The sequence below is a fragment of the Centroberyx gerrardi genome, chromosome 15, assembly GCF_048128805.1.
Source record: "Centroberyx gerrardi isolate f3 chromosome 15, fCenGer3.hap1.cur.20231027, whole genome shotgun sequence".
Taxonomy (NCBI): Eukaryota; Metazoa; Chordata; class Actinopteri; order Beryciformes; family Berycidae; genus Centroberyx; species Centroberyx gerrardi.
Genome location: NC_136011.1, coordinates 17,315,720 through 17,426,306, shown reverse-complemented (window position 1 = coordinate 17,426,306; position 110,587 = coordinate 17,315,720). Strand labels below are relative to the sequence as shown.

General features: G+C 42.0%; 2 protein-coding genes across 4 annotated transcripts in view; both read left to right on the top strand.

Annotated features, from left to right (window-relative positions):
• LOC139929197 (phosphatidylcholine:ceramide cholinephosphotransferase 1-like) overlaps nucleotides 1-17,394 on the top strand; it is a 23,183-nt gene extending 5,789 nt beyond the window's left edge. For 2 of the 3 annotated variants that reach the window (XM_071922019.2, XM_071922020.2), the window contains exons 2-6: nucleotides 7,662-8,564; nucleotides 8,708-8,825; nucleotides 10,075-10,228; nucleotides 13,240-13,406; nucleotides 14,538-17,394. In XM_071922019.2, coding sequence (XP_071778120.1) covers nucleotides 7,951-8,564; nucleotides 8,708-8,825; nucleotides 10,075-10,228; nucleotides 13,240-13,406; nucleotides 14,538-14,714 — 1,230 coding nt within the window. In that variant the 5' untranslated portion in view covers nucleotides 7,662-7,950 and the 3' untranslated portion in view covers nucleotides 14,715-17,394. Of the gene's footprint in view, nucleotides 1-3,223; nucleotides 3,305-7,661; nucleotides 8,565-8,707; nucleotides 8,826-10,074; nucleotides 10,229-13,239; nucleotides 13,407-14,537 lie in introns of those variants that run through there. The other variant, XM_071922022.2, reaches the window with a different exon arrangement.
• Nucleotides 17,395-36,527: 19,133 nt separating this feature from the next.
• LOC139929221 (cGMP-dependent protein kinase 1) lies at nucleotides 36,528-110,281 on the top strand. The gene is made up of 18 exons (XM_071922059.2): nucleotides 36,528-37,029; nucleotides 42,975-43,141; nucleotides 61,202-61,315; nucleotides 80,570-80,675; nucleotides 83,730-83,793; nucleotides 88,467-88,544; nucleotides 90,323-90,417; nucleotides 97,846-97,911; nucleotides 99,805-99,879; nucleotides 104,155-104,251; nucleotides 104,371-104,510; nucleotides 105,298-105,387; nucleotides 105,545-105,686; nucleotides 106,153-106,316; nucleotides 106,759-106,881; nucleotides 106,976-107,038; nucleotides 107,327-107,393; nucleotides 107,531-110,281. The coding sequence occupies exons 1-18, from the start codon at nucleotides 36,725-36,727 to the stop codon at nucleotides 107,627-107,629; spliced, it is 2,055 nt and encodes a 684-aa protein (XP_071778160.1). The 5' UTR covers nucleotides 36,528-36,724; the 3' UTR covers nucleotides 107,630-110,281.
• Nucleotides 110,282-110,587: the final 306 nt, after the last annotated feature.

Genomic DNA, 110,587 nt, shown 5'->3' with positions numbered 1-110,587 from the left:
TGGTAATGCATTGGGGAAACATTTGAAACATTTCTGCTTCCGAACATTAACAGAGAGGAATATATTGGTTGCTGATTTTACATTGTTTTTTTTTTGTTTTTTTTGTCATAACCTAATCACATCCCTGTGTCTCAGCCAAACGTGTAGATATGGCCTCTAATGTATGCTATGCAGCTACAATGGAAACCTGGTATTAAAGCTTAAATTTGAAGCAATAGAAAAAAATGCCCTGTAGTCCTAATGTCTAAGGAGAGATTTAAATAAAACCTTCACACACCAGTAGGCTAGTACATCAGTAGGGACATTGTTCCTGGGTTCAGCAACTTCTGTCTTAGATAAAGCTAATACCTAGGTGAAACAAGTGCTTTTTTAATTTTTTTTTACACATTTTCTTTGCCAAAGGGATGGTTTCAAGAGTTATTATATTTCTAGTCCCCGATAGTACTAGCATTAATATCTGATAGACTGATACTGACAATTTTCAGAGTATAATAAGGTTTTCCTCCAGCAATGTTGGACTGTCAACACTGGGTGAACTTTCAGCTCTTGCATTTATTTTCAATTCCTTTGGTCCTCTTGTCAAAACACAAGGAATTCAATCCACAAAATGCTGCACATTCCAAGCATTTTATTCATCTCCCCTGTGTCCGCTGAAGCCAAGCATCTTTGAATCGTTTATCCTTCCCAAATAGTTTGAACAAAGACGGCCTGTCTAATGCTGGTTGCTGAACGTCTTAGAAGTTGGCGGTATTTGGCTTGTGCAAGCGGACTGTGCAGTGTGAATGATGTGGGACTGCAGGGCGGTTTTGTAGATCATTGTCTTGATGGCAGCACCAACTCTCTAGCTTGGACCGTATCTTAACTTGCTGCTTCAGTCACAGTATTGATGCCTTGGATGCCTTCTGCTTTCCAACATATAGCGTTGGTAGTCAAGCTATCTGCTATATTTTCAACATACAGCGTTGAAAATATAGCCAAACCAGTGAACAACATCTTACCAGTATTTAAGTATTTGTGATCAATTTGTCTATTCATTTTATGTTCACATATTATTAGAGCTACTACCAGTAGAATTTGAAACTTGTTGACTTTGGCGACCCCTTGAGTCCCCCCCCCCCCGATCGGGTTCAGCCTCCGAAATTTGTTGCTCATGGGGTTTGGCTTGGGTTTGGACAGAAATGATCAATCAATTGTGTGTCCGCTTGATTTAAAATGATATACAATCAATTCGGGTTTGAAATTTTAGGATTTTAGGTTCCATTCAAGCTCGACTGCAGAGAGAAGACATATACAGAAGAGGTGACGTGAAACTGTCATAATCCAAACTGAATAATGGAACTGGAATAAACAGGCAAGTTATTTTTTCCATGTTCATCGGGAACCAAATTCAGTAATGCATTTATTTACTGTAATACCGGTGAAACAGAAACATGTAGTCCAACATAAAAATTATGTTGTAAACAAGAATTTGTTCTTAATTCAAGGTAGGTTAGGTAAACAGAAATATTGTAAGCATTGGCAAAGTTTGCAGCTAAGAAATAAAATGACAGTCGATGACAAAACTGATTTTAGCACACATTTATTGCTGTTTAAGTCCTTAGAGGATACTATGAATGCTTATGTAAACTAGCCATGAACTAGGTTACCTTTTGCTGTCGCTTTCCCTGGAACTTCAGCCGATTCTCTGCCGATTCTGTGTTGCTCTAGTTTGATCCTCCACTCAGAAAAAGATGCGCTTTTTTCAGCTGAACAGCGAAGCAGCACGGTGTTCAGGCACTTTGATTCCGCGCCCATAATGGATGCGTGGATTTTCACCACCAAGGACGGTGCACAGCCTCGGTTATGCGTGGAATAGAAGTGGCTGTATGGAAAACCAAATGGTCCATAATCCGTCTAAACACTCCACTTGTGCAATTGACTTTTCATTTGATTGTGAAATCTCAAAGGTGCAGCGGTAAAAATCTTTGAATGTAGCAGAAACACTGAGAATGATATTGAGGTCAATTCTACACGCAGTGGCTTTAAATGGTATCTTTATTCGTCACTGACACATGGTTTCTCAGAAATGGCAGGATGAACCATAACACCACATTTCAGGAAGTTTGGCTTGGGGCTGATTATAGTAGCCACTGTGTGTGTTAACTCATTCTAACTGTAGCATGGTACTGCTACTGTACTCCACAGCGATACACTATTAATGTTTAACCCTATTATCTCCAGCTGACACCAGGCAGGACCAGTTTGGTAAATATTTGCCTTGCATTGTCAGCCGTTGTAAGCCAGGTGTAAAGTGATACCGGTGAGAGCGTGTTGTACATCCTTTGTCAATTCGTCTGAAATGATAAAGTTCAGTAAAGGGAGACGTCTGTTTCAAAAGCTATGTACAAGGAAAAGGACAACACCCTCAGGACGTAGGGGAGAAGGGCAAACAAAGGATGCCTTGAATAGTTTTTGAGGGGGGGATTTTATTTTTGTTTGGTTTTTATGTCACTGACATTGTTTGCTGGTTATAAAATGTCGGTTGTAATGTGGAATCCATTTTTTTGATATGAAGAGAGCATATTGTTTAAATGTATTACAAGTATCCAGGTGAAATGTAATGAGCTATCAAAAAGTGAAACCATGTAGGCCTACATGATTGGTCTGTTACCCCATATTGCATGGTAGCAAGTGCTTCTCATTTCTTCATTGTGTAGGCTTCTGGTGCTGGGTGTTCCTGGGCATGATGTAGTGTAGTCCAGGTGATATGTTAAGACTGTTGGCAGAAAAGAAGCCAGCTGAAATCTGCCTCCGGTGAGCCTATGTGTGTGTCCTGTGTGTTGAGCCTCCATCTATCTGTACTCCCATCTCAGAACTGTTTACATAGCTTTACTTCTGCCGTGACCTTGCCTATTGGACAAAGGGCCATTCTTTAAACCAGGGGATTTCAATGCTCTTAACTGTGTTTACTTTTGCAAGGTCGAGAACGGCAAAACAAAAAAAAAAATGAAAGAAAAAGAAAAATGAAATGCACGTCAGAGTATTTTGATCTAGAAGACAGGAAACACAAATGTGCAGATGTTGAGATCTAGTGGGGGAGAGCAGAATTGGAATTGGTGCTGGCTCGAAGTGGGCAGGGTTAACTCCAGAGACCCGATGACAGAGGGTGGCAGGGAGGAGAAAAGAAGGAAGAGGTGGGAACTGAAAGAGAAGGTGGCGACAGGTTAGAGGAACGTGTTCAGAACTGTTTTCCTCCCCACTGAGTCACATGTTTTAGAGCAGGTGAAAGGTGAAGAAGGAATGAAGGAACGCGCAACGGTGAGGGGTAAGTTCAAAGGTGCCCTTAATTATTAAGCTTAATGTCCGACCAGTCATTTTGAAACCTTAGTCTAACGTGTTTCTGCAGAACTAACTGTAGAGCTTTTGTTTTATCGTCTCCCAAGAGTAAAATAGGGCTTCCATTCAATTCACACTGGTCAGTGATATTTCTAGCTGTGTCTATATGCCACTGTTGGTAGAGGCAGAGCAAGTTTAGTTTGGAACTTGGGTCTGCGTCCTCAGTGGGAGTTCACACACCCAATCTGAATTGGCTCTCCTCATCTTGGAAAGGCACGCTTAGCCATTGTGAATGAGTCATTTGGTTCCATTCTTGGCTGCTAGAGTGCTGGGCAGGCTGGGACTGTGCTAAGCTGGGCTTCGGACGGTGTACTGTGTTTATGTTTGTGTCGGCGTGACATATTGCCCCAGGGTGGGATCTCTTTCTGGTGATGTCAGATGGGCTGCCTTGTGCTAAGCCAAATCCCTTCTCTCACCAGACTTCGCTACCATCGCTGCTGTCCCACCAAACTTTGGAGAGTCAGAAAGGAAAGAATTACACACAAGAAGGAAGTGCAGAACTGGGGTAACTGCCATTTGACTGATTCACTGACTGTGATTCATTTCCATGTCTGTTTTTTTTTTTTTTTAGATCTGTGTCACGTTTTCCAGATACCACATCTAACTTGTGAACCGCTTTATTTGATTTATTTTATTGTGTGGACTGGAGAGGGACATGAAAATAGGAGAGAAGGGGGGATGTTCTGCAACAAATGCCTGGTTTGAACACATGATGTCTCAAGAACATTGAATCTGAGCACTGCTGCACCAAGACGCCTCTGGAGTTCTGTTTCTTTTTGGTAGTGATGTTTCTGTCATTGATTTCTATCTGTTGCATCCAGGGCAGGCTGTTGCACTGATAGGTGTGTGTTACCAATAGTTAGAGGGATTATCCACTTTAAAACACATAAACAATGATTATAACAAACTCTATTTATATACCACTTATCTAAAAGCAGAGTTGACAAAGTTATAAAAAGGCATGAAAACAGGGACTAGTAAAATATGTAAAAATGAGGAAAAAATGGGAAATGCATTCAAAAGAAATGTGAATATATAATTAACATTAATTAAAAACATAACATAAAAGCCTAGATATAGACCTTTTTTATGTTCTTGGATAGTCAGGTGATAGTTGTATGAAGATGAACAAGTCTCCCAAGGTAAAAAAAAAATGAGAGATGCTCCCCAATGGAAAGTGGCATTATGGACAGTGACAGCACCTAGGGTGAAATTTTAATTTACTTATTTAATTGTGGCATCTCCAGAAATTGTCTCTTCATGACATTGTAGATTAGAGCCATCATCTTTCCAAAATCATACAAATTTTTCCTATTTTTTCTAATTGGATGCTCCCTAAACCATTAGCCTACAGTTTCTATTCTGTTTTCTATCAAATAGCATGAGCTGTAGTGGTTTTTTTCTGATATTTAACAGTTGAGTTTCCTCATTTTTATTGCTCTCGGGACAATTTGTTGCCTGATTTCCTTACATAAGTGTAGACTCTGTATTGGCCTATGAGCAGCGTAAGGTTCAAAGTTAAGTTGGATAAGGCTACTTGACACTCTACAAAGCATCAGACCACAACCCTATTTATGTACACCTCTTTGTGTGTTTCTCTAGGTGTGTGTGTGTGCCTCCTATCTTGTTTTGGTGAGCTAAACAGAAATCACATCCCTTAACACATTAAATATATGCAGCTAAATGAAAGTCAGCCCAGTAACTGGGAACTGGTATACATTGAGTAAACATGTGACAATAGACCCCTCTGCTCAGTAAACTCACAGCTCACAACTGAAAACACCCTCGTCGTGTTGCAATAGTTGTACACATGACCCTGGCCTGACAGTTTGACAGATGTGCAGTTCCTATGGGTGCTGTGTTGCCACGTTTCTATAGGGGAAATGGGGAAATGAAAAGGCGATGCAGGGCAAAATCTTTTGTTGAGGGAGGAACTCTAACATTTTCTGTGATTTTCTTTTATCTTTATCTTGTATAAAACTTACAAGATCATAAGGCTGCTTCATGTCTAGACTTCCCTCTTTGTTTCTGTAGTTCTTTGCCCCTGAGCAGTATTGCGCACAGGCCTTGCTTAATCTGATTTCCGTGCGCTTTGCATGAGGTGGCAACATTTAACCAAAACGTGCTACTTAGTCAACTAGGGGGGATTAACCTTAGCATGAACAAAGATTTGTGTGGGTGAAATATGTACGCTGCGTGCAGATAGGCCAACCGCATGTTATTAGTGAGGTTTTTGTGTTCGTGGAGGTTTAAGTTGAGGCAAACTAAAAGTCATTTACTGTTGCATCTGTACTCCAAAGAGTAACTGTAGTTTTCTCTGGGCCTTCGTCATATTGGGATCCCTGGTGGCTCACCTGGGTAAATAAAGGTTAGGCTAAATAAAGGATTGGTTTCTTTTTCCCCTTGCCCCTTGCCTGAGTTGAGTTGTGTGGGGTTATTTCTACACTGGGTACCCTGTAAGCTGATTCACAGAGCAAAGGTCCTTAGCACACAGCTGACTCAGTGACAGCTAATCTCTGATCTGTCTCAATTGTACACTGTTAACAGATGAACGTCAGTGCTCTCTGTCTCTTTTCTTTCTCTTTATCTCTACTAAATAGTGCTTTCCTTGGCACTCTTCACACGATGTAGAAGTATGCAGCTGGGGGCCTCACGTAGCAAAGCTGTTGCAATAAGGTCTCTTGCTGTGCTCTTTGTATGCAATCCATATGTTTATTTTTTCACCCGCTCTTTAGTGTTTGTATCTAACATTAGAATCACGGGGTTATTGGGTCAAATTGTTCTTTTAGACCTCAGCAGGAATACATCCGATGCCAGGTGTTTTCAGAGCGTTGGATGGCCCTGCTTAAAGCCCATTAGCTTGGCCTTGTTCTGCTGGCCTAGATGAACAGGGCTCTGATCTGAGCTGAGGTGGGATGAGGTAGTGATGTGGGGTTTGTTGCCCTGCCAACCAGCCAGCCAGCCAGCCAGTGTGTTTAGCTGCTGCTGGCCTGAGCTGAGCTGTGCTGGCTGGGCAAGGCCAGGCTGCTGGCTGATTGCCCTCTTGACAGGGGTGGGGCTGTGCAGTGCTCGGCACTGACCTTCAGGCTGATTTATGAGTTCCTCCTCGCACTCTCTTTCCCTCCCATTGTCCCTCTTTCCTCCTATCCACTCGTATCCAGGAGATCAGTGCTTGGCCTCCAGCTGAACCTAGCACTCCCCCGAACGCTAGCAGAGCCACCATGTGTCCATCCCTGACAGCGTACTCTGTAAACAAACCCAGGATATGTAGCAGATGTGGGTGATTTCATCTCCCTGTTAACGCTAAACTGAAAACTGGAGTGCACGCTATCCAAGTAAAAACCAGACTTAACAACAAAGTGGGAGTGATGAAATTACTAGGCTAATATGTGTCCGCTTGATTTAAAATGATATACAGATTTGGAGGAGCACGGTTCATACATTTTCTTTTCTGTTTGTCTTGAGTGATGAATTGGTGTAGTAACCTGATTACATGGTCAATTATTATTTGAGGAGTCACTTGGCAGTCAACTCCATCAAACTGTAGAAATTAAGATTTATCTCTATGTTTGGCCCTGCCTGTTGTGCTTACCAAAATGAATGATTAATCACTCTGCCTAACTGTGCATGTTGTTTTCTTCTCCCATCCATCACTTTGCCTTGCCATCAGTTCACCTTGGATGTGTTTACAGACTATGTTGTGATTAATAGTGGTTTTGAACTAGTGCCCCATTTGGGTGTCTAGTTCAAAACCACAGCAGATAGTACTCCAGCCTGTTGACAGTAGAAGATGTAAAGTGGCGCCTTTTTGGAGGGGAGGGGGGCACTTGATTCTGTGGTTTGATATAAAACCTCACATTCCACCAAAGGTTTGTCTTTGGGTCTGTGTATAAAAGAGCTAATCCACACAGGATGTTACTACTGATCTCTGAAAGGTTTCCCTGCAGCGAGGATCAAAGAGGGGAAACCTGCTGGTCGATTTAGTGCTCATATTGTTGCTGTTATTGTTGTAAAAGCTTTTGAATGGTGTGAATAATTCATGCAATGTTTCATGTCTGCGAAATGGAGCTTAAGTGGGTTCAATGGTGATTTTCAGCAGTTTAGATACAGCCGAGCAACCTGTGGCTGGTGCTGTTCTATTATTCAGTCAGAGAATAGGCTACACATTCTGGCCTCCAGTTCTGGGCAGGCATCCGGTCTAGGACTACACCCAGTACAGTTGTGGAAGTGAAAATGTAGTCATCATCGCATTTGGAATCACAACATTTTTGTTTCCTCTTTAACAGGAGTGAGGTGTACAGGGAAGCCAATGTGGTGAAGGAGGCCAAAGGAGGCTGTTGCAGTTCATTTCTAGCTACCTGCCCTAACCGAGACCCTGTTGCCTGTCGCTTTGTCACCCCATCACTCCAAGAGGAGACTGGGGTCCCTCTGGGCGCCCCCATTCAATGCTCCAGAAACACCATGTGCCATACCTGGAGAGGACTCACCACTGCCCCATAGACAGCCAAGCCCCCAGTGCACCTTCCCCTCTTGTCCGAGGACACCCCTAACCTTCCACATTCCCCACTGGCCAAGATGAAAAAGGTGGGGGCGTGGTCAGCAGAGGACGTCTCTCATTGGTTGAGCGAAGAGGGGATGCAGGAGTACGGCGATGCCCTCCGACAAATGGACGGCGCAGCCCTGCTCCGGCTCACCGAGGCGGACTTCCAGACGCCGCCCCTCTCGCGGGTCTCGTCTGACGGCGGGCAGCAGCTGCTGGAGCGGCTCGAGACGCTGCGGATAGAGACCCACATAGAGGCTCACAAAAACGGTCACGCCAACGGGCATGCTGGCGGGCTGCCCAACGGGACTATCAAGCCCCAGAGGAACGGGTCCTTGGGGATGAACAACTTCCGGAAGGACATGGTTCACATCCCCATCCCTACGCTGGAGACTGTGCGCTCGCCATTCCCTGCTGAGTGGGGGAAGACGGGCGTAGCGTTCCTCTACGCGGTGGTGTGCTTTGTCACCACCACCGTCGTCATTTCGGTGGTCCACGAGAGAGTACCGACCAAGGAGCACACCCCACCGCTGCCTGATAAGTTCTTTGACCTGTTCGACAGGGTAGAGTGGGCCTTCTCCATCTGTGAGATAAACGGCATGCTTCTGGTCGGGCTCTGGATCATACAGTGGACTCTACTCAAATACAGGTACAGTTAACCTCTTGTGGTTTAGTGTGGTTTGCTTAACCAAAGTTTTTTTGTTTGACTTACAACCTGAATTACAACCTGTGGAATCACCCTGAATAAAAAGTCATGTAACTCATTTTCCTTTTTTATATTTTTCTTTCTAGGTCAATTATAGGCAGGCGGTTCTTCTTCATCGTGGGCACACTCTACCTGTACCGGTGTGTTACAATGTACATCACCACTCTGCCCGTTCCTGGGATGCACTTCAAATGCTCACCAAAGGTATAATGGACATACTTATTTCTCTCAGCATTATAAGATGGTTGGGCATGAAAGATCCCTGCGTGCTCTTCACTGACCATTGATCATAAGATAAGATTTGTGTGTGTCCATTTTTTTGTATGTGTGAGTGAGGCTTAGAGTGGTTGAGAGAGTTGCTAAGCGAGTTTGTAAGCCTATTGTTGTACTAGAGCTACGCTGCTCCTATGCAACCCTTCTGTCAGTAAGCAGAATTTAAATTTTCACATCCCTTTTGGTTAAACAGGGCTAATCTATGAAAGTATTATTTGTAGGAAAACACCTGAGAAGTTGAAATTTACATTCATACAAAATATTCACACACCTGTGTCCTAAATTTGTATTCACAGAAAAGATTTACAAATATGCAAGTCAGTATTTGAATGAATGGAATAGAAGTTGCAAACGTATACGCATATACGCAACGCATATATTCAAGAGTTATTCCTGTATTTCTCTATTCTTCTACCTTACGGCCCACCATAGTGTATGTTGGTGGAAGAAGTTTAGATCACCAGAACTTGCTTTAAACAGCTCTCACCCCCCCACCCACCCCAGCTCTCACCCCCCCACCCACCCCAGCTCTCACCCACCCCAGCTCTCACCCACCCCAGCTCTCACCCACCCCAGCTCTCACCCACCCCAGCTCTCGCCCACCCCAGCTCTCACCTTAAAGTGTGTTGCAGCCACAGGTCTGCAAATAACTTTTGCAACAAGTGACCCGTCGGCAAAGGTGGGAGCTAGCAGGGTCACCATTTGGGCTGCAAACTGTATATTTAGAGGTTGCAAGAGCAGATTTGAGAAGTTGTTATCATGGAGTTGTACTTGTACTCAAAGTATATTCAAGAAAAAAAAAATTATCCTGCTGTAATCTCTCTCTCTCTTTCCTCCTCCATCCTGTTTGATATCATTGTGTGCCAACTGCCAAGAGAAAGTATACACACCATGCCAGATCTCTCCCTTTGTTGTGTGTGTTTGTTTTGTTTGGTTGAGTCACACTTACTTTGCATGATGCACCTGATGGCACAAAAAAACTGTCCTTGCGGTTGCATGTTTAACAGTCCTTTTGTGCTTGATTGAATAGCCTACCTTTATACTGTACATGCTACATTTGTTTGTTTTGTAGCTCCAGGTCGTTAAATCACCAAACTATTTCTCTAATCTTATCAGGAATTATGTTTTTATTAATAATGTAAACAGGGTGTAGGCTAATTTATGGCTATGTTTCTTGCAGCTCCTTGGGAACTGGGAAGCACAGATGAGGAGGATAATGAAGATGATTGCTGGTGGGGGCCTATCCATCACAGGCTCTCACACCATGTGTGGAGATTATCTGTACAGTGGCCATACCGTCATGCTAACACTAACTTATCTCTTCATCAAGGAGTGTAAGTTCCACTGTATCTCTACCATTCCATTGTTCATCTCTCGTCATCACTTGCATGATGTTGTACAAATTCTGATTGCATTAAGATGTATGCAGAAGTTTTACACTCATATTCTACATAAAAAGCTCATTTGACTGTTCCAAAGAATAGATTAATATTACCAAAACATAGGATGTCATGTAATCATCCCTTGTGCCATAATCCAGGGCAAGCTTCCATACAGAAGACCAATTCAGATGTAAAAAGAATCATATACTAAACCACAAATGGTGACCGTAGAGGACATCGGCCTATGCCATCATAAACCTTCTAGACTATCAGAGCGGCAGCACCATTCACTAACCACCTAATCTAAATGTTACAGGGTTGAGTGTGTGAGTGCAGGCATGTCATTGAGTTTAGCAAGTGGGCACCTCCCATCACAGATTTTTTGTTTCTCTCAACATCAAACATGGCTATAGTTACCTGCGCTACCTTTTACCTATGCTTTGGCTTAGCCCTAGTTCCCAACATTATCCAATAAGTTATAAACTCCCTATTGGTCTCAACATTAGGCTAATTGGACTGACTCTTGTTTCTTGTAGCAGCCCACTCAGAAGTTCAAAAACTGAACTATACCACAATCATAGGTTAAAGGGGCAGCTGACCCGTCTGGCTTGAAACGGCCCTCTAAGCAGTTCAAATTGTATTGACACAGTAAGCTTAGTTATGCAAGATAATTAAAGCTCAAAACGGTGTACGACTACCTGCTTCGGCTACCATAGCTATACTGTACCATCATATGATATTTAACTCCTTCCTCTTTTATTTAAAGATTCTGTTCATTGTTTTTTCAGTCCCAATTGTGTAACAAGAACAATCGATTTAGAAAACATTTTACAAATACATGCAGATGGGTGACAAAGAGAGAAAGGGGGGGTGGGGTGGAGGGGTATAAAGTAGCTTTATAGTGTCGATAGTGAAAGTACATTGATGCGATATTCAAGAAAGAAAAACAAAATTATGGCAGATTTAATATTGTAAGTTATATGTTGAGTGGTGGTTGAAAGATTAGGTTTATGCTCCATGGTTACTCTGACAAACATCCGTTCTTGGACCACAGTAAGACTAAGTTTCCTTAGTTTAAGGTGCTGCATCACATCTCTTAACCATAGAGTTTGAGTTGGGGTCTGTGGGTTCTTCCAATTTAGTAGAATTTGTCTGCAATTAAGGTTAGAAATATTGTAACCTGACTGTGTATCTAGTAGGGGTGGCCACTTGGACAAATACAGCGGGGATCTGCGATGGACTAAATCAATCATTTCTTGACAATTTTTGTTTGGTCGATTTGAAATAACGCTCGTCTTTGGTAATTCAGAATGTAGCCTAGTAGCGCTTTATAGTTAATGCTGGCCACCCACCCACTGACTGTGATTTCAGGGAGATGGTAGCACATCAAAGGCTGCACTTAATCTAAAAAAAATCTGAATCTAATTTAGTTTGCCTTCATACCCCACAACTCCCCTTAGCCACATTTCTCCTCTCTACACTTTCCCAATTTATCCACTGACCCTGCTTTGCCTGAGAGCCAGCCTTGGCACGCCTTGCCACTTCCTCTTGCCGATGCATTTGCTCCACAATCATCTTTCTTTTACCCGATGCACTTGCTCTATGAAGGTTGCTCTACTTTATATTCTGATATTTTTGAAAATTTGTCAACAGTGGTAGTTTTTTGGATTCCTTAAAAGCAACAATGTATCATCGGCAGAAAGAGTTGGTGTTTGTCTTTACCTCCCACCACTTGAATTTCTGTTTTTTCTCTCACTTTTACTGCGAAAGGTTCTCGCATGATCAAAAACAATATAGGGGACAAAGCAAGGTGATCAACTGTTTGCAATAGGGCTCCTACAACTAACTGATAACTTGTTTTTGTGCTCATTATGCCCTAGTAGTATTGTTAATTTGTTTGTTGAAAGTCTAATATGGCTTCTGTATTTTGTTGAGTAGGCTTTAATGAGCTTAATGGAGTCAGCAGAGCAAGAAAACTATACTGCAGCATGGACATTATGCTGTGGTCCTATTTTGGTTCACGTTTACATCACCTCCCCTATCCATTTTGATTCTTTAAGTGGCAGAAAGGGATATTCAATACAGCAGATGTTTGATTTCATATTTCATCTGATGGGCTGACACACTACAAGATTTTTCAGATTCAGTCAAAAAGATGGAGCATAAGCCATCTGTATCTTACTGATAGTGTTGTGTAGCCTGTCTCTTCTTTTGCACCACTTCTCTTGTGAACTTTTGATCCTTATCAGGAATTGTAGAGAAAATGTTGCACAGTTCGCTAACACTTTGAACACTTATTATCATGTTGGCTTTGGTCAGTGAAGAAATTATCCTCTCCCTTACATAACCACAATTTTTCTGTGTGGTTCTCAGAGTGCATTTCCTCTTCTGTCTTTTCTTTGCTTTGCACACTGACTTGGCCACTAAGCACGTGGATCCAAAGGTCTGGAGTTGAACTGCTTGCTCAAGCTGTAGAGATTAATACATTTCTCCTGTGCATTTTGTGTAAACAGTGCTTTCTTCTGCTACATCACATGATGTTGTTGCAGTGCTACTCCATTAGGTTTGTGGCCAAAAGCCTGATTGATATAGCAGTGACATCTAGTGGTGAAGGGGGGGAATGGCTTTTATGAACAGTAAAGTGTAAGTGTTGCAGTTGGTTTTTGACAATCTTTGTCAGACCACGGTGCCTGCATCTGAACTTTTGAGGCCCACATAATTCCCACCAATTATGATGAATAACCAGTCCAGTGAGTGCAGCCTGATAACAGAATAGAAAGCACAATTGATTTTCTGTGAAAGGAATGACATTACCTCCTGACCATTTTAAGTAATTTACTCAAAACAGTGTTTAGTCAATAAAGAATAATGTTGGGCAACTCCTTCTCCAGGATTGATTCAGTTAGGTTTGATCGGTCCTTTTTGGTATGTTAACCCTGCTAGGTTTTTGTGTTCAATGGCAGATTCACCTAAGCGGTTCTGGTGGTACCACTGGTTCTGCTGGACGCTGAGTGCTGTGGGGATTTTCTGCATCCTTCTGGCCCATGACCACTACACTGTGGATGTGGTGGTGGCATACTTTATCACTACACGCCTCTTCTGGTGGTACCACACTCTGGCCAACCAGCAGGTGAGTGCAGCACATTTCACAAGTTGTTTGTGTTCCTACAGTGGATTTTAGGAAAGTAGTTGGGCCCAAGGGTGTGCTCTATTCCAATCACTTTGCCTCCCATCAATCCTCATGCTCTTTACTTTAATAGTCTGATTGGTTGTAATCAACAATCTGGAACCCAGAATTTGTACTTAGTGCAGTACAGTTATAGCTACAGAGAGGCTAAGTGGGGAAAAAAAACATGCCCCTGCTCATAGAGACCCAGCAATATAATGCCATATATATTGTTTTTTCGATTGTTCATCCACTTTTTTTTTTCTTGTTAGCGTAACTGAAGTGTCGAGACAAGCATTCATAGCTGGCTGTCCGCACTGATTAAAAACGGCAAAATATAAAGAATTAGTCACAATTCTAACAATGCTACCTTTCTTTCTTAGCAATCTGAAATGATAAATTCTTCATGTTATATGTTCGTTATCCAATAAATCAGTAGTTTTTTTTCCAGACACACTAGCAAATAAAAATATCATATATTTGGTGAACGTATGTTAGTGTGGTACAAGATTGTACATTTGGCACTGAAAGAGCTAACTTATTTCTGCTTTTGTTAGTTTTATATAATGATCATCTATATTTCAGTGTATCCCATGTGAGTCACGTATCCTTGTCTGGTGAAGAAGTACAAACTGGTTGTACCCAGTCTGATAACCAAACTGTTGGGAAAAACGTGACTTTGTGGCTATTTCTCAAGGCTGACTTGTTTGTTTCACTGTACATAAGCTTTATACTAACCATATTCTCCAGAGAACTACCTGCACTACTGTGCTGTGTACTTTTCTTCATGCTGCATGAATAAACCTTTATAGACGTAAGAACAAAGTTTGTCATAACTCAAAGAACCTAGGAAGATAAGCAATAATCTTCCACAGTTTCTAGCTGGAGTTAAAAGAATGAGGATCCATGTGAAGGAGTGTGATTTCGGAATAGAAAGCACAACTGACATTAGCCCCTGAATATTTAATATACAATAGATTAATATTCACTCAAAACAATATTTAGTGATAAAGTAAATCACAAGCGTTCGGACCAGATTGCCCTGGATATCCAGTGACCGAGCTTACAGTACTTGTGTTTATTGTTTTGTTTTAGTCGCTGAAAGAGACATCGCAGAGCAACCCCTTCTCCCGGGTCTGGTGGTACCGACTGTTCCAGTACTTTGAGGAGAATGTCAACGGAATAGTCCCTCGGAACTATCAGCTGCCGTTGTCATGGAGAGTATCGCTGTGGAACCGCGGTGTAAAGTACAGCAGACTGGACACCCAGTGACTCTGGTCATGAAAAAGGAGGCAAGGGCTGTGTGGCGAGAAAGAGACTTCCCAAAGTGCTGTTTTTATCCATGGAAGATGGCACTGTTAAATGTAGCGATGTCCTTTCACCTCTAGTACTCAGACACGTCCCTGTCCAAATGGCTAGCACTGTGACCCACCTCGTAACTTGTTCTTTTTTAAAATAATTTCTTTTCTCTCACGTCCTCTCTCTCTCTCTTCTGGTAATTTTTTCTGGTAATTTTTTTGTGAACACAAAGCACTAATTTATTTTTGTTTTGTTTTTTCCTCCCCTTCCCTGGGCCACATTGCAATTTCTGCTTTGTAGCAGATCTAGAAAGCATTTCAACAGAACATTTCAAAACTTATATTTGGTTTGATGGCCATGAGGACTTGGAAATACTTTTTTTTTTTTTTGGCGCAAAAACTGATACAGTTAAATGTCTTGTCATGTTCTTACAAGATTTATTTAGTGCAAATAATGTCAATCAAATGTTTATTTGATAACCAAAATGCCATAAGCAACTTCTTTTTTTTCCTTTTTATAGCAAATTACTTTTTGTAAACTATCCTTGCTAAAATGAGTCAAAGGTGCAAAAAATAATTTTCTAAGTATTTCAACAACTTTATTTTTCAAAAACAAATGATGTCCAACAGAAGATTTTTAGATTTTTACCTTTTTCAAGATGGATTAACTGAGAGCAAAAGAATCTAATGTGGTAAAGCATTATTCCAGTGCCTTCCTTAGCTTGATTGTATAACAGTTCAAGTATGTGTCTTGTGTCCCTCGGCCGTGCGTGTGGGTCTGTCCACGCGGCGGCATGAGGAGGTACCTAATGATAGTTAACAGTCTCGTTCTCATGAATGTAAGAATAATTATGCCAGCCTTACCAGAAGATTGGTCTTCCCAAAATTAAGCGCAATGAGTGAAATGTCCCATTTATTTATTGATGTTTTATGATGTCAGTTTGTGCTTAGCTGGTCAATGCTGTTCTAATGGAAAGAAATTGACTGTTAATTTTATTTCTTTTTATTTATGTCCTTATCATTTCTTGTTTACCTGCCAGTCTTGACCTTGCCACCATCATGTTCCAAGCTTGTCTCTGCTGCTCTCTGATGCTCAATGACTGATGGACACCACCACATCTGCTGGTTTCCTTTTCACCGTGACATTATCTGTTAAATATCACTTTCTGGAAATTGGATCCGAAGTGTTTCTGGGGTGTGGAGTGGGTCTGAAAATGGTAAACATGCTCTGGACCTGGACTTGACTTGTACAACACTGCTGCAACTCTTGCTCAAGAGATAATGAGCCACTCTCTTGTTCCCCACATTGAGTCCCACTTCAAAATTACTGGCCAGGTAGCTAAGAGAGCAGTGTGGTGATGAATCCAGCTTGACAGAACGTTTTCAGAGTTATCCTCTTGTTACTATGTCTTGTGTTTGTAACCTCTTGGTGATTGGGCAGAGAGGAAAATGTCGAATGTCAACCGTGTTGAGCTTGGGAATGTCAAAGAAAACAGAAGCTTCAGGCAAAGTTTCTGAGCATGTCTGTAATGGGTACGTGTGTGCTAGTTACGGTTGTATTTGTTGTGTACTGAATTACCCTCTTACCTTTTTATAGTTTGAAGACGGTGTGTATGTTCTACATTGCCTCATAAGTGCAATGCCAAAAAATATCCCAGCTACTTTCTCATAGTAGTAAATATCCTAGATGGAGCTGGTGTGGGGAGAACAAGCTGAAGCATGATGCACAGGACTGGTGAGATACTTGGCCAAATGTATGCAAACAGAGGATAACAAATTGATTTCCATGAATGTGAAAATGCGTCCTTTTTTAATGGTCCTAAGCATATTTTGCATGTTGAGCTTTTGTTTTTGCTTTAATTTGTTTTACTATGACTGAATTGTAAAAAAGAAAAAAAGAGTATTACCCCAACTCATCTGTCGAGAAAGACTGAACTCGTCGTTACGTAGCTCTCTCTGATGTGGAAATTCAATTTCAAATGGTGTACCAAACTTCTTAAAGCTAGTATACTGTCGTCCTGTACCAAGTAGCAACAGAGTTCACTTCAAAAGCTGTCAGTTGATCATAGTTGTCACAAAGAAAAACTGCACTAAAACATTATAATGATGTGAATTCCAAATTGATAATGATGTGAATAATTCTGTAAATGTTGTGAAAGGGGCAGTTAGAAAATAACCTATATTTCAATGTGAGATTTTGCAACTAATACCTTGTTATGCCACCAACAGTCTTAATATATAAGAGCCAGTTAAGAAATATCCCCCCCTTCCTGTAGCATTGTCAAAACATTTCCTTCTTATAGACAGCAGTATACTCTGGAATGTCTGAACTATTTCTTAAATCTTGTCTTATGAGCACAGCAGGTTCCTCACATCAGGCCATATTTTGATTTGAGATATGTTGAACTTTCGGTGCAAATTGGGGCACTCTAAACATCTTTTGACGAGGGCCTTGATGGGGAGTTTGTCTCCTAGTTGGCCTGTAGTTGCCAATCAGGCTGGAAATATTTTTTTTTCTTCCACGTAATGAAAGTTTGTTATCCTGTATGTTTCTCTGTCAATCGGTGATCCAGTTTGTCTCTTTTTCTGTGTATACCAGATGTTTGTAAGCTATGATAAATATGACGGAGGATTCTACCTGGGAGGCTTTTGAATAAAAGATTTTACTATTAAGTATTTTATTTACTGATGTTCTTTTATTTAGTATTTTATCACCATATCTTTTTTTCTAGTGGATTACATTGTCATCATGTCAGTTCATCCTGCCCAGTGCCGAAGATGACGTCATGGCAGCCTCACTAACAACCAGCAGATGGACACGTTGAGTTGCATTAAGAGCTGGATGAGACTAGCAGAGTGAAGGGCGGTCTCTCGTTCCAAAGTGTGTGTGTGTGTGTGTTTCCAGTATGCATTTGTGCACGTCACCTGAATACATCATACATGGCGTGGTTACTTCCTTCCATTAACTTTGTCCTCTCTGGGACTCTTACTAACTTACTAACAAACATGACTCACTCGTCATTCAGACAGTGTTCCTGTACCCTCTCATATTATCCACCCAGTTGTTTTTATTCAGCCAGTTTCATCTGAACTGGTCTGAAGAATGGGTGAGCATGGGGTTTTGGAATACACACTACCTCACATGGCACATGAGCCTGTTATGGTCTTACAAGTGTAAGCATAGAGGATCTCAGATTTTTTATTTTTACAGTTTATACAGAATGTACCATCTATGTCGTAAATGTAATGTTGGTGTTACGTACCTTGATGTTTTATGCCAAGAGTCATGCTGCAAAACCATTATGGCTAATGAGCTTTCCTAGTACTAGCGCTCATCTAGCTACTCTAACACTTCATAATAACAGCCTCAAAAACACATACGTTATAGTACTAACTTATATGACAGCCATCCCCCCCCCCCCAATTTTTACAGTAGCCACCTCAGAATAACCTCTGACATATAGAATTTAAGTTCAAGTTCAATACTTTATTGCCATCTAAACTTTGCTTTGGCAAGCTCATTTAAAACAGACAGAGAGGGACAAGAATGGTTAAAAATGAACCACAAGATGTAAAACACTAAAATAAACACTTAAAGAATTAGTTCCATGATAAAGTAAGCCTCTGACTCTTGACTGCTTTATTTTGAAGGAATGATATTTTCATTGTGTTATTATAAATCCTAAGTAAACAGGTGCACAGAAAATTACCCATTGCAGATTGTCAGATGACTATGATCCATGACTTCAGCTGTTAATAAATTGTAGATGATAAGGGGTTTGAGTAACATCTGCTGCACTTTTAATTGCCTGCTAAAAGAGCGGGAGGACCTCATAATTCCTCGGATGAAAAGAGGTATATATTTATCTCAAGAGCTGGCTCCTCAGCTCACTCAAGTATTCACTGGCACCCTGGAGAGATTGTGCCGGCCAGCCAAGCCCAACTCCCACACATTACTACTGTACACAGTCAAATGAGGGAGAGGGAGGAGTGAGACTGTGCCCAAAACATCCTCCAGTTTCCCAGCTTCAGCTGACTTCATTAAATAGGCCAGTGGATGCTCTCTAGGAGCTCTCAAGATAGTTTATGTCTAAATGTAGCTGAAAATACAGTAAAGCTACGCAGGTGTGTTTGTGTTCAGTCTATATTGTAGTCAGGAAAATGTTTGTGTTATCATTGTCCCCTTGCAACAGATGCAATTAATTTTAGAGTTTTGGAGTGTGTCTTGCATCCGAGTTTGAGTCTTACGCATTTCATAGGGATATTTAGTATTCTACTACCAGTGTTAGCATAGTGTTAGTAATATAAATTATTCCACTACGTGAACAGTGTGGTAGCAGTGAAAATGCATCCTTTGCTCTGGCATTGTCTGCATTGCAGCCTGGACCAACCTGTCTTCCAATCTGGCCACTCAGTCCGCTCTGCTGTCCATCAATCATTACTCTAAAGAAGTAAACATGTATTTTCTATGTGAGTGTGCCACGGTATGCAAATGTATACTGGCTATTCTCACAATTACATGTCTGTGCCACAACACACCATTTTGCCCTATCCAAAGTAAACCAATACATTGTAGCTAAATGAAGATAATAAATTATTTCCCCTGCCTCAAGGCTACGCAGCCAAAGGAAACAATATTCTGATGTCTGAGTTCACAAGCAAATTCTATTCTGAGCAGCGGTGCGGTCTTTAGCTGTAATACCATACTTAGTCTGTGAAGACCAGGTTCTTGGAGTGCAAATGGAGTTTTGTCTATTAATGGATGGCTTGGAAAGTGGGTGGTATGAGAAAGAAGGGCTTGAGCAGTAAAACTGCCAGGGGGTATACAATGCTGATCGTCTGGACTTTTGTCCTCACTCCTCCATTTGCTTAAACTAGTGATAGATAGATAGATAGATAGATAATTGTGTGAGGAAACCAGTTTGAACAAGAATTCCTCCACCACACATCTCTCTCTCTCTTTTCAATCATTGCTCTGTTGTTCTCTGAGTGTTTACGTTGCATGTGAATAAAAATGCACTACCTCCACTAATCAATATCTATTTTTGATAGCTGTTGTTGCTTGCCCAAGTCAGAATATTATGCTGCTGCTGAATATACACAGTGCTGTTTTGGTCTAATTTGCTGCGAGCACGGATTTGAAGTAGCAAGCACTCAACAGGAAAAATTGCAAAAGGCTAAAAAAGGGGCATCCCAGACGTCAAGATGTGTTATATTCCTTTTAACGCTGGCTAGTTTGGAGACGCTGTGAGGTCAGGAGAGATAATACACGGTGCGGTTTTGAGGCCTCTTACAGCAAACATTTTCATTTTGAATTTCCTCTCAGCTGAGACTAGATAGTATCACACTGGGCCCAGCGAGGATGTGGATAGTGATGATGAAGATGGTGACGGTGGTGATGATGATGATAGCATTTTCATCATGCAAACCATTATCAGTGTTGGTGAGATGTAATGTCCTGCCTGTCCGGGACCAGCATGTCAGGAGGCCATGAAATGACCAGGGGTTAAAAAGCCAACCATGACAACGACCCCCCTCCCCCCCAACTAACCAACCATGACAACGCCCCCCCCTCCCCCCCAACTAACCACTATAGTTTATCCTCGGTTCAAGGCTCGCTCATCTCGCCACGCTCTGTCAGCTGGACCAGCACTCCCTGCTCAATGCACACTAACAGCCTCCGAACACACTTGAAATAACACCGCAGTTCCAGTCCATCTAGCACTGGAGAGCAGGCTCAGTAACTGGCTGTCCTAACAGCCAATATGACAAAGTGGTGATTTTCAGTAGCGGAGGTCACCCCCGGGGCATGTCACACTCTCAGACGGTCCGAAGTAGGAAACCGTGTTAGACTCCACACTACATTGGTAAGATTACAGCTTCAAGAGTGAATCAATACTAGATCACACAGGGCAGAAAATTGCTGCTGCACTGCTCTCTTTGGGTTGAAACTTTGAAGCATGTTGCACTTCTGGCCGCACCCCCAATCAGTGTTGTCAAAGCAATTGTTTTGCCTTTGACAGCTGATACAAAATATCTGCTTTGACATCACTGATTTGGTGTGGCCAGAAGTGCAACATGCTTCAAAGTTTCAACTAATAGAGAGCAATGCAGCAACAGTTTTCTGCCCTATGTGATTTAAACCTGCAATAAGCGATATCAGACCTTATAACCAATCCTGAAACTAATGTGTGCTATGTGGACATTTCATTGAGACATAAACTTGTTAAACTAGTAAACTTGCTACCTACCTGTTCACTTGTCATTGTGGGACATGTAACCTTTAGCAGGAGAGGGTTCTGGCGACACTTATCAACAGGTACTTTTAGCTTAGCTATTAGCATTTATCCTTCCATTTGTGCTTTGTAGGCCTCTGTAGTGCAGTGGCTTTGCTGTGTGTTATTTACAAATGTGTTGCAGTTTCTGTCACCCTCTAGTGGTCAGGAAAATCACTTATTGCAGCTTTAAGAGGTACGGAACCCGGGAGTCGCCATTGGGAGACAAAAAAAGTGTGCACGATTTACTGTAACGTGCGCACGTTTTAGTCCATTCGTGTGCACGATTTACTGTAACGTGCGCACGTTTTAGTTAAATCGTGCGCACAAGATACAATTCGTTCCCTCGATTTCGTTAAACTGTGTATTTCAGGAAAAAAATTCAACTTAAAAGGTACCTTTTAGGTATTGCAGATATGCCTAGTAAGGATTTGGTATGTTAATATCCATTGTCTGTTTACACTGAATAGGCATATCCCCCAAATATTGCAACATATTTAGCCACTTAACCTTCAGGCCAGGTAAACACTATTAGGTGGCTGCAACACACCCAGGACAGCGCCGCATTTAAACATAATCACCAATACGTGCACTGACTCTTTATAAGCTTGTGAAGAGCGCATGCATTGTATATCGAGAGCACGATATCACTATTTCGAGGGCATGTTTTGGCAATTTGTGTGCACGTAAAGAGGGAATCGAGGGAACGAATTGTATCTCGTGCACACGAATAAACCAAAACGAGGGCTCATTTTAACCAGATCGAGGGAACGAATTGTATCTTGTGTGCATGAAAAAAGAAAACGAGAGCTCGAATTGCATATCGTGCGCACGTTACAGTAAATCGTGGCCACGACATCAATTATTTTTCTCCCGATGGCCACTCCCAGGCTCCGTATAAGAGTGTTGGAAAGTTGGGATATTATAGGCCTTTACTTGGTACACCCTCTCTTATCTTTCAAGTCTTGGCTAGAATTCCTGGGCGAGCTGGGATTGTCTGTGAGAATGACATAATGTGTGATGTAACATGTCAAAAAGTCATCTCACACCAACCGAGGGAACACTCTCACGATGCATGGAAACAGTTCCTGAGCCATCTGTCGATAGTCCTCATCGCCAGCCACTGGCACATGCAGCGGACAGAACGAACACATCCTCCGTAATCTTTCTACCCTACCTGGAAGGCTGACTTCAATGCATCATCCTTAAAAAGTCACTTTGATCTCTGGCTTTTGAAGAGTTTATTTTTAGTGAGGGGGGTTGGAAATAGGCCGTATTGCCGACACTTTAGGATGAGCAGATGGCAGACTGACGCCTGTCAGATCCTGTTTGTCAGAGTGTCATTTAGATAATGACCCCACCACTGTTCTGCTCACACTGTAGATAACAGCGGTTCTATGTGATTGTATTGATCGCAGCAATATGGATTTTGTGAATTCTCCTTTTTCAGTGGCTAGAATAATATTTCTGCACCTTACCTTAATGTAAAGCATATATCAGACAGTTAAAAGAATATTTATACATTCTTCTTCTCTTTTTGAGGACACGTCAATCTTCAGCAGTGCATATGTACAGAGCCAGAATCCAGACCTAAACAGGATCTAAAAGGCCCATCAGCAAGGAACCAATCAGTAGGGAATGATTTTGAAATACTGTAGCCCACTGCACTGTGGCAACTGAAAATGGGTCTCTCTCTTTCCCTCTCTCTTTTCCCCTCTCTCTCTCCCTCTCTTCCTTTGATGGTTCTCAGTGGGTTAGTGGAAAGCATTGAGGATGGTCTCTTAGCAATCACTGTAATCTGAACCTTCAAATCAAGGCCTCTGCCTATGCTATGTATGGATCATTTCATCAAATACCAAAAGCCTTAAAAAGGCACAGAGCTGTTTGATCCAAAATGACATTGTGACTTTTTCACTTTTGGTTGGCATTTAACAACTATGAGATGAACAAAGCCTTGGTCAGCATATGTGAAAACGGTGAAATGTCAGCGAGAAACACAGACTCTACAAAGCAATGACTAATGGCTTATGTAATACTGTATGTGACTGTCATGCTGTTACCAGGGACAAAGTAATGACCATATTTGACAAGCCGGGCAGCAGGGTAGCACGGTGAGTAGAGAGACTGTCCTTCAACTGAAAGGCCAGGGTTCAAGTCCCTGTGACAGCAAGCATCCGCCCTGATTAAAGTGTCTTTGGGCAAGACGCTGGATCCCTAAACCAGCTGCAGGGGCTGCTGTTCTGCCACTCTGGCCTCCCTGTGGAGAAAGGGGGGAGGGGGAGAGCAAGCGAGAAGACAGTATCACAACAAAAAAGGCCATGAGCAAACAGATCACGACCTGGCTAATTAGTTCTACCCATCAAACGATATTCAAGACCACTTATTTTGTTATTTTGGATGTTTCAGCCTTCATCTTTTTAATCTCTGATATGAAAATCAAAGGAGACACCGAGGTCTATATTCTTCAAAGCTGGTGTTCTGTAGCCGCTCAACTTGAGGCTTTTACTATCTGTAGCAGAGCCTGTGAAACCAAGTTCAGTCACTCTTCCATCTTTGCCGTTGTTAAAGCTGATTTATATACCCCCCACCCACTCCTGCAAAGTCCACTATGTTACATGATGGTGCTTTTCATCCGTGGGAACATTACCTTTCGCTTAGCTATAAATGTAATGAAAAGCCTGGATCAAGAACAAATACTTTTGACATAGCCATAGCCTTATGAGGCAATGCTGGTAGAAATTACTCTCAAGAACTGATCTTCTGTGTTTTTGTCAATGCTGCTTGCTTTCCCATTGAATCAACACTGGATGGTGACTGGCTTCAGTGATGTTGTGCTGTGATCTGTGAGCATGTATGAGGTCAAAGGGGCTGCCATTATGGAGAAGTGCATGGCTGATTGGCTACAGTACATGAAGATGAAGAGCGATCATGCTTGGACCATGAAGAGTATTTCCCGGCAGCAGTGCTTGACTTTGATTTGCAGGCAACCAGATTTCCCAATGTGGTCCTTGAGGCTGAATCATCAACCAGTGAAATGCTCCGTACTGGCTACCAAGCTTGACCAGATTTTCACTGCATTTGCAAAGTCACAAGGGCTTCTTGACAAAATTCAGCGTGAGTGTAGGCTATTATGTAATATATAGACATGGATTCACCCAAGCATCCCTAAAGAATGTCTCTCTCACACACTCTCTCTCTGTTTCTCTTAATATCATTGTATCTCTCGCACTCACACTCTTCCGTGATATCTGTGGAAGAGATGGCCACTCAGCTAGTGCATATTACATTAGTGAGCAGTTGTCTCTGGAGGCCTGTCCAGTTATTCTGGGTGAGCTCCTCTGGCGCCATGTGATGTCGATTGGAAATGAAGAGGGCAGCGCTGGCTCCTAGGCAACTGCAACGCAGCGCAAATCAGCGACAATGCGAGGGGAGCCGCAGATAACCATGATGCCTATCTCTCCTCATATCTATCAATCTTCTGTTTGTTATGCAAACACGGAAATTAAATTTGCACGTAATCAACAGTGAGGAAGCTACTTCTTGGTAAAGGAGGGTTTCTTGAATCAGACATCAAAGCAGATCGGTGCATTTAAGCTGCATTCAGCTGAAAAGGAAAATTCAACATCATCATTTTCATTTTTTCAGTCAATCAGTCTCCTGAACAATGTGGAAGACTGAAGCAATATTTTCTGAACACAATTGATCACAGTGAACGGAAGCACTGAAAGTCTTAAAGAGTGCGTGAACACGCTGTTTTCAGTCAGTCTCCACCTAATACACAATTTTGAAAGATGCAAAAAAAAGTGCGGTGGGGAGTGAGAGCAAATCGTACCTGGGGGCAGTTACAATTTTCTGATCGCAAAGCATTTGATGCTGCCAAAGGTGAAATACCATGATATCACAGATTAAGGTGTGGCTTAAACTGCTACACTATTAAAAGTTTTAGCCGATAGAGAGCAGGGCAACAATAATTTTCTGCCCTTAATTTGAAAGATGTTGAAATTAAGTACAGGATTAATGCTATTCACTATATAGAAGCCATATAACCATGTTTACAGCTGAAAAAAATGTGATTTAGTGCTCACTCACTCTTTAAGGGCCATACTTTCTTTTATTGACTCACAAATCCTATACACATAAGAGAGAGAAAGGGAACTAGAGGAGGAGAAGCTGTTGTTCCAGTTTTGCTCTAACATGGCTGAAGGATCTCAGCATGTGGATGTGGGACTGAGAGACATTTTTCTCACGTTCTTCCACCACAGGCTGAGAAGTGACAGCTGAGGCAAGAAAACCATGTCTCTGCTCCCCCCATGGTTAGCACGCACAGCCATGGGCTAATGTCAGTGGGAGACATGACTCCTTTATTTTGTAGCTTTGGCTTTACCAGCGTGCAGAAGACAACTCAAGGCTCCTTTGTCTGTATCCTTAACATCTCAATATGGAGCTTTGGTGTTACATAATGCCCATTATCTTTCTGTTTTGCATATCATCTTTCCTCTGCCCTTACTTTGACCCTTGCTGTGTATCTCAAAATCATCATTTTTTTTTTTGTCTTTGTTCCTTCATTCCTACCTTCATTGGTGGATTCTCAAAACTATCAAGGATATTCTCTCAATCCCTCCCATCTCTGCCTCAGTATATTTTCAGGCAATTCCTTTTACAGCACCTTCCAGTTAGGCTGACGGTAAATGGTTTCACAGTGTGGGGGAAATTGTTAACCCTGCGTAGTTAGAGCCTTTGGTTGTTGACACGGTGCAGGTGGCGGCCTGTTGAATGTCCAGCTGAGCCAGGAATGCGGAGGCCCTCTGTGCACAAGGCAGCTAGGATCAACCTCATGGGAAGGAGAGGGTTCTCCTGCAGAGTTAATGCTAGTAGTATATAAAAGCTATGACACAATCTTCAGGTCACTGCACAGCTACTGGCCTCAGAGCATCAAATTGCAAAGCAAAACACTTAACAGCCAGGTCTTTAGTTCAGTAATGCTCATCAGTAGAGGGGTTTAGTTCAGTGAAAGGGGGAGGATCAGAGAAATGGCAGCAGCACCATCTGAGGACCCTTCCTGGTCAGGCCCCAGGGGTCTCCTACTGATTTATGGCTGTCCCTCCGACTGCCTGCGTCTATCTTTAGCTCCGCTGACTTTTACGAGCATGTTTAAGTGAAGGCGTGCTGTGGCGGTGTTGTCAGAGTCGGCTCCAGACGCTCGGACAGGCCTCCGCCATGACTTTACATTATTTCCTGCATTTGGATAAACATACCAGGGATGGCTGCTTGTAAACGGTGTCATCGCGGGTATGTTTGGGCTGTGCGAAGCTCGCTCAGTATGCCAGGAGTCCTGCGGAGATAGGCATGTGCCAGAGGAATTTAGTGGTGCAATAGCAGTAGGTCTCTAAGCAAGCTTACTGGCTCCCAACTGCTACTGTCTTCCAACTATTTCAACTGTGAGGTTGTTTGATTTTGCCTTCTGTCCACCTGCTGGTCAAAACATAATTCAGTGAGTTATTAATAGTAAATGAAACAATGCTGTTGTAATCAGAGCAGATGCCCACGTTTAAGCTCAGTTGAAATATTAGAATAATTCAGATTCCCCTCCTGAAAGCAGTAAATGCTTTGGCCCCCGAGCCAGATGTACAGCCACCATATGGTATGGTTTACACCCAGGGACGTGCTCCCTCTCAAACAAGCTTCCATTAAACACATTCCTTGCAAACAGCCCGATAACGGCATGCCTGGTAGGTCCCGGCACTCCGGCGATGTGACTCATCACTCAGGTGTGTTTACAGCTCGTTACGCAAGAGGGCTCTCTCCGGAGAAGACTACTCCTCGTAACACGTTTCCTGCTCCGAGGAAGAAAAAAAAAAAGCGGCTCAACCACTCCGACAGTTATTCACCTCAAATATGGCATAGGTGACGACCTTTTCAAACATGTGCTTACTTACACAAACACACAGGAGGAGAGGCAGAGACAGACAGAGAGAGAGTGAGAGAGAGAGAGGGGGTGGGGGGTGGGGAGGTGTTGGGAGGCTTGAGGTAAGGTAGAGATGTCAGCAGGGTCATTTCGTTTCACACACACAACCACCAATTACATCCACACCGCTCTATCACTATATTTGTTGTTTTTAGTGCGGCCGCTGCAAACCCAAGCTGGGGAGGAAAGATGACTTGTTTGTCTTTAGCCTTGGAGATGAGAGGGATTCTCCACACCTTACGTAACATTTCTCTTGTCATTCAATAGGCTACACACAGGGCTTTGTCCATTACTCTAGATCAGAATCAATAATGTGATGAGTACATGTTTTTCAATTCATTTTTTTCCATTTTTACAGATGTGGCGCCAGATTAGAGGTAAAATGAGAACAAGCTAAAAACGTTTTGATGATCCAGATGACCTTAGATCGAGTAAAATGAATGAAGTAAATGCCTAATTTTAGTCAATAAAGGAGATGCAAACAGAACAGACAACCGCTTAACATGTCTGTATGAGAAATAGGGCAGAGTCTTTAAGAAAGCCTGATCAACATATTACACTAAACCTAAATAGACATTTGTTTTTCTTTTCTTACTTATTGCTGGGATCAGATATTCACAGTGATGAAAGCTGTGCCCTTCTGGTCACTGACCTGCTCTGTAAAACCACTAGGCCACCATCACATGCCTTGGGGCAGTGAAAATAAATATGCGCAGGGAAAAAGTAAACAGTCAAATTTCCCACAAGGGAGCTGGAGGACAACATAAAAAAAAACCCCAAACGTTTTATCGCTGCTCCTTGATGGTACAGTGTCAGACAGTATGGGACAGGCGTGAAAAGAGACACCTCTGTTCCATCCGAGAATAATTGAAGGGGCAGAAAATAATCCTGTTTCAACGGAACGAACACAGAGAGCACAGCCTCCATTTTCTCCAACAAAACGAGCCAATATAGGAGTGACCTGGGGTGGACTGGGTAGAATGACAGGCTGAAGGACACAGGCTCATGGCGCTGTCTGTCTGTCTGTCTGTCTGTCTGCCTGTCTGTCTCCTCCTGTTACCGCCCGTCTGCTCTACTTAGCCCTAAAGCTAACACCTTGACAGCCATGTCCTTATCATGATTGGAAAACATCAGCACTTAGACTCTAACGACAATGGCAAAGTCAAATAACTTTTTAACTTTTCAAAGACAAACATTTGTCAATGCCACTTCACCAAAAGCAATGGACTTTCATGGTTCATTTGATTGTCAGAATGGGTTTGAAATAGCTGCTGGCTGACAGAAATTATTATGTGATGTTATTTTTGGCTGACATTTGAAAAGATGCCCGTTCTGAGAAGAAGGTTCTCTGCCATAAAGTTACGGACCGCTTGGGTAGGTGGTCATGTGATCAAGGTGATTAACGCTGTTATTCACCCTGCACACCTGGAAGATGACGGGAATGCAGCATTCCAACCAGCGACCCCTGACCTTCTGCTCACCTCACACACACATTTCTTCTCCCTCTGTAACAGCAGATCCTGCATCTACTTGCACATTCACTTTTATGCAGTCCTTGCACCATAATATAGTGTTCTCTCTTTGTCTGACATTATTGTTTGAGCAGCATTACAAGCAAAATAGTGGAATAGACCTTATCCTCACCTATCTCATTTTGACAGGACTAATGCAGGAAGGCAGGAAGGAAGTATCATTATAGTGTTTGCTAAGTCAATTTCCTGAGCTCTGATTCTATCCATCCCCAATGTGAGCCAAGTGATCAATCTGGAGCTTGTGATATGATATCATGTTACAATGTGGAGCTCCACTGATGTGATGTGAAGTTGAAGTACGATATTGGTGCTAAAGTGCAGGACTGTGCTGTAGTATCACAGGAGTGAAGAGGTTCAGAGACAGATGCCCCAGTCTTAAGTACCTCTCTCGTCCCTCTGCCATGCGGTGCAGAGTGGCTGTCTCCCACCTTCCTCCAGCACTCATCTCACCTCTCCTGGGAAGGCGAGCCCAGGCTAGAGGCCAGCTGGTGGTGTCTCACCGGGACGAGCTCCAGAGACACCATGAGCACGCTCACACGCAGAATCAAAGGCACCATGGGCCCGAGGGGAACTGGAGGCTCCAGAGACACAAGCACATACCACTTCTACCATCAATTCCCTCTAGGGTTTCCATACAGGCGACAGATGTGTGTGTGTGTGAGTCTGTGTGTGTGTGTGTGTGAGGATTTTAACTTTGTGAATGGTTACGTAAATCTTTGTATGCGAGTGTGTGCGTGGGTGATAATGATGTGCAAGCATATGTCTGGGTATACCCATGATACTTCTCTCTCTCTCTCTTGTTCTGTGTGTGTGTGAGTGTGTGTGTGTATTACAGGAAAACAGTGACTAATGTCTGCCCCCTTCTCTTCCGTAAGCTGATCTGTCCCTGAGGCAAATGAGAGGGCACCGGCTTTCTCTGCCCAGACGCTTTAGAAACACTGCAAAGACAACAAAATGAATCCGTTATTACTCGGCAAATCACCCAAATTCAATGACACACATGAACGGCCGCTCGCACTCCGTCAAAGTGCCTATCGCCGGGTGCTGTGAGGTTAACTCAACGTCCATTACCTAACCCGGAACATTCAGGGGAGATGACCCATGCAGCGCTTACACAACACAAGCTAAAACTGGTAGTGCAGCATTACTCACTCAATGTAAACATGGGAATAGTCTAGATTGGAGATGGCACAGATAAAGGTTTTGGGCCATTGCAACATACTGATATAGTCATGGTGATGATGAAATGAGTGTGTATGGATGCAGAGGCTGATCTCTGGACTGTATTTATCTGATGATGCTGTATAGGAAAGAGAGCAATAGATTGTAATAATATAGTATCAATGGCATTTAATCAGGAAATTGTGTAAGGTAATGTGGTAAATTGAATAGTGGTCTGTAGCTGTTTTCAAAATGGATGAATGCCTGTTTTTGAATAAAGAAATAAACAGTGCTCTTTTCATGCTACCACATTCCCCATAGGGTTACACAGCGTGACACTTCATTTATCGCTGTTGTAATGGTGTCTGCTGCATATATAATCAACTGCTCATCATTTTCCACTGATTGATGACTACACAATCCCAGTCATCGCCTTGTCTTTGAATGCGTGTTGCATTCACTTTATTCACAGTCTGTGAAACCTGTCACACAGGCAAAGCACTAGCAATGTAGAAGTGGTACAGTGGCTATGATTTGTCACATGCTGTGTATCCTTGCGAAAAACGCCGTGCAATCTAGGTCTGATTACTCCTAGGGCTAGTACCAAGTCAGGCGCAAGTTAAATGGGTTATCACAATTCTCACATGGGAGACAAGGGTTTAAAAGCAGTCAGTGTATTGTTCATCCGTTACGCCGCATTCAAACCCAAGAAGTTTCCTTGTCTTGAAACTATGCTTCCAAGATCTCATCAAGTAAAATGCTTCAAGGCAGCAAATCAAAATGCACTGTTGAACCATTTGGAGAGGTAAAACACAATATTGACCGAGACCACCAGGTAGGAGGGATGAAGAAATGTTATATAATGAGTGTAAAAACAGCCTGCAAATAGACCTGCACATGGACATGCTTTCCAATGAAAAGCATTCATCTTCTTTATGAGTGCTTGGGTTAAGAAGAGAAGCTGGAGACAGGGGGGGGGGGGGGGGGGGGGGGGAGATATGTCGAACTACACTGGCAAATGAAATATCTGTTCACTCTATTTTTAACTCAGAATCTTAATGAAATATTCCCTTAGCGCCCAACTCCTTTTTTTTTTCAATGAATTCATTGAGTTGAAACAGATTTAGGCAGTAGGATGAAAAATGATGCATAAAAATGGCTGGCTCTGTTTGAAGATTAATCTTACAGGAAGCTCTCTCTCTCTCTCTCTCTCTCTCTCTCTCTCTCTCTCTCTCTCTCACACACACACACACACACACACACACACACACACACACACACACAGAGAGAGAGAGAGAGAGGAGAGAGAGAGAGAGAGAGAGAGAGAGAGAGAGAGAGAGAGAAAGCAGTGCTGACTCTATGTTTACAGAAAGCCATACAGTCCACACAGTAAGGTGAAAGTGATGAGCATTGTTGCCAAGGTACACTCTTAAAATGTAATCACTTACAGATTACTGATTATAACCAGTAACCTGTTACACAAACCTGTCATGTAATTAATTTCCTTTATTTTGCATAACGATTTGATTAGACAACCTCTATTTTCTTCTACTACAGCATTATCAACCATATTGTCATTCCCTTTAAAGCTGTTTCTGAGCATTAGCTCACAATGATTAATTAATCTTTTTTTCAAAGCTGCTTGGCACCTAATAGCCTACTCCAACCTAAATGTTTTGTATTTGGAAGGGCCTGTAATGTTGTGTTTCATAACCCACGCCCTTATTTTTGTAACCAAACTTCTTTCATCTTTTTTATAGTTATAGGAGAGGGTAACATCGTTTTTTTGCACATAATACAATATAGCCTTTAGGGGAAAAAAGAACTATAATAATCCTATAAAAAAAATAGAAGGATACACTACAAATAGAATACCATAGCTAAACTGCAAGTCCCAATAGGAATATTAAAGTGAAACCATAGAAGAAGAATCATTAACATAAAGAACGACATGCTTTCCACAGTTCCTATAGGAATATTAGGGCTATTTGCGTTATAGGGGAAATACTTTCACTTCAGTATTGTAGACTTGCTCTGTATAAAATGTGGTCATTGCCAACAAACAGTAGCCCGTTGTCCAATGCGTAAAGCGAGTTTAGGTGCAGGACAATTGATTTTTGGAATAGGTTAAGTCGGGCGAGGTGAGGTGGCTGTTTTGCGTTGCGTTTTTATTCGCTAGGAATTCTGGAGACGGTAAACAAATATTTGCCAGCAGCAACAAATAGGCTACCTCTCTGATGTGTTAGCAGTGTGAGAGGCGGTGAACTATATGTGTAGTCTCGGCTCTTGGCGACTTAGTGCCCAGTTTGACGGCCTGCCTGCGTACTTGGAGAGGAAGAGCTGCTGTAATTGGTTTCTCAATGAAGGATCATCAGCTGCTCCCTGGAGGCTTGGTGGACTGTAGCGTTGCGCTGGTCCATCAATCGTCCGCTCCCGTGGTTTAAACACCGCTTTCCTCTTTCTTCCAAGGCGTTCAGAAATAAACAAGCGGCCAGTGAAAGGGATTGTCGCAGCATCACCAATCCAGCGCGCATTTGGGGAGGATTTTGAGCCAACCTGTGCGAGTATTGGAGTTATTGTCTGTATCGCGGGGAAATTGCAGCAAAGTTTAACGCAGATTTCAACATGAGTGACCTGGAGGAGGACTTTGCTAAGATCTTGCTGCTAAAGGAGGAGAGGATACGGGACTTGGAGAGGCGTCTGGCGGACAGGGAAGACGAGATTCAAGAACTGAAGAGAAAATTACACAAATGTCAGTCCGTTCTGCCCAGCGCTCAACTTATTGGACCGAGGACCCGCAGGGCTCAAGGCATCTCTGCGGAACCTCAAACGCACCAAGACCTGTCAAGGCAATCTTTTAGGAAATATGCCAAGTCCGACTGGTAAGATGGTTTACAGCCTGTTTGAATCAGTAGACAGTGATGTTTTGTTACCTCTTCCACCAGAAATGTGACTGAAAATTGCAAAGCCTAACGCTGTTGAAGCATAAGGTCTCTACTCTCAAACACACAGAGAAAGACTCTCGTGTCAGGTTTGTGTCCCATGTCAAAATCGCTTGTTCTGAGCGTTTTATTACACGGCCGAGATGGAGATGTTTGCCATAAATGGGATCAGTATGAAGTGATCGTCTGTTATTTGGAGGAGGCAGTGCATGCTTCTCTCTTTCACCAAAATTGTGATTGAAAATTGACGTGCCTATAGGTTGAAGGTTATGCTGTCCGCACTCTCAAACACGCGCACACACACTCTTGTATCAGTTTTGTGTCCCATCTCAACAAAGCTTGTCCTGCGTTTTTTTTTTTTACACTGCCGAGATGGAGACGCTTGCCATGAATGGGCGAGCACTTTCATTCTTGGGGCCGATGACGCAGCTCCAAGGCGAGCTTCAGAAAGAGCTCCTAATTGATCAGATCCATCACGGCATTCCCACAGGACACAGGGAGGAGGAAGTACGATGCATTATTGGCTTTTAGTAGCTGGACGCTGAGGACCCGAAGTGCATGTCTGAGGATATTTAATACTCCATTAGAAAACGCTTTGTTTGACCATATGCTTCCTTCATCACCTTTAGGTGCTCATTTTAGCTTCAGAGCATGGTTGTCCTGATTGTGAGGGTTTCATACTCAAGGCCTGCAACTGATTAGTTATCAGTTAGCACCTCATTCACTTAGTTTCAGCCTATAATGAGAAGTTTTTTTATGCTGCAACAGTTATACTTGGCAAAAAAGTTTTTGGGGCTGATTGGTGTGTTTTACGCGTACAAACAAACACACACGCACACACACGCACACACATACGCACATACGCACGCACACACACACACACACACACACACACACACACACACACACACACACACACACAATGCCTATTTCTATTTCTTCCTTTTCTATCTTTCACCTCCCCTTCCATCACTATAATCGCATCAAGACAAATTACTTGTTATATCGACATTATACACACAAGCAGAAATCACTCTGCCTAACTGACTTAAGATGCGAGATAAACAATTTGGTTAATTTTGTTGAGATGGCTAGACAATTTCCCGTCTTCATTTGCATTAATAAACTGCAGACAAGACAGATCCTGTTTTGCTGCCACGTATTACATTGATGCTCAGTGTGATGAGAAAAAACACCATGAGGTCCTCAGAAACACTCCTGAGACAAGCAGAATGAAACCAAGGGAGTTCATGAATGATCCAGTTTCATTGAGAAATAACAGTGTGTGTTTGTGTGTCTGTGGCGTGTTGGGAGTGTCTGACAAGCCACAAGATGATGATTAAGCTACAAGAGACAGTTAATTAACTTTAGAACAATTAACCTAGCTAGTGCCAATGAACAATAGTGACCATTATGTAATTATATGCGTATACTAAGGTGATGGGGCACAAGTGCTTATTTCAAATACCACTGGGAGGAGATAATTGCAAACACTCCTGAAATATAACGTTACACTCTGCAGTGTAACTGAAATAGCCCTGCATAGGATTTGTTCAAAGCAGTGATGACAAAAATACTTCCAGTGCCACCGACGGTCACTGTCCGAGGCCACAGGCGGGCCGCGGGCTGATTTATAACGAAGGAGATGGCACTGTTGCATGCTTGCTTTAGCGAATGACTCGCCCGATTGGTGATCCAACGCGTCTGGAGGAGGGTGTCCACCTGCGCCGTGCCCGCTAGGCCGCCGGGGGTCGGAGACGGTGTGACCCCCATTAGTGTCAGAGCGCGGCACCAGTCGGCAGCCCGCCCCGCTCATCGGATTACCGCAGCATGGAGCGACGGATCCTGTTTCTATTGATCTGCATAGGAAAAGGGCTGAGCTGGATGGTTGGAGAGGTGAAATTTAAAGCCCGTGTCTCTAGCGCAGAGGTGCTTTGAAGGACAGTGGGATGGCCTGTGCGTGGTGCGGGGATGGGGATGCAGCAGCTCAGAGGAAGTAAACACTCTAGTGGAGGCAGCCAGGGCTTGAATCATCATAGTCACCTTCATGATAGGGTTTCTTCATATGCAGCATAACTCTGTTGTTGCTCACGCCTGAGCCCTGCGTCTTTTACTTGGAAGAACAGCTGCATCAGTCTTCATGGTCTTATATGGGTGTTGTGTCAATTTCCTCACACTGGAGGTCACAATGGGGGGTTTAAATTTCTACTTTATCTCTCTGTGATGTCTGAAGCGTCCAACTTGGCGCTGCTAGCAGCTGTTGTGGATACGCATTTGTATTGTACTCAAATCACTAATTTGTGGCTAAATGTCCTACTCTTTCCCCGAAGTTCTCACACTGGAGCACTTGAACTGCCTAGACTGCATGTCATTATTTGTGTTGGTGAAACTAGTTGTAGGTTTGTAACACAAACTCCAATCTGCCTATTTCTTAAATATACTGCTCAATCATCCACTAATGAAATAATGGGCGCAACAATCTCGTATCATTGAGTGTAGTAGCTACTTTTAAGTGCCAAGCAGACACATGCAACAATATTTTTGATAGTCTGTTCAGTTTTATCCTTTACCATATTCCACCACAAGAGGGCAGCTGTGATCTTCTATCAGACCACCAGGCTCTTCCAGACTTGTTGACATGGTATTGTGTGAAAAGATGCTTTTTGCCACCAGACCAAACATTTATACCTGTAACCTACACTTGTCCTCAGACCCAAAGAAATCATGTGTAACCCCTATTTGTCCTTGCTTTCATCTCACGTGACTCATCGTCCTCACAACCCTGTGATTGTTGTTTTAGCCTAACTAGCTCTTCGTCCTATGTGATTGTCCTTGACAATGTATCCTCCTCTGAATTTGTCTGGAGCACATGAGGCCAAATGTTGTTCACCGAGCTTCAGATGAGTCATTGGATTAATGTGAAGAGACATCAGTGGCGCTTAGAGTAGACACACACAAGATTAGATGAGGAATGTGGGGCTGCTGTTGGGAGTCGTGAGCCTCCACTGGTTCAACAGCTTCAGCATTTCTCATGGCCATTGTAGTCTTTGACAATCTATAGGTTTCCATTCCATTTATTTTCTTGTTTGCTCCACTTTTGCTTGCTGGCCTTCTGCATCTATCAGCCAAATGAATAGATTTACAAGACCGGGCTTTTGAGAAAATAGTGATTATTCTGTGTCACCGTAAGATGCATTGCTATGGAGACATGAGTCTATAGGCCTGCCAAGCGATTTGTTAGTTTTTTTCAGTTTCAGTGTAGTGATGGATTACGTTTACGTTCACAGTAAGTCTTATTGGCATCTATGCATATTTTCAATTTGCCAAATCATACCCTTGTGTCCGTCTTGACAAAATACCTAAAGTCAAAGTCGCCTCACAATACAAGCAAGTTTAACAGGCACGACTTGTGCCCATGCAGCCCCCCCCCCCTCCCCAAAATGTACAAGGGTGAAAAATGTGTTGTTTATTTTGCATAAGGGTTCATTAAACTTCCATCAACCTCCACTCCCATTAAGGCTCCGGTGCTCATCTATTTGTAACTCATGTAGCCAACAGCCTCGAGGCGGGTTATTGAGGTATGATAGCGTGGTTCCTTGAGCAGTGGTTTCCTCAGTGAGTCCATTATTCATATGAGAGCGTGGTTGACTGCACTGTACCACAGATTCCTGTAGGCGCCCTTCTCGCCTTGCGCTCTCTCCGGGTCGCAGCCTGACGCACTCGGGGAGGACGGTCCTCCGCTGTCACACCGCCGAGGGAGAGAGAGAGAGAGAGAGAGAGAGAGAGAGGGAGACAGAGAGAGAGAGAGAGGAAGAGAGGGGGAGAGAGGGAGAGAGAGCAAACTTTGCATGCCTCTGGCTGAGACGCTTCCTGGGTTTCACCTTGGCAGTCGCGGCATCCATTGAACATACCTTCGCCTTGATTCCCAGCAACCGCTTGTAAAGGAGAGCCGCGAGGAATCCCCTTCAGGAGACAGAGGGGCTGCATCCTCTGAAGCTGTTAATGCCGGATAAAGTTTGCTGGCAGAAAGGCAGAGGAGAGAGGATAAAGACTCGACTGCGTACCCTTCGGTAAAGTTATTGTGAAGTCCCTCTTCGCTGCTAGCAGAGATGGGCACCTTGCGCGACCTCCAGTACGCACTCCAGGAGAAGATTGAGGAGCTGCGGCAGCGAGACGCGCTCATCGACGAGCTGGAACTGGAGCTCGACCAGAAGGACGAGCTTATACAGAGACTACAGAATGAGCTGGACAAATACCGCTCCGTTATCAAACCGGCAACCCAGCAGGTCCACAAACAGACTGAGCTGCATGAGCAGCAGAGGACGAAGCGGCAGGCAATTTCAGCCGAACCCACCGCCTTCGACATCCAGGATCTTAGCCATGTCACTCTGCCTTTCTACCCCAAAAGCCCACAGTAGGTGTACAACAATCGCACAATATAAGTCTTTTATTGTAACAGCTTCTAATGGCTCTTGCGTTCCAATATGAGTTAATTCACCTTTCTGATTCTTGTGCGTAATGTTGTGTGTGTGTGCGAGTGGCGCAGCAGGTTCGGCACCTGTAGCACATATGGATGTGGCTGTGATCTCTACGAGCTTATTACATAATAGGCCTGTGTGATACACACACACACACACACACACACACACACACACACACACACACACACACACACACACACAGAGAGATAGAGAGAGCGAGACTGCACACAGGGGCCTCCCCCTGAAAATGTGATATCATGTCTTTAGTGTGAAAACGAGAGGAAAATAGTATTAGTAATAGTAATATAGTAACAGTATATCATATTGTACAGTACAATTATTACTAGGCCTAATCTAATTTCTGAATTAAGTGAACATGTCCCCCAGTGACAGGGGATCACAGTCAGAGAGTTGATGTTAGAGACATTAGTGGTGGCAGCTGTGTGTAATGTACCAATGGCTGTTTTATCCAAACTGTGATAAGAGGGAGTCTTAGCAGGCTCTCCATGTTATGTTTACGTTATGGTTTGTCTAGAGTTGGTCTCTCTCTCTCTCTCTCTCTCTCTCTCTCTCTCTCTCTCTCTCTCTCTCTCTCTCTCTCTCTCTCTCATTGGGTCTTTTCTACTCAAACAAACACCTCTCTCTTGGCAAACTTGGTTTGCAATATGAGGTCACACTCTCAAATTGACACAGGCACTAAAATAGCTCTCCAGTGTTTTGAACTTCAAGGTTTTGTTGTTATGAATCAAAACACACTAACCCTAACCCTCCTGGTGGTCAAGAAAAATATCCACTTTTGGCTTTACTCTGTAAGCACACATACATACTGAAGCTCTAATGCATTTTCATCACTAAATCAAGCTTTGTTGGAGTTGGAAAGTCAAGTCACTTGGCTTAATAGAAGTAGTACAGGAGTATGCAAAATTGAATTAGCTGGTATAATATTTACTTTTAATTCCATTACAACCTTTAATTAAATGCTTCTGGTGTTCTGCTTGTGTTGTAAGACTACGTGACAAATCAGGAGGGAGAAACCCTGCAGACTGCAGACAGACCAGATGTGTCAGATATGAATGGCATTATTTTATTGACAAGCAAACAAACAAAGCTCCAAGGGTTTCATCAAAGAAGATTCAACATTGAAGGAGGTTATTTATTTGAACAGGAAAAAGCCATTAGTCTTTGTTATACCTGTCAGCGCTGTGTTGCAACAGCACAAAGAGCGGACTCCTTTGTTTTTTTGGGGTTTTTTTTGGACTGAGTTAAATAAACGTGTGACTCTGGCTTGATGATCTAGTCTGGCTAGGAACATCAGATGAGGACAACATGTAGTCACCCGGATAGAATGACCATTGTCATTATGATAATCATCCTCATCCCAAGCCTTTTATAAGCCTATTTCCATTAAGAGATTTTCCAAAGAGGCTTTTAGTGGGACCTTGAAAGGAAGCTTCTCATTATCAGGATCCTGCAAAAACCCAGTATCTCCAAGATGTCAACTCTTCCAGAACTGTATTTTCCTATTATTACATTTTGACAATTTTACAATACATTATGGATAGCTTGGCGTGATATCTTGGTCATGAAACCGTTTCTATTATGGGAGACAATATCATCTATCACAAAGGGGAATTGGAGATTTGACATGACATTAGATGCTCATAAATATGTAATTTAATGGATGATGGAGGATTCACATAATTTGTATGGTTTCCTCACAGGACAAAACAGAAAGGACATTTAATAATGGCATTGAAAATTTAGGAATTCTACTTCTTCGCAATATGTTCTTTGAAGTCTATTAGTTGAAAGACTCAACTCTATCAAATAGACTCCACTTCCTGCTTATAGTCTCTCCCACACCTCATCCCCTTTCATTTTGTTTCTCTCTCTCTGTCTGACAGAGAAAATGATATTTTGTTCATAAACATCTGTACTATAATAACCTTACACATTAAAAATGATGATGGAAAAAAGGAATTGGATTGAAAAGCAGATACTGAAAGTTGAAAGCAAAGCCCTTTCAAAAGACTTGGATAAGAGCGTTTGGGCGCTACTCTCTTTTATTGATTAGACAAGCCTAGATCAGAATGTGTATTCAATTCAAAATCGATATCTTTGCTTGAGCAGCTCATTAAAGTTCTTTTTTCTATAGATAGAATTCATTTTTTATGTGAATGTTTCAAACTTAGTTTTTGCTCTTGCTCAAGTGAGAGTAGAGGGCGTTTTTTTGTAGAAATTACACAAGGGTCCTCAGGGCATTAAACCTTTTCTATTAAATTTTGTTTTGGTCACTGAAGTGTAGAGATAGTGGCTTTTGGATTTGTCTAAGCGTTTATATTTTTCTGTCATTCTCACCCACTTTATCTGTTTTACAAGGCCCATGGAATGTTCCTGACACATTCTCTCTCTCTCTATCGCACTCTCTGCTTCACTCTCCCTCTCTTTTCTCGTAGCCTCTCCCACTTTTCTACCACCCCTCTTCTTTTTTCCTTCTAAAAGAGCATATTTTCTCCTTTTAAGGAAGGCTGGACTTGCTCGGGCCCAAACTTCACTAGTGGATCAAGGCAAATATATCTCCTCTCACAACGGAGAGGAAGGCTGATGTTTTTATAAGGGTCTGGTTGGCGGCAGTGGACAAGACGCTGCAGAACATTGCCATCAGAGAGGCTCCGCTCAGGGGGTCCCGACCAGAGCTGGAAAGGCCAGAGATCCTCACCCCTTTCCTGGGCGTAAATCTGACAGAAGCGGGGGTTAAGGAGGCACATTTTCAGAGGAACAGAGGTCAACCTTTGGGAAATAAGGGAGTTGCAATGTGTTCCTGTTCGTTTAGTTAACTGTACTCTTGAGTTGGGATAATAATATTGCGTAACATTGAGTCGGTTTTGAAGTATGTAGGATAGAAATATTAAATTATTACAGTTGAAAAAAGCACCACTTCACCATACCTTCATGAAGGTCTTCTCCTTGAAACCCAGTCAGGGCCATCAAGATAAAAATCCACATCATCTTTATTTGTTAGAAAAGTGCAGTTGGCAATAAAGGTTTCTATCTCCTGCATGTACAGGTATCATCACTGCTGAAAGAGGAGAAAAGCAATGCACAGCTTTATAGAGATTGAAGGGTGGGGATTTAAAAATACATTTCAAACTATTCTGTTTTCTATTCCCAGCAGTACTGTACACAGACTCTCAGGGACAGGGGCAAAAATCTGTAAAAGGGCACTTCTGGGTCATCCTGATGGCTCAGTTGGATAAGGCGAATAACTGGAGCGTCCGGGGTTCAAATCCATTCACTTCCTGGGACCTGTCCCCCCCCCCCCCCATCTTTCTCATCTCTCTTTACTGTGAACTGTCCAATAACGCATAAATGCCCTAAAAATAATCTTTAAAAGGGCACTTCCCACAAATGCTGGGGGGGTCTGATGCTCCCCCGGGAAGAAATCTGCTGTGAAAAACTCATTTCTGGTGAGTTTTGTACAGTGGCATGAACATGTCCTTTCAAGGGAGAAAATACAATATAGCATTTCTGACCTCTCTCTGAGATAACAAACCTAAAACAAATCTAAAAAAAAAATAAAAAAAAAATTCATGTATAAAATGAAATGCTTTATGAAACTGAACAGCTCTGAAAAATCAAATAGCACCCTACCAAAGTGGTTCCTTTGTTTAGCGAGACAGTTTCCATTTCCATTTTCATTAACTAAGAAAAATATGTTTTCATACAAGATAAGCAAGCACTCAATCATTATTAATAGTTCATACAAAATAGCTAGAGTTGGTATTCAGTAATTTAAATTTTCACTTTCATCCACAAGTTGCACTACTCTATCAATACGAGGCAATGCACAACTCTTTTTTTTTCCCCAAATGAAACTGCACTCGGCCGCTGAATTACTTTATTGATAGTTTGGCACGCTATTTTAAAAAACATGGCTAATACTCAGACCAAAAGTAAATCACAGAGTTGATGGTGGGAAAATTAGACGACTGAAATAGTCAGTGAAAATTGTATTTACATCCCAGCCTTAATAGTTGCTTCTCAGTGCAGTTCGGCATTTCTCACAGTTTTTGGCAGTTTTATCATCTGAAGGAGCTGGACCTTTTTTTTTCTGCATACATTGGATAAGAGAAGGAGGCACATGTCTTATTATTTTATGGAGAGGATGAAAACAGTCATGTGGGCTTAAATAATTAATGTAAGCTTTTGAAGAGAGGTAAGGCATGTGCTGCTGTCTATGCCAACATTACTTCATACACACATTGTGCAAATGAGTAGCTGTGCTGCCTGTTTTAAGCGCAGACATACACTGCTCAGTATATACAGTCTAAAAAATCATATTGCAGGTATTTGCTAATGTAGATTGCAATTCTGTGACTGGGCAATACTGGTTGTATTAAGGCAGAAGTGTTGTTGTGTTTTAAGTTTTGTTCGTGTGGTTTGTGAGGAGATCCTTGCTGCGTTGTGTGTGCGTGTGTGTGTGTGTGTGTATGGGAAGTGTGGGGGGCACAGAGCTGAATAGTCTGCACAGAGGAAATACTGTGGTATAAATGTCCTTCAGACTGGTTCTGTGCTCCTTTTAGCTTACAGCTCCTCAGGTGATCGGTGCCACAATGCCCCTTTAGAAATCCTATCTCAGTGTTTCAGTCTGAAAAGGACACCTAGGACAGAAATGGCAGGGGCAATTCCCCTCCACAGACCCCCCCCCCCCCCACCCCCCTTTCCTCCAACCCCCCCACCTCCTGCCAGTGATCCCTAGTCTGGATAAAAAGTGCTTCCCCATTCTTTTTCATGAATTGGGGTATAAAAGCTTCCCCTTCGAGGAGGAGGGGGACTCCTTGTTGGATTAACCCTGATACATATTATTAGTCTCATTCATCCACTCTGCCGATGACACGCTTCTCAGAATGAATGACTTTTCCAAGCAGAATGATCTTCATTCACTACACAGCATCTAGCCTGCCTCAGTCTGCTCTCGTGTCTCTTGCCACTCTGCTGTATCTGAGGGGACGGGACTGCCTTGAAAGTCTCACCCTTTATGGATTCTGGCCTGTGTGCTCCTGTCATAAACAGACGGCACTGCCTGTCCATCACCTTACAAGCATTTACTAAATGGCAGTTGCTTTCACACTTGTCCTCACCTCTTTTTATGGCATATCAACTCCCAGCTCTGCCACTACGAAGTCCTGCAGCCCACATTATGAGAACTTATTGATTTAAATCATGATTTGGCATTATGTCCCTGTTCATACTGTTGTCTGATTCCCTTTGGATTACTTTTTATTCTCTCTTGAAACCCCCATGAAAACGGGGAGTAACTCGGTAGAGAAGGCTTTGAATGGCTGTGTGTTCTTTCACCTCAAGCCATACCTTGATAATTTCACATCAGCTTTACAATTAATTACGTTTCCCCTTCATTGCATTTTCATTACAGCAAATATGCACCTGTGGAATGTCCTTATGACTGCAGTCTGAAGGCTAATTTGTCTTTCCAAAGTGTACCACTGAATGGAAACAATCCACTTCCATTAGGCATGGATTTTGCTGTTTATTGACTTGTTCCGGCATTTGAAGGAAAGGTTTCACCTTGATGTCTCTGTAATGGGGATATCTTTTGTGAAAGACTACTGTTCAATTTGAGCGAGACTTTAATTGAGTTAGAAATACGCAACATGCTGGACTGTTGAACAATCATCACTGGATTTAAGAGGATGTTTTGATCTCCGTGGGTTTTTCATTCCTCTTGTACTCTCTCCTTAACTGAATTCCCCGTTTCATTTATCATGCTTTCTGATAAAGAAGCACTAATGGCACTTGACTTTGTGTTTGTGTGCATCATTTTCTGTACCAATCTCATCTTCTTCTACCTGTTCTCCAGGTCCAAGGACCTGATCAAGGAGGCCATCTTAGACAACGACTTCATGAAGAACCTGGAGCTGTCCCAGATCCAGGAGATTGTGGACTGCATGTATCCTGTGGAGTATGGCAAGGACAGCTGTATCATCAAGGAGGGCGATGTGGGCTCACTGGTCTACGTCATGGAAGGTAAAACCTCACTTGTACATTAGTTTATCTTTCCTCTGACAACACAGTTCCCCTGAAAGATCAATCCGATTCATTAATTTAGTTTAATAAAACATCTTAAAACAAAAATCACAGGTAGAAAGAATAAGACGAGATATATTAGGCCCTACACAAGAGGTATGTAACTATTGTTTTGTTTGAATATCTACTGTAACTGATACCTGTGAACATAACAGGGTGATACTAGGAACAGCATCAAGAGCACCGTCATGACGTTGATGGCAAAGGAATGAAAAAGGATAATTAATGGGTTTCTGCAGGGCGATAGACTCCAATTCTCTGTTATTCTTTATGATTCACTCATGTCCCGTTGATTTATTATGTATGACGTCGTCATGCGTCCTCTATGTTCCATTCTTTTTAGTAGTGTTATTTCAGCATCTGGTTTTTATTTTCATTTTTTGTGAAATGAGCGTTGGCGATACAGAGTGTGCGGGTATTGATGACAGGAATCTGAGCCAGCTTCTCCACGCCGGCTCTGATTTGTGAGAGTGTCGTTCTGCTAAAAGCTTTGCGACAAGTGACACTGAAAGTAATGTCCTGCTCAGATAAAACTTTCAGAGAGTGCTTGTCTCCCGGCAATAGATTTGACCTCAAGGATTCTTGAATGGGGGACATAAAAGGGAAATTACTTCAGTTAACACCTTGCATAATAAAACGTCTCATTATTGGGGGGGGTGGTGGCTGACTGGAGGATAGAGAGGTGAACTTGGAAATTTGTAGATCACCTCAGAAGAGTAAGTGAATCATTATTTGCTCTCCTCTCCCTTAACGGCTACAGGTGATTTGCCCTCAGCGCTGGCACAAAACTCCTGTGGATTTGCTCAATGTCCAACAGTAGGAGACTGGTTATAATGGGCAGCTGGAGAGGAAAGAGCAGCTCACCTCCTCTGTGTGCAGGAGATGAAGGGTGTTACGGAAAAGAGCATGCAAGATCAGTGTAAGTCTAGTGGGTTAATAAAGATAAAAAAGAAAATCTTTCATGGTGGAAATACTTTAAACCTAAATGCCACTGGTACTAATAAAGAAAAAGAGAGAGAGAGAGAGAGAAAAGAAAAACAGAAGTAGTGAGCCTGCATCTTGAGGGATGGGAGTGGCATTTAAAGGTTAATATTTTGGTAGGTAGAATGCTGATATTGATTGTTGCTGCTGTTGTTTCATATAGGCCACTGATTTTCATTATTGGGTTGGCAAGGCATTTCCTGGATGCCCTGCTAGATCAAACATTGTTAGAGCAGATCTGCGGGAAAGTATGATTGAAATAATGAGACAGCAATTTTCTTAGAGCCGAAGAGACAGTTTTAGTCTATTCTACCGTAAATCTATAATTCTGTATGCACATATCTTGTACTTGGCTCGCCACAAGCCCAGACAGGTAAGATCTGTCATAGCGGAGAGTCCTGCAGCCAATCAGTGTCTCTGTTTGGATGCCAGGAGCGGTGTGATGGCAGCTTTCTGCCGTCAGCTGGTCTTTTCTTGAGCCATCAGTTCTGAAATGCAAAACCCTTTCATGGCAGGAATAAGAACTGTGACTTTAAAGTTAATTGTATTTGGGAAGATGACTCAATCATTTTGATTAGTACACCAGCAGCGGTAATGGTCTTTTAATTTGTTTGTCTTTTGTGATTAAAATGAAATACTGTTAAGTCTTTCCCTCAAAGGGAAATAGATAAAGTATAGAGTTTACTTTTTTCAAAGCATTTCAGATGTTCTTTGTTGTGTGCGAACCAACAAATCGAGTCAAGTTATTTATAAAGCCCCTTTTCACAAACAGGTTCATCACAAAGCGCTTTGTAGAGAACAAAGAGCACAACTTCAGATAAAGTAAAGAGTCGGGACAGCCGGAGAGTAATGTGTTGCTGTAGTCAATTCTGGAAGAAACAAAAGCATAAAACTGGATCAATAAAGGAAAGGAAAATGCCCTTTATCCAAATTCTGGAGATAAAGGGAACATGTTTTTTTTTTGGATATTGTCTTAATGTGACTCAAAGCAGACATCTCATTCAAATATTAAATTTTTGACAGAGTTCTTTGGGGTAAGTGCACAGCCACTGAACTTAAGAGAGATCCAGCAAGTGACTTTTTTGCTGCTTTGGGCCTAAAATGAGCAATTCAACTTTGTTTGCAGTGAGGAGAAGACATTTCATCATCATATTTTTCTATATCTAGGATACAGGATTCAAGTTCTTTTTTTAGAATGTGTTATATCGCCAGTTTTCATTGCTATGTAAAATTGTGTATCAACTCTATAAGAGTGAAAGGAAACACCATATTAATGTTACTGAGGGGCAGCATGTAAAGTAAGGATAAGGACCTAGAGGACGCCAAAATAGACATTCTACCATCTAGAATGACAAATTGGGATCTATTAGTCCTGTATGAGTGAGCACAGTCAAACCAACACGATTTTCTAAATGGTCCAGCAGAATGCCACAATCAGCTGTATCAAAAGCTGCACTTAAATCAAGAAGAGTAAGAGCTGGTCAGTGGCTAATAGCAGGTCATTTGTTATTATGATTGGAGCGATCTCAGTGTTGTGCTACAGTCTGAAGCCAAACTGGAGATGTCATAGATATCGTTTGAACTGGGAGTGAGAAAGTGGCTGAACTCCAAGATTACAAGTTGTTCTTGTGTTTTTAAAAGGAACGGAAGATTTAGTCTGTTATTTTTAGTTATCTTTAGGGTTCGGCCTCTTTAATAGAGGCTTGATAACTGCTACTTTGTTTGAATCAGGAGTAGTGCCAGAGGAAAGAGAGATGGGATGAAAGGACTAAAGGGGAAAAAAAACTACAGGGAGTACTTCTTATAGTATTTTGTTATGTGTAGTATTTTGTCTGTAATGGGTAAGGCTGTCATTGGGCTAGTCTATAGTGTTTCAGTGTTCATGTGGAAGCTGAGGAGCTTTTAAAAAATTTTCAAAAACATTTTGAGAGGGCCAATGATGTTTAGGGTGGTCTGAAGTGTAGAGTGGAGATAGTCTCTTAAACTGTTGACTGATTTACTCTCAACAGGATTCCTTAGGCAGTGGAGAGAGCCATCTAATAAATTTTAATCGGTGTCAGAATTAATTTGCCGACTGACAGCAGTTTTCACAACAGAACTGACAAAACACGCTGCATCAAGAAAATGGTCAGATAACCCAGGGTGTTTAGTAGAGACGGCCAAGTTTTTAATATCAGAACTCTTTGAGAGGACTAAATTTAGGATGTGATGTCACCGGGATCAGGAACGTGTCGTGTGAAACCTACAGAGTTTCATCAATATGTATATTAAAATCCAGGAGGTGATGCCTCATTTCATGCCATTTATTAGATTTTAGCCAGGTTTCACTTAGGGAATTTAATTTGTGAGCAGTAATAAGTTAATTAAGGAAACAGGCATTTTTTAAAAGGGCAATTTTCAGATGGTGTCTACTTTCCACACATAGGAGCTTGTTGAAAGCTAGGGGCTAAGCGCCAGATGTCTGATGTCTATAAATCTGAGGCCATGTGTTGATCACCAGCCAGCCACCCAGCAGTTTAGGGAAGCTGTAAATTTCAATCTCTCCCTCTGACTGATTCTACCAGAGGTGAGTTGTCATGCTTGTTGCACACTGCAACAGTGCCATTCTTAGTGATCTTAGATTGACTTAATCTAACATAATTAATCCTACTATGAATAAACATGCCAACGTAAAGTGAGTACCATGTAACCACAACATCCTGGGTTAGAATCTGGCTCAGGACCTTTATCACATGTCGTCTCTCTCTCTCTCTCTCTCTCTCTCTCTCTCTCTCTCTCTCTCTCTCTCTCTCTCTCATCCTTCCTGTTTCTCCCCACTGTCAAATAAAGGCAAAAATGCAAAAAAGAAATCATAAAAAACAAAACAAAACATTCTAATGTATTTGTCACATGTACAGTTAAATTTATGGTGACATCACTGGCCCTGGCCACCAGTAGAAAATGCATGTTGGCAGACTGGTCTAATCTCACCTTTTGAGTGGCAGAGTTACTACATGCATTATATGAGTGTGTCCATGTGTTTTACTAGAATGAACAAGTGTCATACTGACATGATGAATATGTTCCTCTTGAGCGCAACACCACACTGTGAAAGAAAGAAAAGATACAAACTTGCAAGAGAAAGAATTCTTCAGGTGCTTTGTGATTTGCCTTCTGACAGTGACAGAGTAGGGAACTCTTTGAATAACTATGAAAAATAGGAGTTGAATGCAGCAGTTTTCATATGCCACTAATGTAAAATGGTGGGTAAATTATTTTGCTTTCTCAGATCCATAGGGTTTTGCTTAACATAATTATCTTCAATGAGCAGAATCATTTCTCCCTCTGGCTGCCCCTCGCTCTTTTCTGCTCTCCTCTCTATTCACCTCCCATTGTTTTCTCTCTAGCTTGTCCTAGCATGTCCCTTGCCTGTAGTTTTCAGCTTAACTGTTGAACAGTTGAAAGTGTTAACCCAAGGGTTGACAAGCTTTTGCCAGGGTCTGTGGAAGCCCATCACAGTCTGTGACCTTTTTATCCACACTGGCTGGTTGTCTTACTGTGCTATGCCATGCCATGTTTTATTACATTTTATTATCATAGTTGCTATGTTGTTATAAAGAATTGGGGAACATCAAAACACAGGAAAGCAGATGACATAATTTCCCTAACAAATGAGGTGTTCGCTCTTCACAGGCCATAATGTCATTTCATATTTGACTAGGCAGGCTGCATTTGCCTTGCGACAGGTAGTATCTTTTTGGACACAGTGAAAATAACATGCAGCCACTCAAAAACATATTTTATGTAGTGTGTAACAACTACACAAAATGACATTATGGCCTCAACAGTGAACATTTCATTTGTTAGGGAAATGATGTCAGGTGCTTTCCTGTGTTTTGATGTTCCTCAAATCTTTCATAACAAATAATAAAATGTAATAAAACATAGGACATTTCATAGACGTCCCTTTCCCCAGAAACTTCCTCCAGCTCCTCCTGGAGGATCCCCAGGCGCTCCCAGGCATGCTGGGAGATGTAGTCCCTCCAGCGTGAGCTGGGTCTGCCCCGGCATCTCCTCCCAGTCAGCCGTGCTCACTACACCTCCAACTGTTGATGCTCTCAATTATAATACTGAAGTGCAATTTTAACTATTAAGTGTTTTTGAATGTGAGAGCATTATGCATTTCTTATTTTCAGTTAATGAACAATTTGCATTGATATTGCAAATAATATCAAGAGCCTCCCTGTCCAAACCACCTCAGTTTGCTCTTTGCATGATGCACCTGATAACTGCAGATGAAACGATACAGGAGCTGCAGAAAAAGAATCCGCTCTGGCACTGGTTTGTTGTCATGATGAGCCTGTCTGCTTGGACCCTGCTGCCATAATGAGTTTGTTGTATTTTGGTCTCATCCACTGGGCTACAGCTGACATTGGCCCTCTTTAAAACAATGATTGCAATGGAGACAAAAATCCATGTTTCCATGGAGATGAGGTGAGTTTTTGATTGGCTGTGTCGTGTGTGAACACCCGTACAGGTGGCTAATGATGATAATAACTAGTATAATCACATCCAATTATTATCAAGTATTTCCTCAACAATACAACTCCCATTATTTCCCTCATACTCAACAATCAACTTAATCTGACACAAACTGTGTATGGTAACAGATATAGCAACCTCATATGTCCTCCTATGTGCTAATGAATGATGGAGAGAAAAATGTTGCTCTGCTTTTTTGCTCTGCTTTTACCTGTCCTCTGGAGACAGGACATATTGCAGACAGTCAGAGACAGTGTGGTGACGGTGTTACCAGTAAGCTTGTTAAAGGTGCAATAGAACCTAATCCTCACCCTTTGGAAATGGAGATTTAGTGACATGTTCGGATGGCTTACATGCATTTAAATACTGGGCCTAGGCTTGCAAAATAATAACACATGCACAGCACATGCATGTTATGATCTGTTTAGTCTAATTTGCAGTAAAAGTGGTGTTCATTGCACCTATTAGCTAGCCAATTCCAACAATTACTCACAATGAATGGTAATGAATGGTAATATAGCTTTGCATCACTGTGTATGTTGCTTGTCATGTGGGCTCATATTTGACATTTAACTAAACAAGCTTCTGTATGTGTCAGTTTGAGAAAGCTGCCAACTGTCGTGTCGTATTAAGAAGCGTTTCCCGTTGCCAACATTGCGTTTCTGTTCATTCTATTAGATTTCAGTTTCCATGTAATTCTTCCTCTGCCTTCTGTGTTTCACCCTGTGTGGGAGGCAAGTGGGTTCAAAGACAGGAGGTTTAGCCAGGAGGATGCGTGCATACAGTAGGTGATAGTGTTTCTGACTTTTGTGTAAAGGAGAGTGAGCGAGTGAGGTCTGCCCTCACTCTATATTTTATTAGTTTTACTAAGAGTGCAGGGAGGGTAGACAGGAAAGTGAGCAGAGTGAGGAGAGAGAGGTGATATTGCAGCATGAGTCAGTTCCAAACCCAAGTGCTCACGATACACTGACAGTTTCTTTGACATGCTTCCTCATGCAACGCAGCCATTGATGCACTGTAGACTGTTTTATTAAGGCCGAGGTATTCAGGGGATTTGAGAATATACTCAGAATTTGACATTTTCTTGACATAAATTGGATAGAGTCCCAATTATTTTATTTGACCTGCTGTTAAGAACCTGCAGGTAAGAAATATAAAATATTCTGACACATTTCTCCAAAGCAGTGGTTAAGTGCCATGCTTAAACATTTGAGTATAACAAAAACAAACATTGTATTATTCTGAGGATCATGCTGAACCACTCAGTCAGTTTTGTCCTTTGCTGCCTCTTTCACATAGAGCAATATCTCTGAATAACATGTTTACCCACTGTGGCTAGACTGTTAAATATATGGGGAGTATTTGATGCTTTTTGACTACAATAGTCACCGCTGTCACCGCTGACTGTGCACACTCAGGCATGGGTATCTGTGTAAGCATCAAACACTAATCTTGTGTGTATCTGTAATCGAATATAAAAGCCATTAGAAAATGAGAAGCAAAGGTGTATGTTTGTTTACCTTTAATTTCATGGCATATTTTATCATGCGATAATCCCCTTCAGCTTCTACCGGCATCTTATCACCTCTCTGTCACCTTGTACTGTACCTTGCAGGCTGAGTTATTAAACCTTACACTCAAATAGACTGGGTTGAAATCCCGAGCTCTTCAGCATTTACTATCTTGTTTGCCTTTAGAATTAGCAGGGAATAAGCTTCTTCTTCCTAATAAGAAATATCTCAGCGCTTCACCCAACTACCAACCAAATAACCAACCAACTAACTAACCCACCAAAAAATTAACTGACCAAATGACAAACAAACAATCCACCAGCCAACCAAATGATAAGCTGACCAACTGACCACCAAAAATCAGTGAGAGACAATATGAATGAATGCCTCTCTCTGAGATTCCGACAGCTGTTACGGTTTGAAGGACTCATCTTCTCCCAGTGGGATTGGTTGGTCTTCAGAGAGATGCTCACTGCTCACTGGCCAATGAGGCAGGGTGAAGGAGATGGGCTCCTCTGTCATCTTGAGCTAAGCTGAGAGATGTAATCAATACGGCCACCTGAGTGTGACCCAGTGTCATAAGAGGTAAGAGACAGAATATAAGAAGCAAATTAGAAGGACTCTATCTACTAGTACTACTACTACTACTACTACTGCTACTACTACTGCTACTACTACTGCTACTACTACTACTACTATTACCATTAGCACTATTACTACTATTGCCATTACTGCTATAACTACTACTATTACTACTACTACTAATAAAGAAATTGTAAGTCATTATGCATTATGCTTCAACGTATAGATTTCTCTGTAATCATGAGAATTTTCCACATCTTCCTCAACAGCATGGTTTCAATTTTCAGAAAGCGCGTCCTCTCAAGCTGTTAGAACAGATATCCACTAAACCAGCAAGTGATGGATCATTATGGTTATTATTATGATACATTTGCATATTAATAAGATGATATGGAAATAGCAAATATATGCATTACGGAAACATCAGTGCACAAACCCGTTGCACTTCATTGTTGCCTGGCAACTTAACTAATGCAGATCTCAAATTGTTGCTGCTGCTGTCAAAGTAGCATCCTGGGTAGAAGGCTCGGCAAAGTAAAATGTTGAGGCTCACACATTTTAGTTTGATAGGCCCATGAGAATACCACATATAGCCAAACAGTGACACAACAACTGCTGCATATTTTGACAGCACTGAACAGCAACCAAATGTAGGTTAATAATGAGCCTTAACCCACTGCTGGAGCTGAGAATCACCCCCCTCTGCTGAGAAGGCATGTCAGGCAACTCAATTTCAACTACTTGGGACTAAAATTGAATGGAAGAACCACTGTGTGTGTGTGTGTGTTTGTGTGTCTCTCTGTGTGTGTGTATGTATGTGTGTTCAGCAACATGTAAGTTGGAACGCAACACCATTACTACCATGGGACCCCGAGTCACATATAGTTGGCCTCTCCAGGGCCATGGGCTCTCCATGATATCCCTAATGAGGCTCTCAGTGGAGGTGTAATAAGGAGTCCTCTGGGGCCAAGGTGAGGGGTCTGTAATTGGAATGACATTTAAACACTCTCAATGCTTTTCTCTCTCTCACACACACACACACACACACACACACACACACACACACACACACACACACACACACTTCAGAAGGAGCTGTCAGGATCATGTGGTAGCCCTGTATCTGTCCACTTACCTGTGGTAGACACCAAACACCCCCCCTTTCCCTCCTTCCTCCACATAATGAAGTAGAAGCTGTGTTGACAAACTCACTCATTGTTGTCAAATGAAAGTGTTAAGTGTGTAATGCCATTTTTCTAGGCTGTGTGGCTGTCTCAAAATGTCACAGAGAGAGATATGTTAATTTACTTGCACCTTCCTGAAGGTATGTGTGTGTGTGTGTGTGTGTGTGTGTGTGTTTGCTTGTGGTGTGCATTTTCTTCGCTTGACTGACGGGATTGTTGATACAATCTCCAGGTATGAAAAATAGATTGTTGTGAAAGAGACGGCAGGAAATATCTATTATATATCTATTTCATGCTGTTTTGTAATTTGATTTCTAATTTATAGCTGAGAATGTGACAGTGAATTTACCGAATGCAAAGCGTATAGGATCTGCGCTACATCGGAAATGGCTTTTCATTCATGAGATGCTGTGAAAAGAGAAGAAAGCATATGGGAGAGCAAGTAAAAGCAGGGAATGGAGTTTTCTATAGCCCACACTCAATTCAGGAAGATTATTGATTTTGTAGAAGGGGGTAAACATTCACATGCATCTGCTAACATACAGTAGCCTAATGGTCTAACACTTCTGGCAAGAAGTCTATAACTTCGGCTAATACGCCATTTATGTGCAAATAGTGTGTATGCGTGATGTGCAGACTAATAATCTCACCTGTGCTGAGCAGGGCGCCGTCCGCCCTCAACACAAAGTGAAAGTGCTCTCACTCTGGCTTCTGTCTCTTCTCATTTCCCTTCTCTGTCTCGAACTCTTTCCCCTTCTCTCTCTCACAGACACACACACACACACACTCACACACACGTTTGTTGCAGGTTATCAAATCCAATATACTCTAATTAACAAGGGACCAGAGGCCTGCACCTTTCCCTCCATCACTCCCTCTCCCATTTTACCAGCTTTGACTCCTGTCTGTCCTGACTCTTCACCCATCTGTCCAGCTCAGCTTTTCTGTATACTTTCCCCCTCTTTATTCTCTCCCTTTCTTTGCTATTCACTCCCTTTCTCCCTCTTTTCTCTTCCTCCCTGTAGTATGAGATGGCCTATGGTTTTCCTGCAACCCCAGAGTAAGAATTGAGCCTGTTTCCAGTCTAAAGGGGTAGATGCATATGCCTTAGAGAGAGAATTAATGAGTAATTTGTGAATGATCCCCGAGCCTTTATCCTCATTGTGACTAAACCTGCTTTTGAGAATTCCTCATCTGGAAAGAAGGTGAAAGCAGTGTGTGTGTGTGTGTGTGTGTGTGTGTATGAAATAAAGGGAGGGGAGGAGGAAGGAAGAAAGGCAGAGACAGACAGAAAGAGACCACAAGTGTCATATTAGCCTGTATATTATGCAAATATTTGAAAATCCATTCTTTGCGTTAACTTGAGGTATAAGCTGTACTGTACTGTACTCTGTGTGCGTGTGTGTGTGTGTGTGTGTGTGTGTGTGTGTGTGGGGGGGGGGGGGGGTTATTGGCTATAGAGTTGGAGTAATGCTGAGAGTCTGCTGTGACTGGATAAGCTCTCTGTTTGCCGAGGTTCAGAGTGGGGATACAAGATAGGGCACAAGTAATCTGCTCCGCTACAGTGACTGACAAATCCCTCTCTTCACCCCTAGTCACACACACACACACACACACACACACACGCACGCACACACACACACACACACACACACACACACACACACACACACACACACACACACACACACACACTCAATGACCGAAGGACATAGACAATGTACAATGTCTGCACAAAAATGGAAAATGATAGTAGTTCAAATCCCACACACATGCATACATCCTAACATGCATGGCACCCACAGTCACACATACACACACACACACACACACACACACACACACACACACACACACACACAAACATACACACACACTTTATTTTTTTACGCTTTGAAGTTGTGGCTGTAAAACATTACTTTTATCTGAGAACAGTGAGAATGTCTGACGGTGTTTTTGGCTTTTATTATTAACCTACATACTTACACAGAAACCTAGAAACCACATCTGAATAGCAGACCTGAACACAGTGAAAATGGCACGGCCCCATTAGTAAAGCATTTCACTGGAGTCAATGCTTACTTTGAGATACGCTTCTTTTAAATTTCTCTTCTCTCACCACATCCTTGTGTCTTCTGACTTAAAATCCATCTCTTTGATCTCTTGTTGGACTTTGATGGCAACTGTCAAATACTCTCCTTCATGTCTGCATATGAATCCTCTCTCTTTCTGTGCAATGGAAATCCACATGCAAATCCATACAGGAGTACATTGTGTGTGTGTGTGTGTATGTGTGTGCATGTAGGTGTGTGTGCAAATGTGTGTGTGCATGACCCCCGCAATGTGACAAGACTGACAGTGGATTCAAGTCTCTCCCTGTAAATGAAGCCCGCTGATATGTGAGTGGTGATACAGCAGGCTACTGAAATGAGAGCGGGCTACGGAAATGAGAGCGGCCTGTTATTGTAGTACTTTAGATGCCACATTAATCTGTGCTCTAACGCTGAAGCTCTCTAATTACATCTGGTCTGAATAAATGAAAAAAAAAAAAACGAAAAAAGGAAAAAAAAAGAAAAGCTATTCGCACATGGCATCAATGCTAACTGCTAATTACAACGCTGTGATTTGGTCTGTGAATACAAAATGAACATTTTCGCTGCCCCCTACTCAATCAGCTTGTCAACACAGGAGCCATAATCGGAGTTTGATGACTAGGAGAGAAGCGCCGATGGAACAGGCCCATTATAGTGCTTTAATGAAAACGGAGATGGGGCAGGGGGTCCAGACAGGGGAATTTAACTGTCGTGCCTCACCTCACATATCCCAATCCTCCCACTGAGAGAGAGAGTAACCCACAGCGTGACGTTGAAAGGGTTTAACAGAAGACATACGGTGCTGTGTTCTTGCCTGAATCCCTCTCTCTAAGGTAGAGTGATGCAAAAAGGATGAAACAGGCCGCCCTACATGTCTCCTTCACAGCGCACCAGTGTCTTAGGACTCATCTACCACTTGTTGAGAACTGCAGCATAATTCTCTACAGCGCCGCTGGGCAGGCAAGGACTGCGCGCCGGGTCGAACTCATTCAAAAAGATGAGAAGTGCTCCCATCTCAAATGACATGATGTTTCGGGAAGGTGTCAGTGCTCATTTCGCGTAGACTCAGGTGCCCGAACATCTTCCTCCTCTTTTACCTCTGCTCTCCCTCTCCTCTTATTACCACCGTCCGTCTCTTCATTTCTGCCTGCTTCTGCTTCTCATTGCTCTTCTCTCGCCTTCTTCCCTCTTTCTCATTTCTCTCTCGCTGTTTCTCGCTCCCTGTCTTGTTCTATCTCCTCTCTCTCTCTCTCTCTCTCTCTCTCTCTGTTCATGCTCCTGGCTTTAGCTTATTTCCATATTTTCTTATACTCTAAGGTTGTTTTGTCCTTAATTGGAGGCAAAGTAATGCATGACTTGTGCTTAAACACTGTGGCAAAACAAACAGTCTTCATTATTGAACATGGTCACAGTTCTGTGGTCAGGAGGAATTACCATTTTTTTTATTTGATTAATTCAGTAAGGTCCATCCATGATTGCAATTAATTAGCCTCAAACCCATAATCATAGAAGATTTGACTCAAAATTGACATCATCAGCTCAGGTACATTCATCTTGAAATGCATTTCCAAAATTTCCATTCTCTGATGTCACCTCAATGTATTGATGTGTTTTTCTCATTAATAACTGGGTAGATATGAAAAATGATGCACTCTTGACTCTCTTGGGTTTTTTGAAATGTCACATTGTGTTTGTTTGAAGAACAAAATTAGGGGAAAACATGAGTAACGGCTGCCATTTCAGGGCTATTTTACTCAAACCTTAGAATGAATTTTAATTTATGAGATCTTTAGAACCACAGTGCCTTTTAAAAGAAAACAGATGGTAAATTTTAAACCCCTCTGAATCTTCTGAACCCATTTCAGTCCCTCTTGAATAGATCCCACGCTCGACCAGAAGAGCTGTTCAGCCTCCGCTTTCTTTCTCCCATGGCTTTTCCTCCAGAAAACCAATCAAGCTCTCACATGCAAATGGGCTGGTCTTAGGCCATTTGCCTCCCTCCTTCATCCTAATCACAACTGTTTGAGGAAAATGTAATAGCCGATCTGAAGTCAGAATCAAGTGGGCCGTTTGAGCGTTCTACCACCCATAACCTTCACTGGGAATGACCTTGCTTTTGGCCGGTGGGAATGGGATGAGACAGATGTTACCTTTGATCCAGTATCAGTGTTACTCCATGTCCCTAATGGACAAGGAGAGCATTGGGTATTGGGTAATCTGACCCCTGAGCAGTGGCGGAAGAACGAGGCTTAGCGAGTCAGGATGGTGGTTGTATGTTATCCTCTATGGGATTTGTACTCCCCCACATCCTGTTTCTTTCCATCCATTTTGTGCATAAAAACAGACAATGGAAGAAGAATCACACTGTAGCCTGCGCCTGACCCCTGAAACTCAGCTTTATTTATAGACATAGCCTAATAGCCTCAATGGAAGTCACCACACTCAGGAAATGAGCTGATGTTGTTTTCCTAAATTTAGTTTGGGGGTAATAGAAAACTTATGTCACATTTTGCTTCAAGCAACACAATAAGTGGCCTCATTACAAACCCTCCCTTATCTGTTATATTCTTCTGCTTCTTTAATCATGTTGAATTTCAAGTGTTACATTTTTGTCTAAGAGATAGATGACTGAACAGAAAAGAGCTGATAATCTGGTCAGATATCCTTGTAGATCTCAAAGTACTTGGCTTATATAAATTACTCCTGTTGGAGTGTTAGATGGAGCACATTCACACATCTTTTAATCTGTTAAGTCTAAAAAGTGATAAATTCCTGCACAGTGTCTCCTCACTTGTAGTCACTTTATTAAAGGCATACTGAGCAGGATTTTCCCTTGAAATAGAATAAACTCATCCAAAAATGATCCAACTCAATCATTACTTATAGCCCATTGGTAGTCTGTGATAATGTGTGTCTGCAGAGACCCTGCCTTCTGCCTGGATTTTCTAATTTCTGAATGTTCGGGACTTTTCTGGGCGTCAACCTTTTGGAAGCCGGTGTGTCCATCTGCAGCCAAAACCACTGCTAAATCGTTTTATATCTAAAAGCCTCGCTGACTACGGTAGCTGTCCCGAACTCTAACACAGAGCAACTGGTCAGTGTGTATCGTGAGCTGGCAGCTAGCTACTGTTAGCGTAGCTTCATTGTAGTAGACAAGCTGATAGCTAAGCTAACTACCTTTCCAACAGAAAACAGGCCAACTCTCCTTCAATACTCCTCTCCAACGGGTGAAAGCCAACAGATTCACTCTTGTTTTGGGACAAGCCTTGTCTGCTTGGCGTTTTGCCTCGCTGTACTTTTTTTTTTACTGGGTTTTACCGTTCTGGTAACCGCAGGGAGGAGGGGTCAACTTTGAAAGTTGTGTTTACAAGCCACAAGCAGCAAAATTTTACTCAGTATGCCTTTAAAGATACACGCAGTGTTTCGGTCGTTAGACTTACAGGAGACTTGAATACCATAGGTCAAAGGTCACTGGCTAAGATCAATCAGAAATCACGTCAATTACTCAGCAATCAATATCACAGCTTGGCGCAAACAATATCACCAATGGGGGCATTATAATCTATCATTAAGCAACGTCACATATTGGAAATCACTATCAGTCACACATTTAAGTTAAGTAAAGTCTTCGCCACAGCGTGAGATAAAGTCGAGCCAAAAAAACAGCATCTTGATTTGGAATGCAACCAGAACCACATCTGATCTTGAACCAGAGGGACGTCTGCTCCGAGGTTTGCCCCGATGTCCTGCTATGTAGAACACCGTACTGTGTGCATTCAAATGATCAACCACATTAACAGAGCTACACTGCCCAGGGGAACAGCACATGCTGCGATACAGCAACAGTGGAAAGCCTAATGGCAGTCAACATTACAAATACAGGGTTTTATGGTATTTTGCATTTTCATTTCTCCCTCGTATCGAATTTTTTATTGCCCCTCTGACAACAGGGACTGCAGTTATTGATAAATGGCTTAGTGAAATGTAAATTTACCTTTGCATGTCTATCAGATCGACTGGCCAGCAAGAGGGAATATGTTTGCCTTTGGTCCTTTCATTTGAATAAGTTTTGAATAGCACTTGCATGTGAGAGGTTATTTTTACATGTGAAGTTGGAACTATTTGCATCACCATTTCCCATTCATGTTTTATGTTTCACTTGACTATTGTGTCAAGTGTAATAAAGCAGGTTATGCGACCCACCAAAATGGGAAATGACAGTTGGGCTATGTATATTTGTATCTGTGTGTGTGTGTGTGTGTGTGTGTGTGTGCGTGTGCGTGTGTGTGTGTATGTGTGTGCATGCGGTGCATTTGTGTTTATGAACCTCTGGATGACAGCCTCTGAAAAAATACCATTTGTGGAATTCCAATAATTGGATTAGCTAATAATAAAGCAATCCTTGCGGTTCCCACACAGCCTGAAACCAGTAAGCTGTCCAAAGCAAGCATTATACTCTTGGACTTGAAAAATGAATTGGACAGCTCCCCACAGGAAATTAGTTATTAGCTTTGTGCATTACCGAGCCTGTAGTATTAGCTACCTGATGTATGGCAGTCTTTGTCCTTACATGAACCCAGCCACACGACACTGCTGCTGTTAAATCACAGACTGGCCTTTATTGCACTTTAGAGGACTTCTGTGTCGTGCGTTCCTTTTGAATAGGGCATCAATTCACCTGCATAGTGAAATTTGCTGAACCACTTGATGCAGGGATGTAGGTGGAGGTGTTCAGCTGTATCTTTACATCACTGCAAGGACTCACACTTTAACTTTCCATTTCTTCTTTGTCTTTGTTGCCCTCCACAAACAACTGGGTACCTTTGACTATTCTTCACAAATAAGTTTCATATTTTTCAATTAATTTATCCTTTATTTAATCAGGTACTCTCATTGAGATTGAGATCTGGCCTTTTCAAAAGACACATGAAAATACACAAAACAATTCAGTCACACATTCTAGTTGTCAATCAGTCAGCAACATACATTGTTCTAAACTCATTTAGAGGGACAAAAAAAAATCTAATTTCAAAGTGCTTTGCAGTGTGTTTTATGATGCATGTAGAGTACCAGACCTGGCCTTACCAAGTTCAGATTTTATGCGTGGAGTTTTTAAAACTAACCAGCTCTGTGATCTGGTACCATAATTACTGGCTTTGAGAGAAGGTAGAGATGTGAAATAGAAAGGTAGCTTCAAAAATATAGATAAATGGAATAAATATAATACAGTGCATTTCCTTTCTCATTGTTAGTGAAGACCAGCCATCTCTCTAATATAAATAACAATGGGGAGTGTGAAATTCATCTCCTGTAGTAAAATGCAAGAGACTGTGTCAAAGTAGAGGGGACTGCATGAAAATACAAAATGTCTCCATAATCAAATGGAGATATCTTTGTGGATTTTATACAATGTTATTTTTTTCCATTAACAAAAGAGAAGCATGCTTTGCTTCTGTACAAAAGAAATCCAAATTTTGTGAATAAGATGTTCCAGTGTTAATCAAAGATAAATCAAATTATTTTGCATTATGTATTACTTCCTCATTAGATATTAGTTACTGTACAAGCAGAGCCATGAATGGAAAGTGAAATTGAGATGTAATGTGGTTTTAACTAACTAAGAAACTGCTTATGGGTATTGTGAAAAGTTATACTGCTAAAGTTACACAGCAACTCCATGTCAAAGAATTAATGTAGCTTTTTTTGGCTGAACATTTTGTTTTGTTTTTTTTATTTTCCAGCTGTTCTTCCATTTGTTTGGAGAGAGAGGAGAGTGTTACAGGAAGGCTGTAACACAAAAAGATTGTTGAACAGGGGCAGTGAAAACATTAGGGAGGTAGACACTGAGATGGTGACGGATACAAGAGCTACAATAAAATATTTCTGTTCATACACTTCAGTTTCATGCTGAATGTTAATGGAAGTTATATTGTTTACAGTGGCACCAACATGATGAACTACAGTTCCAACAAAGTGGAAAGTGCTACAAAGTGGAAAAAGTGACAAAGATATTGGTCCTGAGGCATGGTGGGGTATTTGTCTATCAACCTAGTAGAATCTTTTTTTATTTTTTCGCTCTCTCTATCAAGATAAAGTGTCTTAAAGTTTCCTCCAAGTATGACTCACCTTCTGCTCTTATCATTTTCCCATATTTTCATCGGGCACCTAGAGCTCACTTTAACTGTTGTTATTTTTCCTCGAGTTGTTATTTTTCCCCGAGTTTTCTCTCTTTCTGAATCAGAGTTACAGTCCCGCTGGAGTGCTGAGTTTCCAGGGAAGCATATAGGAGGCTTGTCTGAACACAGTGGCAGCAGTCGCCCCCCTGTCACAGCGGCAAAGAGCTTCTCTTACTCTGTAAAGGGAGAATAAATTGAATGTTCTTGCTCAAGAGAATTTTTTTAGCATTTGGTTTTGTTAGCAAAGACACGACGCTCTGGGAATATATTAGATTAATCAGATCACATATGGTGAAAAGGTGACTGTGAAATTTAAGCACCCACATATGTTATTCCCTAAATATTGCTCTTCCTATGCCAGAAATGGGAGTTTGTCTCTCCCCGTCTGTGTGATGTCATTAATGCAGAGCTGCTTTGGACATGAATTGGAAAAAATGGAAACCGTGACTGTGAAAATGGCCAGGGTAATCTTATACATGATCTACATCTAAGTCAATTTCCAATTCATTGTCTCTGCCTGGGTTGTAGCTGTTAAAGTAAGCTGATTTTCATGTGCAGTGTATTGATTTTACAGTCCTAATCTGTAGGAATAACGTGGCTCTGTGAATTAAGAGGTGTTCCCCTTTGAGGATTTAAGTAGGAGCTTATAATGTTGATAGCAATGCCATTTAACAGGAGGACTTTGTAGGAGGCCAGTATCCCTTGGAAGCTCCACATTACAAAATAATCTTATTTTTTCTAGTCCAGTGAGTCAAGACTACTCTGGCAAGGTGCCCCCAAAATGAAGCAAACGCCCTCAGGCACCTATCATCCACTCCATTTCATCACAGAAACTTTGTTTGCTGCTCATATTGAATATAGCCGAGGAGAACTCTGCTAGGGAAATAAATGTGCAACTGTAATAGCATCATGCTTAATGGCAAACTTGTGTTTCTGTGCATGTGTGTTTCAGATGGGAAGGTGGAGGTGACGAAGGAGAGCCTGAAGCTGTGCACCATGGGGCCGGGAAAGGTGTTTGGAGAGCTGGCTATTCTCTACAACTGCACCAGGACTGCCACTGTCAAGAGTGAGTCTCCGCAGACACATGACTAGCCTTCTGTGTACTCGCACGAGTCTGTGCATAATTGTATGTTTTGAGGTGTCAGACCTGGGATTCTAGATAGGAACACCTGTTCACACGCACCATGCTACACTCACACACACTCACATACACACACGCACACAACCAGTGGAATCTGTTGACTAGGTGCGCAGGACGAGGGGCCCATCTGCCTGTGAGTTATCAGTCCCCGGTCGACTCAGAGAGAGGGATCACGCTGTCACAGTATGAATGGGAGCATGGAACACGCTGATAGCATTGTTCCTCGGTCGAGATGAAGCACTGCCCATCGCCGGTGTGCGTTTTCACACCACTCTGGTTAAGTGCCTCACTAGACCTCTGGCGAGCTGAATGGCAAGGTTGACCGCCTCTGCTCTTTCATGTGTCAAAACTTCAGCTTCAGCTATCAGTAGGTGAGTAGGAGGTCTATCAGACTGGTGATTTGAATGAATAGTTGGCCTAATAGAGTAACGCGAGGAGATTGAGACAGGGGAGGCCAGATGGTGGACCGCGCACACTCGAGAACTTGTGTGCTATGAGAGAGTGTGTTAGGATGAGAGATGTGTGTTTATGAGAGGCAGGAAATGGGAAATGTGGCTTTGGATAGAATAATAAAAAGATACAAAGCGAGATGAGATCTGAAGGATGAGAGTACGTACACATAAATGCACTTGAAATAAATGAAAGTAGGTGAAGGTCTTCCTCTCTTTTCTCTCTTTGATTGACAGGCCCCAGTTGGCACTACATAAATACTATCATTCAGTGTAATCACTATTGACCTGGTAATCAATTCCATACGCAGTTAGCTGATTGATTTTTCTCCATTCAGTGGCTGGCTGGCTGGTTGGGGCTGCAATCTATGTGTGAACCAGGTGTGTATGAAGGGCAGCGGGTCCCTCGGGCCCGCAGAGGTGAGCGAGGTGGGGCGAGTTGGGGTGTGGAGGAATGGGTGCTGGGAAGGCTGCGTGCCCCTGGCTGACCCCTCTCCTGTCTCTCGATCCCCTACCTCTGACCAACCTGACGGACCTCTCGGCACCGTTGCCATGGCAACAGGTCCCCACGGTGAGATGAGCCATCTCTCGGGGGATAAAATCTTCCCCTTCCCACAGGTTGCAGAGTGTCTCTCTCTTCTTTTGTATGCTCCTTTGCCCGCCACCCCACCCACCTGCCTCCCACCCACTGATGCCTTCAGCCCTCTGGAGGGAAAGAGCATGAAGCGCACCTCAGTGCTTTGTCAGTGAGGTAACCGCTTAATAAAAGCTCTGTATGGAACAAATGATGCAATTGTCTACATGGTCAGAAGTGTGTTTACAGCCTAACGGTGTCTCTGGCACCGTCGCTGAGGGTGGTCGTCTTTCTTGTAATGGGCGTCGCTACAGGAGAATGAAGCTAGGAAGTCAGCTGGCACATGTTAGATGTGACAGCCACCAGTGGAAATCCCTGCGACTGCATAATGAAGTGTGGATGGTTGTGTCAGAGAGAGAAAAGCGAAAGAGCGATAGATAGAGAGAGACAGATACAGCAAGAAGAGGAGGGGGGCATAGAGAGTGGGGGTGGGGGGGGGGGGGGGTCAGCATCCAATCAACCAATTTAATTTGGTCTGGGTGTGGAAGCACGTAGGAGGATATATCAGTGTAATTTCAATTTACATTTGCATTGTCTCATAAGTCATATGCATGAGTAATTAAGCCTTGGCAGAATTTAGATGTTGAACCTGCTAATGTGGACTCAGCGGAGCCCCTTCATAAAGTACCCCCCCCCCCTCCAGGTAACTCATAACATGATGACATTATTGCTAACTGTGATAATGAAGACTTTATTCCAGTCTGTCATTTATTTCAAAAACAATTCACAGAAACAATTAGGAGCCATTATGTGTAATTACTTATTTGGAGAAATGATGTTGGTTCTGTGACTTGAATACAGCCAATCCAATCAAGAACAACACAGGGATATTAGTTCCCCCTCCCTCCCCTCCTGTGAACGGTTGCATACATGTGTGACGCCTTGCTTGTGTTACCCCGATACATCAAATCCATACCGCATCTCACCTCAATTTCACATGACACTTACTGGCAAGACAGTGGCAGAATGCATAACAGTGAGAGTGAGAGACAAAATGGAGAGGTGACAAATACAGTACAGCAGTGACAGCAAAATGAGAGAGCCACCTCAAGGGAAGAGAGACAAAATTGGTAGTTTTGCCCCGAGACAGACAAGTTAGAAGGATAGTGGCCTTCTGTTGAAAGTACTTGTTCTCTACAGCAGCAAAATGCCACTGTGTTAAGAAGGCCTGGACATGACTCAATTCAAAATGGTGCAGCACATGAGACTACTGCACTGCACTGCACTGCATAACATTTCTGGAAGACACAGTTTAACTCAGTATGATGATACAACATGACACAAACCAGAAACATGGGATATGGTACAAACAAAATTCGCACGGCAGCATATTGCTCGGTGATGGCTGCTCTGGAATAGCGTGGGCGTTTCTGGTGTGGTTTTTGGACCACTCCTCTCCCAGAGAGTGAGGTCACTGTGCCAATCACTACTAATGTAATCATTCAGAGTGATTATCTGTGCGCTCCATCTTAACGATGGCGGTGGAAGAAGCAGCCTCAGACGTCATTCCAGAAACTCGTTTGGGATCATAGCTAATGATTGCGAATGCTTTGGCATATGACTGGATTCTGTTATAATACTTTTCAAACATTAAAAACTGGGCGACCACTTGCTTTGTGGATTGGTGTATTGTTGTCATCCTGGATGTCACAGCTCCCATCAGGAAGTAAATGCATAATAAGTTGAAGGTGACATTTCTGAATCATTATTTCAGTAGTGATGGGAATTCACCAAACCATTGGAGTCGTTACATAGATTACAATGCAGAAATGGGCCCTTCACCATGGCAACACTTCAAGTTGTTCCTATGTTTCCTATATTTTGACCTTATGCTGGTAGGCATCTATATGCATCTAATGCATACATGCATTAGATGCATATAGATGCCTACCAGTCCATACTTGTATGCATTATATGCATCTAATATGCATTGCAGATTGACATTTCCTTTCTCCCTATGATCCCCATTAAATTACATTTACACTCTGTCTCTCCCAGCTAATGTGGACTAAAGATAAAAATGAAAGCACAAGTCGTAATTAACGTGATGGGAGATATTCATTTCCCACCATCCGCCAGCCGAGGCATGACTGAATCTGTCCATTAAGATTAAAAGTCTCTCTGCCAGGGTTTTAGGTCTGCTTACTTCTCAGCACGGCTATTGGTTTTTGGCGAGATGGGGCTGAATCCAGCGCTAAGAGGTTCATCTGCTGAATGTTAGGATCCTCAAGTCCATACACACACACATGCCCACACATAAAGTCCACAAACAACGACACGTTCTAACCTACACTTAGTGATTCATGTATGTGCACACGATGTTTGATTAGGGAAGAGAGATGCAGTTTTTTTTACTACTGTAACATCTTTCACCTCAACATGCTCCTGAGATGGAACATGACTGAAAGCTGAGTGCAAATGTTTAACAATGCATGGGCATCAATATTCACACACACGCGTGAGTGAAAACAACACTATTATCATGGTATCATAGAAAACAAATTAAGCCACAGCAGCAGTGTTCTGGAGACTTTTGAGAACGGCCCTTGTTATGGAGTGATAGCTGCGCTGTATAAAAGCCCTTCCTTCCCCTGGGAGTGAGCAAATGGTCTTCTTTCTAATCAGTCAGAGGGAGGAAAAAGTGTGTGTATGTGTGTGTGTGTACGTGCATGTGTGTGTGTGTGTGTGTGTGTACTCGGCTCTAGTCTGCTCAGTCTCAGGAATCACCCCGTCCACAGTGAGTGAATTTTGTTTTGGCAGAGAGAGATAAGTTACAGGTTTGACTCCTTGGAGAACCAGGCACCAAGTTAAACATTATGACTGGTGCGGAAGGCAGAGAATGGCGGCTTTGCTGGGGACTCTCTTGTGTTTAAATCATAAAACTTGTTGCTTGGAAGACTGTGGCAGTGTGCCCTTTTAGCCCTTTGTGTCTGCCTTGTGTGTGTGTGTGTGTGTGTGTGTATGTGTGTCCACGGGTCCTGATTGTGTGTGTTCTGCTTGTATCTATTTATATACCCGTGCATACATACCTGCTATCACAAAGAAATTCAGTTCACCTACAAAATGTTTCCTGCTGTGGGAGCTAACACTGTTTTTTTTGCATTTGACTAGACAATGATCTGTGAGTTCACCCCAGCCTCTCTTTGACCCTGTATGTGATTCCACAACAAAGCCATCAGTATGTTGCACTGGCCTCTTTTCTCTCTTGATTACTCCGCTCACGTTGGATCTGGCTCAGAATACCAAGCGCTAGCTATTAGTCCTGCAAAAAAAATCTACTGGATTTTATACATGGAAGTAATTTTTCAACATGATTAAAATCAAGTGATGTAAAGGAACCTTCCTTGCACAAAGTCATCAATTCTGTGCTTTTTAAAATACAGACTGCGTACTTCCAATTTGCACCTCAAACATGTCTATTTTCTCTAAATTCGGCTGAATATTAACTTAAGCAGATATCAGACTGGTGCCTTTCTGCATTTGGCAAGGGTTAATCACAGTTATAGCTGGGGATGGGTATAGTTTTTTGTTTTTTTTAATTATTTTTTGCCTTTATTAGATAGTTCAAATGGTACAACAGTAAACAGAGCAGGGAAAAGGAGAACAATGAAAACAATTTATATCGTTTTTTCAGTCTAATATAGTAGTAGAAAATCAAGAAAGGTGACTTTAAAGATGATACAGGCTTGGTCGACTTTATATCTAGTGGTAAGTCGTTCCAGAGTTTAGAGGTTGTGACTACAAATGCCTCCTTTTGACTTCAGTGTGGATTTGGGGAAAATTTGAGAGAAAAGGCACATTTGCGGATCTGAGTGTGTACTGCTGAGTATATGGACGGATGAGCTCGGAAATAAAGATTTATCCATCCATGGGGAGAGTATTTACAGCACATACAGCGTGTAGGATGTAAAACAGTTGTAGCACTTGAGAGGAACAACAAATTGGATTCATTATTGTAAATCAACGACGGCGTGTGTGGAGCGGAGCACTGTCATTAGGCAGGGACAGGCTGTGAAGAGTTGGAGATAAGGGCTCTTAGAATCAGGGAAGCTAGTGAGTGCACTCTCAGCACCGTGTTGCCGTCTCTCCTCGCATCTTAGGAGGTGTGATGAAGAACAGGGGGATGATGGACAGATGAACTGATGGATAGACAGGCGGACCAACAGACAAATAGACATAAGGGCAGAAAGCAAGCTACACACAGAAAAATAAAGTTGAGAACTGGAACCGAAAATAGCTCCCTCGGAGTGATGCCATAGAACTATTTCTGGTCCCACAAAGAACCTTTCAGACCAAGGCTCTTTAAAGAACCATTTCTGCACTCCCTTGCTTAGACACCTGCATTGTGTTTTTGTTTATCTGACCTTATATAGCCTCATTTGCAATTGCACGATATATGGGTTTGGTTATTTTCCACATTTATGCCATCGCCCACCATCTAACCAACTAACAATTAATTATTGAAAGTTTCTTTGTGGAACCAGAAATGGTTCTTCTATGGCATCACTCCGAAGAACCATTTTCAGTTCCAGTTCGCACCTTTATTTTTCTGTGTGTATGTAGGAATGAGAGCGCTGGCAGATAGAAAAAATTGTTAAAGTCCCACTGAAACGGACGTTAGAGCGTCTTTAGCTTCTGTACAGTGATGTATTTCCCAGTGAAACGGAATATTTGAGCGGTGTACAGTTACAAGAGGGATTTAAATCAAATCCTTCGCATTTGATTGGACTGTGGGCGGGGCTTAGAGTTTATCGCAATACGGAGCTAGAGAGAAACGGAGCTACAGAGGACTGTTGGCTCCACACACACCTCCCTCACCTGTTGTTAGATCAGGAGGAGGACAAGGTAGAGATGAATGAATTAGACCTCAGTGACATTGTTTTGGAAATGAAAACAAAGTTTTGATATCCACTGATATCCAAACACACATCTCTTCCTATCTCTCTCCATATTGCTCTGTCAGCTACGACCCAGAAACGGTAAAGTGTGGTTTTATATGACCGGTGTGGCTAGCTAGAGGTTGAAGAATGATTGATGGGTGGATGTCATGATATTATTGGTTGAAATTGGTTGGTTCATACTTACGTAAGCACACGGCATATTTTGTTTTACAGGAAGAAAACATGATTGGATTTTGATATAAGAATACAAAGAAATTGATTTTTTGTATTTTTTTTGGCATATATTGTTAAATAGGTGCACAATATGACCGGGGATGTGATCTAAAAGGGTTAAAAATGCATTTTTCATTTCATCTCGACTTTAAACCGTAGAGATACAGTAAGTCTACCAGCAAGTAAGTATGCAGACAGACGGCAGTTAGACAGACAAGCAGGGAAATAGAGATAAACAAATACTTGTGCCCCAATTTGTGCCCCTTATTAAATTATGCCACTCAAAGCATCATGAATTACTAATGATTGTTACACAAACCAAAGTTAAACATCCTGCAGAGCAATAATTACTCTAAAACAATTAATTAATTACTTCTATCTTATTATCTGAAAGTATAAAGCTAACTAATAGACATCAAATTTTCTGTAATTGATATGCCGGTAATGCTCAGATATTTTATTGTCAAAGATGAGGTGCTACCATTCCCCTTCTATCACCTCATGCTGATGTTAGTTACAAAAACCTGATCCCCTGACATTTTTTTTAAATAAGCACAAAGTCTTAAAATGCAAATAGATGTTCCGTGCACAAAAAGTCAGAGAAATACGTGTCCCACCATGAAAGGGTTATATGAAGGAGTCAAGGCTATAAACAGGAAGTAGTCTGACATTGAAATAGGACAGCGGAAAGTAAAGGTGTTATGGTCAGGGTGGTGGATGGGTATATGCGTTTGCTTTCAATTCCAACGACCAGGGTTCAATTCCTAGCTTCTACCAAGAAGATTTCTACTGTGAGTTAAGTTTAAAATTTTAGCTCAGGTTTTTCTTCTTTTACCATGACCAAAGCCTTTCCCTAACCTCAACCAAAGTTGTTTTACTTTCCTAAACATAACCGTTAGTCAACCTTTAGGTGTAAATGCCATGTCCAATTCGTGTTATTGTCACAAAAATCCAATTTGCGGTGGAGGAACACAATCTTCACATAATTCGTGTCCACAGCGTGTAATCTGCGCTTCAGACTTTGTGCTCATTTCACAACATTTTATGAGATCGCGTTGTCTGGGGAGGTGCATTGTCACGGGAGGGAGGATTTCACTGGATACCAGCTTAGAAAGCGAGGAAATAGAAAACAGAAAGAGGGAAGGAGAGTAACCAAGAGAGAAGAAAGAAAGAATGGTTTTGGTAGATAGAATTCCAGTGGGACTGAGTGGAGAGAATCCTCTCTGCTTCCATGGCTGCCATGGAAACACTGTTGCAGGGCACAGAAGAATCGTGGTGGTAATGGTGGTGTGGTGGCACAGGCGAGGCAGAAATCAGGGTGACCCCCACCCAGCAGCATGAAGCCAGGACTGCTCTGATGGTCATTACATGCACGCTTAAATTTTCGTCTGATGTTGGCGTGCATAACTCGACAGCTTGCACAGCTTATTCGAGTATTTGGGTGAATTATTGTGTGCTTTGTTGTTTTTTTGTGTGTGAGAGAATGTGTGGACAAGTACAGTGAGTGTCTGCTGCACACGTATGATGTGTGTCTGTGTGATGTGTGTGTGTGTGTGTGTGTGTTGGTTTGCAGAGGGCCCCTGCTGCTGTTGTTGTCCTGGTTCTCAGTCGGAGCGCAGGTGTGAGCCTGGAGCTACAGGCTCTTCTGGGTCTCTAGACGGCTTGAAAGGTTAAAACACCCGGAGAGAGGCATCTTGAGACAGCAGCAACATACAGTCAGTCAGTAAGAGAATAGCCCTGCAGGTGTACCTTTAAACAACTGCTTTTGACGGAAATTTTTTATGCTAATAGTCTGTGTCAATATGGGCAGACTGATAATACGAAGAATTGTACCCTAAAGGAGAGTCGGGTATCTGAGGACAGCACTCACCATTAAAGGATTATATTGCTGTTTTTCTGTACTTCCCTCTAGTATATATTATATTATAACACCTGTTTAACTCAAAAGTCATTTGTTGCTGTTGTAACTCAGTAAGAATGAGGAAAAATGGGTGCCAGACCAAAAGCTGCTTTTCCTTGAAATATACAGTATGTTCAGCCTACTTAGATGCAAATCCTACTTGTCTGGGGACCCACTATCAGATTCAAAATTTCTTCTAGCCTGCACAAATTATTAATCACCCATTATACTGTAATAGTGTAATATTCAAATTTAACGAGGCAGATCAGGCTCTAAAATTATATACATGCATAAAAATGAAACGCTTGTGCTCTTTTGTATATTTCATACTTTATTAGCTCAGTATAAGTAATGTTCAAGTTTAATAACAAGGTAAACCATGCTTTAAAAGTATATACATTACATTACAATTACATCAGCAGACTGAACACCACATATCTGTACATAGCCGGTCCCAATCAGTCTTCCAACTCTGCACAAACACCCTTACTCTTTTTCTTCATCGTTTTTGGAGGATGGTTTCTTTTCTGGATGCGGTGACGGTGGTGGTACATTTGCAAACATTCGATAGATTTAGTTTCTGGATGGGGTTCATTTGTAGTACCGCTGCTGGTGTTATTTATGTTAGTTAGATATTTCTGTTGGTGAGCTGAAGAGCTGCCTGCCTGTTTGTAACATTGTCCCCTCAGCTTTGAGTGTTGGCACTACAGGGGAGGGGAGAGCCAGCTGGTTCTGGAAGTAAATCTCCAAGGGAAACTCTTCATAAGTGTTCACAGTATCCACATCTACTGTAGTTCTGTTCAGTGTGCCGGTACAGATCGTTTCTGGTTTATCCACTGGGATGTAAACATGTGAAGTTTAATTAAAAACTTTGATATTCTCCAAAAAATGAATGGTACAAAAGTGTGAACCTATTTGGTGTCACCAGGCAGAAAACTACATATCGTACATGCATGTAGACCAATCAAATTAATTGGCTTTCAATCGCAAAAGCCACTTCAAATGAGCTGTTTCCAACAGGAATGCAATGACTTTCACCCCTCTGAATACGTCTCATCTTGTCCTTAAAAACATATTAGGTCACTTAAAGTAATAAGTGAAGCTGCTGCTGGCAAATGAAGCTAAATTTAAAACGTAACTAGACTGGGCATGCCCGTGTGCGCTCACGCCGCTAGAGGTAGAAGCGCGCAATGACACCCAAACATATGACAAAATTTTAAAAACCAAAATAGTTCATTAGACATTGGCAGTCAAAAAAATACAATATCATAATATTGGTATAAATTGATAACTTCGTTGTGATTCAACCTAAAATCTGGAAAAGTATGGTAAGATAAAATTGCTGCTGTTAGCTGTTATGAGAGCTGAAAGAAATGTCTAATGCGAGTTTGAATGGGGAATTTAGTTCCGGCACCAGTCTGACGTGAGACTCCTGGAGTCAGCACTGCAGAGTTCTGATAGGCAGGCGGAGGCAGAGACGAGCCCGTTTAAGCCCACAGGCAACAATTGTTGCCAAGCTGCTCCACAGGAACAGAATACATGCAACTGACTGAGAAGCACTGACATTTATTTGACACCTTAACTAAATGTTGGTGTAGATTCAAGCACGGGATTGAGGATCTGCTTCCCATTTGGATTTGTGTTTCCTTTCCAAATTTTTTCATGCACCATGAGTAGTGGGTGATAGTACAACTTTGAGATTTTCTCTCATTTATATAATATTATCTGAACTGACCTGCAGTCTAGATGGGTTGGAAGTAGTGTAGAAATACTAGAGATGGTATGCTCAGAGGATTAAGGTACATAATAAATTACATACTGTATCATGTACTCTTGATGTTGTAAGTTTGAGTTTGGCTCATAAACTGTTGCTCCCTCCCTCTCCCCCATATCCCTACTTTTTAATGTCTAAGAAAACAGAAATATCCTTCTCTCCTCAAAAATATATTTGAGACCTTGCATAGTTTGTTTGGAGGCCACACGGCAACATTGAACAAAAAAGAAGACATCTATAATCTCTGGTTTGGAAACCTGGGCCACTCACAGGCTTTATTGATGTTTGGATGGTTATACATCTGTTCCTTCTAGTAATCATCAACTTCTACATGATTTTTTACAGACGTGCAGCTGAATGCAGGGCTCCTGCTGAGTAAGGAGGCTTCTTGTCAGAGTAATTGCTGTTTCTTTGAAAAATGAATGCTAGTGGCATAGATACACACACACATGCACGCTAATACTCATACACAAATTTGCGCACGCACTCACACACGCACACAGACACAAACACACACACACACATACATATCGTTCATCACATTCTGCCAAAGCAATGGGGGAATTATCATTGTGGCTCCGCTTGGTATTTTTGGGTGCAGAGATTTGATGTTTGTTCCATTTTGCCTCAGCAGGTAGCACAGCATCAGCCTTGGTGTGACAGAAGCAAAGGACTTATGAAATTCAACAATGGCACAACACATCATTTCTTTATGTTGACAGAGCTGAACAGGAAAACACTTTCACATTTGTAGGATTTTTAAAGTAGACCTCCACAGTGGTCAATTCCACAGTTTCAGTACCGATTAAGAGCTGCGGAGGTATTATCAACCCAAGCACGTCACAACAATATCACACATAGTTTTATATCATTCTCCTGCTATCCGGTTGTGTGACAAATCAATAACTTGACAGGACATCAATGTGGAATTTGAATAGTCCACAGAATCAACTATATAGAGCGATATGAACCAGATACAACCTGGGCCAGGGCCTAAAAATAACAACCCTTACTGATGAATAGCAAACACAATTCATTTCCTCCATTTGCTTTTCTCCAGCCGGGCAGACTGAAATTTATCGGGTTATTCAAATAGATTTCCTCTGTGGCGAATAGTTTCTGGTTGATCGTCTGTAATGACGGGGACAACAAACAATTAAAATTTATCTCACAAACCTCTGAGCAAACAATTTATCCTGAAAAGGTAATATTTTATGGGCATTCAGATGCTGTGGCGAATGGAATCACAGCAACAACAAAGATGGTTTTTCCAGGCTTTTAGAAGAGACTGGCAATTGAAAAACAGCTTTTTTTTCTTTTTTCTTTTAGAACCAGTTTTCCTCACCATTGAGCTCATCAGCACCGCTAGCAGGAGTAACACCATGAAATAGAATGTGTGGGAGAAAAGAAATGAATGCTCTTTAATGAAAAATTCACAGAAGAAAGCAAAAGGAACCTGTTAAAATTTGATTGAGATGATTAAAGGCTTTAGAAAGAAGAATCTATTAATTCTACCAGGAACAGACTTTGCTCAATTATTTCTTTGATACAACACACTGTTTCATCTTTCGTTGCTATTCATTGCTGTCATTCATCAACTCTACCTCAAAGAGAGATTTCACGTCTCCGCTTGGCCTATGACCATACATATACACGCCCTTGCGCGCACACACACACACACACCTACACACTGGCACATACACACACACTCTGAGGTGAAACATCTATCATTAGAGAAATTGCAATTTATGCGGTTGCTCTAGTGTTGAATTCCACCATCCCATTATCCTTCATCACTGTGGATTTGGGTTGAGTGGTGTAGTTGGCTTGGATGTGATTGCAGCTTAGCTTCTCACTAGCCTTGACTGATCAACATTAAATGACATACACCACAGATGTCTGTTGTTCATCTCATAAGGAGGAACACTGTTGGCGTTTCACAATATAGCTATTATTATATTATTTGCCCCTATTTTCTCACCCAAATAAAATTGGTCTGCTTTTAAATTGTGCAAATGGCACATTATAAAAACTGTCTATAAAATTTTGTCATACTTGCCCACAAACCAACCATCAGTTTCTCTCATACATAAGGAGGATTAATATTATGTCTATTCACCATGCTGAACACCGCATCAGTGATGCTTGTCAGTAACACTCATGCCCATTAAATGATGAGTCATGTGCTATAAGATCCCGTTGCTTTGTTCCTATTATACTGCAAAATACGTTGCATCCGTATCATATGTTGCTCAACACCATCCAGATGCCCCTTCTTCATTTTTCCATTTGGCTGCTGTGTGAATAAACAGCTCAAAGCGCTCTCTGGGCTACACAAATGAATGAAGTTTACCATTTTTGTCATTGCAGAGGTACTGTAACTGTTGAGCCAAGACCTGCCATTTACACACAGCCTCTACTCCCGCGGTTCTCAATCCAGGTCCTCATGCCACATTCATGTCACATGAGAGTAACTGTAATTACTAGCTTCTGAATGGGAAAGAACATTCACTTCAACCTCCGAGTGGTAGGAAATATGGGAACTGTCTGAAAGCTCTCAGACCTGACACGAAAGTGTGTCAATGCAGCAACAAATGTGGCTTGTTGGTAGGCTACAATACAATTTACAATATCAGTTTAAACTTAAAATTACTGTTGTTGTTTCCTTTGCTCCATAGTCATTCAGAAGAAGGTAGAACTGTCAGTTGATGGTAAAGTACTTAACAGTAAAGAAAAGGATGCTACAATGACTGAGCGCACAATCGCCATCTTGAGGTTTCCAATGAATGCAACATGTCAATGTTTCCAAGTCAGAGTAATGGGAAGTCTAGTCATTGTTCCTCCCATATGATGTGAATGTGGCATCAGGACCCAGAGCCCTGCTGGTCTAATCAGGCACTGATTTACACCTGGGGCGCCAGGTGAATGCAATTAACTGCAATTAACTAGCTGGTCGGATAGAAAACCAGCTGCTCGGATAGAAAACCAGCTGCTCTGGGTCCTGAGGGCCACTGCTCTACCCTGTTTGTAAGCCTCATCTTTTATGGTCTCTTTTTTGTTCAAACTCATGGTTGAGTTCATTACCTCAGAACAAAAACTAAAACACTGAACTTCAAGTGAACAGAAAACATTATTTTTAAAGTAGGGTGTGTAGAATATAAATGATCTCGCTCTGTCACTAACCTTAAGACTCTATGAAGAATTGGGTGAATGCAATTTAAACTTACAGTGCATCCCATCTTAAGAAGTTGTTCCTTGAATGGCTTCAGGAGATGCTATCAAAAAATATGATCCGGTCCACTGAATTTTAATACATAACATAAAGATTTTAAAATTGAACAAAGGATGGAAATTTAAAAACAAATATAAGCTTTTGTATCACCTCAAAAAAAAAAAAGTACTCTCCCGGCCCAAGTTGTCAAATTTTTCATGCTGGAAATAGGCAATATTGTCAGCAGAAGCCATAAGGAGATATGCTTTGCCTCAGTTATGAATAACATTAGCAAATCTGCAACCATAGTCATGGAGCTGGACGGAGCCGCCTTCAGATGGACCACTCTCCTTTCAGGATAATGGAAGGCCTATTTAAATTGACCAATCTCCGGCCTCCTTAATGTGCGCGTGTTTATGATGAACTTCCAAACATGCTCAGCTGTAATTGATGAATAAAGGTTGGGAGTGAGGTTTGTTAATGTTATAGAGATGAGTGTTAAATGGTGTTTTTATCTGGTGACTCTCAGAGACAGAGAAAGCTAAAAGCAAGCTCTTAGAAATATTCCTATTCAATCAAACTCTGACAGGTAGTTTCCGACCGAAATGGAACGGGAGCATCCTGCCTTTGCTTTACACACATGAATATATATTCAATCACACACACACACATACACACATACACATAGGCTCTCACATATACTCTTCTGGCATTCGAATTCTTTGAATGCCAGAAGAGTGTTCAACAATGTGCTATTTAATTGGCCTGTGGCTGTGAAATATTTATCAGTATGTGTAAAGCATGTTTGTAATGAGCACTGCATTCAGAAACACCAGCAAGCCTCACTTTTCAACTCAGGGAAGAGTTTATACATTTCACATATGGCATTACAGTGTATGTTCGCCAAAAAGAATTACCGCCAAAACAGAAACAGCTATTATAACAGCTATTAGATTTGCTAATCTCTAAACCAAAATGATGAGCGTACTGTGAGAGGCAGGGGTGTTCGCTCTTGCTGTCCTCTGTTTCGTGCTGTATAGCGGGGCGTGGGTAAGCGTGGTGGGTGGATGGTGGGTGGGATGACGTTCTGCTCGATATTTCTCAAGCAGCTGCTGCTCCAAGTCCATGGATTCCTCTCTCCCACATGGGGTGAGCATTGGCAGCGCTGGCAGCTGGAGATTGCATCTGATTAAGCCAGTCAGTCACGTGTGACAAGTGCCAAAGTTACGATGAAAGTTTTCTTTGTTGAGATTCACTGAGATGTGAAAGTTGCGCTGGTAACTAAGTGCACATGCTTTTTCCCCTAACTTGAGACATGCAAAGCTCCAGTTCACAGCTGATTATTTAAATGAAAGGTTCTCATGCCACTTGCGCCTCGTCATTTGAAAATAAGCAGCTTAATACACAAATTGAAATATTGCCAAATATGGCCCAGTGTATCTGTTTTACCTATGCTGTTCTAAGCCTCAATAATAACAGCCAAAATAATAATAGTAGCCAAAATCATGAATAAAATGCCTGTTATCTTTTTTTTGTTGTGTGCTCTATCACACTACGCCTGGCATAAATGACCTGTCCTGCTTTCTCACGCTCTAAAGAGCTCATCTAGATGTAATCAAACTTGGCTGATGTTATTAATGACTTGGGGGGGAAAGGAGATTAAGGCTCTCAAACACTCTTCTACCCCACAGCCTTGACTGAGTTGCTCCTTAACGCCCTCCAAAACAAGGAAGCCCTCTAGGGGATAGAGTTCATGTGACCATGTGATGTTACGTGTGTATTTGACTCTCTTTCTCTCTCTCTATGTGCAAATGTGTGTCCGTGCGTGCTCCTCAGAGTCAGAGTGAGGAGAAAGGTTCTTTTTTCATTCCCTTATTACAGGAATGGAAAGGAGGGGGAGTTAAGGAGAAAAGGTTAATGACAGAAACAAATTTGTGGGAGAAGCCGAGCGAAAGACAGACGGTGGGAATAGTTTTTAGAGTAACAGTGAAACCGAATTGAAATGCCCTCAATCCCAAACATCACAACAATATTATAGAATGAAAATTCTCACGGTGAGTGCTTACACTAATTTGTTTGGAGATGCCACCCTTTCTCTCGGAGCTGTATAACCTAAGGTTAATTATACACAAGTACTAAATGATAATTCACAGTCGAGCAATTCCTAATAACCGCCATAGCACCAAACCCAAAACCCAAAAGACACATGTCAATTAATATTCCCAAGGTTTTCGAACACGTTTTCCTTGCCATGTGACAATGATTTAATTGCAGGCATGGTGCTGTTGTGAAATGGGTCTCTAGTGGGTGAGAGACAAAGTGAGTGAAAAGGAGGGAGGAGAAAGAGAGACAGAAATGCACAGAAATACTTGCTCAGACTGTGAATATACACAGAATGCCGTCCACATATCATTACCGCTCATGGTGTTACAATGGCACAGTTTTTCTCCTCTACAAATTCTGCATACTGGCACTTATCCTCTGTCAAATACTGTGCTCACAGCGTAACACACTGAGCAATGCTGTGCTTATACTATGTTACTCACAAATTTTGTGTGATGGGACTATGGAAGATTCCTTGCACACTTGACTGCAGGTGTAATCTATTTTTAAGTACCACTTAAAAGCAGTCCTGTGGTGCTTTTGGAAAGGTATGCGGATTGTCGGCAATGCAAATGGCAGTTGCTTTATACTTTAGCCGAATCACCAGGGGCCAGACATGGACTGTTTTTCAAAGATAATTGAGTCATTTTCAACTCCATCACACTTCATGGCACAGCCACACCAGAGAACAAAGATCAAGAGACCATAAATTTGAGATAACTCGCATTGACTTTTTATGCTTTTAACTATGCAGATTAAGGACGTTCAAATACTTGCTTGTTGAATTAATTTTTGATGTTGCCAAACCCCAGACATGGATTTGATAGTTGTCATTTTGGCAGCCATCATCTCCCTGAGTCGAAATTGTGTCATGATCAGAGTGTAGAGAATAATATTGTTGGATCTCATTCATTTTTTTGGACAAAATTCAATGAGCAAGAATTAGAATATACCAACTGAATACATAGAACAATTGGTTCAAATAATATGAGGTCTACATAATGCTGGAGGCTAATAAAACTGATTTATGACTAAGCCAGATGAGTGACTCCTTTAAATCCTCTGCACGCATGCCTTGTCATGAACTCCATCTTGTCAGTGACCCTCTACCTGTGTGCCTGACTGCTGTCTTTGGGCTTTGACACAAAGCCTCTCTCACAGGGCCTGGGACACACACGGGGCTAATTGTCCAGGTTCCTATTATTTAACAGATGAACCGATGTTTGGCAATAATTACAATCAATCAACGCCATTGATCTGTTGTTGCAAATAATTGGGACAAATTGAGGGGTGAGGGATGACAAACACTGCATCGAGGAGAAGGAAGGAGCACGAACAAAAGATAATGATATAGTGTTGTGGGCAGTGTGGGTATGAATAGCCATACTTAGTAATGGCAGAGTGGGATGATGTTATGAGTAGGGGTTACATTTAACCTGGAGGGGGGATTTCAGGGGCAAAGTGAATTGGCATGAGGCAGTAGTAGGCTTGGCTTATATTGAGGCTGGTCCAGTGTTACCAACAAAAATTAGAATAAAAATCTCAGTCAATTAATACACTTTACAAGAATGCGTGAAGATCACGAAAACCAAAATTTTGTGACAAAATCTAATAAACATTTTAGCATATGTAGCAATGTTTTGGCTTTTATTATAGAGTGAATGCATATTGTAAACCTTTGACCATCATATCTGCCTCTAAACTAAGATAGATAATTACACTAATAATAAAAACTACTAAAACTAAAAGACTAACTAAAAGACTGAGACCAAAATAAAATCTAAGAGTTTTGCTAAAACTAACGCTGGATTAATCCAATGCATTCTGTATGTGATTACTTCCTACTCAAGTATTCTGTGAGGTCACCACACGGCCATCTTGGTAGGAAAATTGTAGGTGATTGTAATAAATGAACAGGTGATTACAATCAAAAGACAAACACAGCCAATGAGCTGTGTGTATTGTAAAGTGCCATATTGGTAGGAAATGTATGTGACATCATGGGAATACTATGAATACCTAAGCACAATATATTACATTGAAGTGTTTGTGGGTGTTTGCATGCATTTTCAGTCCACCTTTGCATCCCTGTTAATGCCCCAGTGGTCGTGCTACAGTAACAACACACTGCCCCATTCCTCAAATCCCTTCACACACAACCTGCTTGCATGTCTCTCGCACTGCCTGGGGTGCTCCATGTTAGTGCATCCAGAAAGCTGTTGAGCTAATGGTCGACAACCCGTGAGCATTAAGCCATTCATCTGCGCACACACTTCAGGATAACTAGCTCCCCAAGTCTCACTGCAATTTAGTCAAGTCTCCAAATAATACGTTTACCTACTGTGGTGCGCTGCAGGCTCCTACATATCTTATTTCCCAGTGCCCCACACTCCCACACTCTGCCAAAGCACACCATTGCACACTGCTTAGCGTGCAATGACGTCTAACCTCCCACTCTTGTAGCTTCAGGGTCAAATTAGGTGGCAACTCCAAATCATTTCTCTTTATACCTATCTCTCCATAAAGTAGGCTTGTTGGGTCTGTAGTCTACCACATTGGAGTAGTTTCTTCCCGCCCTTTGGCCCCATCACACCAATAGAAAAAACCTTGTTGATTAGATAAGACTAAACTAGATCTAATTTCCATCTTTGCCTTTAATCTCATCTTAAATAATGTCTTAGGAAGGATTGCAAAGAGGAGGAGAAGTTTGTTAAAGTGGAACATATATGTCTGGACCTTTGCACCAGTGTTCACCCACTCTCAGGTGGTTGCTTTGTGCTTGTGTGTGTGTGTGTGTGTGTGTGTATCTATACAGACTTGCACGTGTGTATCTGTATGTATGTGCATCCTGTGTGTGTATCTCTGTGTGTAGCTGCAAGTCTGTGTGCACTTATATGTCTGCATACAAATGCGTCCATTTGTATGTCCTGGCGTGTGTTTTGGGTTTTGCTGCTCCAAGAGAAGAAGTCTCTAACTAAAAACAGTGTCAGACTGTCTAATGAGGGCATCTCTCCTCTGGTCTGGCCCTGTTTAAAAGCGCTGCCAAACTCTGGGCTTGCAGAGGAAAAAAGACTTGCACATTCTAGCCGTGTGTGTGGGTGTGCGCACACTTGTACTGTATATTTTTATATTTATATATACATCTAAACATATTCTTGTGTATTTGTGGCCATGACGTGTGCATTTGTGTTTGTGTGCAAGAATGTGTGTGTGTGGTGTGTGCATGTATCATCTATTAAGCATAATATTAATATCAGGTATAAGCTCACCATAGGGCAGTGTCCGCCCTGCTGAAGTGTCTTTGAGCAAGATGTTGAATCCCTGCCAGCTCCAGTAGTGTTGTTGACCTCTCTGTGGAGGGAAGCAAGGGAAAAGATAATTTTCCAACTCTACAGGGATCAATTAAGTATGACATTGTTATTAACAAAAGTCTATTTTATCTTTAAAGCGTTTGAGATTGTGAAGCGGTGTCAGACAAGGAGGATGAGAGGGAATGAAAAACTTCAGATAAACACACGCAGACAGAGCCACCCAAGTAGATTGACTCTCGGCTGAAGTCATTTTTTCTAATATCACTACCCGTCCCTCCGGCTGGAAGGCTCCCCAGGGATCTCCAGAATTGTTTTGGGGTCAGACTGTAGATTTTCTCGGTCTCCTTTCTCATCATTCCCCACACCTACATCTACACAGCTGAGACGGCGGAGTCAAAATAGGAGGCTTTCCTGTAGATGACTATACTGGCAATGGTGACGAACACCAAATACCATCACCATGAGCTGTAGCAGTGAATTCTCAAAGTCTCTCTATAGGTTCCATAAAGTGGCTCAGTTGGATGAACTGTTTGTGAAGCCACAGCCCTCATCTACCAACTAACAGCAAAAAACCCCCAAAGAAACAGACAAATGAACATATTTATTAGTCATTAAGGTCTTACTGTGATCTTTCTCATATTTCTTTAATGACATTGCTCATGTCTTTTCCTCTTTCTCTCCAGCTCTTACAAACGTCAAGCTCTGGGCCATCGACCGACAATGCTTTCAAACCATCATGATGAGGACGGGCCTCATCAAGCACACAGAGTACATGGAGTTTCTGAAAAGGTGAGGAACCAAGACAGTTGTCCCACAATGACAGACAAATGGCCTGGACGGTTCTTTGACCTAAAATGCGTTGAATGAATTAACGAAATGAATTCACTGGGATATGTGTGAGTTTTTTCTCAGAAGTTTCCTTACTCCTCATTTTTGCCAATTAGCGATCTAACTTGACATTAATTTCCGGTGCGTCGGTTAAGCGTCACTCATCCTGCTGGAAAACTACCTGTGTCTCCTCTTCCTTCACCGTGCTTCTACTCTATCTGAGATCCATTAGCATAACGGTTTACAGAGAAGTGGAGATGAAGGCAGGAGAAGCCTATTATCACTTTAAAGGCCAACAGGCTCGTTTTGTTTTGCCTGCACAGAGCATGGGATAAAAGAAAGGCTCATCAAAGGACCGAGGGAGAGCAAGCAGTGTGCGGTGTTCAAGATGCATGAGGTGCAGTCGCTCTCTCTCAACCCTGTCTCTCAGTTTGATTTTCCTGTCTCTCTGTCATCCACTTTGGTCCCCATCAGTATAATTGTGAAAATTAGATCACACGTGCCCCATATTACATATGAATGTGCACCACTTGCAGGTGAGTTTGTTTCAGGGTGGATATACACTGTATATTCAGTCAGTGCACTGCAGAATATTTTCCTTTTTGTGGTTGTTAGACAAATCAAACCAAACTGCCACGGAAGGTTATAACCAGCAGCACACTAATTGTGTCTGCATCTTACTCTCTCTCTCTCTCTCTCTCTCTCTCTCTCTCTCTCTCTCTCTCTCTCTCTCTCTCTCTCTCTTTCTATTTTCTCACTCTCTCTCACAGAAACACACACACACTCCACTGTAGTTATGTGTGTGTTTACAGATCCAACATCTGCGCGTGTTACGATTTTGGATCATTTCTCTAGGAGGAAAAAAAACCCCTCATGAATCATTGTGATTGTGATGAGGCTCTGTCACTATTTGACAGAGTCGTTCCGAGGCAGGCGGATGGATACAGTGCGCAGGAAACCAGTCAGCTTTTTACTGTAATGGGAGATGTTCCCAGCTCAGTACAGCAGTCCATGACATTGGCAGGTCAGTCAAGATCAAGCCACATCAGCCCTTCCACCATAACGAAGACACTGAGACATGCAGTACCAGAAGAATATTTCTGACCAGATAAAAAAGCTCAATTAATCCTGCCTTCCTGTCTCAGACTGAAGCTATTTTTACTGATGGCCCTGACTAAAAAAAGATACAAAACACTATCACTTAACAGAATGGCAGCTGGTTGTGTGGCAGCTCTTGTCTCTCAGTAGCACTCGCATAGCCATCCAGCAGATATTGGTCATGCATTTTGCCCTGGTTGAAAAGGAAAATACAGTATGTACTTCACGTTCAGTGTGTCTCAGAATAATATTTGGGCTGTAAATACTGCTTGGTATGTGCGCCCAGTGTGTGTGGTGTAGTGTATGAAGGACCATCTAGGGGGAAAAGTTGTGCTTTATAGCATCATTCGTTGAGTTACAATGTGTATAGATTGTTATGTTGCTGTTTTATTTTCTGGCAGCCAGTCTTGTAAAAGAGCTGTAGCTTAAACAGTGGAAAAAAAACACATGTTGGTCCCTGTGAGCCTCCTACCCACTCTTTATCTGCTGTGAAATTACACATTAGCTCTCACCAGTTGTGGAGGAGGGACTCTGATGAAAAACTTCTAATATGAGAAAGAAATCCCACACTGTATGAGAAGCGAGTGTGCTTGCGAGGATTTTTCTCTTACCCATTTCTAGCTTTCACGAGAAACTTTATATCCCCCAGACACATCACCGTGCTTTTCCAAAAAGTGTATCGCATCGAATTGACATTTGTAAGGCCAGTGAGCTATCACTCCACACGCTGCCCCCTCAGCTTTAGATAAAGCGGGCGCCTCTGGCTATCATTTGCAGAATAAAGACACACAGCCATCCGCCCACTGATGCACCAGATTTGTGACAAACTCACGCAAAGCATGAGAAATGACCATGGGAAATGGTTAATCAAATCCATTCATCAGTGGAAAGCACTATATTAATGCTTGTAGGTGTGTCCAATAGTCATGCAATGGTCTCTATATCTTCTTCATTTAGCTGTTATTGTTGACCACTGTGGGAACTGTTAAAAGTTGTTTCACGCTTTATTCACAGTCACATAATGCTCTGATTGTCCCGGACGGCTCGAAGTTAAAAACCTAAAAAACGGGATTGCGTCAGTGAAACCCCAACTCTCACCTTTCTGCTCACCCTCCTATAATTGATCATTTCACTGACACGATTAAGCTGTTAGATAAGAAATGTCCCATAACAGAGGCCTTTTGTTCGCATTAAACACTTAATAGTTTGAGGGCTTAAAGCGCCATATGTTTCCCATAGAGAGGCTATCTGGTCATCGGTTCACTGGCTAGCTGGCTAGCTAGCGTCTCCGTCTAGAAAACAACAACATCAGGAGCACCAGTGCAGTGGCTAGGGCCTAGGCCGGGGGCCGAGGCGAGATGGTTCAGATTACTGTAATAAAGCATGGAAAATGAGGGGGAGAGGGAGATGGAGAAACACAGAGGGAGATGATATGGGGAGATAACGCCCTTTGTTCACCAGCATGGGTTATTTTCTCTTTTCCTTGATAAACATTGGACCAGTTTTATTTAGTAGGCTTGATAACAGGCAGATAGCATTCATTGGGGCTGCCAGGAAGCAAACTGAACAAACATTAGAGCCTCATTCTGGTGTATTGAAGCTTAGGATCAGACGCAGGCAGTGTAACTGGAGATCTGGTCCAATGTACACTGTAAAAAATGACCATGTGCATGATGTCGATCTGTATGCGTTACTGTTGTGTTTTGTTTTGTTTTTTGCTCGGGTCAAACTGGTCAACTCTGCTTACATTCTGGTCAGTTGTACCAAAACCAGTACATATGCTGCCAGCTATACTGTTTTACACATCTTCCTTTTTGCAGACAACCACAACAGAGTCAGTAAGTCGTACATTTGATGTGTGCGAGTCTCTCCATTTCTCTGTCGTCTGAACAACCTTTCTCCTTCTCTCTCCTGCAGCGTCCCCACATTCCACGGCCTGCAGGAGGATATTCTGAGCAAGCTAGCGGATGTCCTTGAGGAGGTAAGTGCCTTGTTCTGAAGCCTGCGACATGCACAGCACAAAGCCGCCCGTCAAGGCCACTCCGCACATCTCTATAGGTGTATATACATTTCATCTCATTTATTGTGGTGACAAGAGGGGGGCCAGGACGGGAAATACCAGATAATGGTAGGCTAGGCGAAAGGCACTTGGAGGATTTACTATGACAGAATGAACCAAGCATTATTGGGATTTCAGAGCAGCTGGTGTTGGTGGTGTTGGGTAGTATATGCTGGCTATGTTGATAATGAACTAAATGGTCCATCTACTAAGGGACAGTCAATTTTGAAAACCTCATATCTATGACCGGAGTCTGTTCAGAGGTTCAGTGCATCACCAGTGTTGTCAGAAGCCACTGACAGCTTCCAAAAGGGGCCAAACCAGCTAAACAAGCCGTGGCACATCCAGTTCAGTTATGGTTGAAAGGTGACATCCGTTTTGACTGAAAGAGTTACCATAGTAACCTGCTGCACTACATAATGTTAGTGCTTTCACAGTAGCTGAAGCACTTTTTTTCCAAGAACAAGAAGGAACTTCACTGTGGTTGTGCATAATGTTCTCTCTGGGTACATATCGCTCTGGTGATAGTGTGGATTTTAAGATGTTTCTTGATTTTGCATTTTCTACCAATTTTCACACCACTTCCTTTGATGTTTTTTCCAGCGTGATTTGGTTCTGCACACACATACTCATTTCCACATTTGATGTGTGCTTCTGACTTTGAGGCTTTCAGTTTGTTGAACTGCATTTAAATATGGCCTCTGTCTATGTCCTTTGGTCATTGAGTGTGTGTGTGTGTGTGTGTGTGTGTGTGTGTGTGTGTGTGTGTGTGTGTGTGTGTGTGTGTAATTAAGAGAAAGCAGTCCTGATCCTTTTGCCTTAAAGTTAAGATAAAGAAGGCAATTAATTATGCAAAACTATGCAAGTTAACGTTGTCCCCCTCAGGAACAGATTGACCATCTGACTTTTGTGCTGCATTTGGGCAGAAGCAAATGATGTTATATCCAACACAGTGCTTCCACATCTCATACACTCCATGGCACCTCCAGTTTTCTCACTTTCCCTAGCCTTTGTTTATTTGTCTGTATTTCAAGCAGGAATGGTGAATTTATTTGAACAGTTTGTTTTCATTTAGCTGGTGTGTGTGTGTGTGTGCGTGTGCATGTGCGTGTGTTCTTGAGTCACTCAGTCACATTCTCACTCACTCACACAATCTGTTACTTTTATTCTTACGGTGTTTGGTAGTTTCTGTTACAGCAAAACCTAAACGGGTGCTTGGACGATATACAATATACTGTGAAGTTAAATAAACGTACATACTGAGCCATATCTGTGAGTCGGATTTTGTCAATATATGGAAACAATTATCTGCCCTAAACTTTGAATGATGTGAGACTTTGTATTCCGATGGCAGAAACCAGTTTGCTGGAACATAAACAACTTAAATATGGAAAATCATATGTTTATATATTGGTATAGGGTTTCCTTTCAAGTTTTCCATATAAAAAAAACTAAATATTACACAAATCAAGCACTTATGCACTCTCAGTTTTGTTTTATGTATTTTCAAATACAATAATTGTTAATTTATTGATGATAGGCATACAACAGTAATAATCAAAAATGATAACTGCAGCCTCATATTAATTGGAGAGAGTTTGAGTTTGGGTGCGAGAACGTGCATCAGACATGGATCATGCATACACCGCTCAGTGTGAAGCAAGATATAAGACACTATTCCTAGGTGAAATGGTGTGAAAATAGGGAGTCCTGGCAAATGGGAGTCGATTTGGGGAGACAGCTGATAATCCTGCGGGAAATAATGCGCTCAGTCTTAAGGCCAGACTTGTTGTGGTCAGAGACGCAGCAGATTGTGTATTTCGTGGAGCTGGGAAATAGAAAATAGGAAAGATTTATTAGTCAACTGATGCATTTCGGCATGTGGCCTTTGTCAAGGTTTGAGGCCACGTGCTGAAACGCATCAGTTACATTGCAAATAAATATTTGTTTTCTCAGTCCTGCAAGTGTTGCTGGAATTTCCTCTTTCCCAGTGTTACCTGCCCATCCCAAGCACCTTGTTAGTAGATGAAGCTGCGCCAGGATACCATTTCAACCTCTGTTTTGTGGAGTTAACAGTGCCATGGGAGGACGCGGTAGATGAAGCATAAGAAAAGAAAATGCTTAGCTATACTGAGTTGGCAGGAGAGGTAGAGCAGGAGGGCTGCAGAGCCAGAGTGGAGGTTGGATGCTACGAGTTTGTAGCAAAGTCACCTGCAACACTACTAGGTGAATGTATGGGTGGAGCTGAAAGTCACACTGAATGAAAAATGACTTTTTTTGCCTTTTAAGCTCATTCTAATACCATATACTTATTTGACAATCCCATGTAAAAAAAAAATACAAAAAAATATATTTACTTGTATTTTTATATCAAAGTCTCATTACTTTTAGCGGTGACCTCATCGTGTACCAGGCGGCGTACATAAAAATTCCAACCAATTAAACCATCACAGATTTTTTTAACAATCCCGCCCCTCAAATAAAACTGCCTTTCTCTCCCTAACTGATAGCCCATTGGTTTACACTTTTGAATGATCCCTCCCCACGTTATGTCCTGTCCTAATATCTTGTTTCAGCAGGAAATACATCACATTAATGACGCAAGATGCTCTCAAAATGCGGTTTCATTCATAAAGCAGGCAGTAAAGGCTATGTCCAAGGCAATGGTGGGAGCCAGTGAGTGGCTATGAATGAGGAGAAAACATACTGACTGAAGTTCAAAGTCACTAAAGTACCCTTGAGTGTACAAGGGTAGGGACTGTTTGTTTAAAGCTTGCTTGCTGGTACATTGTTATTAGTATATTCACTGGTATGTTGTTTTGTTAGCATGTGGATATATTGGATTGTTAGCATTTGCTTGTTTGTAGCATGCTCACTGATCTTTTTTGTTAGTTGTACATTTGCTGGTATAGTGGTTGGGTAGTATGCTGATATATTGGCATACTAGCATATTGGGTTGGTAGCATAACCTTAACACACCCCTGTTTGTTAGTTGCATATTTGCGGGTTTATTCCACCATATATTGGTAGTATGGTGGTTTGGTAGCATAATCTTATTCCTAACCCTTCCCTGTACTTTAGCCACTTTGGCTGAAAAGAAAGGACATCACCTGGGGTACAAAATATGGAAATCTACCTTATGACAAAGATAGGAGTTATATATCATATGACTATATAGCTATAGTAGCAAGAGAGGGCAGTCATACACCGGTCTCAGCTTCTGATATAATTGTCTTAAATAACTAAGTTTACTGTTCATACAGTTCAGTTTCTGAACTCCTGAACAGGCTGTTTCAAGCCAGAAAGGTCAGATGTCCTAATGAGTTTAGAAATTATAGGATGATTTTGGGAACGAGGGATAAGCCTAAGCATTGGTAAAGGGTAGTGTGGGTGACGTGTGGATGAGAAGTGGTTCTAGGAAGCCAGAGCTCATTGTTGAGACGTTTGGAGGTGTCGTGGACCTAATTCAGCAAAACATCTGAGATGGGAGGAACCCATTTGAGTCCCAGTGACATGCCCGCACTCACACAGTAAACCCCATAACATTTAGATTAGGTTGTTAGTGAATGGTGCTGCCTGTCTGATGGTCCTGTAGATTTATTATGGTGTAGCCTGATGTCCCCTCTATGGTCACCATTTATGGGTTAATGCATCGACCTTGATCATGGCACAAGAGGTTGTAAATTGTATTGCTTTAACATATATTAAAATAAAACTTCCAACAACTACATGCTTTATTTAATCACTAAAGGTAATTTTGAACATGAAGTTTTAAATTGTAAGGAACTATTCCCTTGTATTAGTTTTACTGTTGGTGAGGAGCTATGATTTGCCCTCAGATGTGATGTAGTAGCCAACCTATAAACATCATTCATTCATTCATTCAATCATCTTTTCCCGCTTATTCCTATTCAGGGTCACGAAGGGCTGGAGCCTATCCCAGCATGCATTGCGTGAAAGGCAGGGAGACACCCTGGACAGATCGCCAGTCTGTGGCATTAACAGAATGAAGAAAAAGCATCCAATTATAATTTATCTTGTAGTGAAATAAAATGACAAGTCATAATTGACTGCTTGCCTGTCTATGAGATCTAAGGCTTCAAAGTAACAACAAACAAGGTGTCTAAATTAAAAGCAAAACGATGGTTTTCCACACAATCATTGTGCAGTACATTGCTTGCAGGTGTCTTGTATAAAACATTGAAGTTTGTGTGTGTGTGCATATGTGTGAAAGCATGACTGATGTGTTTTGCACACATGCATTATTCATTGCGCTGGTAATAGTTGCAGTCATTTCAATCTTGTTTCTTCAGCCTAGGATTCTACTTTAGGGGCCTTAGTACCCCTCAGAGAAAATAAGTCACGGGGAATCCCTTTTTCTCTGAGGCAAAAGTGTCTCACCCCCCGCAGCTATGTGATAAAAGAGACAAGAGAGAATCGTTATGTGACTGGATGACTAATCCTTCTCTTCTCTTCTCTTCTCTTCTCTTCTCTTCTCTTCTCTTCTCTTCTCTTCTCTTCTCTTCTCTTCTCTTCTCTTCTCTTCTCCTCTCCTCTCCTCTCCTCTCCTCTCCTCTCCTCTCCTCTCCTGACAGACACACTATGAAGACGGAGAGTACATCATCAGACAGGGGGCCAGAGGAGACACCTTCTTCATCATCAGTAAGGGCAAGGTGAGACCAATACCTCCCCCCTACCATCAAAATCATCATCATCTTCGAACATCATTACACAGGGCATGATGACACGGGGCGGCAGACACCTATCTTTAAAGCGAAGAGGGTAGTATTTTTGGGGAGGAGGTTGGCTCTCATTGATCATCCTCAGATAGGGGAGAGAGGAGCCAGCAGCGCCACTTCTTTCATCATCAGCTGTAGGAGCGATAGCAGCATCTAGAAAGTGGAATGGTGTTTCATTTCAGCCCTCTGTCATCAACGCTGCCTTTCACACTGAGCACAGATGACACACTGTCCTGTCCCTGAGACAAAAGCATCGGCACTGCAGGAGTGCTTTCATGTCTTTATATTGTTGAAATGTTTGGAGGTCGCAGCATGCTCATCCCCCTTCCCACACCCGCTACTCTTCCTCATTCTCCTCATTTTCATCCTGCTCCTCATCCTCATCATCCTTGTCTTGTTCCTCCTCCTCCTCTTGTTCTTTCACTTCATTTCCCTCGTCCTCTTCCTTAAGTTCCCCCTCCTCTTCCTACTCCTCCTCCATCATGTCCATCATCATCAACAACAACAACAACAACATCCTGATCATTAACAGCGTCTTTAATGCACAAAATGGAAGTGAAAACCAAGCCCTAGAGAATAGAGCAGAACAAGAGAATAGAACAGAATAAGTATTGGTAACCAAAAAATGTCTCCTGAAGTCCCAGCAAGGGAGACAAAGTCACAACCTTTCCTCCCTGTTCACATTTCCAGGATGTAACTGTCATTGCGAGGGAAGAAGATACATTATGTTTCTCTCTCTAGACGACACTTCACACATTTCGATGTCCAGTTCACACACAAACTCACACGTGGACATCCACACACACACACACACACACACGCACACACACACGCACACACACACACGCACAAACACACGCATGCAAGCACACACACAGACCTAACCTGACCTCAGTGCTTTCTCCTTGGCTGTCCCCACATCTCTCACTTTGTCTCTTTCTTAGACCCGAGACGGTGTGCCCCACTTTGTCTAGAGGACATTCCACCGAATTTTGGCATCTCACCACACACACACACACACACACACACACACACACACGCACAGACACACAACCTGCCATTTGCCCACGCTTTTGCCCTTCTCTCAGTCCCTCTAATTACTCCTCTTGCTCTTTTTCTCCTTGTCGTCCTCCCCCTTGATCATATTAAAACATGAATTATTACACTCTCAGGTGTAGACAGCATTATGATGTGCTGCCATACCTGCATAGGCCTGACTAATGGATGCAGACAAGACCCTTAATTACCCCAAAAGGCCCTCTCCGTTCACTCCCTCTAAAGATCTGTTGAAGGGCCATCGCTTTGATTTGCACTGGCGTTGCACGGTGCCATCACTCACATGTCTTCTGGCTAATGAAGTGGTCAGTGGTGCCTCACTGATCATGCACAGAGATGGCAGTCACACGTCTATAATCGACTTCCCATTCACAGATTTCTGTCACACCAGCTCCACTCCCGTGTTTGGAATGGTGTGATTAGCCTGTCATGTAGGTAGAGATCTGGGAGGGTTAATTTACATATCAATATATTTGGACTTGATGGAGAAGTGTAAATGTTTGTGAAGTGATACCTGACTCATTTTCCACTCCAGCCCTTCCTTTCCTCCTACTGTTTTCCCTGCCCCCTTCTCTCCTCACCTGTCTTCCTCCCCGTTACACTTCTCGTCTCTTTAACTCTCCTCCTCCTCCTCCACTTGCTTGTCATCTCGCCAGGTTAACGTGACCAGGGAGGACCCGCCCAATGGAGAGCCTGTCTACCTGCGCAGCCTGGGGAAAGGAGACTGGTTTGGAGAGAAAGCCCTGCAAGGGTAAGACTCTTCCCGCTAGCACTGCACCTTCCCATCTTGATCCTAGATTCTCTTTCTGTATCTGTCTCTTTCTCTGTCATCCTCTTTCCCTTCCCTCTTTCCCCTTTCTCCCTCTGCCTGTCTCACTCTTGAATATCCCCTCCTCTTACACTTGCGCACATCTAGTCTTTCTAATACGCCGTCACTCTTCCTCTCCCTCCGTACCTCTTATCGTCCCCCATTTTCCCATTACTCACTCTTCTTGACAGGCGTGATAAGTTGTTGAATGATAGGAATTTCTTAAAGCCGAGCGCACATTTCACGACTTTAAGCCTGGTTTACTGTAGCTGTCCCTGACAAATTTTTAAGATCTGACACAAAATCCCCATCTGTGAGCCAACTGAAACTTATTTGAGCCGGTCAGAGAGGCAGTAATACCCAGACTTTGAGCTGTCTCAGACATCCAGAGGTTTTCAAACTCATTTGATTTTGTCTGCAACACTCTTGTAGTGTGAGAAGTTTTGAGAACAGTGAGCAGTGAGAACAATGAGAACTCAGGGTGAAAACCAGGCAGAAGAAGTGGAAAATTATTATTCAGAAATTATTGGTTATGGACTGGTATTCCCTAGACGATACACAGTATGAACATCAAACAAGGCACAGTCTAGCTAGCTGTATTTTGATTGGACTTCATTATTTGGGCTTTGTAATTTACTGCCAACTCCACTCTGCAGAACAGACACATGCTAGCTCTCCCCAGCCATTCTCTCCTCCATCTCGCCCTCTTCTTTTTTTCTCTTTCAGCACAAATGAAGCACATGCAAGTGCTGTGAGTTGCTCTTCTTTCACATGCTCCACTTTAGCGCAATCAGGTGGAAAAAAACTCACGCTTTGTGTTTGTTTTGGCGAGACAGCGGGGTGTCAAGATCCCTCAAATCTAAGGGAAGAATCTTTTAATGTGTGACCCCCCGCCTGAGCCACACCGTGTGCACCACGATGTCGGAGAGAAAGGAAGTTACAGGGAAGAAAAGGTCCTTTAATAGATTTAATGTGTACAGAGATCTTAGGTGTTTGACAGTCATGTGGTGTGCACCCAGCTGAAGACCTGTTGCATTAGACCATCCTCCACATTTTCTACGCTTCTTAGTTTCTCCACTGTCTTTTCTTCTTGGTTCTGATAGTGTCCTTCATTCCCTTTGTTTGGGTTTCATGAACATTGTGTGTGATCTGTTGGCAGAGATGTGGTTGCTAACGTAGCAGATAATGAGGATGGAGATAAGCATGCAATAAACAGCCATGGAATAAGCCAAGTTCAGCCCCCTGCAATACAGTTATCCATATATATAATGCATGTCAGAAACTTGCACTTCCTCTAGATATGTACTGAGGCAAATATGAAGCAACCAGGCTGTATGTTCTTCAGTGAAAGGAAACAAAAATGGATAAAAGGGTTGCAAACTCCCAATGTCACCTCAGTTCTGAAATACTACAGCTGAAAAATCCATTGTGTTTTAATAAAATAGATCTGTTGATATGGCTTCTGGATCTCAGTCCTCAAAGACCAGCGCCCTGAAGTGGTATTTTTACCATGCTGTTTGTCTTGTCTTGACTGTGCTCCTCCACTGGCTATGTATTATTAAGAGCAGAGGGAGAAGAGAGGAGCATAGTCTCAAGTGTATTATGCCTGTGGAGGGGTCAGATAGAGGCAGAGAACACGTGCATGTAATCACACATGTATGAACAAGTATACATTTGAGGCAACACCGTGTGGAAATGAAAAGATGGAGGTGGCGCCATCTTGTGGTTACTGAATTTGGAACCACCTCAAATCAACTCTCTCAGACTCTTGCTTTATTAACAATCTGACCAAAAAAAAACAAAAACAATAAAAACTCACAAATACCCAATTTGACCTAAAGAAATACCCAGTAAAAATAACTATATAAATGTCAGCCCACCGCAAATCATTCTTTTGTTCCAAATGTTCAAGTAACACACCGGCTAGAGGAGATGTTCATGTGACAGCCGGTATTAACTATGGCGCAGAATGTTTTCTGGCTATAGAGAGACAGATGGCTGGGCTCTTCCCATATGTCAAAACTAATGAATATAGGAGATAAAAGCTGACAGAACATTAAAATGCATGTGGGACATGTGAGACACAGCGGCTTGATCTCCTGCCATCGGGAGCAGTAGATTATTCCAAACAGAAATGAGATCCTTTTACACTAATGAGCCAAAAAGGTACTGTGTGATAAACAAGAATGTGACACAAACTAATATTGTACAATGCACCTACAGGCCATAATACTTCTATGGTACAGTTTTTAGTAGATAGCATTACAGTGATTCTTTGTGGTAAGATTCTTGAATATCTTGTTGAAATTAATGCACAGTCACTGAAGGAACGACCAGAAAAACTAGTTATATGGATCTGTATAGCATTTCTGGAGTATGATTTCAAGCAGTATCCTCAAGAACATCTCTCACGTCCTTTCATTTAATCAGAAGAAGCAAATCTTTTCTACTCCCCCTAAAAGAAAGCGCTCTGCCCACCTCAGTGTCTACTTGGTAATGTTATCGTCCGCTGTCACGAGCGTCTTTGTCTCTGAGCGTCTTGAGGGAGAGAGAGGCCTATTCAGCCACACCTTTGATGGTCGAGCATGTCCCTCCAATTTGAATATAGACCCTGGCCATCTTCGCTGTAGGCTTTTGATCAGAGGGGCCCTGCTGCAAGCCCGGCTTTCTAATTAGAAGTTAACTGTGTGTGTCCGTGCTCATGAAACTCAATAGCCCCTTCTCAAAGCCTACTCTGTCCATCTGAAGACGCTGCCTTTGATCTGCGGCAACAACATATTTACAAATCAAAGTCTGTTCTCCTGGCAGCCATAATGGTTTGCTATTTAATTGTGTGTGTGTGCGTATGTGTGTATGAGGGACTTGAATGAAGCAGCCTCACAAATATCGGATTGCATGTTTTATCTGAAGTGGACACGCTAGGTATAGAGTGTGCATGGTGAATGTATAGTGTATTTCCTCACCCCAATTGGTGGATGTTACAGGAAAAGAGGTCCCCCCCCATTTTAAAAGCTGTTGTTTCAACTTCCCAACCTCCAAAGTATCTGATGTCACATTCTTCTTGTCGTAGCGAAGTGTGAGCTTCCATCTGAGGTGTAGATCCATCAACAGCTCCGACACTTGTGTGCTCCGCTGCCCTGATCTCTCCTCTTGGGTTTAATGTGTGTGTATGTGTGTGTGTGTGTGTGTGAGGTGGGAGGGCGTGGGCGTGGGGGTGGGGTGGGGTTGACAGGAGGGTCAGTGGAGGATGAGAGCTTGTTAAAAAGAGTGTGATGTTGCTGACAGAGCAGGGAATTCATGTGATTGGTGTTAGCCTTCCGGACTCATCCCTGGCTCTCCGGCCTGCGTTCTTGTCCAGCCTCCTCAGCTTTGCCTTGTAACCCGTTCCCCCCAAGCCCTAACTGCTACCACTACCTTTGTCTTAACCCCCAGTACTTCGATCCCAACCTGTGGCTTCATATGTAGCTACCCAGGCCCACCTGCGCTAAGAGTCGGCCCTGTCTCTCACCCCCGGCTCTAATTCCTGACCCTATAGCTCTGCCTTCCTTGCTCCAGCCAGCAGCTACTGCACCTTGGCCCCCGCCTCACTCTCAGCCTCCAAGCCCTCCTGTTATTTTCATAACCCTCTGCCCGGGACACCAGATCACTGTCCAATTACCAGCTTCATTTCAACCATCTACTGGAAATCAACACCACAGGCTCCCTCCTGTGTATCTCCAAAGGACATTCCAGACACAGCATGCAGCTGCTTTCTGTGTGTGTTTGTGGTTGTGCATGTATGTGTGTGTGTATGTGTGTGTGTTTTCCAATGCATTTCTTGTTGTGTCTCAATTAACAAGTGTGGAGGCATCTTTGGCTTAGTGGATGATTTAGGCTAAGCAAATGAATCACACTGACAGATATTGTTTTGGCGATTGTATTTCACATAAAACATCACTAGTATCAACAACATGACACACTAAGTTGTTTTCCTCAGTTACAGTGGAGCAGCGGGGAACAGGTGTAACAGGCTGCTCTCTAATATGAAACCCTTGAGGTCTCCCACAGTGTTGTGTTGTTGTGTTGTATCACCATGGTTAGTAAGTGACACAAACACTGCACACTTTCTTATCAGGCAAATTAACTCGCGTAACAGATTGTGGTTGTCTCTGTATGGGAGAGTGTCAAGGCTATAGCTCATTATCTCCGATGAGAAGACTGTGTGTGTGTGTGTGTGTGTGTGTGTGTTTTCCAATACATTTCTTGCTGTGTGTACGCATGCACAACTGTCTATTTCTCCATCTGTAATGCGCTGCTTTGTTTACATATATTATGAATCTGCTTACATTTGAAGACTTTTGTTGAGATTTGGAACCATTTGGAAAATGTGACAAATCTGACAAAATTATGTTGAACTCTTTGAAGATAATTCAAGTTATTGGCAATCTTAAATCCTTTGCTTGCCAAACAGTAATTGTAGGTTTCCAAAGAATGAAGCCTTAGCTTGACGCTCCAACGATTCCCCTCGTCCTTATCCACATCAAAAAAAAATCCACAGGACCACTCGGTAAAGTTCAACTGTTTACTTCGACACAAAAAATAATTGGTACAGAACAATTGTCCAGTTATCAAAATTGTCCAGTTATTAAATTACTAAACCAAACTCAAGCGAGAATCGTTAATGAAAGAGAAAAGGAGAGAGGTCAAAAAACTGTGTGGCTCCACTCTCCCCTTGCCTGACTGCCTCGAGATCACCACCCAAACTCTGCTCTCGAGAGAGTATCAAAAGACAACTAAAGGTGCGCAGTTACTAGGAAGCAACAATCATAGTCACCTATTCCCAAACATTACAAATGTAATATAAATGAGATTTCATGCATTTTAAATTATCCACATACATTTTAAGTGCAAGGAATCAAACAATGAACTATTGCATTACTGCAAATATAAACTGTAAATACATCAACCTGTAAATACTGTAATTATTCCTTCCAATTCCTTATAAATCAATGAGCCATGTAAATTACTGCTGTATATGAACTTAAATTATTGCATGCTAATTAACATCAATAAACTGCATTTAAGCTCCTGCAGTAATCTTGCTGAAGATGTTATCATTGAGATTCCTGAAATATCAACTAATGAATATCAGGTAGCATTTTGTTTCGGAAACCCTTTTTTTGTAGTGTTCTGTCCTTATATATATGGCCTGAAGGAAAGGGAAACACATGCAAGTTACACTGGAGAGACAGGTGTATCTGCAAAAGTATAGCGGTAGCTTTTAACAAGTGACACTACAGATGGTGGATTGTCAATAGCACATATTCACAGCTGACACCTAGCAAGTGTTTGTGATACTGGTTACTAGGACGTACCATTCAGGGACAGGGATTTAGGCCACTTAACACCCCTTTAAACTACAAACCAACTCCCCGATCCCGCTTTTGAAAATTTGAATAATCATCAGATTTTGTTGTGATAGGTTCTTATGCTTCCCTTCATAAATTGCATTGAACCTACTATTTATTGAAACTAATTCCCTAAATCTATACAAGGCATGATTGGAATGAAAACGTGTTTTACCTCTCTTCTCTTCTCTTCTCTTCTCTTCTCTTCTCTTCTCTGCTATTCTCTTCTCTTGGTGGCATTGTTGGTACCCATGTTGGTGTCGTGTCACAGATCCCCAAATAGGCCGATATTAGGCCACACACCCCCATTTGATCAGGGACTCCTGTGTGGGAAGCTTTTTCTTGTTGATTTACTATTGAACTGTATAACTGTCTACACTATATGGGAGATAATAGTGGTGAGAGTGAAACCTATGATTAGAATAGTCATTATTAGACATTCTCTAATTGGGATCATTTCTAGTGAATTAAATTATAATGACTTTCTCAGTCTGAGAGGGAGAAAACCATTTTCAGTGTAATCATGCTGGGTTACTTACCAATGAGCACTCATTCCCCCCTCAGTGTCATTCAACAAGGGTCATGTCCCAGAACAAATTCTCACATAATCAATCATGGGTAACAACGTCGGTGTAGCATGCTGTCTTTGTGCAAATCGGCCAATTTGTTGCTGTATCACCTATTAACCTGGTTATGAAAATGTGTGTTGTGTCTGAGTGCATGGGAGGGTGTGTGTCTGCCTTTCCCCTCACCCCTCGATTGAGAGGCTCCTCTGGGCAGGGAGAGGAACAGGTGGGGCAGAGCCAGTCATAGACTATTGGGTTAGGAGCATGAATGCAGGTCATTGGTGTTTATTTGACAGGAAAGAAACACGTTCCTTGCCACCCGTAGCTAGAGGAAGCCTTATACGGCTGCCGATATTGGCTATACCACTGCCAATACTGGCAGTGGTATAGCACTGACCACCTCACCTCTCCTCTCTTCTCCTCTCCTTTCCTCTCCTCTCCTTTCAAAACTTGTCGTTCCCCCCACCAGCTGTGACCTTTTTCCAAAGGGGTAGCAAGAGCAAGAGAGACTGTGTGTGTGTAAGAGAGAGGAGGAGGGGGTGTGCATGTGGGAAGGCACAGGGAGTTTACATAGCACAAGGAGGAATTGTCACCTCTGCCCAAGTGAAATAGGTTGCCATATGTCTGAGTTCAGATCAGAGACACAGAGTGATTGTCAGTTTCTGTTAGCACTTCAGTGAATCGAATCAACTCTCTGCATATCTGGAACAAAGCCTGTTCTAGCTTTTAATTCGCTCCCCGTCGGGATATTATACTTATCAAGAGCATGATCCTTTTTGTCTTTTTTTTTTTTGACAAGATGGGGCATGAAAGGAAACACTTATGATATAATCTTCTTATGGGCTATCACCCGGCGAGTCTCCCGTGTGTTTTTGTAATATTTTAGTCTGCGTTAGGGTGGATATCACTACACTTGGATCGGAGTAGTATACACAAGTGGTACAGACACGGCTTTCTTCGTAGAGGGGCGCCCTGGACAGTGCGTTGGTCCAGTTTGAGCTTTTCTCTGTGGGACGCTGTATGCAGAATTTCCATAGTAAAGGATGGATTCTCGGGATACCGACTCAGAGGATTCCTGCGACTGGGGCGACTCCTCTGAAGAACCGTCATCATCATCAGAGGAGGATGAACTGGATGTCATTAATAATAAAGAGTAATGCCGATCATGCTGCTAAGAGCAACATTTCCATTTTGTGCCAGTGCCATTTATTGACTAAATCGAGTTGGATTAGACTTTACTGAGATACATGTGTTTTGATTTGACTCGTTCTAACATCAAAGCTCTGATGAAACATTTCAAATGATGTTTGGCTTGTTTGAGTGGTGTTCACACAGTTTTTGAATAGTGTATCATAGGAAACACAAAATATATCTCCTTTACTATTGTGTCTGATAATGCTGTGTGATTGTCTTTCCAGGGAGGACATCAGGACCGCCAACGTCATCGCAGCAGAGACGGTCACCTGTCTAGTCATCGACAGAGAGTGAGTATCAACACAGAGGATCCTCATAGGCTTGCTGTTTTTCACCGTTCATCTAATTTCATTTGGCTGATGCTAAAAGAGCTGAATGCTAAATGAATTGGAGTCATAAAGGCAAGTGTGAAATGTTTCCTAACTCTAGGTTGAATCACCTTAAAGCAGCTGAAATCAAGAACTTTTAGATTTATGCTGAATGGGGATGACTTTGAAATGAGTTTGAAACATATAGTATATAACTCCTATTCATTTTGCATTTAGTAGTGGCTAAAGACTGGTGTTTGTATGGCTTTTAACAGAGAGAACCCAACCATACTTTATAGTTGAACTGAAGTTGGAGCTTTCCTTTAATTGAAATAAGATCATTTATCTCAGTGCAATCTTTATCTTCTGTTTTTACTACAACAGCATACTCAAAAAAGGGTAATGACACTTTGCTATTGGGTTATCATCTGAGCAGGTCCAATTAGATCATCTCTGAGTCTCTCCATCTGTAGCACTGAGTTGTGTGGTAAGAATAGAGAGGCAGAAGGGCTGGGTGTGAAGGTTAGGGGAAGAGGTGGTATCAGCTTACCCCGGCCCTCCCTCTGGCCTCAGGGAACACGTCAGGCACAAATGGGCCGTCCTCGGAGCTAAGTGATGGGGCGAGTGAGGCGAGTGAGTGAGTCATCCCACAGAGAGAGGTGATTACCATGGCCTCTCACTCTGTCTGTCATACAAGTAGCTAATGCTGCAGCAACCTGAATAGCAAGCGCATCATGTGTGTCACGCAGCCAGGCCTGTTTCGGAGCGAATGCCAGGTTGTTTGTGTTTAGGGGATTTATACCTGTGTGTGTGTGTGTGTGTGCGTGTGTGTGTGTGAGTCTGTGGGCTGCAAAGACACAGGACAGCTTAACTGGTGAGATAAGGATAATTAGAGGAGCTGTGTTAGAGAAAGAGGAAGAGAGACAGAGAGCGGGTAAGAGACGGAGAGAATAAAAACAAGTGGCACAGAGTTGCAGACAGTGCAATAGATACTGTAACCAACCAAACAGATAAAGAAAGGCTTAGTAGTGAGAGAGTCCCAACAGGGGAAAAACACCAGCTGTATCGCTTCTTCTCATTGACAGCTTCATGAGCCTTGCATAAGCACCGCCGCAGTTAGTATTCTCCCAGCATGTTTGGAGTCCTTAACATAGGCATCTATACTTCAGTTTAGTGAGAGAGATGAGTTGAAGTGTGTAGTCTTTCCTTTCAGTGCGCCACTTTGCATAACACTTGTAACTTGGGAGGATTTTAACTTACCAGCCCGGCTTGTTATCTGGTCTAACTAAATTATTTATGGAGCTGTGGTTCAGGTATATCCTGGAGGAAATGGACTTTATTGTATGGCTGATTATAAGGACGTTTCTTTCAGTTGAATAACTTTCAGGTATCAAAAGTGGAAAATATGTTCATGGCTTTCATCTAATCAGGGATATATTGTAGAAGAGCCAGAATCGTTTTCATCAGTCAGCACAGTATCTTTCTACTGTATAATGCATTAATTAGATGATTTATGCAGACCCTTTCCTTTCCCACGCAGCCCCCATCAGCTATATCACACTATTTTACACCTCTTCATGGTAGCTCTGTCTTCTTGTCTGTTCACAGTGGTTTTCAGAGGCTTGTTTCTAAAAGCAGACTGATGAATATTTGATAGTAACTGGCAATGGTTTCATAACAGTCTAGCCATATAATTCACAAGATGCTTATATGGAACTCTGTTGTCTCACTTGCTGCAGCGTAAAAACGACTTTATTCCTTTTAACTGTAAGCTATTCTCTCATTCCCTAAGTAGAGAACATGTGTATAATTTGGGTCTGGATTGAAAGATTCATAATAAACATAAACTAACTTTTACTTTTTTGTTTGTTGCAGTTCGTTCAAGCACCTGATTGGCGGTTTGGAGGATGTGTCCAGTAAGGGCCATGAGGATGCTGATGCCAAAGCCAAGTAAGTCACTTAAAATTTGTTCTTCATCACCATATCCACTCGTATCTTATTGCTATGTGCTTGGGGTTTCATTTTCTCATAAACCATGTTCTATTTTGTTATTTTTTATTTCAATTCACGCTTGTCTTGGGAATAATTTCATTGAGTCTTGATGAATTATTCAAAAGTTGAACCGTATTGTAACTGCCCACCAGCTGCACCACTTTAAAGGAGCATGTTTTTATACTGCTCATAGTATGCAAGTCAACAATTGTTGCGTTATGCCTTTAAGTCTCTTATATAACAAGACAATACTCGGGTGGCAGGCCAAGAAGCAAAGGTTGTGACCTCCGCCTCTATTTCTGGAGCAATGAATATGTACTCTATTTATTGTCGCTATGGAAACAGGAGAGTAGCACTATAGAAGGCACAGGGCACTTTGGCAACGAGGTGGGCATCTTGAGGTTCGGGCAGCTACATATTGGCATAATCTGATGCCAAATATGCTCGGTGTTATGTTGTGAGTGAAGGTGAGGAGAAATCAAACCCCAGTACTGACTGATTACAGACAGCGAGACAGCAGGAACAGCTTATCTCCCCAGTCAGAGGGAGATAGAGAAAGATAGACAGAGATAGAGGGAGGGAGCGGAGAGAGAAACACAGGGAGAGGACAACAAAACAGACTAGACAGTGTTCCGTGGTTTAGATTTTTAGCTGTCTGCTGGGAGTGTCACTCATGTTTTGCAAGGCACTGGCATTTAGTCAGCAAAGAGCAGGACATAACGACAGTCAGTGAGTTGGATAGAGATTCGGGGGAAAGAGAGAAAGGGGGTATAATGGGGGCAGAGTGGCTTGCCTCTGGCACTCAGCCCCAGCTGGGTGCCCCTCATGGCTCACTACCACTGATGTTTGCTCTGCCAGCAATCCAGCAGATGTGTGTGTGTGTGTGTGAGAGAGAGAGCGACTAGAGATTTGCAGCATGCATTCTCTTCCCTGTTCACATTCCCAGGTCTCTAGGGAAGCTAGTTTTAGATTGATTTTATGCAAACAAGCAAATGGAGAATCACTCTTTCCAAGTTTGGCATGGCCATCCTTTCTTAAATTATCTTAAACCCTGTTCTCCGCAGAACCTTCCCATAAAATAAAACTTCTCTCTGCTCCCCGAAATGTGTCACATCAAAGCCGTTTTCACCCTGATTAAGGTAGCTTTCCCATCTTCGTGCTGCGTGTAGTCTTTCCCCGCCCGGCGGAGCCCATTTGTTTCTTGGTGAGGAAAACCTGAGTCAGGATCCCACAGTGATGGAAACTGTCTCTAATTGGTCACAGTGGATAAACGCCATGCAGCAGTATCTTAGCTATACACCAAACTACAACTCCTCTCTATGAGGTCGACAGGTCTTTTCTTCAAAGACCGCCTCCCTGTTGTTATGTGCTACATGTGCACATTATTTTTGATCAAGTTGCTGCTTCTCCCTGCAGGAGGGGCTTTGCACTACACAAAATAGATAGAATACAGTCCTCTTGCTGTGATATTTCCCCTGTAATTCTAAATTCTGCATAAAACATGTTCATTTGTACACTTTGTTTAGCAGAACTTGTGGGATGAGCATCTAAATATTTAGTACTAAATATGAGGCAAATCAGTCAAAGGATTTCAACTATAGCACGGAGTTAACATCTATGCAAAATAATCTTTATTGAGCAGATAAGCACTTAATGCTAACCATGGCCAAACCAGCAAGAGTATTCAGTTTGATTTAAAAAGAAAATATGACACACATCTGATTGCTGCTCTGTTGAGCAAGTCAAGGGAGTTCAGTAGGCAGGAGTGACTGGTAAATAAAAGTCCCATTTAATGAGAGTCATATTACAAGTTTAGGGTCAGAGATGCCTTCTCCTCTCCCCTCCCTTTGGGACAGAGCTACAGCAAGTAGACTTAGGGCATGGAAAAGAGCAATATAGAACATGCACACACACACACACACACACACACACACACACACTGACAAACATACTTATACACATGGGGATTACATCATTTTTCATGATCTCATCCGTCCACTGATACAGATTATCCCACAATGGGGTGCTACTTGACCCACATAGGAACACTTGAAATGGGTTTGCCACATTCAAAACTGACATACATACTAGTTCTACCTAATAAAATACCCTTAAAATACAACATCTACCTAACTAACAAGGATTTCATTATAATGCTGAATGCAGATGAGCTCTGTGTTAGTTTTCATTCACGGTCATGGGTAGATAATTGCTTGACTTATATGTAGGATCCCAGACCTACTGGGTCGATTTAATGTAACCTCTGCTAACATAATATTCCTGTCTATGTCTGACTTGTAATTCGTCAGCTGTGGACACAGACAAATGTCACTTTCTGCTGCTTATCTGAAAAACCAATAAAATCAGTATTGAGAATTCTGTTATAGTTGCAGAAAAAGTCAACAATATTAATCTAGATAGAGAATAACTCAGTTATTCATTGACACCCAGAAAGCCTGTGTGTCCTTGATTGAGAGAGAGAGAGAGAGGCGGGGCTTTTGTCTAGAAATAGACCATTCATTCCAGTTCATTGTATTAAACTGATAACTTCGACAACAGGATTCAAGGTTGTCTTATTGTGTTAACTAAAAAAGGATTTCACCTGTTCAACAAATGTCATTACCAACATAGAACAAATATCTGGCTCAACTTCCCATTGCTGTTTAACACAATAGCTTCCTTTTGTATTTCGGCTTTGTGTGGCTTGGAGTTTTGTTCCTTGGTTTTAACAGCTCTCACTTTACCTTGATAATTCTAATGGAGCAACGCCGCCATCTAATGGCCAAATGCTATCATCACTTTTTCCAGAAAATCATGTCAATATGTGACTACTCAGGACGTTCGGTAGTGCAATGATTCCCTCATACCTGGACAACTATTTGGCAGGCCACCTTCATCAAGGGGTTCGATGACTCCATCTCATAGATATAAAAAGATGCCACAGAGACACCTAGGTGCTGCTGGTATGTGTGTGTGTGTGTGTGTATGTGTGTACATGCATGTGATTAGTGATGAAAGTCAGTCACCAAGAGATTTTCATGGTCCTGTCTCAGTCACCTAGTGAGTGAAGTTCCTTTTTCTAAGCAGAGAGCACTCTGGGACTTGAAGTGTTTTCTGGGCTGGCTTCCATCTGATGGGTGGAGGCAACGAGATGAAAGGATCAGCTGTGATGTGAAACTGACAATTTAGCACCAGTGCCTATAGACACAGGTGGACAGTGATTGTCCTGGTAAACATGCTGTCTTTCTGAGAACCAGAGCAGTCAGAGAACACTGCCCACTGTTATGGGGCTTTGGGAATGAGGCTCATTGTTCTTCCTAGTAATATGATTGATGTATCAAGTTCATGTTGCATACTTCCTGTAAATGGAATGAAATTTCTATTCCACATCTTAAATGGCCGCATATTTAACAAAACTCTGAGCAGAGGGAGGTTGATCTAAGAGGTTTATTACAATCTTTATTATAATCATTTAGATAAATCGGATCCCAGAACAGTACTCATAATCTGAGTCGCTTGAAAAACATCATCCCTGCTGCTCCAAGAAAGAACGCTGCTGACTCATCTAAACAAATCTCCCTTGTATGGTTATTGTTTGGTTCCATCTGTCATCGGCACAATGCTATACTGCTGCATGTGTGAGCGCGGGAGGCCCGAGGAAGAGACCATAGGCTGTTCAGAGTGACCCAGAAAACCCTGTCCAGCCTCAGATCTGCCCTAAGCCCGCTGATCCAGAAACTGAGCTGATGATACACTCCCTGGATCAAACAATAACCAGAGAAGACTTGGGGCATCTGGGGATATGGGACGGACACGTGCAAACGGACAGCCTGTTGGGGTGTTTGCCTGGTGGCAAAGCCAAAGCATGTCTTCAGATGCCAGCTGAGGCCTGTAGCGCAGCTCGTGTGACGAATGTCCCGTCTTTGTTCTCTCCTTTCCAGAATGGGGACAGGCAGGGGACAGTTAGTCTGTGCTCACACAGAGGTCAAAGTGGCTTGGCAGAATACTAAACACAGACACAAGGTGTTCACGTGTCCATATTGATATACCCCACATCCTCAATGACATCCTTGATGATAGAAAACGGTGACTGAGATCCTTTAAGGTTTACAAACAAATGAGCTCAAAGAGAACAGGGTGTTTTGTCCCAGGTTGTTGAAAGTGGATTATCTCCTCTTCCATCTTTCAGCTCAGATCTTTAATCTCCTTCCTTTTCTGTCCCTGGCACCACAGGTATGAAGCAGAGAATGCGTTTTTCTTCAATCTCAACCTAGCCGACTTCAACATCATCGACACCCTGGGGGTTGGTGGCTTCGGACGTGTCGAGCTGGTACGTGGCTCCGCATCCACACAATAACATTAATGATACACATGCTGGCTACAGGCTGCATAGTAGTACGGCTGACATTTGTATTTGAGTTTCTTTTTTCCCCTCTCGCCTCGCCGCAGGTTCAGCTGAAGAGCGATGAGAACAAAACCTTTGCCATGAAGATTCTGAAGAAGCGGCACATTGTTGACACAAGACAACAAGAGCACATCCGTTCAGAGAAACTCATCATGCAGGAGGCTCACTCTGACTTCATTGTCAGGTATACCCATTAAATGAAGGGTTTCAGGGCAAAACACACAGTGAATCACAGTGGATCAGTGGTTAGCACTATCACCTCATAGGAATCGTCTCCTGTCTGTTCTCCTGTATTCCTGTGGGTTTCCTCCCACATTCCAAAAACATCCAAGTAATGTGGATTGGAGACTATTAATTGGATTGCACCACAGGTATGACTGTGAGCATGAGTGATCGTCTGTCTATCTGTGTTGGGTCTGGGATAGGCTCCAGCACCCTTTTAAGGAATAAGCATGCAAAGAGAATGTATATGCATATACTGTATACTATATATACTGTGGAAATCAAAAGTATACACGCCCTTTCAAATGTTCTAGTTTTTACTGCCTTGCAGCCTTACATGAAATTAAATCAGACTTTTCTCACGTTCATTTGGATATAGTAAGCAGTATCAGCAAACTCAAAGTGAAAACAAACGGTTCCTCATTTCTGACCGATGTGAAAAGTAAAAAACTGAATCACCTTGGTTGCGTAAGTCTACACACTCCCTATGATTGGGGGTTGTAAGTGTGTTAAGATTTAAATAATCACATTCCAATGCATGCATAAATCTTTCATTTTGATTTAATTTAGATTTACTTTGAAGTCACAAAACGACTTGTAAGAGTAGGTATATACTTTTTTAAATGATGGATATTTCATTTTGGAATGAAACTCCTCAAATTAATAAACTGCCTTCCTCCACACAGAAATGAAACAAGTATTTATGCATGGAAACCAATTTGAGATAACATTCCCCTGTTTGTTTTCAGACTCTACAGAACGTTTAAGGACAGTAAGTACCTCTACATGCTGATGGAAGCTTGTCTAGGAGGAGAGCTGTGGACTATTCTTCGAGACCGGTAAGATCTGATTCACCAGGTTAGATATAACTGCATCGTGTTAGTTGTGTCTTATATTTCAGTTAATGGCAGTGATATAAGGCCTCAGTATCCAAAACATTTTGCTGCCAACAAATATATGCATCTTTACTCACTTGATTCTCCTCTTGGCTTTCAGCGGTTCATTTGAAGATTCGACCACCAGGTTCTACACAGCCTGTGTGGTGGAGGCCTTCGCCTACCTGCATTCCAAAGGCATCATCTACAGAGACCTCAAACCAGAAAACCTTATACTGGACCACAGGGGCTATGCCAAGTTGGTAAGAGATCTATAATGCATCAAAAACCAAATGACAAGAAATTGAAATGTCTGTGTCTAACCTGTTTAATCTCAGAAGACTGAACAGCTGCAAACAAAAAAAAAAAGATAAATCTTTCTAAGATGCTCTTCTAAGATCTTTCTAAGATGCTCTGATGTAGGCTTAAATGCAAAAACATGTTCGGCTGATGTTGGTCATTAATAAAATAGTTGAGGTTAAGTCTTGTTCTGTGTTTTTTGGAGTGCCGCCATTGCCAGTTTGTAGTTTTTGGCAGAGCACCCAACCAGAAGCGGGTTTTACATTTTTCAACACTTTCTACCTATTAAGCCAAAGCATCAAACAAAAAATCTTACTTTTTAAATCAGTGAGATATTTCCAGTATCACCATCATCATGAATATGGACACTGATTTTTCTCATTTGCCTGTGTCTGATTGACAAAACACACCTCTCATGCTGTTCTTTAGGTGGACTTTGGCTTTGCTAAGAAGATTGGGTTTGGGAAGAAAACCTGGACCTTCTGTGGGACGCCGGAGTATGTAGCACCAGAGATCATCCTGAACAAGGGCCACGACATCTCAGCTGACTACTGGTCTCTAGGAATCCTCATGTTTGAACTCTTAACTGGCAGGTACACACAAGCCTGGATGTGACCTTAAATGCTTCAATTTCTTCAACGTCTTCCCTTTGATGAGATAATCAGTAACTGCAAAAGGTATCCGTCTTAACAAGACATTCAGCCTAGTATTGAGTCTTAAAATTTCAAACAACTGAAAGAACTGGCCGCTGGGGTGAGATAATTTCACAGATTTTCAAGTGAAATTAAGTTTCTTACAAGTGGCAATATCTGCAAATCATTCCTCTAGTATATAATATCACTTGATTCAATGAAAAATCGTGAAACAATAAAATTATCCATTCTACTGGCAATTTTTTCCACCCATTTCACCTAAGATTTACGATTTCAAGACTCAATTTTAGACTAAATGAATTGTTAAGGGGACGATTTTCTGCAAGTAAAGAATATTATTACTAGTTGAACACCAGCTAATATCTTTGCCACTCTCATGCAGCCCTCCCTTCTCTGGCCCTGATCCTATGAAAACATACAACATCATCCTGAGGGGCATCGACATGATCGAATTTCCAAAGAAGATTACCAAAAATGCTGCCAACTTAATCAAAAAACTATGCAGGTGAGCGTTGGCTCCTCCATCAGTTTACCTCATTCTGATTGGTTTAGGTGTTGGTACTGTACAGACCGCTCATCATATGTTTTTTCCACTGCAGGGATAATCCTTCTGAAAGACTGGGAAACTTGAAAAATGGTGTCAAAGACATCCAAAAGCACAAGTAAGATCTTGAATTACGATTAATATGAATTACCAATGTAATCTGCTCATTCATTAATTTTTCTCTCACCAGATAATTGTGCAGTTAAACATAAACATAACATCATCATTTTTTTTTTGGGGGGGGGGGGGGGGGGTTGTTTGTGCTTTGTACGTAATTGTGTTTTGTTTACAGTTTTGAGCCTGTTGTGTCTTGTCTATATTTGTGCACTGAGAGAATTATGAAAATAATAAAACATAACATCATCAAGTGATTTGGCAATGCTGTTTTTTTGTTTTTTTTGCTCAGATGGTTTGAGGGCTTTAACTGGGAGGGCTTAAAGAAGGGGACGCTGACACCTCCTATCATCCCTAATGTAAGTGCACACTGCTGATAACTTCACTCTTTATAATTCTTCTCTCCCTCTGTTTTAGTCAACCCCATAATCAAAATGTATTCATTGATAATTCATGATTTGTGTTCATGTAATTGATTCATCTGTCTGTCTACCAGGTGACATCAGCAATCGACACAAGTAACTTTGACAGCTTCCCAGAGGACAACGAGGACCCGCCTCCCGACGACAACTCTGGCTGGGACGTCGATTTTTGAAATCCGTGTCGCCCCAAAACTAAAAAGAAACTCTTCTTTTGTTGGCTCTGGAGGCCATCTTGAGGACATAGCTGTGTTGTAAAAACTGCATTAAAAATGAGGAAGAGGAAGAAGATACAGGGATGGACGGCAAACCCTCTGGGTCACCGATATGCCTTCACTTCACTGTGGCTCTGGATAAAGCATTTATAATGGGACTGCTGTAGCACTTCTTCAGTGTTGTCTTTTACACTCAACTCACAAGGCAAAGGCAAAGAAAGTACAGGGATTCACACACATACATACACACATACACAATAAAACACAGAAGCAGATAATGGAGCCAGGTTTTCCCATGAATGTGTGATAGTCTGTTCTAAATATTGGTCTGGGATAAATAAGAGTGTTAAAAATGTGATGATGGACTGCTCAAAAAAAGAAAGGGGATGAGGATTGAATTTTCTTTTGCTGATTTTGTCGCTCTTCAGCTGTTGGTTCAACAGTTGGTGGACTTGGGGAGAGTGTTAAATGTTACTGTATTTGTCCCATGGCATTTGACGTGCAGCCGCTAGCTGCTGTCTCTGATACTTTTCATCAAGGGAAACAAGATCTGCACACTATGGGGTTTGCAAGTCAAACAGGTATCAAGTGCTCAAGACTAACCTGAATGTCACTGATTTTCTTCTTATTACTTTGAGACATCCATATGGCCTGTGCACCGTACATAATATTTCAATTTACAAGTTACATTCTCACACATGCACACATACGGCTGAAATCAAATACTTAGTACACTTTATATTAGAGTAACCTACCTTAAAAAGCACAAACATCGTTCTGTACGTTCAAAGAAAAAAAAAATGTGACTCTTCAAGTGCCCTGCTTCAACTTTAACCAATCACACACCTACACACATACAATTACAGTTATTATTTCCATAAAGAAATGTGTCATTATGCACTTAAGACCATTAACTGAGAGAAAATCAGCAATGTTATAGCTAACTTTTATTTTAAGCATCAGTAGATAAATGAAGTCAAACCCGGCCTTTTTTTTCTTTTTTTCTCCAGTGCTGTCAGCTGCTCACTGATAGACTATAATATGCTTCAAATCACACATATGAATGCTTCTGTTCCCACCCAGTTCTTCAGTTTTGTTTTCAAATCACCAATCACAAATCAATGCCTCTTCCCAATCAACCAAACCGGAAATCCTCTGTTCGCTCCTGTATAGTTTTGACATAACTGTGAACATGGTTTCAATGTCTTTGGTGCTGTCATTGACGAATTATAACGAGGAACGGTGAGATGAGAGCACTGGTTATTGTTTTTGTATAGTGATATGTCCGTGCTTTATTATTACTTTGTATTGCACTTGATTTCCTTCTTTAGAAAATTGGACATTTGTGTTGATTTGTAAACTTAAGTGAACAATTCTTTTATATCACTTGACACCTTGTTGCATTGTGCTCGGTGGTATTTCTCAAAGTTTTTAAAGAGGATTAACCATGTTTCTCAGAAAAAGGACATCCATAACAAATTCACCACCCCCTTACTTTTGGAGGCAACATTGACATCACTTACATCATCTAAAGACTATCTTGACCCAACCTCATCATATCATCTTATAGAATTCCCAAAACTTCTCCTAGAGGCCGGTGGTGAACGACCAAAGGAGATATTTTGTGAACGCATCCATAACTTTGTCCACTAGCACCATAATCTCATCATCTCTCACATCATGTCCGATAATCGATAATCAGAGCATAAGAGTAGAAAAATGCAAGTGCCTTAAATCAATGGCATACGAAATTAACATCACGAGACCTTTTCAATGCTGCATGAACAAATATACACCTCAAACTTATGTGTCCTCTTAGATGGCTGCTTCTCATCCTTTGTTATATCTAATAAATACATTAATCACTATGGAAAGAGAATTTCTAGTCATTTAATGGCTGACAAAGTGTCTATGAAACAAATTCCCTGTTTCCCTCTATGATTTAACTCGCAGGAACAATTCTGTTAAGTGTAAAATGGCGTACAATATAAAAACTATCATACCTGATGTGGCTGCACTGACATGCTTTTCTCTAGACGTGTAATGGATGTGATCTTATGAAGTCAATTGGCCTCACACAAGACACCAGAGAATGGAGACTCATTGCTCATAATGACCATCCATCAAACCTTTTATCATGCAAGCTCAGCATTTAGAGATGGCGAGAATGATTTGCAGTTTTGAACATAGATATGAAAACAGATTTCTTGTGTACTATTGTTGACGATTTTTAAGGATATGATAGCGTTGATCATATTGTATCATGATCAATTTAAATTCTCCTTTTATTTGAAAGATTTGTATTGATTTATTTGGTTTAGGTAAAGCTGACCCAGCTCAGCTCCAACATATTTCAACCCAGGAGGCCAAACAGACTGGGATACTACATAAATTACTGCATAAATGTCACCGCATTGCCAGAGTGCTAGAAATGAGGAGAAAATCTTAGTTCCAGGCATACCACATTGATCATTTTTATCACAAAGCCTTATCCATGTCATCACTTTCCAAACCACTGGTTCTGATTAATTTGTTGATCGCCTTCTGCAATGTTACCTGATATTTGCCTTGTGTTATGTTATGTGTTTCTGCTGTAAATTAATTTTGCAGAGTGCCTAGTGTAAAATTTTTAAAATTATAGAGTAAAAAAACAATACTTTTGAGTGGTGTTTGTCTCTTAGTTATTTTGAACGACTCAAAATGCCTCATGACTCAAAACTTGCTACTGCACTTTGAAGGTGCAGTTTTCTCTCTTTGCCACATGAGGGAGCTGAAGGTAAGTTTGAGCATTTCTCTCTTAACCCAACTGCCTCGGCCTGATGTAAAATGTCAACATTTGTCAACTCAGCCTGATATAAAATTATAAAAAAAAGAAAAAAAATCTCCAATAAGCTTGCCTCAGAGACAATAACAACCAGT

Bases quoted from the DNA above. Each gene is read 5' to 3' on its own strand.
- LOC139929221 (XM_071922059.2), top strand. From the start codon at position 36,725: ATGGGCACCTTGCGCGACCTCCAGTACGCACTCCAGGAGAAGATTGAG. The intron at 83,794-88,466 runs GTAAGTGCCTTG...CTCTCCTGACAG, and splicing joins TAGCGGATGTCCTTGAGGAG to ACACACTATGAAGACGGAGA. The intron at 88,545-90,322 runs GTGAGACCAATA...TCATCTCGCCAG, and splicing joins TCATCATCAGTAAGGGCAAG to GTTAACGTGACCAGGGAGGA.